A 144,179-nucleotide genomic window follows, 5' to 3' on the forward strand; every position below is an offset into this window, starting at 1 on the left:
AGCACTATCTATATTAAACATATATGCACCAAGTGGGGTAGCATCTAAATTCTTAAAAGAGAAACTAAGAGAGCTGCAAGAAGAAATAGACAGTAAAACTATAATAGTGGGAGATCTTAACCTTGCACTCTCAGAATTAGATAAATCAAACCAGAAAATAAATAAGAAAGAAGTTAAAGAGGTAAACAGAATACTAGAAAAGCTAGATATGATAGATCTCTGGAGAAAATGTAATGGAGACAGAAAGGAATACACTTTCTTTTCAGCAGTTCATGGAACCTATACAAAAATTGACCATATATTAGGACATAAAAACCTCAAACTCAAATGTAGTAAGGCAGAAATAGTAAATGCATCCTTTTCAGACCACGATGCAATGAAAATTACATTCAACAAAAAAGCAGGGGGAAGTAGACCAAAAAATAATTGGAAACTAAATAATCTCATACTAAAGAATGATTGGGTAAAACAGCAAATCATAGACATAATTAATAACTTCACCCAAGAAAACGATAATAATGAGACATCATACCAAAATGTATGGGATGCAGCCAAAGCGGTAATAAGGGGAAATTTCATATCTCTAGAGGCCTATTTGTATAAAATAGAGAAAGAGAAGGTCAATGAATTGGGTTTGCAATTAAAAATGCTAGAAAAGGAACAAATTAAAAACCCCCAGTCAAACACTAAACTTGAAATTCTAAAAGTAAAAGGTGAGATCAATAAAATTGAAAGTAAAAAAACTATTGAATTGATTAATAAAACTAAGAGTTGGTTCTATGAAAAAACCAACAAAATAGACAAACCCTTAGTAAATCTGATTAAAAAAAGGAAAGAGGAAAATCAAATTGTTAGTCTTAAAAATGAAAAGGGAGAACTCACCACTAACGAAGAGGAAATTAGAGCAATAATTAGGAGTTACTTTGCCCAACTTTATGCCAATAAATTCGACAACTTAAATGAAATAGAAAAATACCTCCAAAAATACAGCTTGCCCAAACTAACAGAGGAAGAAGTAAATATCCTAAACAGTCCCATCTCAGAAAAAGAAATAGAACAAACTATCAATCAACTCCCTAAGAAAAAATCCCCAGGACCAGATGGATTTACATGTGAATTCTACCAAACATTTAAAGAACAATTAACTCCAATGTTATATAAACTATTTGAAAAAATAGGGATTGAAGGAGTCCTACCAAACTCCTTTTATGACACAGATATGGTACTGATACCTAAACCAGGTAGGCTGAAAACAGAGAAAGAAAATTATAGACCAATCTCCCTAATGAATATTGATGCTAAAATCTTAAATAAAATATTAGCAAAAAGATTACAGAAAATTGTCACCAGGATAATACACTATGACCAAGTAGGATTTATACCAGGAATGCAGGGCTGGTTCAATATTAGGAAAACTATTAGCATAATTGACTATATCAATAACCAAACAAACAAAAACCACATGATCATCTCAATAGATGCAGAAAAAGCATTTGATAAAATCCAACATCCATTCCTAATAAAAACACTTGAGAGCATAGGAATAAATGGACTTTTCCTTAAAATAGTCAGGAGCATATATTTAAAACCATCAGTAAGCATCATATGCAATGGGGAAAAACTGGAACCTTTCCCAGTAAGATCTGGAGTGAAGCAAGGTTGCCCACTATCACCATTATTATTTAATATCGTATTAGAAACACTAGCCTCGACAATAAGAGTCGAGAAAGATATAAAAGGAATTAGAGTAGGCAATGAGGAAACCAAACTATCACTCTTTGCAGATGATATGATGGTATACCTAGAGAACCCCAGAGATTCTACCAAAAAGCTATTGGAAATAATTCATAATTTTAGCAAAGTAGCTGGCTACAAAATAAATCCCCATAAATCCTCAGCATTTTTATACATCACCAACAAAACCCAACAGCAAGAGATACAAAGAGAAATTCCATTCAGAATAACTGTTGATACCATAAAATATTTGGGAATCTATCTACCAAAGGAAAGTCAGGAATTATATGAGCAAAATTATAAAAAAGTCTCCACACAAATAAAGTCAGACTTAAATAATTGGAAAAATATTAAGTGCTCTTGGATTGGCCGAGCGAACATAATAAAGATGACAATACTCCCTAAACTAATCTATTTATTTAGTGCTATACCAATCAGACTTCCAAGAAAATATTTTATTGATCTAGAAAAAATAACAACAAAATTCATATGGAACAATAAAAAGTCGAGAATCTCAAGGGAACTAATGAAAAAAAAATCAAATGAAGGTGGCCTAGCTGTACCTGATCTAAAATTATATTATAAAGCAGCAGTCACCAAAACCATTTGGTATTGGCTAAGAAATAGATTAGTGGATCAGTGGAAAAGGCTAGGCTCACAAGACAGAATAGTCAATTATAGCAATCTAGTGTTTGACAAACCCAAAGCCCCTAACTTCTGGGAAAAGAATTCAATATTCGATAAAAACTGCTGGGATAATTGGAAATTAGTATGGCAGAAATTAGGCATGGACCCACACTTAACACCATATACCAAGATAAGATCAAAATGGGTCTATGACCTAGGCATAAAGAACGAGACTATAAATAAATTAGAGGAACATAGTATAGTTTATCTCTCAGACTTGTGGAGGAGAAAGAAATTTGTGACCAAAGATGAACTAGAGACCATTACTGATCACAGAATAGAAAATTTCGATTACATCAAATTAAAAAGCCTTTGTACAAATAAAACTAATGCAAACAAGATTAGAAGGGAAGCAACAAACTGGGAAAACATTTTCACAGTTAAAGGTTCTGATAAAGGCCTCATTTCCAAAATATATAGAGAACTGACTCAAATTTATAAGAAATCAAGCCATTCTCCAATTGATAAATGGTCAAAGGATATGAACAGACAATTTTCAGAGGATGAGATTGAAACTATTACCACTCATATGAAAGAGTGTTCCAAATCATTATTGATCAGAGAAATGCAAATTAAGACAACTCTGAGATACCACTACACACCTGTCAGATTGGCTAAGATGACAGGAAAAAATAATGATGAATGTTGGAGGGGATGCGGGAAAACTGGGACACTAATGCATTGTTGGTGGAGTTGTGAACGAATCCAACCATTCTGGAGAGCAATCTGGAATTATGCCCAAAAAATTATCAAAATGTGCATATCCTTTGATCCAGCAGTGTTTCTATTGGGCTTATATCCCAAAGAAATACTAAAGAAGGGAAAGGGACCTGTATGTGCCAAAATGTTTGTAGCAGCCCTGTTTGTAGTGGCTAGAAACTGGAAAATGAATGGATGCCCATCAATTGGAGAATGGCTGGGTAAATTGTGGTATATGAATGTTATGGAATATTATTGTTCTGTAAGAAATGACCAGCAGGATGAATACAGAGAGGCTTGGAGAGACCTTCATGAACTGATGCTAAGTGAAATGAGCAGAACCAGGAGATCATTATACACTTCGACAACGATATTGTATGAGGACATATTTTGATGGAAGTGGATTTCTTTGACAAAGAGACCTGAGTTTCAATTGATAAATGACTGACAAAAGCAGCTACACCCAAAGAAAGAACACTGGGAAACGAATGTGAACTATCTGCATTTTTGTTTTTCTTCCCGGATTATTTATACCTTCTGAATCCAATTCTCCCTACGCAACAAGAGAACTGTTCGGTTCTGCAAACATATATTGTATCTAGGATATACTGCAACATATCCAACATATAAAGGACTGCTTGCCATCTAGGGGAGGGGGTGGAGGGAGGGAGGGGAAAAAAAATCGGAACAGAAATGAGTGTCAATATAATGTAATTATTAAATAAAAAAACTTATAATAAAAAAAAAAGTTATTAGACACACACACACACACACACACATATATATGTATATATATATATATATGAAGTATTCCATACACATTTTTTACCTTTATTTAAAAAATAAAATACTCTCAAAATATTTTTCTTGGCAAGGTAGGGATATGATGGTTTGAACAATAGAACAGTTGTATTGGATTTGGAAGTAGTTGTATTTCTGATGGACTGATGTGAACTTAGAAATTTTTATATAATATGAAATATCTTTTTCCTCACTCTAGTTCTTTTACAAAAATTTTATCAGTGACTTGAATGAGGTCATATCTGAATGATTATTAAATTTGCAGATGATGTGAAGATGAGAATAATAACTAGAATGTTAGATAACACAGTCAGGTTGCAAAAAAAGTTCAATATGTTAAAATTATGGGAAGAACTTAATAAAAAGAATATGAATTGTGACAAATTGAAAGTTCCACATATGGATTAAAATTAGTTTTATAAGTACAGTAGTGGGGAGACATGGCCAGATAGCAAGTCATGTAAAGTGTCGCCTAAGGGCTTTAGTGGCTTACAAGTTCAATATGAGTGATTGATGTAACATGGGGAAAAATGTTGTTAGGTTGATCTTATGTTACATAAGTGGAAACAAAAAAGTCTATAATGAGGATTGGTTTCAGACTAACTGTTTTCTATCCTGTTTAAAGCATATCAAAAGAATAGTTTTCAGTGATTCTGAACATTATATCTTACAGAACCTGTAACTGATAATTTTAATGCCTGGGGCAAGAATGTTGGAAGTAATCTAGAGGTTGTAGATAGGAGACCTTGGGGAGAAGCCTCAGGATACAAGATTCTTGAGTGAGATGAACTAAGAGGTTCCAAATGAAGAACCTATGAAGAAAAAGAGGTACCAAAATAATCCAGGCTATTGCTGGAGAAAGCATCACTGGGGAGAGAGTAATGTGGAACAGTCTGGGAAAGAGAGCACTCATAGTGCTTGGCTATTACATCAAGTAAATACAGACTTTTTTTTTTTTTTTAGGATGCAGTTGTAATCACATAGAGGTAGCTATGTCCCAGAAAGAAAAGTTGGATAATCTGGATCTTTCATTATCTAGAAGACATAAGATAAAGGAAAATACAAAAATTTATTCTGAAAATAATGCTTTAAAAACTGAGGATATTTAATCTATAAAAGAAAAATATATTGGAAGAAATGAATGGCAGCTTTCTTTTAAGTATTAAAATACTTAACATATAGAAGAATAATGCAATTTGAGATTGGTATAGAAAGGGAAAAAATAAAATAAAGCAAAATACTTCCTTGAAATTAATTATAAGAAAAAATAGTATGAACTTTCATGGAGTTAATGATTTGATCATCACTGGATAGATTCAAGTGGCATATTAAGGACTAATTATGAGAGAATTATTGTAGAGGTATCACTGCTTCAATAAGAAATCAGACAATAAAATCTCTGAGTTTTCTCAATTCTGAGACTCTGAATGCCACAAAAATGTCCACATGAATGTGATGGATGTGTGTGTGTATGTGCGTGCATGCATGTATAATATTAAAGTTACCACTTTCTTGATCATAACTGACCATTGTGAAAACTTCAAGAAAGATGTTTTCTGAATTTGTATTCTCCAACTTTATTTTTGCCAAGCAATGCTCAGAAAGGGGTAAAATAGAAATGCTGATGTTCCAAGTACTAGAAATGCAAGGCTAAGTGCTAAGCGCTTTGATTGTACGGTCAGAAATTTCCCATAGATCTGGGGCTGCAGTCTAAGTACACTTAAGCACACTTTTAAAGGCAAGCATGAAAGTAGGAATCGCTACAATTTCACTCAGTGCTCTAAGTCAAGATTTCTGGGGAAGAATTTTTACTGTTAAATTGAATCAGCTCTTCACAGTAATCAAACCAAGGAAATCCCCCAAATATTCCATGAGAGTAAAGCCTCTCATTTTGGTCTGCACAGCGCTCCTATTTTGCAAAGCCATTTTCTTATCAAACTATAAATTTGGGAGCCCACACTTGTATTTTAAGATGATATCTATGAACATTTTAATTCAGTTAAGACCAAAATAATGATAAACATGGATAATAGTAATAATCCCTTTCCCCAAAGAGTCCTAGAAATCCTAATTTACCGACTGGTAGCTACTTTCACTAAGTAGAAATACAGTAATTTAATAATCTTAGCATAGCAGTTTTCACTAAAGAAAATTAACTAATTCATTATTGCTTATAATTTGCTGAGGCATAGCTGCCATATTTGTAAAATCAGCAGGTTCAGGGGGGAAAATGCAAGTTTTTAAATGAATGTTCTTTTCCCCCCAAACATACAAATGATACAATTACTTAGCTCCCTCTAGTGTCAATTTCTAATATAAACTCCGCAATAATGACCATATTCACTGTGTAATCTTGGAGCAAATTAAAAATTCACTTGGCAATAATTAACTGGTAAACCCTCAAAGGGTTTAGCAGATTGAGATGATTGGATTGGAACTGAGTAAGATTCATCTGGTGACACTATAACAAAGGAAGGTCAGACATAGGCTTTTGGCAGTATTAAAGAAATGATATCACTTTTCAAATATTGTTGATCCTTGAAATGCCAGTAAAGAATAACAAGCAATGGGTGGTGATAGGAAGAGTAGTTAGTCTAGTCATGGCATTGACCTTTTATGCCACCAATGCAAATAAAACAGCTTTATTTCATTTGGTGGCTGGAATATTGTTAGCTTTGAACACAGGACACTTAATAAGATTTCAAGAATAAAAGACTTAAATATTCTCTCTAATGTAGTACATTGTACTACAAATTACAGATCAAAACAATAACTGATGTGTATTTTGGTTTTTCAAATAGGTTTGTTTTCAAATAAGCTCTTATTTGAGCGAGATGTTCAACTTAATTAGATTAATATCTAATATATATTTTAATTGCTTTTAAGATCCCCCTTGATTGAAATACATGGTTTTACATAGTAGTTTACCCTCAATCAAAAATAACTTTTATTACTCTACTGGTTAAAGAATATATTGCTGGAAAATGTATATTCAAGGGAATATTTCTTCAGAGACTAATGCAAACAAATGGCATAAATAAAATTTCAGTAAAGATGGGTTCCTGAGATGGATGAACTTTCTGAGGAGAATCTGAATTATTTTCACAACTTTGAACATTGAAATGAGAAATGCTTTTGAAGCCAGAAGAACGAGATTCACATATTTGTAAGTATACTACTTATATGATCTTGGACAAGTCATCTTATGTCAATTGATGTAAGTTTCATCATTTGTCAAATGAAGATGATAGACAATGATTTCTTTCCATTTGTAAATCCTACAATGTGCTTCCAATGAAAGCATATAAATTCACAGAATTTAAAGTAAATACACCAAGAAACCCCACAATTTAGGCAAAATTTTTGTAATTATGAGCATATTCAGACATCTGTGTTGAAACATCAGAAGATTAATAATTTGTCTAAATTTGAGGCAGCTGGTTGGTACAATGGATATAGCACCAGCCCTGAAGTAAGGAGGACTTCAAATCTGTCCTCATACATTTATCACTAGCTGTGTGACCTTGGGCAAGTCACTTAACCCCAATTGCCCCACAAAAATAATGCTAATAATAATAATAATCCAAATTGACTTAAAGAAACATAGTTTGTATGCTCAAAAAGTTATCAAACTATGTATATCCTTTGATCCATCAGTGTTTCTACTGGGCTTATACCTTAAAGAGATACTAAAAAAGGGAAAGGGACCTGTATGTGCCAAAATGTTTGTGGCAGCCCTGTTTGTAGTGGCTAGAAGCTGGAAAATGAATAGATGCCCATCAATTGGAGAATGGTTGAGTAAATTGTGGTATATGAATGTTATGGAATATTATTGTTCTGTAAGGAATGACCAGCAGGATGAATACAGAGAGGACTGGCGAGACTTATGTTAACTGATGCTAAGTGAAATGAGAAGAACCAGGAGATTATTATATACTTCAACAATGATACTGTTTGAGGATGTATTCTGATAGAAGTGGATCTCTTTGTTAAAGAGAGCTAATTCAGTTTCAATTGATCAGAGATGGAAAGAAGCAGCTACACTCAAAGAAAGAACACTGGGAAATGAATATAAACTGCTTGCATTTTTGTTTTTCTTCCCGGGTTATTTATACCTTCTGAATCCAATTCTCCCTGTGCAACAAGAAAACTGTTCGGTTCTGCACACATATATTGTATCTAGGATATACTGTAACCTATTCAACATGTAAAGGACTGTTTGCTATCTGGGGGAGGGGGTGGAGGGAGGGAGGGGAAAAAATTGGAACAGAAGTGAATGCAAGGAATAATGCTGTAAAAAATTACCTTGGCATGGGTTCTATCAATAAAAAATTATTTTTTAAAAAAAAAGAAACATAGTTTGCTAAATCCCAAATAATGTTATTCAGATTTTTCAAGACTTGCCATATACTTTCCTAAAACCAACAGGTTGTGGTACATTTTGAAAATTTGTTCTCATCCTTATTTCACAATAAAGGAAAATGTGCCTTTGAAGAATGAAAGAGGTGAGATTTGAACCTTGGATCTTTTGTTTGGGGAGGCAATATGGTATTGTGGATAAGGTATTAGACTTGTTTATATTCAGTGGAATCTGGGTTCAAATTCTTTCTCAGATGCCTATTAATCATATGACTCTGCAAAAATACTTTAATCTCCTCCTTTGAACGGGATGCCTTATAAATGTATTAGACTAAACATTCATTATTGAAATTAATATTATCACCACCCAACCCTAAGCTCTTACTAACTTTCCAGGGCACTAATTGGGAAAATAAGCTCATAATTTAAGTGTCCTTCATTCTGTTCCTCTCTCTCGCATGCCAATTTGTTTCTAAGATCCACTGATTTTTTTTCTCTCAGCATCTCTCATTCATATCCCTTTTCTCCTTTAACACTGCCACGATCCTGATACAGGTCCTTATCGTCAAATATTTAGACCATTGCTGTCATCTTCTGGTAGGTTTCTCTACCTCAGATCTCTCCCCACTTCAGTCCATCCTTTCCTCAATTACCAAAATATTGTTTATAAAGTAAAAATGTGAAATTTTCATCCATACTTTTTGTAAATTACAAAGGACCCCTACTACTTCTAGGATCTATGGCTTTTGAAGCCTTTCATAATCTGTCCCCTTCTTTCTCTGTCTTTTTATGTCTTATTAATTCCTCTTTAAACTGTGCAGTGATACTGGCCTCTTTACTACTCTTCAAGCAAGATGCTCCCTTTTCTTCTCTTTTCCTCTTTTTAGTTTCTTTGATTTCCTTCACATCTCAAAAAATCCTGTCTTCTGAAAGAAGCCCTTTCTGATCTTCTTTCTAAATGCTAGTGCTTTTCCCTTCTCCAATTTATCTTGTATCTATTTTGTGCATAGTTTTGCATAAATTTGTCATTATAAGATTGCAAGCTTTTTAAAGTCAGGGACAATTTTTACCTTTCTTTCTAGCCCCAAGGAGAAGCTGAAGCAGAAAAAAAAAGAAGAAAGAAAGAATATACAGGAAGGAGTGGTCAGTTTGTAAAAGTTGTGGTAATGTCAAATATGAGAAGTAAGAAAAGTCCATTCATTAAGAGATTTTCCAGCAGTAACTTTGACTGGAGCAATTTCTATCAAAAGATGGTACCAGTGGTCAGATTGCAAAAGGCCAACAGGAGAGAGTTAGCGAAAACATTTTCTCCCTTCTACATATTAGGAAAGGCTATCAAAATTTTCTAGTTATTTAAACATGCCCTTTATTTATTTATTTTTGAAATATGTCCTTTTGACAAAAGAAACTTTGACTGTAGATCATAGATCATAGACATTAATACTGAAAGGATTTTTATTCTTCATTTTCTTTCATTGTCTGGTCCCCTCTGGCTATGTATCCCTTTGGTACATTGCGATGTTTTATTGCCTATATTCATAATTGAAGGAAATGCTAAATTTTCCATAAGAAACTATTGAAATTTTTTTTCGACCAAGTTCATGGACCCCTTTAAAATCATGGATTTCTGAGTCTCTCTCTGCCTTAAAATATACTCATAAAAAAGCCATAAGTATTTAGAAAAAAAATAAACATTTTCATCAATGAATATAAAGTATATTCTCTATTTTGCTCTTGTACTTGGAAGGCACATTTGAAATTTTTAAAAGAAAGAGAATTTGAATGAGAAACACAATCTTATAATATATTCCAAAGGAGTTTTATCATTTTAATATTAAGATATATAATCATCCTTTATTAATTAGGATAACTTATAAGATTGTCAACATGAATTATGTTTTAACATAAAGTTGATTCGAGTCCTCCTTTGTAGGTTTATTCTTCAGAATTATACATCCTGTAACAACTTTGAGTCACGCTAAAATGATACAATTCTTAAATCTGAGTACAAGAAATTCTGCTTTGAAATCATCCCACATTTTAGAGTATCCCATATGGAAAAGTTCAAATTTTAAAATTTTGGTCAAGATCCATAAAGTAAAAGGTTACCAACCTCAAAATCTGTTTATGCTTAGAATATTATCTTTATTTTTTTCTACCTAAAAGCAATGTAAAGCAAGTAAGCTTCCTTCGGTTTATATTATGCCATGCAGTCCTATTATGCCATGTGACCAATATAAAATACATCTTTAATAAAAGGTTTATGTTAAAGCATCTAAAAGCTGATGTGTAATGAAATGATCTTTCTAATAATTGAGTGTGTTCCCAAAGAGCTGAACTGATGAATTGATGGGTATTGAAACTTAGGTGTTTTATAGCTAAATTAGGCCTATAATTCCTAAAATGCATGGTACTTTTTCAATACAGCAGCAACACCTGCTGCTAAGTACAAAAATGATTAGCAACAAACGAACCTACTACAGAATATCAGACTGCATTTGTCCAATGAAGAACTAATGGGAATTATGCAGATTGCTTTTCGTTCCCTGCTGGAGGCAACCAACCTTCACATCAATAGCAAAATGAAAATATGATTCAAATATGAAACAATATGTATTGAAGACACAATTAAATCTATTTGTGATTATTTTAAAGCATGTTTCTTTTTTCATGTAATTATTTGGCAACAAAAACTACAAATAAAGGTTTATGGCATTTCCTCAGTACCTGAATGACTTTAAGTATTAATCAGTTACAGTCAGTACAGTCACCTTATTCCAAATCAAGTAATATGCTGAAATTTAGGCAATGAACAGGTACATATTAATATCATAAATCACTTTCTCAATGCTTTACCATGATTAGATTTCAGGTTTTCTTTTCCTAAAATCTTTTTTTCTATCGGTTACATAAGATGAGGTAATAGATGAACTTGCCTAAGATCATCCAGATACTTATAGAATAAATAATCATTCTTTCATTAGTTTTTATATTAGATTCTAGGTTCATACAAATATTAAAGAAAGCAGTTCCTTAATGGGGGAAGATATGAACTGAGCAATCTTTTAGAATATAATTTCTGTTTCTTTTATATCTACGGTGGAATGCTCTATCATAATTCTCCCTTAAATCTGACAAAACAGTTGCTTTTTATTTATTTATTTTGGTTCACTTATTTGCATCTATTTTTCTAAATGTCCCATTATTTCCTTGATATAGAGAACTCCTGGTTAATTTCCTCATATCTTATTCTAGAAATCCTGTATCAGAGATAGATAGTATTGTGGAAAGATTGAATAATAAAAATAGTGATGATGAATATGATGATGATGATGATGACAATATGTATCACTTTATAATTTGCAAAATATTTTTATATATGTTATCTTATTTAGAACTCATAACAGTCCTATGATCTAGATGATGTTATCATCTTCATTTTACAAAGGAGGAAACTGAAGCTTATAGAGATTAGGTGATTTACCCAGAATCATATAGTAGGAGGTATCTTGAATCTCATTTTTCTTGACTCCAAATTCAAAATTTTATTCACTCTACAATCTATTTGCCTCATGTCTAAATGACTGGCTTGGAGTCACACAGTCAGTGTCAAAAATATGAATTGAAACCAGCTCTTTAAAACTCTGGGGCAGCTTTCTAACCCTATGGTAACATTAGGTAAATCCAAATGAAAGAATCATAGAAAAGATGAAGTGACAAAATACATTAATACAGATATTAGGAAGCCACATCACCATAAAAAGAGACCAACTGAGTGACTAACTAAACAGAAAACAAAAAACTTTTCCAAACTATATTCCTTACACAACTAAATTCTAATATCTCAACATAATATCTCTAAAGTCAAAAATTTTAAAACAAAAAGCTAAATCACTATGCTAAAAAGCAGATCTAGTTTGATATTATTAAAATCAGAAAATATCATGCACAAATTCTAGGAATGTTTTTTATTATGTCTTCCCTCTTAGATATCAGCAACAATAGAGATGAACTATCCCATGTTCAAAATAGATCAGGTTGCTGTGAAATCAGAAGGAGCAAGGTAGTTTTCCAGAACCACTCCAGTTTTAATCTGATCTCACCATGCATATTTACCTTTCATAGAAAAGAAAGACTTTTCCTGATGGTCTTCATTTAGAATTATATGAAATTGCCCAAGCAAATAAGCATAAACTGTTATGGAATTTAGCAAGCAAAAGGCATGATTGTGAGCATCTGTGCTTTGAACTTTCTAGAAGAAATACAATTTAATGTGAAACAAAACAGTAAAGCAAAGTCCAATGAAGAAATGAGGAATGCTTCTTAGACAGAGATGTTGCTAAATTAAGATATTAGTTTGAGATAATTTTTATTGCTAAGCAATATATTCAGTAATATTCTCTCTCAGTTTTTTCAGATCTTCTCCATGTAACTGCATATGATTATTTAAAGAAAACTATAAAGTGAAGGGTTTCGCAATGTAAGCACAATCCAAATTCAGCACACAAATCTTGGGATCTGCAGTTGTTCAGTATACTTGAAAATGTTCTGTGAAGTCCAATTGAATCTAACTAAACACTGAAATAATTCATTTAATTCAGTAGCCATTCACTCCTATAATGGAAAGTTTTACACTCATTGTAGAGGGCAAGTTAGATTATTTAAATATACTCTTAATAATGGAGACTGACTTTTAACTGGTTTCTGTAAAGCAACATATTGAAGAGCAGTCACGACATCAGTTTATTGGACATACATTTTAAACTTGTTAAGTAGCAAGTATTATTCTTCATTCTAAACGAAAGCACTAAGGAGAAATCATGGTCATCCATGGTGCCAGTTCTGCATATGCTAAACTCCTTACCGGAACAACTCAACTGCAAGGCTGAGTAATTGATTTAGTCACATATTCAGAACTTTTGCTTCTTATCCCATTAAAAGTAGCACTAATGAGCAGTGACTGTGACCTTCCAGTGGGAAGCCACATGTGCCACAACCCCTCAATATTTACCACCCAAATTTAATCTTTTTAATGGACACCTTAAAAGGAATCTGATAGAAAATACTAAGAGCTGCTACCAAACTAAAACACTTAGGGAAGATTTTGATTAATGCCTCATGATTAATCAATTGATTAATACAGTTTTCAATGCAGATGTTAGGACACTGTCTACTTTAATCAACCATTCTGAAAATAGTGAAGACAAATGTTGTATTTTTGCATTTACAAAAAAAAAGCCTTTTTAATGGTTATGTTAATTATGACACAAGCCTTATTTGCCACATTCGAATTTTATCTAATGTTAAAATCTGTATACATGCGAGCCATTAATGAGATAAGTGTTACCCTTTTGGCAAGGCCATATTTTAAGCACGGTAAAAAAAATAATGTAGTTAACCAAATATCCATGCACTTTAGTCTTAATAAGGAATTATTTCAGGATTATGCCATAATACACATTTAAAACCTTAAAGTTTTTTTTTATTATTCTTTGCTAAGATGGTTTCTAATTTGTGATGATGCTTTCCACCATACTAAAACTGAAATCTTTATTCCAGTCAAAAATAATCACCCTGTAATTACCGTGACAAACTGCCCAAGCTGTATCATTGTGGCCATTTCGACTAATGATATTGTATTAGAATGCCAAGCAATAGACTTCAAATGGAAAATATAATTATGTGCATTAGTTTGTCTAAGCATTTATAAGATCACATATCCATCAGTTTTCAGGTCTCATAAAATAAACCATACATCACTGTCATTGCTAGTTTTGTTATTGGAAATGGGGGCCTTTACAAACTGAGCTCAAGACTTGTATCTTAAATTTTACTTATTTGTGAACCACTAAATCCCCTATAACTTGAACTGGAATAATTAAGAAAGGATTCTCATTCATGTTGGGGGAAGTTTGCTGCATAAATTATTTAACACTTTCACCACATAAGAGATGAATGAATTTGAGGATATATGATTCAGTTCTTCCATACAATCAGAATCCATGAGTAAAACTATAACTAGTATGAAGCAAAGAGGGCTTTGCCCTAGAGTGCAGATGTTCAGGGTTTTGCACTGCTTCCCTGGGAGGGCAAGTCCTACTTCTTTTCTATAACAGTCTTAGTTACTATGCCCACACAAAAGCCTGGTGCTGTCCCTTTCCTATTTGCCATGGTGAGAACTGGATTAACTGGGTTAATCTTTGAGTTATTGAACCCAGCATCAGATTATATTCCATATCACTAGTAGTTACCCTTGCATCAAGCTTCATGAACTCAACATTGTGCTATAGGTGACAAAATAAATATTGTTACGCTTCTGTCTTTGAGAGTTTGAATTGGCATAAAAGAAGCCCATGGAGAAGTTGCTGGGAGAAAAATAATCATTTTAAGATGGCACATTTTTGGTTTATAACTGGAAAGCCTTTGTGAAAATTATGGAACAGGATTCCTTTGGCGCTTTTGCAAATAAAACTTGGTTTTTTAGTAAAGCATGGCTTATTCAAATAAACTTTTAAAATAAAAAGAATCTTGATATCCTTCTTTGGAGTTTTCAAGTGGGAATGGGACACAAAACATTTCATTAATCCTTGGATTTAATGGCTACCAAGGTCATCCTAAATCACAAGTAATTTATAATTCTATGATTTTTTTCTTTTAAGTGTTAGTAATTTGGGATTAAGGTTTAGTGGAGTTGATAAGAGTACCGATCTTGGATTCAGAAATACTCACCTTTGTGAGTTCAAATCCAGCCTCAGATACTTATTAGTTGTGTGATCCTGGGCAAGTCACTTAACCCTGTTTGCCTTAGTTTCCTCATCTATAAAATGAAATGGAGAAATAGCAAACCACTCCAGTATCTTTGTCAAGAAATCCTCAATTAAGATCACCAAGAGTTGGACATTACTGAAAAATGCCTAAAGAATAACAAAATTTGGTTTTAACAGATGAATCAATCATTAGCTGTATGACTTTAGCAAATATATTTAATATCTCTGGGCTTCTTTTTTCTTAGGAAATTTGTAAAATGAAGGTTTTGCTTGCTATAAAACAGTACTATTCATAATATATTTGGGAAACACAGAATCCAGTAGTTCAAATGAAAAAGAATAATATTACAACAAAAACAATTAGATTCCTCCAGAGCCAACACATACCTGTGACTTTAATTTTCTTAATTCTTTAAGCAGTCAAGCAACTCACTTTTAAAATAGACCTCACATGGCACTTTATAAGCAGGTATACACAATGTCTTTTCCTTCAGGAATAATTTTGTTAGAAAATGTTGCATTCCACCCTCTTAAATTAGAGCAGCTGAACTTATCATGCTGTGAATTATCCTTATGTAGGAAGTGATAGAAACTCATACGTGATTTCTTCTCAAAATCAGACACCTATGCAAGATGCTAAACACATTTTCTAATATATTTTTGAGTATATTCAAATTACTCTTCTATTAGAACATAAAAGGGCATTTCATCTCAAAATGACATATACCAATATTATATATAATAATAACAATCAACTTAATCAGCAAGCATGTATTCATTGCTCATTATGTGCCAGGCATAAGGATGGAAACAAACAAACAAAAAAAATTGGTCCCTTACAAGTCCACTAGGGATCACATTTTAATAGGGATGAGGACAATAAAACAACATCTATGTGTAAGTTATATATAATATATTTGGAAGTTAACCTTAGAGTTTCAGAAATCCAGGGGGAGGATTGTGGCAAGGGAATAGAAAAGTCCTCTCACTGAAAATGGCCTTTTGAACTTGAGTGCACTCATGAAGGAAGCCAGAAGTAGGGGGGAGGGGGGAGGAGGAAATGGTATGAGAAACGGCCAGTGAAAAGGAATGAATTGGGAGTGTCATGGTTTAGAAATGGGAAGTGGGCCAGATACCTAGATCATAGAAGGAAGTAAAGCGATAAAAGCCTAGAAAGGGAGAACAAGGATAAGTCATAAATGATACTAAAAATCAAGCAAAGGGTTTTGTATTTGATCTTGAAGGCAGTAGTGATCCATTGGAGTTGTTCAGTATGTTTTGGGGAGAAATAATGACAGTCAAAACTTTTATTTATTTTTTCCAACTTTTTTTTTTTTAATTAAAGCTTTTCACTTTCAAAACATGTGCATGGATTTAAAAAATATTTTATTATTATAGTTTTTTATTTACAAGATTTATGCAGGGGTAATGTTTCAGCATTGACCCTTGCAAAACCTTCTGTTCCAACTTTCCCCCTCCTTCCCCCTACCCCTTCCCCTAGATGGCAGGTAGACCAATACATGTTAAATATGTTAAAGTATATGTTAAACACAATATATGTATACATATGCATGGATAATTTTTCAACAGTAACCCTTGCAAAACTTTGTGTTCCAAATATTCTCACCACTCCCTCCCCTAGATGGAAAATAATCCAATATATATTAAACATGTGAAAAATATATGTCAACAGCAAGAGATTTCAGAAAGGCCTGGAGAGAATTATATGAACTGATGCTGAGTGAAATGAGCATGACCAGAAAATCACTATATACTTCAACAACAATTCTATACGATGATCAATTCTGAGAGACTTGGACATCACCAGCAATGAGATGAACCAAATCAGCTCCAATAGCACAGTAATGAATTGAACCAGCTACACCTAGCAAAAAATCTCTGGGAGAAGACTATGAACCATTACATAGAATTCCCAATCCCTATATTTTTGTCTGCCTGTATTTTTGATTTCCTTCACAGGCTAATTGTACAATATTTCAAAGTCCGATTCTTTTTGTACAGCAAAATAACTTAGGGCATGTATGCTTATATTGTATTTAATTTATACTTTAACATATTTAACATGTATTGGTCAATCTGCCATGGGGGGGGGGGGATGGGGGAAAGGAGGGGAAAAATTGGAACAGAAGGTTTTGCAATTGTCAATGCTGTAAAATTACCCATGCATATAACTTGTAAATAAAAAGCTATCTTAAAAAAATGAAAAAATACTATAAAAAATATGTCAAATCTTTTTTAAAAGATCTCTTTGGAAATTGAATAGAGGATGGATTAAGCAAGGATAAGAATTTGAAGCAGAGAGATCAACCAGAAGCTCTTAGTAGAAAAATATAGGCAGAAAATGTGTTTGGCTAAGAATGGCTGCCAATGATGTACACTTGTATCAAGTGAGGATCTAGATAGTTAAGACATTCAACAAAATTTTATCATATAAAAATTACAAGAACATAGGATAGTTTACCTCTCAGATCTGTGGAAAAAGAAGAAATTTGTGAACTGGAGATCATTACTGATCACAAAATAGATATTATATTTTATTATATTTATTTAGACTGTAGGAACTGAGTGTGGCTCAGAACATAGCATTCTCCTTCTTTTTGGATTGTTGTTTTCTTGCATTTTATTTTCTTAATCATTTTCTTTTAATTATATTAAGTTAAAAAAGTTTTTGTACAAACAAAACTAATGCAGACAAGATCAGAAAAAAAGCAATAATCTGGGAAAACATTTTTACATTCAAGGGTTCTGATAAAGACCTCATTTCTAAAATATATAGAGAATTGACTTAAACTTATAATAATTCAAGCCATTCTCCAATTGAAAAATAGTCAAAGGACATGAACAGACAATTTTCAGATAAAGAAATTGAAACCACCTCCAATCACATGAAAAGGTGCTCCAAATCACTATTTATCATAGAAATGTAAATTTAGACAACTCTGAGATACCACTACATACCTGTCAGATTGGCTAAGATGACAGGAAAAGATAATGATGAATGTTGGAGGGAATGTGGGAAAACTGGGGCACTGATACATTGTTGGTGGAATTGTGAATGCATCCAGCCATTCTGGAGAACAATTTGGAACTATGCCCCCAAAATTATCAAACTGTGCATACCCTTTGATCCAGCAATGTTACTACTGGGCTTATATCCCAAAGAGATTTTAAAGAAGGGAAAGGGACCTATATGTGCAAAAATGTTTGTGGCAGCCCTGTTTGTAGGGGCCAGAAATTAGAAATTGAATAGATACCCATCAATTGGAGAATGGCTAAATAAAGTATGGTATATGAATGTTATGGAATAGTATTGTTCTGTAAGCAACGACCAACGGAATGATTTCAGAGAGGCCTTAAGAGACTTATATGAACTGATACTGAGTGAAGTGAGCAGAACCAGGCGATTGTACAAGGCAACAGCAAGATTATACAATAATCAATTCTGATGGATGTTGCTCTCTTCAAGAAGATGATTCAGACAATTTTCAATGGTTTCGTGGTCAAAAGAGCCATCTATACACAGAGAGAGGACTGTAGGAACTGAGTGTGGCTCAGAACATAGCATTCTCCTTCTTTTTGGATTGTTGTTTTCTTGCATTTTATTTTCTTAATCATTTTATTTTCTGGTTTGAGGTGATTTTTCTTGTACAGCAAGGCAATTATATTAATATGTATGCATACATTGGATTTAACATATATTTCTATCATGTTTAACATATATTTTACTTCTTGCCATCTAGGTTTGGGGAGGGAGAAAAGGGAAGAAACTGGAACACAAGGTTCTGCAAGGGCTAATGGTGCAGAATTATCTCTGCATATGTTGTAAAAAATAAAAATCTAATAAAAAAAAGAAAGAAAGAAAAGGTACTTAAAAAATCAGGAAGCTTTGCATAATTTCTAATGTACTAAATCTTTAATGAAGATATTCTGAATCAAAAAAAAATTACTTTTATCACATTTATTACAATTTTTATCCTGTTGATATCTTTTAGGATCCTATTTCTACCATCCAAAAGGTTAGCTTTGCCTCCTAACTTTATGTCATCTTTGTATTTGATAAGTATTCCATTTAAGCTTTCATTCAAGTCACTGATAAAAGATATTCCATAGCACAGAAACAAAGAGATATCTCTCTCTAGTACTCCACTACAGATGCTCTTTAAAGCTACAGAAATACTTGAATTTTAATCTAGACCATATAATGCACTTCTTCAAAAGACAATAGGGTCAATCAGTAGTCCATCTAATACTATTTTGTAGGAATACTCTGATGCTAATTTAGAAGAAAAATTTTAACACTGAAATAATTGGTACCCAGAACCAATGTTTCAAGGTTTAATTTGATCTCTTCCTGAAATGTAGCAGAGTGGAGAGGTTACTGTATTTAGTGTCCCAGCTCTATTTTCTACCTGTTTAAAACTGAGCAAGTTTGTCATCTTTCTTTGCCAATTTCCTCATCTCTTTAATGAGTTGATTGAAATACAGAATCTCTGTGGTTTCTTTCAACTTTTGGCCTACAATATGTTATTGCCTGGACGTCCTCCTTGACCTTATGGGACCTAACAGGATATCTATTCATATGGTTGCAACTATAAAATTCCTCACCCCCTTATCAAAGATACCTATCAATGTTAAACATTCCTCTCTCAGAGTTAAATGTCAGCATTCCTGTGACATTTTCATGCTATATTACAAATAAGCAACACTGAGCAAAATGCAGTCTCTATTGTGTTATTTCATATTTTGGCACTGTATACTTTGTCTATGCTTTCATCTCAAAAGTTGAGCAATACTGCTTGCTATATTTGGGTGCCAGTGTAGATTTAAGCCATCCAAACAAGATTGTGTATTTGAACTGACAGAGAGTAAATGATTTGCATCTGGCATAACTGATGGTAGTGTCAAAACCTTGGCATACAATTCATTGGTAAACATATTCCACTGAATGCCTATCCACACATGCCCAATTTCCTATCAGAGTATGAGGCCAGAATATTGCCAGAACAATGCAAAATATTTTATACAGATGATTTGAAAGACTATTTTTCACTGATGAAAGGCTGAGAGAAGTGTTAGTGCTTCCTGTTGATGATAAGACAGAAGATAATTTCTCAACTTTCATTGCTGAATTTAAATTTCATGCAAAAAAAGAATATTACTGACAACTTGAGATTTGATGAACTAGTAAAAAAAAATCTCAATGAGACCAAGCACCAGTCCTCCAAACAATCAAAATTATTTTACTCCAGAGATACAAAGTGTCATGATCTTTATAGTCCTACAGCACAGAAGTTTGAATCCTTTGTCATACAAGATATATTTAATAATTTAGAATTAATATTTAAAATATGTAGATCTCTTAGTTGGAATAGCTCCCAGCAAAGGGTTTGTTTGTTTATTATTTTGGTAGCAAGGTTCAAATTCTAATCAAATTTCTTGGAGTGTAAATATATAATAGTATACATAGAGAAATATAGATATAAATATATACACACACATATAGCTATACATAGTGTGTATTATAATTATATCTATATCTATGTATGTGTTTGTATGTATATGTGTGTTTGTGAATATCATGTATGTATATACTTATACATGTATATGTCTGTATGTATACATACAGCAAATTCAGATTACTAAGTATTACATAAATCTTCCCTAAATACTATTTCCTTTTTTTTTTTTCAGGTAGAAATCAATACCCCTCATGTGATCCTCCCAAAACCTCATTCACAAATCTAAAATATAGAGGTTATTTTTTTTATTTGTTTTTGATTTGGAATATATTTTGGAGGGTTTCTTCTTTGATTTAAAAAATGGTGAGCCAATTGATTATTTTAATTTAAATAATGTAGAAATGTTTAACTTCTGTCTTCTTCATAAATAAAATTAATTTAGAAATGGCATTATCAAAGCCAGGCATTCTTTTCAGACTAAAAATTCCAGATGTTTTTAGTCGCTGTCTATGACATTTCCACAATCAGAATAAATTGTGTTTCCAGACTAATGTAATAGATAGAAGTGCTGAATAAATCTCATACAGTTGAGATGACAAAATTAACATGCTGATGACATTTTAATGTTTCAATATAATCAAGGGGGCATGGCTCATGCCTCCACCAGTTCTAATATAATTCTATTCTTTAATCTTTTCCCAAGATAAAATAAAATATAGATAGATTTCAGAAAATATAGAAGGAGAATGTGCTGTAGTTTCAAGCCAAGCTGTTTGGGATATATTTTAATGCATTTAAGTTCTACTTTGCCTGTAGGTGTTGTATCAAAGCAATTAATTAATATATTGAAGGATCTGGGGTCACTACTAATTCTTTTGTATCATTATTGCTATGCTGCTGGTACTGCTTTATAGGAGAGTAGGTAATTCATGGATTTGGATAGAGAAGTGAAGAGATTTCTTCCAGTGGGCAGCACCCATCTAAATGATTTTATATCAAATGCTTTTTTTGCCACAATCCAGAAAGAGAATAAAGAAATGAAAATATGAAAATTGGAAAGATCAATTTCTCTCACAATATAATACATATTGGATATTCATCTCCAGAAATGAGATTGACAGAATTTAAGAGAAGAAAGTGACTTTAAATGCTTGGGCAAAAGTCACAGGGTGATAAGAAAAATTCCAGATGTCTAGCTGTTGATTTGGGAGGTTTTATGTGGGTGTGGAAATGTGCAAATTGCCTGTCTCCTTGCCCTCAATCATTGACACCAAAGGAGATGTCATAGTAGTGATGTTGATAGTCAGATTATGGGATAAATGTCAGACATTGAAGTGGCAAAAGGAATTTGGCATAGTCTAGCATAACAGCACCGAAGAAAAGAACTAGAAGGGACCCTATAGATCATCTGAAGCACCATCGTTACAGATAAGTAAACTAATATCCAAGACATAAAGTGACTTACTTATGATAGTACAGATTTTAGGCACAGATAAGGATGGGATTCAAGCTTCTTGATTCCCAGTTTAGTGTTCATTCTATAATCCTTACCTTGGAAAAGAGGGAAATGGCAAGTGTGGATTGTGTCATGATAAAGGAAACCACACATTGATTTTATTCAAATTAGGTTTAATTTTTATCTCCTAAAACTTGCTAAGCACTCTACCTTCACCTCTGTTATGCAATTATTATACATTATTTTATTTTATTTTATTGAAGCTTTTATTTTTAAAACTTATGCAAAGATAATTTTTCAACATTGCAAAATCTTGGGTTAGAATTTTTCCTCCTTCCTTCCATCCCTTCCCCTAAATGGCAAGTAATCCAATATATGTTCAACTTGGTAAAATGTATATAAATCCGATACAGGTATATATTAATATAATTATCTTGCTGCACAAGAAAAATTAGTTCAAAAAGAAAGAAAAATGAGAAAGAAAATAAAATCCAAGCAATCAACAAGAAAAGAAATGAAAATTCTATGTTTTAATCCACACTCAGTTCCCACAGTCCTTTCTCTGCATTTAAATGGCTCTCTTCATTACAAGATAATTAGAACTGGCCTGAATTATCTCATTGTTGAAAAAAGTCACGTCCACCAGAATTGATAATTGTATGTATAATCTTGTTATTGCCATGTATAATGATTTTCTGGTTTTGCTCACTTCACTCAGCATCAGTTCATGTAAGTCTCTTTAGGCCTCTCTGAATCATCCTGTTAGTCACTTCTTACAAAACAATAATATTCCATAATATTCATATACCATTATTTATTCAGCCATTCTCCAATTGATGAGCATCCACTTAAGTTTCCAGTTTCTAGCCACTGCAAAAAGGGCTGCCATAAACATTTTTACACATGTGGGTCCCTTTCCCTCTTTTAAGTTTTTTGGGGGATATAGGCCCAGTAGAAACACTGTTGGGTCAAAAGGTATACACAGTTTGATAACTTTTTGAGCATAGTTCCAAATTGCTCTCCAGAATGGTTGGATCAGTTCACAATTCCACCAACAATGTATCAGTGTCCCAGTTTTCCTACATCCCCTCCAATATTCGACTTTATCTTTTTCTGTCATCTTAGCCCATCCAAGAGGTGTGTAGTAGTACCTCAACTTGTCTTAATTTGTGTTTCTCTGTTCTATAATGATTTTAGAGCACTTTTCATATGACTAAGCCTGGTTTCAATTTCTTCATCTGAAAACGTTCTGCTCATATCATTTGGCCATTTATCATTTGGAGAATGGCTTGAATTCTTATAAGTTTGAGTCAATTATCTATATATTTTAGAAATAAGGCTTTTATCAGAACCCTTGAATGTAAAAAAAAAAAAAAAGTTTCCCCAGTTTATTATTCCCCTTCTAATTGTCTTTTTAACTTAGTATAAGCAAAATTATCTATTTTTGTGTTCAATAATGAGCTCCAGTTCTTCTTTGATAATAAAACCCTTACTTTTCCACAGATCTGAAAAGCGAACTATCCTATGTTCTTCTAATTTGCATTATTTTATATTACATTTTTTACATATATCCTCCTATTAGACTAAAAAGTCCAAGAAGGTAAGGGTTACATTTTATTACAAATTATTAGGATGCTTGAACTATAAGGGACCCTGGAGATTCAAATATTGAATATGAGTTCATAAGACATGAAATGACTTTGCTAGATCATAGAGCTAGTAAGTAGAAGATGTGGGATTTAAACCCAAGTTGTTAAATTCAATTTCAGGAATTATTCTACTACATATCACATGATCTTCTAGCATAATACTATAGACATGATACCTTTAAGTATAGTACTTTTCACATGGTCTGTGCTTTCCAAACCCTTTATTAAATATAATTTGTATTACATTATGGTTGAAAGGGTTGTATTTAATATTTCAGCTTTTTTCCATTGTTTCTCAGGTTTTTATGCCATAATACTTGGTCAGTTTTTTGATGAAAATATTATATGAATCTAAGAAAAGAGTATACTTCTTTCTATTCCTATTCAATTTTATTCAGCAGTCCACTATATTTACTATTCTAAAATTCTATTCCTCTCCTTAACTCTTCCTTGTTGATTTTATGGTAAGATTTATCTAGCTCTGAGAGGAGAAATTTGAGTTTTCTTACTATTATAATTTTAGTATTTTTACCCATAATTTATTTGACCTTTTCTTTAATAATTCGCATTTTCTGCTGTTTGTTTCTTATGTACTCACTTAGCAGAATATAAAATAAATGTTAAGCTCTCTCTACAAGAATCTTTCCAAATTACATAAGCCTACAGAAAGGACAGACAATGGTCAGACAAAGTAGCTATGCTATCAGACTTTAGTTCAGTATACATGTACTATTTCTATCACAACTAGTAATTTTTTTAGGGGAGTCCTTTTACTGTTATTCAAAAGATGATATGTTAGTGTCACACTTAGGGGAATGAAGTATTCAATAAACAATGGTGATTATTCATTTTATATTCCAATACAGGGATTACTATGTAATACAGGATTACTATGTAATCCACTGTGCTAGATATTGGGGAAACAAATAAATAAAATTACATAGTGCATGCTTTTTATGAGTGGGCATTCTACTGGGGGGGGGAGATTTAATTGTATACACAATTAAATGTCATAATGAAATAAGTGCATTAGAGTGATGAAGAAGAGAGGAATGAGAATGGAAGGGGGAAAAGTCTAGAATGTCAAAGGAGGGAAAACATTTTGCTCACTCTCTTATTCTTTATAGTATTTTTCTTTCTCTCTCTCTGTCTCTTCCTCTCCTACTCCCTCTATCCTTCTCTCTTTCCCTTCTTCTCTTTTCTTTCTCTCTTCTCCTGAATATCTGGAAGGACTGCGAACATATTTTGATATTTGCAGATAGATTGAGAAATTTCCAGAATTCAAAGTACTTTTACAAAAAAAATCGAGGGATAGTGGCCTGTGTATTGCTGACCCCATAAAAGCACTCTGACCTGTCAGCATTTTCTTAGTAGACTGATCACTACAAACATCCTCAATATAGAGGATAATGCTGAAGACCCACAGTCTACAATGCAAGTTGGCTTGAAGGATGGCACCTTTCTAATCCTGCTTATTGCATTTGAAAAACCTCATAGCTTTTGCTGTCAGAGAAGCTGCTAAAAACAAAATTGTTATAAGAATGAGTTAAAGGATAAAGCCTGAAAAAGTTGAAATCAAATTAAAGATATATCTAAACTATCTTTTTCAGGTCAACATAAAGACAGTTACTAAATATACTTTTACTCCAGAGTTGAAAAAAGATCTTTTGGGTAAGAATTGAACTTCAGAGTAGTCACAACAACAATATAACACACTCATAGTCTTACAATTTTTTTGTTTTGTTTTTTGTTGAGAAAATGAAAAAAAAAGTCAAGATAATTCAAGCTTGTGCACCTTGTATGAAACTTTTAATTGTTCATACTCATTTTACTAAATAAAACAATTTAAGAGGCAATTTCAAAGAGAGTAACAAAAGAAAATGCTTTGGCGAGATGGGGAGAAAAACAAATTCTATCTTGGTTGCTTCCTGGATTCTCCCTTATGATTTCAATCCATCCCTGGTATCAGATCCTCTTTGCTACTTCAAGTTGTTTATTGCAATATCCTATATTCTCTGAATACTTTGCTACCTTCATCTTCCCATTAGAATTTACTCTGTATCTTACTTCCTCAGAAATAAGTGAGTTAATAGATATCAATAGTGTTTTAAAGGATTTTTTTTAAATCCTTGCTTACAAAATTAACTAAGCAGTAGATTGTTATAGTGAGATAACATGATACTTTTTAAAAATTCTTCCTCATGAAGAACTTGATCTTTCATTGATAGAGAAACTTGCAGGGCAGAATTCCCTTCACCCTACACACATTTAAAATTCACCTGTAACATTCATTCTTAATTAGGTGCCTGGGACATTCCAAGTTTTAGGTACCAGTTCATGGTAGCACAACCAGTAAGAGTAGAGATAGGTGTTGATCTGAGTCTTCTTGACTCAAATGTATTCAGTCCCATATTCCTTCTCCTTCGACTTCTCTTATTCCTTTCCCTTTATTTTCTTCTCTTCTCCCTTGTGTCTCCATTTAAATAAAATTAATACAATTTAAATATTCTAGAAAAGGAGATTCTTAGTTTTTTTTTGTTTTTTTGGTTTGGACATCAATTTCTTTGTGGAGAAGTCTATGGACCCCTAAAATAGTGTTTTTAAATGAAAAGAAAAATAATATAATTATAAAGAAAAATAAACTTTAATTCATTTAAATACAATTATAAAGAGAGAGACAGAGACAGAGACACACAGAGAGAGATAGAAAGACAGAGAGAGACAGAAAGACAGAAACAAAGAGAGACAGAGAGAGACAGAGACAGACACAGAGAGAGAAAGACAAAGAGAGAGAGAAAGTACCAAAAGAAAATTATATAAATACAATTATATTTAAAAATCAAGCATGTTCATTCATTTGTACTATATCTAAATAATATGCAGCTGATAGACAGAATGCTGGATGAGGAGCTAAAGGACCAGGGGATAAAGATTCCCTATATACCTATTATCTGTATGATGCTGGACAACCCACTATATTGTTATGTCTGAGATTTCTGGGGCATGGTTTTCCCAGGAACCCCAAGTTAAAACATTTCCTCTAAAAGATTGTTGATTTGTTTTTAGTTTAATTTAGAGGCAATTGCCTATTTTCTTCATTTTTAAAACCAGGATTTGGGGACATCATCTCAGATATTATGTACATCTTTGAAATAATAATTTAGAGTTAAGTTGGCAGAATAAAGTCAGGGAGCTGCTTAAGTTCTTCCAGTTCCCCTCAAAAAATCACATGAAATGGAGCCTCTGAACAAAATCTGACAAAATGAAACCTCTCTCCAAGTCAAGACAGATGGGAACATCTTCAAGAAACTTGAGGCTCCCTGGGGTAAAAAGGGTGTTCAGTTCAGCTCAGATGGAATGTAGGAAAGCCAGTGAGAGGATCTTAATCACAGCATATCAGCAACTAAGACCCTCAGTCCATTCTCCCTAAAGGAGCAAATCAGTGGGAAAACCCCCAGTCCCTGCTCAGAAGGCAAACTCTGGGAAACCAGGCTGTGTCCTGAAAAATGCAGGCAAAGTTGCAAATACAAGGGGGCGCTGTGCTCAGATCCAAGGCTCAGAACCACGCAGGAAACCTGGGACAGTGCCCCCCTTACCTTGGGGAGCAGAGGGCCACCTTAAAAGTAAAGAGAGACACAGAGAGAGACAGAGACAGACAGACAGAGAGAGAGGCAGAGAGACAGAGACAGAGAGAGAGACAGAGAGAGAGAGAGAGACAGACAGAGAGAAAGGCAGAGAGACAGAGACAGAGATAAAGAGAGAGAGACAGAGACACAGAGAGAGAGACAGTGAGAGAGACAGAGAGACAGAGACAGAGACACAGAGAGAGAGAGACAGAGAGAGAGACAGTGAGAGAGAGACAGAGAGACAGAGAGAGACAGAAAGAGAGAGAGAAAGAGAGAGACAGAGACAGAGACAAAGAGAGACAGAGACAGAGACAGAGATAGAGAGAGAGACAGAGACTGAGAAAGAGACAGAAACAGAGACAAAGAGAGAGAGAGAGACAGTGAGAGCGACAGAGAGACAGAGACAGAGACACAGAGAGAGACAGACAGAAACAAAGAGATAGAGAGAGACAGAGACAGAGAGAGAAAGACAGAGAGACAGAGAGAGAGAGACAGAGAGAGAGAGAGAGAGAGAAGAGAGAGAGAGAGAGAGAGAGAGAGAGAATAACTACCAAAAGAAAAGGAAAGAAAATGAACAGGAAGCAGAAAACAACTTTGACCCTAGAAAGCTATTATGATGAGAAGGCAGAGCAAAACACAAACTCAGATGAGGAGAAAATGTCCACAGAAGAACTCTCCAAGGGTGACATAAATTGATCTCAAGACCAGAGAGGCTTCTTGGAAGTGCTTGTAAAAGGCTTTAAAAGGCAAATAACAGAGAAGTAGAAGAAAAAATGAGAATGGATATGAGAGGTATGCATGAGAGACAAAAGGAAGGAAAAATTGTCTGAAGAAAACCATTCCTTAAACAGTAGTATAAACTGAATGCAAAAACAGATACAAAAGCTAAATGAAAACATCATAGCTTAAAAACTAAAACAGGGCAAATGGAGGCTACTGACTTAGTGAGACAACAAGAATCAGTCAAACAAACAAAAAAGAATAAAAAAAAAAAAAAAGGAAGAAAATGTGAAATGCCTCATTGGTAAAACAGCCAATCTGGAAAATAGACCCAGAAGAGATAACTTTAAAAAAAAATAATAATTAATTAATTTTTATTAAAAATTTTTATTTAAAAAGCAAATGCATGGGCAATTTTTTCAACATTGACCCTTGCAAAACCTTTTGTTCCCAATTTTCCCCTTCTTACTCCCACCTCCTCCCCAGCTGGCAGGTATCCTATACATGTAAATATATTGAAATACATATTAAATCCCAAACGTTGTATAGATATTTATATAGTTATCTTGCTGCCCAGGAAAAATCAGATCAAGAAGGAAGAAAAAGAAAAACTGAGAAATGCAAGCAAATAACAACAGAGAAAGTGAGAATGTTATGTTGTGCTCCACACTCTGTTCCCATGGTTCTCTTTCAGGGTTTAGATGACTCTCTTTATCACTGAACAAGTGGAACTGGTTTAAATCATTTCAATGTTGAAGATGGACATGGCTTTTGTCCATCAGAATTGATCGTTGTATAGTCTTATTATTGTCACGTATAATGATCTCCTGGTTCTGCTCATTTCACTTAGTATCAGTTCATGTAGGTCTCTCCAAGACTCTCTGAAATCATCCTGTTGGTTGTTTCTTACAGAACAATAGTATCCCATAGCATTCATATATCATAATTTATTCAGCCATTCTCCTTTTGATGGGCATTCACTCAATTTCCAGTTTCTTGCCATTACAAAAAGGGCTGCCACAAACATTTTTGCACATGTGGTCCTTTTCCCTTTTTTAGTATCTCTTCGGGATATAATCCTAATAGAAATACTTCTGGATCAAAGGTATACAGTTTGATAACTTTTTGAGCATAGTTCCAAATTGCTCTCCAGAATGGTTAGATGCATTCACAATTCCACCAACAATGTGTCAATGTCCCAGTTTTCCCACTCCAACATTCCCTTTATGTTCCTATCATCATTATCTTTTCCTGTCATCTTAGTCAATCTGACATGTCTATAGTGATATCTTACAGTTGTTTTAATTTGCATCAGAAGAGACAATTTAAAAAATTATTTCCTACCTGAAGGCCATGATCAAAAAAAGAGCCTGTATAGTATTCTACAAGAGATAAATAAGAAAATCCTGACCCAATATTCTAGAAACAGAGGAGGAAATACTCCTTGCAAGAATCTATTAATTATCTTTGTAAAGAGATCCCACAAGGAAAACCCTAAGGAACATTGTTGTGAAATTCCAAAATCAAAATCTCAAGGGAAAAATACTGCAAGCTGCCAGACAAAAAAACAATTCAAATATCAAGGAGTAACAGGATTTGGAATCTTCTTCAAAAATGTCAAAGGGCCTAGAATACCATATTCTAGAAGCAAAATAACCTAGAGTTACAAACAAGAATTAACTACCCAGCCAGATTTAGCATCATCTTTCAGGGGATGTAATGGAACTTTAATGAAGTAAGAGACTATCTATCATTTCTGCTGAAAAAACAAAAACAAAAATAAACCAAAAATTTAATCTACAAACACAGGATTCAAGAGAAACATAGAAAGGTACATAGGGGAAATATATATTATTGAAGGTTAAACTATTTATATCCCTACATGGGAAAACTATACCTGTAACTCTTGAGAACTGTGTCTGTTACTGGGACAAGTCCATCCCATGGACTGAGGGTGTAGTAGAGAATGAATTCTGATGTGATGACATCAAAGAAAAATACATTAAGGGGTGGTAAAAGGTCTGTAGTAGAAAAAAGAGGAAAGGGGAAAATTAGTTCACATTAAAAGGTGGCACCTACACAAAAATTGACCAAGTATTAGGGAATAATAAACATTACAATCAAATGCAGAAAAGCAAAAATAGTAATTGCTTCCTTTTCAGATCACAATGCAATAAAAATTTTATTCAATAAAGGGCCAAAGAAAGATAGAATAAAAAGTAATTGGGAATTAAGTAATCAAATTCTTAAGAATTAATGAGTCCAACAACAAATCAGAGAAACAATATATACATCAAAGAGAATGGCAATTATGAGACAACATTGCAGAACATCTGGGATGCAGCCAAATCAATTCCTAGGAGGAATTTATATCTCTAAATAGTTACATGAATAAAATAAAGAGGAGATCAAAGAGGAGGCATGAAATTCAAAAATCTAGAAAAAGAATAAATTAAAAATTTCTAGTTAAATACCAACTTAGAAATTCTGAAACTCAAAGGAGAGAATAATAAAATAGAATATAAGAAAACTATTGAATTAATAAATAAAATGAAAAATTGATTTTATTTAAAAACCCCACAAAATAAATAAACTTTTGGTTAATTTGATCAGAAAAACGAAAGAACAAAAAACATATCACTAGCATCAAAAATGAAAAGGGTAAACTTATCATCAATAAAGCATAAATTGAAAAATTCCTAATTGAATAATTAGGAACTATTTTGCCCAACTCTATGACAGCAAGTCTAACAATCTAAACAATATGGATGAATATTTATAAAAATATAAATCGCCCATGTTAACAGAAGAGGAAATCAATTACTTAAATAATTCCATTTTAGAAAAAGAAATTGAACAAGTTGTTAATGAACTAGCTAAGAAAACATTTCCATGGCCAAATGGATTCATGAGTGAATTCTATCAAACATTTAAAGAACAATTAATTCCAATACTGTGCAAACTACTTGGAAAAATAAGTAAAGAAGGAGACCTGCCAAATTCCTTCTGTGATATAAATATGGTATAATACCTAAACCAGGAAGAGCCAAAACAACAACAACAAAAAAAATTGCAGGCCAATATCCCTAATACAAATTGATGAAAAAAATTTAAATAACACATTAGCAAAGAGATTGCAGCAATTTATCATCAGGAAAAAACACAATGATCAAATAGGATTTATACCAGGAATTCAAGGTTACTTCAATATCAGTTACCACAATCAATCATGTCAATAACAAAACCAAGAAAAATCATGTGATAATCCCAATAGATGCAGAAAAAACTTTTGACAATTATAGCACCCATTCCTATTTAAAATGCTAGTGAGCATAGGGATAAAGGGAGAGTTCCTTAAAACAACAAGCGATATTTATCTAATGGAGATAATGCTGGGCGCTTTCCTAATAAGATCAGTAGTGAATCAAGGATGTCCATTATCACCACTATTATTTAACATTGTACTAGAAATGTTGGCTTTAGCAATAAGAAAAGAAAAAGGAATTAGAATAGACAATGAGGAAATAAAAACTACCACTCTTTGTAAATGATATAATAATATACTTAGAGAATCCTAGAAAATCATCCAAAAACCTACTGGAAACAATTCACAGCTTTAGCAAAGTTGAAGGATATAAAATCTACTCACCCAAATCATCAGCATTTCTATATATTACTGACAAAGATCATCAGCAGGACATAAAGAGAAATATCATTTAAAATAACTATAAAAAATACTTGGGAGTCTACCTGCTAAGACAAACCAAGAGCTATATGACCAAAATTATAAAACGCTTCTCACACAAATAGAATCAGATCTAAACAATTGGAAAAATACCAATTGCTCATGGTAAGGCTGTGCTAATATAATAAAAATGACAATTTCGCCTAAATTGATCTACTTATTGAATATTATATCACTCAAACTGTCATACGAATCCAAACTGCCAAAAATAATAACAAAATTCATCTGCAAAAACAAAAAGTCAAGAATATCAAGGGAACTGATGAAAAATATTGCAAAGGATAATAGCTTTGCAATACCAAACCTGAAACTATATTATAATGCAGCAGTCATCAAAATCATTTGGTACTAGATAAGAAATATAGTGGATAGGTTAGATACACATGGCACATTAAACCAAGCCTATAGCAATCTAGTTTTTGATATCCCCTCAAAAACTCAAATATAAAAATATGGATGGAATAAGAAGTCACTATTTGTCAAAATTGCTGGGACAACTGGAAAATAATATGTTAGAAACTCAGCATAGACCTATATCTCAAACCTCATACTTTTACCTCCGTGAATCCTCTTTTCTCATCTGCAAAATAAGACAATTGGATTATATAAACTTTTATGGGCCCTTTGAAGCAGATATATGATGCTGGATATGAACTCTTTTTAGTTTTTGAGGGCTCATAGCCATTTTATGTTTTTGAAAAGTTAATTTGATGTAGATTTTTAATTAATATTTGACTATATTTTGTGCAATTCGAAGACTCTGAAAGATTTTTATTAAGTGAAGAAAACATATAATTTTAGCCCTAGAAGGAACTATTGGGAATCACCTAATCTCTATTACTCATTTTACAGATAAGGAGGCTGAGGCGCAGGGAAGAAAAGATAGTTCTTCATACAAGTTACAGTGACAGAGTCAGAGTTGAACCCAAGACATCAGAATTCACATCTCCCCCAAAAAATTCTGCCTTTCTTCTATTATTCTGTACTACTATTTGTCAGAATATTTTTTAAATGAATTTTTCTTCTATCTTCTTAAAACATTGGAACAGCTTACAAAGTCAAACAATATAAAATTGGGCAATTAAAAATAAAAACCCAATGATAAGGAAGCCAACAGGAACTGAGACAAACATTTCTGTGATATTTTCAAACATCTAGAGGAAAGCTTTGTTATAATACTAGAATAAATACCTATTTACTCACTAACTTTTGAGTAAGTCTCTTTATTTCTTTGGGGCTCCAAGTCTTAATTTGTAAAATCAAGAGGATAGGCCTGGGACAGAATATAAATATTGTTTAGGTGACATTGAATTCTCAATTTTTATATTTTCTACATTAAAACTCATGATTGATATAAGCATATTGTTTCAGTACCAATATATCTCTGGTAACTCCATCAAGTTTTGAGCTATGGAATAATACAATTTCTGAAGATTTTTAAATGAAGATCAACAAAGTGGGTAGTAATAATAATAATACTGATGATGATAGCTAATATCTATATTGTGTTTATATGTTCCACATATTGATCTTTTATAAATATCTAATTTGCAATATGAAACTCATTATACATGTGAAGTCATGGAAAACATCTTTATAGTTTAGAATGTTGACTCACTTGGAATTTCAGAGTGTTATACCATATCACACAAAAAAAAGTAGCTTTGGCCTGAAATAGTTTAAGGGTGAATATTACTAATAATAAAGGCAACTAGGTGGCATAATGGATAGAGCACGTTTGCTTCATTTCTTCATCTGTAAAATAGAATGGAGAAGAAAATTGCAAATCATTCTAGTGTCTTTGCCAACAAATGGTGTCACAGTCAGAAGTGATTGAAACAAGATAACAACAACAAGGACTCATCCCTAAATACACTTCAGCATTACTCCCAAAATGAAATGAAAGAGAAGAAAGCAAACTTTTTTTATGAGTATCATATACTGTATTTACTATAAGTATTTATGTTTTATATGATAAATATGTTTATACTATGTGCCAGATGCTGCTAAGTTCTTTAAAATATCTTCTTTAATAATGAGATATAGGAGAGTAATTTTGAATCTATAATTTAATCAATAAATTGTCTATCATTTATTAAATGTCTACTATGTGTCAAGAACTATGCTGGATTCTGAGGTTATAAAAAAATATAAATAAAATCATCTGTATTCTCCAGAAGCTTATACTTGTTGAGAATAGTAATGTGATAGAAGGCAGGAAAGAACATGCATAAAATAAAAATGAACTATAGGAAAGACTAAACTGTATTAATAGTAAAATTGTCCTTAAAAGAACTGAGCAAACTGACCCATACCATGAGCACTTTTATTATAGTCTATTTAAATATTCATGTCAACTGAATGCAATCATTTTTATTTTGTTTTGCTTTGATGCCAAGTTGTTCTCTCTGGCAATAATTAACCAACAAATTTTAAAAAAAGAAACCTTCATAAATCAGATCCTAATTTTAAATAATAGTTTTTGAGCCATTTCACTCACTTCCAACTCTTTTTTTGTCCCCAATTAAGGTATTCTTGGCAAAGATATTTTTGTTCTCCACTTCATTCTACAATTGAGAAAGCAGAGGCAAACTGAGTTAAGTGACTTGCCCAGGGTCACACAGCTAGTAAGTGTCTGAGGCTGAACTCAAACTCATATAGATGAGTCTTCCTGATTATAGGTCTGGTATTCTAACTTTTGTACCATCTAAGTTTTGTACCATAACTTAAGTTTTCAGTCTTGAGGAAGGTTCCTGTATTTTTTATGTGATATCTAGATAATATGCCTCTGATGTGATAGAATTCTAGCTGTTGCATCAGTGGCCCTGGGAATAAAACTTGACTACTTATCTTTCTGTTGTTGGATAACTCAGTAAATAGTCATAGCTCAAATATGCTTATTCCTTATAAGAGCTATGAATTAAAGACATCATGGGGCACTGGAAAAAGTAGCAGTCCTACAATATAAAGATGTGTGTTCAAATTTTGTTCTGCCTGTGTCCCTTTGGTTAAAGCCCTATATCTTCTTTGGACTACAGTTTTTTTTTTTTTTTCAACTCTAAAAAGAAGGCATTAAATCACTCCCCCAGTCTCACATCTGTGATTTGATCTAATTTTGTGATTTATTAAAATTAAATTTGAATTGGAGTTTTTAGGAAATATTCAACATACTAATAAGTCTGTTAGGAGGAATGTTGTTTTCTAATGCTTGTTGTTGTTAATTTTGGATGATGATTGAGTATACTACATCTTGTGTCTTTTCTGAGAGAAATGTGCCTACAGAATTGACTGATAATGTGTTTTATTATTTAGACCAGAATTGGAGCAAGTTCTGTTTTTTGTATTTATTTTGCTTGTTTTTGTTTATGTTTGTTTTTTATTTGTTTTTGATGTTTACAGATTTTTAGGGTAAATGTTACTATTGGATCCCAAGTTGTAAGGGGACATAGAATCTACAAAATATAAAGAGAAAGATCTGTATCACTGAAAAAAAATATAATCATCAATACAAATTACTCTCTGTCCTTTTTCAGAAGTTACTTTCTGGGACATAATATCCCAAATTCATTTATTATCATTCTTAGGCATTTAAGGTTAACAATTGACATCATAATTTATTTTTTTTGAGAAGAAAATTTTCTGGTAGAGAGATTTGAACTTTGTAGTTGTTTGGGTGGCTTCATTTGAGTTTTATTTTGAGGGTAGGATTTTCTTGGCAATCCTTATCCTGCCAAGGGATAGAATGGCCAATTTTTGATTGCATGAGTTTAGTAAAAGCAAGCTAATTTCAATGATGATCTATTGAAGGCAAAATAAAATAAGTCTTTCCAATGTGGAGATGTTATTCACAAATACATATTGGCAATTGTGTGAAATTTTTTATTCCTAGAAAATTGCCTTGTGCACTGAGAGGTTGAGTGAGTTATCGATGATCACTCAGCCAATATATATGACAGGCAGAACTTGAACCCAGGTTTTCCTGATTCCAAGTTTTTCCCTCTTCCCACTATACCATGCTGCCAGCTTGCTCTACCATTCTGAATAAGATTCTGAATATAACAGTGACTACATCTGTTGTTCTTTCTGCCCACACAAACTAGCTGAAGGGTAATGGTTGAATTTAGTCCATCTGATTTTAAAAGAATCAGTCTAATGTAATTTAGCCTGGAGATAATGTAGATAAAGCACTTTAGAAACATTAAGGTACAATATAAATGCCAGCTATTATTATGATTATGGGACCTGTCTTTGTATGTTGCACGTGTAGAGAAGCCATACTGCCTCTTATATGGAAATCCTCTCTGAAACCTTGTCTTTGAAACAATTTCTCCAGTCCCTCTTTTCCCCTTTATGTCAAATCAGCATGTTGTGATGATACTCTAAGTTCCAGCAGCCTGTGATTCAGTCATATGTCCTCATCTATAAAATAAGGGGACTAAAGCAGATGATCTCAAAAGGCCCTTTCCAACTCTAAAATCCAATGAGCCTATGATTTTTTAATAGGCTAAATTTCACTGTTCCTTTGTGGGGTATGAATAAATATTAACTGCATGGACTTAAAGTAGATGTTGCCAACCTCATGCAACCCACAGAGCATCCCAAAATTGTGCAGGAGGAAATTAAAAGCAAAAAATAAATAAAACAAAATAAACCCGACCACTCACAAATTTGTATGAACTTTTTTTTTTTTTTTTTGCTATTTTCTCCTTTGGAGAAGTCATTACAGGAATATAGAGAAGTCAGAGAACCTTGGAGTCTCAGCGCTACCTAGTGGCCAATTGATGGCAATCATGGTTTCCACCTTCCCCATGAATAAGATGTCAACAGAGGCTTCAGATCTGAAACCTCCGCCATTCTCCATCTGCTGACACCTTTGTAAGAGGCAACAGCACCAGATTTGGTTGAGGGTGGTTTCTAAAAATATGCCCCCACCATGCCAATTTAGAAACACCACATGAGTTATTTATTAAAACGCTGAAATGGCACGCCTCCAAAGAGCTCAAGGTGCTGTACATAAAACTCTCAAGTTACAGAGTTTAATTATACATTTGAAAATGGGAGGTGTGGAGGAGAGAACAGGAAAAAGAAAGAAGCAGGGATATGAAGGTCAGAGGCATTGTAAAGAAAAAAAATCAGTATATATCTTTAAATTGTGTTGGTTGTAACACATTTTTAAGTGGCTATACACAATACAAAATTTCTGAAAAAATACTTAAAAAGCTGCATATGTGAAATATCTCAAATATCATTTCCTATGTCTAGATAATTGTTACATTCAAAGTTCTAAGAACATTAAAGTTTAGCTAAACATCCTCTTGACTTCATCTACAAATATGAGTTTAGTGAATATTTCAGGTAAGGAGAAAGTCTGACCTTATTAGCGTTTGACCTAAGCTTTGAAATGCTCCCTCCCACCATCATATTCATATTTCAGTTTCCATTTCTTGGGTCAGATTATTTTTCAGTACAGAAGTTGCTAGCAAGGTCTTGTTATACTCTGTGGCTATACTTTTAATACCATTTTTGACTTGCCCTCATCTTATGATCAATAGATTTTTTTGTTTGTTTGTTTTATTTGTTTTGTTTGGCGACAGATAGTCTTGACGTCATTTTTATAAATATAGGGAACTCACAGAAGAGAAAAAGTCCCTCTACCAATATTGACCATCAATTATCTTGCTAAGAGGTTAAGTGATTTGTGTAGGGTTACATATCCAGTAGTCAAAAATGGGATTTGAACCCATCATCCTGACTCTGATATTGGATATCTTATATGATATTGCCTTGATAGGTAGGATTGACCACTTTAGTGTTAAAAAGTAATATAATTTGTGATTCTATCCTATTTTTTTAAATATCATGACATAAATTCATGTTATAATGAAATTGAATAAAAATGGATTTTATCTTGAATAAAAAAAAAATCTCACAGAACTGTTTTTAAAAACAGGGATATGGTAAACCCAGGTTTGGAAATCATTGTGTTAGACTCTTTGGATTACTTCTTTAAAGATGTTATCTCAGATAATTCTTCCTACCATCACTGAATCTCTACCCTCCTACTGTCCCTTAAAATTCTATTTTATGTATATGACATCCATCCAGTTAATTTCAACAAAAATTATTAAGCACTTGCTGTGATTCCTGTGGAATTTACAATTACTTTCTGACTGTCCTGTGGCAAGATACTGCAAGAGAGGATTCTCAGGAAATCCCTATTATCACTACCCAGAAGTTGAGTCAAATTATTCCCCTTTCCTCAATTTTTCACAAATACACGTCTATAAGTCAGAGTTCGCCCCCAAAAAATATTGCCATGTGCTCTCTTTACGTGCTCTTTCCCACAGCAGATATCACTATAGTTACTTGGAAGCCAATCCCGTCTCTCCTTAGCATCTGAGGCACAGGAGCAGAAAAACAGGAGTTAACTACATCAGCAAGGATTAAAGAACATCTTGGTTTGGATTTTGGATCAATCATTGACTTCTGTTCTAAGGCTCAGTTGTAGAGGATCGAAACTCTGCCTATACTTAAAAATGAAAGAACATTTATAAAGTGCTTAATTTGTGCAAAGCCCTGTGATAATTGCCAGTTGATACAGATAAGCAAGTGGGGAATGTCCATGGTTAGAACAAGTTAATCCTGGCTCTCAAGGAGCTCACATTAAATAGTAAATAATAAATAATAAAAATTATATATAAATATGGTAAATAATAAATAAAATAAAACAATTAATAAAATAATTAAAAAATGACCTCTTCATTGTTTCCTCATTTGACATTCTATTCATTATGTTTATAGACATTGACTCCTGATCTAGAATTTGCTGCGGTGGTGGTAGAGTTAGGGTGTGTAACTGATACCTTTGCTTCCAAATCCAGAACTCTTTTACTCAAAAGCTTGGTCCCATCACTAAAGGATCAGAGGATCATAAAATAGAAATTTAGAGAGAGGACTTTAAGATTATTGAGTCTAATTTCTTCATTTTATGGTTGAAAAAACTGAGGTCTATGGTCACCCCATTCCTAAATGTCTGAGACAGAATCTGAAATAGAGTAATTCTGCATCCCAGTCTACTTCTCTACCAACCCACTGCTGCCACATGTTGTCTCAAGCATACTAAAAGAAATGAAGAAACATAGTTCTTGATTAGTGAGAATAATGAAGTCCCCAGAAATGGTTGTATTATTTGATTTTGCAGTGTATATTTCTACTGAGTTTTAGACAATTACCATATTTCATATAATTATAACTTCAAATAGTGCAAATTAAAATATTACTTCAGGGGATTCAAATTATTTTATTACAAGTATTACCTACTAATAATCATACCTAAGAAACATTTTTTTAAGATCATGTAATTTATCAAAGCTATTAGACTCTGATCATTAATGAGTGTGAATCCTTAAGTAAATGTTATAGATTTTAAATTATTCTAAGCTTACCTTCTTTTTTAGTGTTGTTATCATCCAATGAAGCTATATTACCTTCAGATTTATACATTGTCGAATGTCTGTGACCATCATATGATGGAAGACGATTTCAAAGATACACATTTTTTTCCTCACATAAACATTTTCCTTTTATTTGACTTTACATATACTTCAAAGCAAAAAAAAAGTTGAAAAGCCTATGATGAAAACATTTTCACCCTATCTAACATAGTTTCCACAAACTTAGCGCCCAGACTCATCTTAGAAACATGTGGAGTTTAAATGTATTCATGAATTGTTTAAGATATTTTTATTAAAATCTAAAATGGGATGAAAGTTGCCATATTTTATAAATGCTATTCATCTCAAACATCCCATAAACTTCCATCAATCCTAATCAATTTCCAGATGCATATTCTTCTGCCAACACTGTTCCAGGGCTTCTATTATATGTTCCCTATAATTAGCTATCTATTGTACACAAGTTAGACACTATTTGACACAAGCATTTATTCATGGAATAGTTCATGGAAGTTCTTACACTTTTAGTGTCAGGCAGCTAGGACTACACAGTACTACTAATTATTTTGAATATAAAGGTTTTAATTCTGGATTCTAATCCATGGTTAGAATGTACGTGCTTTGGGGTAAAGTTTCAGAAAGATTATATTGGCACTTATCTGATATATATAAGTGATACAGAGGTATAGTGGTTCATAAATATAATGTGCAGCATGACATAGTAGAAATAAATAGAGCCTCATAGGCAGAGAAGACCTGAGTTCAAATCTTACCGTGGATACATACTAGCTGTTTGAACTCGGGTTATCATTTTATGCCTTAACCTATTATCTTCTAGGCAATTCTTTTAGACTAGAATTTGCAGAGAAGAAGTCAAATGTAATTGGTGAGTGGAGTATCCTCACTCAGTAAATCCCTTCTTTGAAATCACAGGTTAAGTCCTTAAGTCTATGTGTGTGCAACCAATAACTGAAAAGACAAACATAATGGTACTTTATGAAGCTGTTTCTAATGAACTACAAAAGGCTACTGTGTCACTTTTATTACTGGATAACACACTGGATAGAGTGCTGAAACTTGAGATAAGAGTGCTTAAATTGAATTCCAGCCTCAGATACTTTCTTGGTGTGTTTTTGAGCAAGTCAGTTAATTCTTACTCAGTTTCCTCATCTGTAAAATGGGGATAATTATAACTCCTTATTCCTAAGGTTATTGGAATTATCAAATAAGATAATATTTATAAAATTCATTGTAGACATTAAAGTGCTATTTAAATGGTAGCTATTGTTTTTAGTATTATTATATAAGGTAAGTGATTTAGGTGGTCATGATGAATATAAGTATTCCATTAATTGTATATGTATGGTAGTATTTGGTATGCTGGGGTTATAATAGATGTAATGTGGAACCATGAGTTACAATAAAAGGAGAAGTTCTGAATACTGTGAATAAATTCTCTTCCCTTGGCAGTATACTTTCCAGGGATGAACATATTGATAATGAGATTGCCACACACATTGCCAGAGCTAGCTCAGTGTTGGGGAGGCTCCAAAGGAAAGTGGTAGAGGAGAGAGAGGTGTTAGATTCTACAAAACTGAAGGTCCACAGAGCCGTTGTTGTGTGCCTGTGAAATCTGGGCAGTACACCAGTGCCATGTCAAAAAACGGAGTCACTTCCATTTGAATTGTCTTAGGAAGAATCTGAAGATCACCTGGGAGAATAAGATACAAGATGCTGAGGTCCTTTCTTGGATTAAACTGCCAAGTATTCCAACTGTACGGCAGAGAGCACAACTCCAGCGGACTGGCCACATTGTTTGAATGCCAAATATATGGTGTGCCCTCATCAGAAAAGGTGCTATGCTCTATAAGCAAAAAAGGATTGGATTAGCCCAGAAGAAACATGATTTAGATGATTAGATTAGAGAAGCTGCCCCAAATGTTCGTAGGAACTATTTGTGTCTGACCCATGGCAGAGCATTCCGAGTTTTATTGGTCTGATCAGCCACAGTTTACATGCTGTAATTTGACTCTTCCAGTACAAAGGACAACAACCAACTAACCAATATTTATTCATTCATTATTACTTCAAGAGTTAATTATTGAGCACATATTATGTTCATCAGCATATTAGGCATTATAAATTAAATAAAAGAAGTTGTAAACATTGCTTTCATCTTCAAGGACTTTACAATCAAGTTGGAAAAATAAGACAAACATACTATTTTAGCTATAACAGCTCATTCATTTATATATATACCCACACCCACACCCACACCCACACACACACACACACACACACACACACACATATATATATATATATATATACACATGCCTTTCTTATCATGTAGGAATCAATTTTAAAATGCCACCAGCAAGAGCTAAAAGGAACTTCAGGGAACATGAAATCTTGCAAATAGTTGTAAAATAATTCTTTCTACACAATCCTGAATTGTGAGTCAGCTTTGGACCAGCTTTGGTCCACAAGATCTTCACTGATCAGCACCTGCTATCTCCAAGAACAGCCCTTTCTGTTATCTAACCTTGTCTCCCCCCCATTTTGTAACTGAAAAATGATTTGTTGAATTGAAATGGAGAGCTTTAAATTCATCCCTTTAAAATTTCATCTGGTTACATTCCACCCAATATACTAATGTATTTTGGGATCCTAATAGTGTGATAAAACATTTGAGCTATTTCTGTTTGGGAATGGGTTGAGAAAGAGTAAGAGAAGGGATGTAAATGGGATAAGCATTTGTATAACATCTACTCTGTGCAAAGTATTTTGCTAAACTTTATTTACAAATATCATCATGTCCGTGTTATCTGTAATACAATAAGTGAGCTATTTCTGCATCTATCCAAATCATTGATACAAATGATCAATAACACAGGACTAAACAAAAACGTCTGTGGCACTAGTAACTTCTGAGCTGTCTTTAAATAAACCCCCTTTCCTAAAATCCAGGGAAAGTTAATAAAGGCAACAAGTATTTATTAAATAACTACTATATGTCTGAAACACTGCTAAGTATTGAAGATACTAATACAGAGTCCTTGACTCCCCCTGAAAAAAAATAGTCCCTTAATAGTCTTAAGGAGTTCGCATTATAGAAAAGATGGGGAACAACAGGTAAAGAACTATATACAAGCAGGACACACACACACACACACACACACACACACACACACACGTATGTATACACACATATATATGTGTGTGTACAGACATGTATGTGTGCATGCGTATACACACATTTTCACATACCTACACATACAACACATATATGTGCATATGACATAATTGTATATATATATATACACACATAAATCTATATATATCTCAATACATATACATTGCACACACATAAAATGCATATATGTATGTATATATATATGTATATATATTATTACTTCAAAGTTAATTATTGAGCACATACATATATATGTATATATGTGTGTGTGTATATATATATTATATATATGTGTATATATATATATATATATATATATACACACACACACACATACATATAAACATATGGAAGCTAGGTAATGCCAGGGAAAGGACATCAAGGCTGGAGTCAGCAAAATGTGAGGTTACTGTGCAAGTCACATAATCTTGTTTGCCTCAGTTTCCTTATCTATAAAATCAGCTGGAGAAGGACATGGCAAACCATTTCAGCATCTTTAGCAAGAAAACCCAAAATGAAGTCACAAAGAGTTGGACATGACTGATTTAAACAACCCAACAACTCCCTCCCTCCTTCCCTCCCTTCCTCTTTTTATCTCTTCTTCTCTCTCTCTGCTTCTTTTTCTCTGTCTCTCTGCCTCTATGTGAAAACCTCTCCAGTAGATCTTTATATCTTTGCCTATATATATATATAGGCAAAGATATATTGGAGTGATTTACCCTGTCTCCTTCTCCAGCTGATATTATAGATGAGTAACTGAGGCAGTTAAGATTAAGTGACTTGCATAGAGCCACACAACTAGTGTATAGTTAAATGTGTGTGTTTGTTTATGTCTACGTGTGTATAAATTTATATACAAGCTACCTCAGAGAGAAGTCTAGTAGGGGGGAGTGTGGAATCCAGAAGGACTTACAGTACAAGGTAAATTTAACTTGCAAATTGAAGGAAGATAGGGAAGAGAGATAAAATTCTAGATATGATGAATATCTAGTGAAACAACAGAGGTCATTGTTAGGAAATAAGGGAATATGTAGCCTACATTCTCCCCTCCCCCCCTTTTTTTTACCAGTTTAGTAATTTTCTCATATTATGTATCAAGCCAATGAGTGACTAGCATTTATTATATACTTACTGTGCCATACCTACATATTTAATACTTCTATGCATATGTACAAACTAGATAGAAACTGAATAAAAGATCTCTTGAAAATGAAGGCATCAGCAGTTGGGAGATCAGGAAAAAACTCCCTGTATAATGTGAAGTTCAGATTAATTTTTGAATAAGGGATCCTGAGAGGCCAAGGTGAGGAGTGCATTCAAGGCAAGAGAGACATCCAAAATAGATGCTCAGAACTGAAATTGTAGTTCATGGTCATGGAATAACAGGAAGGGTTACAACATGAATAACACTACTCTGGGCCCTAGAAGATACAAAAGAAGGAATAAAGTTGATCCTTGTCATCAAGGAGCTAGAATAAGAAAATAATAATATATGAAAAATCTGGAGAAGTTGAGGGTTATAATTTATAAACAAGTAAATAGTGATATAGTGATAGACATGACACACAAATATTGTAAGGAAATATTTTTTATTCAATTTAAATTTAAGAGACACAAACCAAAGAGAAAAAAATTAATTCAATATAGAAAAATACTCCTTTTCACTTGAAGGGAAAAATAAAACATCAGTAAATTCACCTCAGATGAGGCAAAAATGTTTCTTTTTTTTTTTTTTTTTTTTTTTTTTTTTTTTTTTTTTTTTAAACTGGGAGAAAACCTCCAATAACTAAGTTCAAAAGTTGCTACTTGCCTCCTGGTCTGTTTCCAGAGCTTGAAATGAATATATTAATAAAGCAGACTCTATGCATCTCTAGCTGATTAACTGAAGCTCTTCTTCTTTACCTTATTTGGCCTTCTGTTTAAAAAAATGGCAAAGTTGGTCACAGGTCAAGGACTGGCACACTAATCATCAACGTGAGACTGCTATATAAATGAATAAATCACAAAAAGCTCCCAACAGTAGCACTCTCAGCTTAGTGTCTTAAGTAAGCATTTAATTTTGATTTACTAAGGTAGCTACTGCATGTTAATTGAACAGTGTTATTAGGTATATGCAAGATATAAGTTAATTATATGTCACTTAAAATGATTATAGTTGAGAACACACATTAATAGCTCCACTATTGGCTGATATCAGGGCATCATTAATGCATTTTAAGGCCAAGGCAGTTTGCAGTGACAACTGTTTGTGAAAGGCTCCATTGGAGAAAATGAGTTGTAATGCATGGATCCAATTGCAAAATCTTAAAATTCTGTTGCAAATAAGTATAATTCTATTCTTTCTTTTTATAATCACCTGGGGTTTATTTTAAGAATTGAATTAAATAAAAAAGCACAAGATTCATAAAATTTCTTTGATTTTATGTATCTCCCAAAGAAAGCAAAACATTCTTTTTGTTTGCTTGTTTTTTTGCTTTGTAATTGTTATCCTTTATTTCTTTCTTCAGAAATATTTTATCTTTTTTTATTTCATCACTTTAAAATTTTTGTTTTATCTCATTTCTTTACTTAATTTAAATTCAAATACAAAATAGGAAAAAAAATTGTCATGTATACAGCAAAACATGAGAGGATTCAAATATAAAGCAATAAATTTCCATTTCAAGAAATTCAATTTAATAAATATTATACAATGTGTTCAGAGCTGTCTATCTTCATTTTCTTGTAGATTTCTTTTGTTTTCTGCTGTGCATTCTTTACTATATACTTATTTTTCCCCTTTCTCCTCCTTTTTCTCTATGAAGGATACAATTAAGTATGGAGACAGATATAATAGAGAAATTGATATAGATATACACACATGTGAATATAAATATATGTATATATAATGCATATATACATACACATTTACATAGTTATCTATAATCATGCACAAATATATTCATCTGCATCTCTGAAAGATCATACTATGCTCATTGTTCTTTCTTTTTCTCTGAAGGTGTATAACATCTTCCTTCATAAGTTCAAGTAATTATATATTTCTCTATTTCTACCAACTCTACCAATATTTTAACGCTATATTGTCTAGTTATTTGAAATAGTCTAAAATTATATGGATTGATCAATATACCTGACATATAGCTTATTTCCCAATTTTCTCTTTTGATTAAATCTATTTTAGCTTTTAACTTTGAGATCATGATAATTATCCCTGCTTTTTTTTTACATAATAAATTCTTCTTCTGATCTTTATTTTATATGGTTTTTTCATATTCCTCCTGACTCCTTTGCTTTACTTCTACTTGCTACTTAGTCTTTCTATTACTTTTCTTATCCCTCTTCCATGGATCCCTCTTCTCATCCTACCCTTTCTCCTTGATCTCTTGTTTCTATTACAAGATGTTTATAGCCTTCCAAGTATATATGTTGCTCCTTCTTTATTCCATTTCTGTTAATTATTCCCTTATCCTATTCCCATTACATTATACACTCTTCTATATGCCTCCCTTATTGTATTCTCTTACCATTCTCTTATTTCTTTATAAGGTAAGAAAGCATACAGTGCATGAGGACTTCTTAAACCTTTTCTGCTTACATTCCCATTTATCTGAGAAATTGTTTTATTACCTGTAGTATGTAGGTATTATAAAAGAGGTATACAAATCAAATATTTACTGATAAGAAATGATAATTTCACAACCTCCATATGTGACTCCATATGAGGTAGAAATGCAGAATTTTTAACAGGTTTGGCAGAAATGATGAGTTTTGAATGCTAGAAAGGAATTTTATAGTCTTTAGGGATGAAAAGGATTGGTCTCACCTCTAATTTGTTTTTAAGCAAAGGTGTAAACTAAGGCCTATGGCAATTAAATGTACTAGAAGAGAGACAGATTTTTAAGAATGCTTTCTATGCCACTAAATTCCTACTGCAGCATTTTGCTTTTTTTTTTTTTAAGGTTATTGAATTATTATTAATTCAATTTATCTTAGGGGATATATTGTTATTAAGGAGTGATAATTATCAGCAATAAGTATATACACCACTTTATAAAATCACATCATTTTCATCCAATAGCCTGCTGTACTATAAATTAATTATATGATCATCCTGAAATGAAAATTATGACCAATCTATATAATTCATAGGATTATTTCAATCAACATTATTTCTAGTCTCGACACAAAAATGGAACCAACCAAAAAAAGCTACACTTTACCTCAATTAGCATTAATTAGTCATAGAGTTATTTCTAAATCATACCAGTGACCAGTAAGCATGTACATAGTAACCTAAAATTAAAATCTACTCTGTTGTACTGCTCTCATTAAATGGTTTACATCTAATCTGTTGCACTTGAGTTAGTGAAGGATATTGTTTTGGAAGGGTAATTAGTGATATTGTTCCTTACAATATATTATCTGCTATGGGAAAGGTTTTAAAAGGAACCAGTAAGTATTCTAATTGGACTATCCATTTGACATCCACACTGCAAATGATACTGTTAATTATCCCCTGCTTTAACTGGTCAATTAAAACTGTGGTAAGGATGACCAGCAGAGAAGTTGGATATTTTTCATTGTTGCCTGCCCATTACTTAGCTCCAGTAGAACTTATCCAAAAAAATATCTCTTTTGCTGCGCAAATCAAATCCTTTAAAATGCACACATCTTCCCTAAATTTTAAGAAACAAGTAATAGTCTATGTCATATGGTGACAAGTACAGTTCAAAGTGCCATTATCACTGTTCTCGTGGTGATAATTAATCCCTTCATCATTATCCTAATGAGAAACCATATTCAGAAAATGCTGATTGAAAAACTTAGATATCAAACACAAGTCACTCATGGCTCTATCAGCTAAATTGATTCATACACTTACTGTAGATTAGTGCAGAGCCTTCCTAATAATTTATCTTCCCTACTCCAAACTTTTTCTAAGCTTCTTAGGTTTCACTTCATGATTTTTTTTAAATTGTCATTTCTAAGTTGAAGTACCATATTATATTTCTATTCCTTAATTTGTGAGGATTCTTTTGTCTTAATCAGAATCTTTTTTCTGATTTTGTTTTTTTAATGTAGTTCATACTTCATCTCTTAACAGAAATAATTGAAGTTTGTAACTATCCACAGATGAAGAGATTTGTGAACTTTCAAAATTCCACATTACAATTTCATCAAGCCTCAAAGAATAGATAATTTTCACATTGCCTGGTGAGCCAAATATGCTAAGCTAGACTTTCTAAAGATCATAACTGTGAATTTATTTAAGGGGAGAATAGATGCAGAATTAGATTTTACTAATTTTAATTGGCAGAATGCCAAGGACTAACAAGATAAAGGATAGACCCAGATTGAAATTACTTTACCTTTTCTCTTATCTCCAATTTCATATCTCCAATTATTTGTTGAACATTTTCACTTGAGCATTCATTACACATTACTCAGTTTATCTATCTTTTTTGTGTTTATGAAAGGTAAAATGTGTCTGAGAATTAGCAGAGATAATGTATAAAAATTATCTAGATATCTATTTTCTCAACACTTCTTAATGTGAGCAAATGTAAGTCTGAAAATTTAAAAATGTGAGAACCTGCCTTGCTGAACCCATAAAAAAAGACAAGTATTAAGCAAGAATTAAAAAAAAAAAAAAACTTTTTTGAGTATGCTCACAATTCTCAATTGAATTATTTACAGAGGCAACAAGATGTAAGTAGCAAGTTCAGCTTAGAGGATTTCTTTAACTATCCTTGTGTATCAGCAATAATGTCTTATATGTACATGGCTGCAGGAAACATGTTTTTGCATGTAGTATGAGAGGGGAATCCAAGAACATGTTTTCCTGAAATTCACTCTTTTCTTAATGCATATCACCTAGTTGCTTCTGCAGTTATTATTTTGATAACTTTTGAATATTTTCTTTTTGTTTCCTGAGGCAATTGGAGTTAAATCTGGGTGATTTGCCCAAAGTCACACAGCTAAGGAAATGTTAAGTGTCTGAGACCAGATTTGAACTCAGGTCCTCTGGACAGAACTGGTGCTCTATCCACTGTACCAAATAGCTGCCACTTTTTGAATACTTTTCAAAATAATCCATAGATCCTAGATTAAAATGTTATAACTATTATAAAGTTAATGGCATTAGTGATAGTTTATAAACTCTAATTTTAAGATTGCATATCCAGAGTACTTTGAACTTCCTTTGGTGGAACTATACTGTATTTGGGGAATAAGGCAGACAAGGATACTACACAGTTAATTTAGAGCCCAGCTGAAGAAAGCAATTTTGTACCTAGAAAATGATCTGATCAGTCTCTGCGATAGTGGAACTAGGTGGTTTCCTGCTGGTTATAGAAAAAGGATTGTGGGTCACTCTATAAGAGTGTGGATTTCAGCTGGGCCAGAATCTGGCCCCAGCTTAGCAGAGACTCCATACCTAGTGGAGAACAGGTTAAGGAAGCTTAGAAGACCTTCATCCCTCCAGGGATGACTAGCCCAACAAGTAGTAGCTATTTCAGAAGAGTAACTTGCCCCTTTGTGTGTAGTGCCCTGGTAGATCTTCAACATGAATTCAGTGTCTATTCATCATCACCACTGAAGGTTTGTATATTGACTAGAGAATTCCCTTGGCTTATCAGAGAATGATTCAATAGAAATTCTCTAATTATGCTATGGGCGAATGCCGTTGCTCTAAGCTCTGAGCTCTTGTCCTTTTCTATGTTGTGGACTCTTTTGAAAGTCTTAGAAACCTATAAGCTCCTTCTCAAAGTAATGATTTAAATAAATAAAATAAAATATATAGAATTACAAAGGAAAATACTTATATTGAAGAAGTCACATTAATAGCTCAGCCATACATATAACTCCTTACAAATAGTATTTTATTGTAGCTTCACAACAAGCCTAAGAAATATAGGAACTATTATTGTTCCCATTTTACAGATGAGGACAACAAAGAAGATAGAGGTTAAGTGGCTTATCTGAATCATGCAGTTAATAATTGTCTTAATATTACTTGCTTCTTTGTGTCTCAAAACTCAGCATTCTATCTACTGCATCACCTAGCTCCATCAGTTATAGAAATATTTTTCAAATTTTTTACAGATTCCAGGTTCAGAAGCAAATTGTATCTTCTGGCTATATATTATAAATAAAACAAATTGATGAGGGATGGAGAACTCTAGTTTTAGGATTATAGAAAAATAGGATAGCTGTCATCTTTTGATGGAATTAGCCTGTGATTATAAGTTGAGACTCTGTCAGGTAGAGCAATTAGGTTTTATATAGTATTTCAGAGGCTAGCTGAAATGCTGGTTTCATCACAAGTTCCTTATGGATTATATCAACACTCTTTCTTTTTTCAAATCCTATTATATGCATTAGCTTTATTACTAATAATTCAAAAGTTCAGTCACTCTCTTGTTTTGTTATTCATGTGTCTATATCTTATCTTACCATTTAGATAGAAACATTTCTTTATGAAAGGAAATCTATCTTACCTTTTTATTTTTTTTTTACCTTAGCAGTTATTTTCATTGCCTTGCTCAGAGTAGTCAGGCATTCAATAAATATTGATTGACTGATGGATTTCCATCATTTGTCTTGAGCACTCACAAAGACCAAGACACCCATTTAGGGTCCTGTGCACAGTTGCTGTCTCATTTAAGTAATTACTAGGCAGCATGATATATAGTGGGAAAATGACTACTCCTAGAGTCTGAAGATGAGTTTGAGTCTCAACTCTGACACTTATTACCTACGTAATCACCGACAAGTCCCTGAGACTCAATTTCCTCTCTGAAGAAAATTTTTTTGTCTTCTGTAAAATAGACATAATACATTATTATTATATCCCAAGGCTGTTGTGAGAAAAACATTTTGTAATATATAAATATTATATAAGTGTGGGCTGTTAGCTAATATTTTCCACTCTTCCTGGCTTAAATTAGATTTCTATGACTCTGGAAATCATTTGCTGTCCCAAAGTACAACTGAACTCATTCCATCAAATTCAGAAAACCTAACACACCTGTCTTTTTGTACATTTCATGAAGGCAAAGATTTTTTTAAAAATCATTCCAATTCTTCCATCCTGAGAATAAAAATGGATATACAAAAATTTGACCTGTAACAACTTTAATTATATAGGATTTCCCAAAATTTTATGAAGTATGAGTATATAAAACAACAATTAAAAAAACCTTTAATAGATCTGCCCACTTCTTTCTTCCCTCCACAAAAAAGGGAAAGAAGGAAAGCAGCAAGGAATGAAGGAAGAAAGAAGAGAAGGAGAGTAAGAAGGAAGGAGAGAAGTAAGGAGTGAGAGAAGGAGGAAAAGAAGAAAGAAAAAAGGAAGGAAGGAAGGAGGAAAAAAGGAAAAGGGGAAGGAAGAAAGGAAGAAGGGACAAAAGGAGAGAGAGAAGGAGGGAAGGAAGAAGGAGAAAAGGAGGAAGGACAGAGAGAAGGAAGGAGGGAAGAAATAAAAAAGGAAATAAGGCAGGAGGGAAAGAAAGAAGGAAGGAAGGAGGGAGCAAAGGAATGAGGGGGGAAGAAAAAAGGAAGAATGGAAGGAAGGAGGGAGGGAAAAAAGGAAAGAGGAAGGAAGAAGGGGAGGAGAGAAGGAGAAATGGACTGAAAATTGCTTCTATGATAAATGCATCTATAATTAGTACTACCACTTCCTGGAGTGTTCAGGTCATCTGGGCTTATTCCCCTCCTATGGACTGCCTTCATCCTGAAGAATGCCAGAAACCTGGCTCCTGTGTAGATGCCTTTCACCTACTCCATCATCTTGTGATTGCCTTCTAATTTATTTTCATGTTTTGTCTTTCCCAATTAAAATGTGAGCTCCTTGAGGGTAGAGATTATCTTTTTTGTACTTTAATTCTTAGTATTAGCAGAAAGTCCGTCACATAGCACTTACCAAATAACTTATTTGTCTAAAAACTTCATGCTTCTATTCTATGAATAATTTTTCCATATATCTGGAAGACATTGAATAGTATGACAAACCACAAACAATTAAGATAATGGATTATTATATTAATCATAGAAATGCAAATTAAGACAATTCTGAGATACCACTACACACCTGTCAAACTGGCTAGAATGACAGGGAAAGATAATGCGGAATGTTGGAGGGGATGTGGGAAAACTGGGACACTGATTCATTGTTGGTGGAATTGTGAATACAGCCAGCCATTCTGGAGAGCGATTTGGAACTGTGCTCAAAAAGTTATCAAACTGTGCACACCCTTTGATCCAGCAGTGTTACCACTGTGCTTATATCCCAAAAAGATCTTAAAGAAGGGAAAGGGACCTTTATGTGCATGAATGTTTGTGGCAGCCCTGTTTATAGTGGCCAGTAACTGGAAACTGAGTAGATGCCCATCAATTAGAGAATGGCTGAATAAATTGTGGTATATGAATATTATGGAATATTATTGCTTGGTAAGAAATGACCAGCAGGAGGATTTCAGAAAGGCCTGGAGAGACTTACATGAACTGATGCTGGGTAAAATGAGCAGGGCCAGGAAATCATTATATATTTCAACAACAATACTATATGATGATCAATTCTGATGGATGTGGCCCTCTTCAACAATGAGATGAACCAAATCAGTTCCAATAGAGCAGTAATGAACTGAACCAGCTACACCCAGCGAAAGAACTCTGGGAGATGACTATGAATCATTACATAGAATTCCCAATCCCTTTATTTTTGTCCACCTGCATTTTTGATTATCTTCACAGGCTAATAATACATTATTTCATACTCTGATTCTTTTTGTACAGCAAAACAACTGGTAGGACATTATGCTTATATTGTATTTAATTTATACTTTAACATACTTAACATGTATTGATCAACCTGCCATTGGGGGGAGGGAATAGAAGAAAGGAGGGGAAAAATTGGAACAAAAGGTTTGGCAATTGTCAGTGCTGTAAAATTACCCATGCATATAACTTGTAAATAAAAAGCTATAATAAAAAAATAAAATAAATTTTAAAAATTAAGGTCAATTATTTATATGGATAGATTGTCCATTGGCTAGAATAAAGACAAAATACCAATTTCAAATCAAAAAAAAAATGACTCAGTATGTGTGTGTAATAAAATTAATTCTCAACTAATGTTAAAATTAAACCATATACTTCAAAATTGAGAAATTATTAAAACAAATTGATTCCATAATCATTTATTAGAGAAGTTAATCTAATGCCAAGCCTAGTTACTTTTGCAAGATGTCTCCTCTCCCATTCAAATAACTGCCAACCTAGTTTATACCCTCACTTCTCAACTGAACTATTCTAGTCTGATATTTATTCTCCTTGTTTGAACTCATTCACCTTTTCACTCTAGAGTTCACAAAGTTATGAAGCTGAGCATCCTAAGGCACTCATCTTACCAGGTACATTTCTTGCTCAAGAAATACAAAGGTTCCTTATTAGCACTAGGATTAAATACAAACTTTCTTTTTTTTTTAATTTAATTTTTATTTAATAATTACTTTATATTGACACTCGTTTCTGTTCCGGTTTTTTTTTTCCCTCCCTCCCCTCCGCCCCCTCCCCTAGATGGCAAGCAGTCCTTTATATGTTGGATATGTTGCAGTATATCCTAGATACAATATATGTTTGCAGAACTGAACAGTTCTCTTGTTGCATAGGGAGAATTGGATTCAGAAGGTATAAATAACCCGGGAAGAAAAACAAAAATGCAGATAGTTCACATTCGTTTCCCAGTGTTCTTTCTTTGGGTGTAGCTGCTTTTGTCCGTCATTTATCAATTGAAACTCAGGTCTCTTTGTCAAAGAAATCCACTTCCATCAAAATATGTCGTCATACAATATCGTTGTCAAAGTGTATAATGATCTCCTGGTTCTGCTCATTTCACTTAGCATCAGTTCATGTAAGTCTCGCCAGTCCTCTCTGTATTCATCCTGCTGGTCATTTCTTACAGAACAATAATATTCCATAACATTCATATACCACAATTTACCCAGCCATTCTCCAATTGATGGGCATCCATTCATTTTCCAGTTTCTAGCCACTACAAACAGGGCTGCCACAAACATTTTGGCACATACAGTTCCCTTTCCCTTCTTTAGTATTTCTTTGAGATATAAGCCCAATAGAAATACTGCTGGATCAAAGGGTATGCACAGTTTGATAATTTTTTGGGCATAATTCCAGATTGCTCTCCAGAATGGTTGGATTCGTTCACAACTCCACCAACAATGCATTAGTGTCCCAGTTTTCCTGCATCCCCTCCAACATTCATCATTACTTTTTCCTGTCATCTTAGACAATCTGACAGGTGTGTAGTGGTATCTCAGAGTTGTCTTAATTTGCATTTCTCTGATCAATAATGATTTGGAACACTCTTTCATATGAGTGGTAATAGTTTCAATTTCATCCTCTGAAAATTGTCTGTTCATATCCTTTGACCATTTATCAATTGGAGAATGGCTTGATTTCTTATAAATTTGAGTCAGTTCTCTATATATTTTGGAAATGAGGCCTTTATCAGAACCTTTAACTAAATACAAACTTTCTATTTGTCATGTAAAGCTCTTTGTCATGAGACTGCAATGTATTTTTCTGGATTATTATGTGTATTCTTTCTTATATGCTCTAAATTCCAGGTAAACATTTTTTTGGCAGTTCTTCACGATGACAATCTACCTTCCACCATGATACCTAAAACACACTCCATTTTCACCTCTCCCTCTCTCAGAATTCTTAATTTTCTTGAAAGTTCAGCCAACCTCAGCTTGAGTTCAACCTCAGCCTTCCTCATACCTCCCTTTCCATTTCTTCAATTGTTAAAATCTCTCTTCTCTTGAATTATCCTATGTTAACTTTGCATGAATATATTTTGTATATATTCATATATGTACATGTTGTTTTCACTCAAAAATGTAAATTCCTTGAGTCTAGGAGCTGTTCAAGTTACAATTTTAAAAAGGCATCCACTCTTACAATGATAAAGTTCTTCAGAGCTTCCTCTTTACGTACGCCAAAATGGTACAGAGACTCTTTAATTCTCTTCCAATCAAAAATGATTGGATCTCATATTCATACAAATACAATGATTATTAAACAGATTTCCATACAAAGTATATCCTGAAGTTGTTTGGTGGGACACCAAAATACCATGTATTTATTTTGTGTAGGTGCTGGTGTTTGACAATGAGCAGAATGCATGATTGAATAAATGATCATGAAAGATCATATTTGGGAACTATAGATTTCCTGTTCTTTTATGTTAACCTCTGCTACAAAAAGCTATCCTTCTTTAAACACTAATAATCTCCAAGGAGGTAGTCTTAGTTAATAGATAGTTGACTTGTGAGCAAAAATAACTTGGATTCAAATCCTTTCTCCAAATACGCTGCTTCTGTGACGCTGAGCAGGGGTTACTTAACCACACTTAACCTCTGACGTAGTGAACAGCAGAGTACTTGATGTTCTGGATTGTTAAAGGGAATTTCCTCACAGGGAATACTGTATTCTAATAAAATCACAGGTTTGGTCTTTGAAAAAGGAAAAAAAAATGCATATACACACACACACACACACACACATACACATTCACGCACACACACGTTTGCAAATCATGAGTCATAAAACACCAGCATTGCAGGAAAACCCAGTATAAAATAGCCATACAATCAATAGAGTTTCATGCTGAGTCCAAATATTATAGTATTATACAGATGCTGAATATACACTAGACATTGGAATTAAGGATGTCATCACTGACATATAGGAGTGGAAAGATGTGAAATGGTTATATGGTTAAAGCCATAGATATCCTTACCACTATATTTGTTTTTATAAAAACAAAATATTGTTTTTATAAAAAAAATGAAAAAATAAAAGAAAATCTAAAGTGAATGTGGGATAATCCATGTCAAATTTGGGGAAATATATGGACAAAAATTCTACAGGGAGAATCAGTATGAATGAGTTGTAATTGGAATTGATGAAGGGAGAACTTACACTAATGAGAGCGTGGATTTTTAAGTTATTGATATATTATAGATTTTTCATATCTAGATGCACATTACCCAAGTAGGTAGGATAGTGGATGGTTTATTAAGCCTGGAGTCAGGAAGACTTGAGTTCAAATCTGATCAGCCATTTTAGCTGTGTGATTCTAGTTAAGTCTTTTAATCCTTTTTGCCTCAGTTTCTTCATCTGTAAAATAGGAATAATAATAATTACATTAGGCCTGGAGTTAAGGAGACTCATCTTCCTGAAATCACACACTTACTAGCTGTGTGGATCTATGCAAGTCACATACTCCAGTTTGCCTCAGTTTCCTCATCTATAAAATGAGTTGGAGAAGGAAATGGCAAACCACTTCAGTAGTATTTTTCCCAAGAAAATTCAAACTGGAGTCACAAAGAATCAAACATACTGGAAATACAACTAAACAGGTATTCATTTTTTTTTGTTGTTAAAAATAAATCTAGTCCAGCTGTTTCATTTTCCATATATTTCAAATAGGAAAATGAATCCATGGAAGTTTAAAAAATTATCCAGGATCAAAAATTACTAAAGGTAGGGATTTGCAATTCACAATCAAATATTGCTTCCAATAGGCCACAAGGCTATTCACTTATAGGACAGTAAATACTAATCCCTTCCCCACCCCCTTAAATAGGGCACTAGATATATGACATTCAACAAGGGTTCTCTGATATCATTCCAGCTAACAGAAAACAGTGCACATTCGTCATTTTCATTGAAATTTGGTATATCCAAAACTTGAAGTAACATCAGAAAGCCTCTTGTCATATGATCATAGATTTAGATCTTAAAGGGACCTCAGAAGCCCTCCAGTCCAACATCTTCATTTTATAGACGAGAAGTCTATTCAAGACCATGTAGCTTTTCATTGTCAGAAGTGGTATAAGAACCAAAGTTTACATATTCCAGAGTCTAAGTTCTTTTTGTTATATCACAAGTAGAGAAAGAGCACAGGTTCTGTTACTTACATGAACTGATGCTGAGTGAAATGTGCAGAACCAGGAGATCATTATATACTTCAACAATACTATATGAGTTTCAATTATTATGGACATGGCTGTCTTCGACAATGAGAGAATCCAAATCAGTTCCCATTGATCAGTAATGAACACAACCAGCTGCACCCAGAGAAAAGAACACTGGGAAATGAGTATGGACCACAACATAGCATTTCCACTCCTTCTATTATAGTTTGCTTGCATTTTTGTTTTGCTTCCCAGATTATTTTTACCTTCTTTCTAAATCTGATTTTTCTTATGTAACAAGATAACTGTGTATACATATATTATATTTAACATATTTTAACATATTTAACATGTATTGGACTACCTGCCATCTGGAAAAAGGGGTGGGGGGAAGGAGGGGAAAAGTTGGAATGGAAGTTTTTGCAAGGGTCAGTGTTAAAAAATTACCCATGCATATGTTTTATCAACAAAATCTATAATAATTAAAAAAAGAACAGGCTCTGTTGTAAGTAGTTTACCTTGCTTTGTGGAGGTGAATTGATTTTGTTTTAGAAATGAAGCCATTTGAGAGTTGTAATTACCCATTACTGATCACTTACTTGGCCTCAACAAAATAATTAGAAACAAGGAAAGTGGAGAGTTGGATGTTGTTTGGTTTAGTTTTATTAAAAAAAAAAAAAAAAAAAAAAAAAAAAAGGGGGGGAATTAAAAGATTTATTTCACTAGTCACAAATTCTCAAAAGTAGGACATATATAGTAAGTTGATTAAGAATCCATGACAACAAACATATGAATAAATATATTTTTTTAATTCCCTAATCTGACCTGTTCTTTCCTGTTCTTTTCACTCCTGTCCTTTTTCTGGTGATTATCTTAAGGTCAAGCATTAAGTCTAGTTCATTGTTATCTCTCTTGGAATTTCTATCATATCCAATTTCTCTCCTTGATTATACTTGGAAGCCTTCATTATTCTGTACTTCTGAAATGATAGGTGTTCAACATATAGTTAGATTGTCACCTGACTTAAAATTGCAACTTACTATCCTTACTAAATACATATATAAAGCTTAACCTGGTCATATGAAATCAGGAAAAAAAGACACATTTTACAATCTCCAATAGTTTAAAAAAACAGAACTATATTTTATCTATTATATTTCATTAGAATCAAAATTGTAGTATCACTTGTATCTTCAGTAAAATAGTTAATGGTGAAGGCACTCATAGATATGTAATCAATCAGTTTCCCCTAATAGCTCTTAATGTTCCCTAGAAGTGATTGCCATTGTCCAAAAACTGATAATCAGTGCAACTCAGTGGGTGGGCTAAGAGTGGATGGGGCGGGTAGGAGGAGTTAAAAAGGACACATTTTATCATTCCGCATAAAAACTGATAATATATAAATTTAAAGATATTCTTTCTCATATGTGAATTTTAATCAGCTCTCTTAGAGCTGATAAAGGAAAAGGCTGCCTTAAAGAAAAACTTAATTATTTGAGAGAACATAAAATTTTCTTTTTTAGTTTTTCTTTAACTTAGCTATGAATCCCATTCATCTATAATGCATTATGACATCATAGAATAGTTATGTTATATATATGTACATACATATATATGTATATATATACACACATTAATATGAGTAATTACATATACATTGTGTGATTATGGTGTTTGTATACATTTGTATAAAATATAACTATTCTACTTTTTCACAACACATCTGAGATGAACTCAACTCATAATGATATACATACACATACATTTTGTTTGTGTTTGTGTGTGCATATGTGTGTGTATGTAAAGTTATTCTATCATATTAAAACAGAGCTCAGATGAATGGGACTCATAATTAAGTGATTCCCAATTTCTACATTTTCTCTCCAAAAATAATTCTGACTTTTTGGATTAATTCCTGAAAAAATAATTCTCTGAATTCAAGTTTAACTTCATAAAGAATTCCACAAGTTCTTCTTTTGCAATGAAAATGAAAGTTTCTTTTATCTTAATATAATAGAGCACATAACTGGAGATCATAGACCTGAGTTTTAGCAAAAAGTTCTTTTGCTGCTAAGCCATGGGAAAGTCATTCATTCATTCATTCATTCTTTCATGCCTTCAACATTTATTAAATGTTTACAGTATACACACTGCTGAAGAAAGCACAAATGGAGAAGCTTATGACAAGGCATGGTCTATATTCTGATGGAGTTCATAGTCTATTAGTGGATTAAGACAAAATATCGATACTATAACTATAATGCATTCTAAATTACTTAACCAATTAAGAAAGCTTGGGTTTAATTTCTGTGTTATATAGATACATGAAAATACAATCTCAGAAATACAATTAGTACCTATATTAATAAAGGATTGTTTTTGTCCTAAATTTAATGTTTAAAAAGTGAAAAAAAAATCTCTTTGCCTATGGGGATTATCTTTGCCCTTAAAATGCTGATATAGTAATAAATAACTATATTTTGGATTTCATAGGTATAGAACTCACACAGTTGATGAAGTTCACTCATAAGTACTACTAGATATTATACCTGTCCTATTTAATAACTACTAAGATTAAGAACAGGACATATTATTCTTATTTTATCTTATTTTTGGCTTATCACATACAAAACTAGTTGCCTTCTCTCCAAATATAAGAAACATCCGGATACAAATACAAGAGATGCAGGATTAGAATAATGGATAGAGTATTACACTTGGAATGAGAAAGACCAGAGTTCAATTCTTTTTAAAAGGTATTGGATATGTGAGGTTGCTCAAATCATTTAGTATATCAATAATTCAGGCAACTCTCTAAGACTAAATGTAGCACAAAAATTACTCAATGCAAGATAGTTGACTCTGAATGGATTGCAGGTCTCTTAAATTGTTGTTGAACAGATTGATGAGTAGATCAACTGTTTGAAGGGTACCTTCCATGAAGGAAAGCATCCCGATATGTTGTGAAAGGGACAAAAAGCAAACAAACAAACAAACAAAAAACCTCCTCTGCTTGGTTTCTAGTGATTGGTGCTACATCTAAGAGAAATAGTGACTAAGAATTAGGAGAAAAAACTCTTCTCTGAAGAATTTTCCTCTCTCATCAGCCTATGATAGTAAATTGGACACTTTTTGTGCTTTTTCCCTCTTCTCTTCTCTCTCATCTTCCTTTTCTAACCTCCCCTTTCTCTTTCTCTCTGTTCTTTCACCTTTCTTCTTTTCCTTTCCTTCTCATTCTCCCTTATTTCTGAGAGAAACCAGAGGATTGCCAACAGAGGATCATCCTGTAATCTAAAGATTAAATCTACACCACTGGGTAGATAGAGGCCTTGAGGCATATGGGCCATACCAACCTTGTTTGGTGCAGATTTTCCATTTGAAACAGAGTGCTTATTTAACATCTGCTGGATGGTAATTGTCTTTTAAGAGGAATTTAATGATCCGTTTGGGTACTTTTGTTTAAGTTTTTGCTAATAGCTTGCCACCAGTTCTTTGCACTTTGTCCATTTTCTGTAATTTTAGAATAAAAACTTGTCCCACAGTCAATAACTGTATTATATTTTGATTGACTGTGCAGGAATTGGGAAGTCTGTTTTCTGTATTTGGAGAAATATAGACATGACCTATTTTGGAAATACATTCTTCCCCACCCGTTCTCCCAGTAAAATTCAGAGTTGAAAACAACAAACTTCACATAAAAAAACTTTACTTTCATAATTGCAATTTGGGAAAAAAAAGATTTTAAATCAAGTTTTGAGTGACCCCCAAATCTCAGTTCAGAATTATTTTCACATCATCTTTTCTCATTTCCATCAACTAGTTCATCTTAAGAAAATGTGTAGCATTAAATTATAATAATATTAATCAAAGTCATGGGGAGCAAGAGGATTTTCAATTGCAGCCCATGAACTGCTCTCAATATCACCACAGAAGAAGATTTTGAAAAGCACAACAATTCACAGAACTTGCTCCCAGAGCCGATTGTCCTTTCAATGCCTAATGACACTGAAGTGCCTCCATGATTAAAATTTAAAGGCTTCTCAGTAACCAAGTAATTTGCCCCAAACTCCTTATCTAGCACTCACCAAGAAAGCTCTGATTTTAATATACCATTAATCAAGCTCCAGCCAAGTTTACAACTGATACTTTCAATTACAGAGAAACTAACTTTAGCTCTCTAAGTATGGAAGGTAGGAGAGAGAAGGATAGGATCATTCAACGTCTGCACCCAGCAATGAAATAAATGAACTTGGTTTAGCTACATGATGATAAAGGGACACATATTGTATATTATAGGATAATACATTTAAAAATTTGGAAGTTCTAAGAGATATGATTATATGAATTTGGAATTATGTCATGAATTTTTTCAGTCCTCAAAACTTAAGATAAATATTTTGCACCATTTATTAAGCAATATGAAGAAACATATTTTGTACCTTTTTTTAAAAAACTAACTTTTTATTGACAACATATTTTGTTCCTTAAAATTACTTAACATATTTTCCCTTTTCTTCAAATGAATAGAAAGACATCTAGCTCCAAGCAAAGTAAAAGTATGTGTTGACTCATAAACTATGAAATCCATATGGAGTTCATCAGTTAGAATGTAAGTTACTCAAGGGCAGGAAATTTTTGTTTTCATTATTTTTTTAATCCTTAGAGCTAAAAACAATGCCTTGATCATATTAGTTCTTAATAAATGTTGAAATAAGTTGCTGAGTTGAATTGAATTTTGGATTATCATATTACCACTTTAAATAATACAAGAACAGATTTTCCTCTCTCCCCTCTGGATCCATCGAATAGCAATATAAATAATCATGCAATCTTTTATTTCATATTTGTATCAATATGTAGTATGTATAGATTGTAATTATTTCAATTGTATTTTCCTGAATTGATTCATCAATTCAGTCAAATTAGTTACTTCAATCAATTTCAATCAACATAATTATTTTTTTCAGAATTATTGAAATGACATAATGTAGATACAATAATATGAAGTACTTTATTACCCATCTGAGGGAAAATATTTCATTTTAGGAAAAGATCAGTGAATTCTTGGCTAGTGGCAGAAAGACAGTGTAACCCTGATATGAGAGAATTCCTAAAAAGTTTGGCTTACTATTATGAAAATTTAAAAATGTGTTTGATAGATTCTCATCAGTATAGCCAAAACCAGTCTCTTATTCCTGCTAATATCTGACAGAATAAGAAGTTTTTTTTAAGAAATTCTTTCCCCAAAGTTTGACCAAGTCCTAAACCTATTGCCACAGGGATATTTCTCTAAAAACATGTTAAATATGGAATCTATTTATTTCTACCTGAAGGTAAAATATACTTGAAATTGTTAATATTACAGTAATTTTTCTTAGAAGTTTGTCATTGTCTGTCCTTCCTTTTCAAAGAGGACCAATAACATCACTCTGTGATGTCTTCACTTGTACCTGAATTGGATTTAAGTGAGGCTGAGTTGCACAGAATCATCAGCCTCATTCTTTTTTTCCAGAATCATGGAATTCCCGTAGAAAAAGAGAAGTCACAGCTTGATGGCTCAGGATGCAGTAGATGACCTTGGCGACTTCAATTCTGATAAAGCCCTGAGTGTTTCATAAACCTTATTTCAGCCACCTTCATGGCTGTTGGAGCAAATTGTTCTCACCTCCTCATTCTACCAGGGATAGTCATCACATCATTGAGTTAAATATCCCCCTAACTTGCTGATGAATTTGAAGTGTGTTGGTTACCTCAATCTGATTTAATCCATTTGCTGAGATTTTTTTAAAGTTGGTGTATGGTTGCTGCTCATGCTTCTTGGAGACATAGATGGGAGTTAGCTGCAAGGTGAACACTGAAGTAATTCACTGAAATGAATGAGTAGTCCTGAAAAGGAATTGGCAAGCCCCCACACTAAAAGTCTCCCTAAATACCTCACAGATCCTTTAGAGTTTAATGCAATAGGAAATCCTCTCCCCCAAAAGCAGATGGGTGATTTTCTTAATTCTTTGCTTGCTAACTCATGAACATTAAGATTTTCTTAAAATTAAGAAAAAATATTAATCCAAAGAGGCCTAGTTCTTACTTAGAAACATATACAATATTTGGAACTAAAAAAGCCATCATCCTCCTATTCTTGTATCAATCCAAATGAATGTGACAATATTTGGAACTTTGAGTATTTTAAAATTTCTATATAATAGAGAATGTAAAACCAGATTATAAGAACATCAATCTAAAGGAATTTTAGAAGCAATTTAAACTAATCCTCACATTTTACAGATAAGGAAATTGAGATCAGAGAGTTTAGAGGACTTGTCCAAAGCCATACAGGTGATAAATAGGATGCACATCCAGGTTTACTGAATATAGAGGCAGAGTTCTTTCCACCAAATCACACTGCCTCCTTAGAAAGCTGTATCAGAAACCAGGAAATGTTTTGTCCCAATATCTGTAAACATATTCAAATTTTATTTCCAGCTTTATCTGATGCTTTTAAAGCTGAAAGTACTTTCATCTCTCAATTTTTGTAGAATTATTCTTAGACATGTACTTTGTTGTATTTATCATATTAGCAATTAATAAATATTTATTATTTACTACGTGTTATATATTGGGTTAAACTTAGAATACAAATACAAATAGAGCAGAGAATAGAGTCTCTGCTCTACAGGAGTTTATATTCCATAGGGGACAACAATGCTAAAAAGGAAGCTGAAAATTGAGTTGGGTGAAAAGGAGAAAGGGACATAGAAGACGAAATTCAAGTTCATACAACCTAGTGAGAAATGAGAGCTGGATATAAGTATAATTTGTTTAGCCATTTTAGACTCTCCATGACATTGGTTGAGGTTTTCTTGGCAAAAATATTGGAATAATTTGTCATGTCTTTCTCCAGTTCATTTTAAAGATGAGGCAAATGAGGCAAACAATGTTAGACAACCTTCCCAAGGTCACATAGTCAAAAACATCTAAAATCAAATATTTAATTTGAACTCAGAACAACAGATTTGAACTCAGAGAGATGAGGAATGAGGAAATTGTTCCAAGTCACTCTATTTACTGCATCTTCTAGCTGTCTTGCTATAAATATAGCTCCTACCTTGAGCCATACTTATTTATATAAATGTTTTATTTTGCTCCCTCCTTCTGCTTCTTTTGATTGTAAGTTCCTGAAAAAAAACAAGAATTGAGTAATTTCTCCTTTTTTCATATTTCCCATGTAATAAAGTGCCTTACAAATTTTAGGAAGTGAGCAAACACTTTAAAAATTGCACTGTAATGGGAAGAAGTTATCATATTTGAGAGATATTGTAAAGGTAGAAATGAAAAGATTTCATAACTCATTGGATATGTGGGATGAGACTAAGGATTTGTGGATAATGCTGAGATTACAAACTTGAAGAACAATGAATGGTGATATTTTCAAAATAAAAAGGAAGTTTGGAAGAAAGGTGGGTTACGGAGGAAAATAATATATTCTAAGTCAGAAATGTTGAATGAGAGATGTTTCCAGAATATCTAGTATAAAATGCTCAACAGTCAATTACTAATATGGAGATTGGGCTGCTGAGTGGCATACTATATGGAGTACTGAGCCTGGAGTCAGGAAGACTTATCTCCCTGAGTTCAAATACGGTTACAGATATATGCTAACTATATGGCACTGAACAAGTAACTTAATCATGTAAGTTCTAGTTTCCTTATCTGTAAGAGCAGCTGGAGAAGGAAATGGCAAGCCATTCCAGTTTCTTTACCAAGAAAACCCCAAATGTAGTCATGAAAAACAGGACATGGCTGAAAACAATTGAATAACCACAATCTGAGAGCTGAGCTCAGAGGAAAGTCTGGAGCTGTATATATAGACATGTGGAGCATCTGCAGAGATATATTGAAAGCATTAGGAAGGATAGGAAGAAGGGACAACAGAAGAAAGCTTTGGAGGGTGAAAAGTTAAGCATCATATATCTATATAGCTAGCCAACAAAATCATTAGAAAAAAGAATAAGCAGAGAAGAGGAGAACCAGGAAAAGACTGGCATTCAAAGAAGAGCAAGGAATGAATGAATGGTCAACAGTGACAAATGAAATGCAAAAGTTAATAAGCATGAAGACTGGGACAAGATCATCAGAGACCAGTCCATTACTATTTTACAGATAAGTAAAATTAAGCTTAGAAAAGTGATATGATTTTCCCAGACAATATAATTAACCAGCAGTGGACCTAAGATTTGAATATAGGTTTCCTGATTTCTAGTCCATCCCCTCATTTATCTACTTCAGATTTCAATGATCCCACCTAAAGTTGATATGAGGAGATAGCTATCTCTTGAAAAATCATGTATAATATATTCTAAAAGCACTAATTGAAAAACAGTGAATTTCATGTCTCCAAATCACTAATAATTTTCATGAATTAACAACTCTATAGCAATTGTGTAATAAGATGAATGAAAAACATTTTGGCTCTTAAACAGCAGATTTGGTGATTTTATAGGGAAGGTATTTTAGTTCCATTTGAAATAACAAGGATAGGAAATATAATTGGATATTATCGTCCCTCTCCTTTTATTTTCCTGTGAAATTCATGAATACATATATATTTTTATTTTATTGAAACATTTATTGAAATTCATGCTTCCCTTTGCATTAATCATACAAGCTACAATCATTAGGAATTCTTTGTAATAGGTAAGTACTTCTTACCTATGTAATAGGTAAAATTACTTCTCAGTAGCAGATGAAACTCATACAGATATAAAAACATAAAGCTATAAATACATTGATAAAAACATATCAATACATATCAATATATCACATCAACATATACACAAGCATTTAAATGCATATTTGCATTATACCTTAGCATACAAGGGTAGTTGATTTAATACATATTATGCTGTTAATATTGGGTTCAAGAACCAATATTATAAGTAATAGTAAAAGAACTTGACTATTAGTGAGAATAATTTAAAATACTTCAATGAACTTATGAGTTCATTAATTTCAATATCAAATTATGCTCCATCCACATCTGCTTTTCCTGTTAATTCTCACCAATGAAATACAATAAGTTCATCATTAGTAGTCAATTCAATGTTCTAGCAGTCTTTCTTGTATTAATTTTACATTCCTAGATATTTATGGAACACATAGGTTGTGTCTTAGTCTATCTTCCTTTTTTCCCCAGTCAAACCTCTCTTTTTTTGTCCCTTATTTGTCCTTCATAATCTCTTGCTTTTAAAGGATTACAGCCTACTCATGCTCACAATGAGCCTTTGAATTACCCTTTAAATGATCCTCAACTTCAAATTTTTAGATTCCAAAACTGTAATTCTCAGTTATATAACATCACCAGAAGATTGCTGCTGTTACAGAGATCAACTCACAATTTAAAGACTCAAACATTTTATGTTAAAATAGCAACAGAGCAATTGCTTTCTTACTATTTTGGATAATAAGAGGGTTTACTCATTCTAAACTCAATGATTCTTAATTCCAGAAAAGCTCAGAACTAGATAAACTGAGACTTATAGAACTCAAACTGCTTTGCAGCTAACTTAAATTAATGTTATATTCACCATCTAATATTATTAATGAAATAGCAATTTTCCAATCCTAAAATGAACTACAAAACTATTTACAAAAGATCATGATTTAGTTTCAGGCTGTTCTATTTTATACCCTATTAAAGTTTCTTCAGTTACCTTAATAATACAATAACTTTATCATAAAAACTATAATTTGGCTCCCCATGAACATTGTGAATTGAACTAAAATGAACCTCAAGGATCATATTAATATTTTTGAAAAGTTACTTTAAAAAACTAAATTAAAAAGTACCCAAGTATAAATTTAGTTGATAAATATATTGTATTGATAGCACCAACTATGCATGAGACTCTCTGCCTGGTACATCATGAGAAAATTAAATAAGACAAAGTCCCAATCTATATGAAGCTTGTAATCTTTTGTATACATTATAAACTAATATACAAACACTATAAACTGCATGCCCTCTCATGTTGGAGAATAAAATGAAGAATAAAAGGAAATTTTTGGCTTCTGGAGCCAGAGAAAACCAAGTACTCTTTTAAACAGATAATTCTCTAAAATAATATCTAGTGCCATGTTGCAGATGTACTTAACTCAGCTCATATCCAGATCAGATAACCCACTCAACATTTGAGAGCTGCTATGAACTTAACCTTTCCATTGTAGATTTGCTTTTCATCATGAGAATTTCTCAAGTTTTGTTTCAAAGTGGTAAATAAAACATACAATAGAATTTTAAACATATGTTCTATGGTATGAAATCATGTCGACTTGCACTCCATGCTACCTTCCTACAAAATGCACAGTGTTAACCAATTCTTTTCTGTCAACTAGCAATTTTTGGCAGATCCCTTTTGCATGATTCATGAAGGACCAGTAAAAGGCTAATTGTTCAAATTAATTTGCGTAAATGACTAAGCAAGAGATAACAAAATTACATCTGCACTTGTTTGGCAAAGATTCAATAGCAGCGGCGGCCCTGTACTGCCAGCTGCTTCCAGACAACACTCTTGCAGAAATTAAAAGCTACAAATATTAATTAATACACTTTTTTGGTACGTTAATTTGCACTGAAAGGTTCCGGAGTGCAAAACTGCTGAGAAGATGAACCATGATAATTAGAATTAATGGGATGGATGCATGTTTTTTGCAGCTGAAGTTTTAAAAACCTATGAATGGAACTGGGAACTTGAAACTGACATTCTCATAAATCTCTATGATAATGCAGCTATTAGTATTAGAAGGATTAAGTACTGTGGCTCCAGTGTTATCCATCACATGACACGTTATATCCCATCTGTCATTGCAGCAGCTAAGACATGATAGCTGTCCTTGAGGAAGCCATATGAAAAGCTTTGGGAATTCAAGGAATTGTGGTGATGACTGTTGAACTACAAAATGAATAGCTCAAATCTCTGACTTCCAAACAGAAATAATAGCCACCACTCTGTCCTTGTCAGCTTAGTGCTTTGCAAATACCCTAACTTTAGTATCTATATTTAAGTTTAGTTAGGCAATCTGAATTATAGATAGATCAGACAAAAGAAGAAAAAAACAGTAGTCAGATGTCACCAATTTTATCTTTAATTCATGTATAACTTTGTGAGTTTGATTCCTCTGTAGACTAGTTTTTACTGATCACATTATTAATTATACATAGAAACATCTTAGGCATTTCTTACTGCTGAAATACCAGTAAATATATAAGAATAATGCTTGACATAATGTGACAAATAACTGGAAATTCATAGCTTATTCAAACATTCTGCCTTTAGATCCAGCCATTGTTAAAAATGTTTTAAAACCAAACAGCAAGCATTAAGGACAGAGTGTCAGCTTTAACATGAAGTCCCCTGATGTTGCCAATTTGTGTTCCATCCATTACACATATGTGAAGAGAGATTAATTCCTTTTACTTTTAAAAATTTTGAAAGTGTAAGTTACATGATTTGTTATAAAACAGGAGAGACAATATTTAGTTGGAGATATGGTATGGTATTCAAAGGGAATGTGATGAACCAGAATTGAGAAGAAATCTTTGTATTATACCCAACTTAGTACCAGATAGATGCTTTTAAGATTACTGTAGTGGTGTTCACCCTTTCAGAAGGAAAGTTGAGGGAATCAAAAGGATCCCATGAAAAAGATTTAAGGTTATCAAAAGGGTAACTATTTTTTAAATGGATACCACCATGTGATTCTTCTTACATTCTTAACATTCTTGGCTGTAGTCATTCTTTGGTCGTCATCATCTCTTGTCTCTTGTTCTGGTCTTTCTTTGCTTTGCAAAAAAGAGCTTTATATACCGAGCTTTTTTGCTATACTGCTCCAGCATAGTATTCCAGCTAATGCTAAAGTAGAAAAAATACTGTTAAATGTTAAGGTTTTTTTTTGTTGTTGTTGTTTGTTTGTTTTAAAGCTACTATACCACATTTAGTTAGTACTGTTCTAACTTTGGGTTTTTGTTAATTTGCAAAATTGCTACCTTTACAAATTGTTATATATATATATATATATATATATATATATATATATATATATATATTTATAATGCTTTTTAATCATTGATTTAGACATAAAGTTTCTTCTCATTCCTATTTTAGGACAACATTTAAGAAACTGTAGCTGATTTCAACCCATTAATTAAACTCTTGTCCTACAAAATACTTAATTGCAAACTTCATATTTTTAGAGAAGTTGTAAAGTCAAGATGTTAATTTTTATAATGTTAATTTTTCACTCTATTATATAATAATAATAATATTGCTATTATTATTATTTTTTTTTTTTTTTGCTGAAGCAATTGGGATTAAGTGACTTGCCCCAGGTCACCCAGCTAGGAGATATTAAGTGTCTGAAGTCAGATTTGAATTCAGGTCCTCTTAATTTCAGGCTGGTACTCTAACCACTAAGCCACCTAAGCTGCCCCTATATAATATTTTTAAATGAATATAAATAGCATTTTCCTTTGGTAGAATATTTATAGAAGAATTTTTAAAAATCGGATTCTTATAAAATATGACACTTTACATGTATTTTTTTCTAATCCATAACCTTAACATAAAAATAATATGGCATTTATAAGAGTTAATATATTAATAAATTACACAATATTTTAAGTACTTTCTGTTTTTCAGGAGTTGAGCTATTTATATTGAAAATAGAAATACACAGACACACCGAGACAATTGACACTCAAGCCCATGCCCACAAGGAGCTTATAACAGGAAATGCAATGTATTATAAATTCAAATTAAAACAACATTCTGAGAGGCAGATAGTTCAAATTTGAAGATAATTCTATTATCCAGTAGATTACACAAAAATTTAAGAAGAACTTGGCACTACTTTATAAGCCAAGTATCCCATTTAGTCTATACAAAAACTGAAATTGAGAGGTAAAGTCAATTTTTCTGCCCCTTCATACTTATTCTAAATAAATGCATTTAGAATACTTATGTAAGTGAATGTGATAAAATTCGCTGAATAACTGCCTTCATCTCTAGTTTGTATTGCTTGTACATACATAATCAATATAGAGATAAAGCCAGTCCTTATAACATATTGAAGTTATTTCCTGAGTCTATTGTTTTCATATAATAATTGTCACAAGTCAAATAAAAATTATAAGTACATATGTGTGTACATATTTATATGTACAGGAAGAGAGAGATATATGTATATATATTTATTTATATACAGATAACAATTAAAAGAATGTACTAAATTCAGTCTTTCTATTTAATATATTTATTCATGAAAATCAAAATACTTCCACATTTTATTACTACATCCACATACATGACTATCTACAGTAAGTAAAATCTGAATATTTCTTTTCCTCATATTCTTTTATCTACTTAGAATTCCTTTCTCTTTTTGTTCACATCCCATGTACATGTATTTACTCCTTCAGAAAAGTCTAACTTTTTCAATGCCACCTGAAGCTATTGCTATTTCCTAGAATCATCTATATAATTACCTGGGCAAATAATTGGGTGTCTCCTTTATAAAAATAATTTATTATTTTCATAAATTGTTATTTATGTATTTATTACTTTTTTCTGGAATTCTGTGCCTCAACTTCCCCAAAGATTAAAAATGAATATAATATTACCACATATTTTATCTGATTACTTTGAAAATATGAATTACTAGCTTTTCAGTGAGAGAATTTGGGTGCAAATCCCATTTTCTACTCTCCATCTCTGAACAAACTTCTTAAACTTTCTTGTTCTCAGTTATCTCATTAATAAATAGAAAAAGTTGGACTAGATAAGCTCTAAGGTCACAAAGTTTTAAAGCTATTATATTATTCTTTCTGATATTTTTTTACCCAAATAAACTGCAGACTGGGAAGGCAGGAATATATTTTAAACTATCACATAGTCTTCACAGGGCTCCTCACTATGCCTTACGTGTAGTATTTGCTCAATCAACATTTTTTTTGACTTCATAAATACTTACAAAAGATAATTTGAAGTTTGATACAAAAGTACATATATTTTTGCTTCTCCAATACAAAATGGTGCCTTCAAAATAAGAACAAAAATCCTTTGAACCAAAAGTAAAACATTTATAAATGAATGAATCCCAATTTTTGTGAAGGAAGGGAATCCTTCCAAACACTCTATAAGTTATATGAAAAATGAAACAAAAACTCCTCCAAAATAAAGACCTTTAGGTATGCAAAGAATATACCACTGAGTTTGAGAGAAGGATGAGAACTATTTGAGTATCTCTAAATAAGAACTGAAGCTTGCCTTATTATATAACTTTAATCAAATTGTTTAAAGTATTTCAAAATGTTTTCTGACATCCATTCACATATTAGTTTCATTCATTTCCACTCTTGTCTCATAAAAAAAAAAATCTGTGATTTTTTTTCATTTTAGGATCAAAACACAGAATCATTATATCTAAACCAAAACAAAAATATAATTTTAATCTGCATTTTCCTTTCTTTTTGTCCATTAAATCATAAAGTATGCTTACTTGCCATTTTATAAAGTCAACTTCCCCATATCCTATTATTCAACACACCTCACCAAATGATGTCTTGAAAAATAAAGACTCTCCATTATTCCATTAGTGAGAAAAAAAAAAACCTAAAATGGACTGAGTTACTCCCACCAGGGAACTGAATGATACTTTGGGGATCACAAGGGCATAGGTACTATGATGAAGAGCTTCATAAATAAGGATAAGTGGATATATGCCATGAAATAAGTAATTTCTTTCCAAGAGAAGCACATAGGTGGGAAATTTCCTTATTCATTAGAAAACAGAGAAAGCATCAGTAGGGCATTTTGTCATTTTGAGCTATTACCAGATTTTACCAGAAATATTGCTTCCTAGAGCAACTTCTTCGGTTCCCTGCACAGAACTGAAATAAATAAGCAAACAATCACTGGGGAGGGGGGTTTACAACAATGAATTGGGACTGAGGTTTATGAAACTAGATTATGTAATGTTCAATGATATAAATGTGTTATCCATAGCCTCAATAATAGAAGAATAAATAGAAAACTATACTTCAACTGGAACCATACAGCAGTGTGGTTGAATAATAGTCTTTTATTTTCAAATAATAACTTTTTATTTTCCAAAGTACATGTAAAAATGGTTTTTAACATTCACCATTGAAAAACCTTGTGTTCTATATTTTTTTTTCCTCCGTCTCTATATACTCTTCCCCTGGACAGAAAGTAATCCAGTTTTGGTTAAATGTGAAATTCTTCTAAACATGTTTCTACATTTAAAAGAATAAAAAATCTTAAATCCTCTAAACACTTAACACTATATTATAACACGAAATTTTAACTTTTTACAAAACTAAGTTCAGGATACTTAATGTTCCATAAGAATGTAGGCATGAATTTAAGAAGATTAGAATTTTAACAGTTAAAGTGGTGATGTATACTTATGTTACAGTATGCATAAAATGTACCATGTTATTCTATTTTTAAGCTCCTCGATGAATGAACAGCCAAAAGGAAAACTTTTTTTTTCAATTTATTGCCCAGTGAGGATAATTCACCTTGATTATGCCAAGGAAAGATTTACTGGAGTCTGAAGATATTCTCCCATCACAGTACTTACTAACTGTGTGACCTTGAGCATGTCACCATCTTTAGGTCTTAATTTTGTTTTCTAATATTTGAGTAGCCTAGACCAGCAAGACTCCTTCTACTTTTGTTTTTAAGAATTCCCTTACACTTTAGGATCTTTATGAATTTTTGTCTTCCAGTGTCTCATGTCTTCCAGTATCTAAAATCCTGGGTAGTTCAGGTAAAGGTTTCTCTTAATGTTTAGAAAAATGTATACACATGAAGATTAAAATTATTTTTTCATTCATGGGCTTTAAATAATTCCAAATATAGGGCAGCTTGATGATGCAGTAGATAGAGTACTGGCTCTTGACTCAGGAAGACCTGAGTTCAAATTTGACCTCGGATACCTGACACTTCCTAGTTGTGTGGACTTGGGCAAGTCACTTAAACCTCAACTGCCTCAGAAAAGAATAATAATAATAAATTCAAATAATAGCACCACTGACAATCTTTTCATACTCACCTTTTCCCTGGCTAATAACTATCCCTTATTGGCAGAACATCTTTGAAATAAGTCTACTGAGGTCAAGTGTTATCATGGAAAAATTTGCTACATGAAGACAAAGACTTCCTGTAACTCAGTATGATTATTTCTTTTCCACTGAATTTAATTCATCAAACTAGCATATGGGGGAAATGTGTGGCATTTTTTTTTGTTATTTGTTTGAATTTGATGTTTGTGGGGTTTTGCAGCTTCAGCAAGATCTATGGAATTTTGTTTTAATGATGCCCTAAGCTTCTAAACGACTTCCTGAGAATCACTATCCTATTTCCATTAGAACAGATACAACATTTTAGAGGGGTTTAGCATGTAGTGATCATTTAATGGGTCCAGGGTTAAAGAAACAAAATCTAGACTTTAAAATGTCTATGTTTTTATTTCGTTTAACAAGTATTGAAAATGTCAAGCTCTGACTCTCGCCTTTGATGGGAAAAAAAATTAAAACAGTTTACACTGCATAAATAAGGAAATTTTAGGCAACCTGTTTTTACGAACATATAATTGCTCTATCGAAAAGCTGCCAAAAGAGACTTGGAATCCAAAACCACCAGTAAATATAAGAGAATAGTACAAGATTATAAATAATGCCAGAACAATAAAAATGGGGGTAGAGGTAAAGAGAACAAGGAAACGAAAAAGAAGGAAATGATGATGATGAGGTGGTGGTGGAGAAGAGACTGATAATAGCTGTATGTTTTGTAAAAAAAAAAAAAAAAATAGAAAAAGAAAAAGAAAAAAAGAAAACAAAGCCAGTCTGTTCTAACATTTATGCCATTTTCCAAATTCTGTGAACACAAGTTGTCAGATGGCTTCAATAATAAATTATTTTTCTTCACACAGTATAGAAGAAAAAGAAAAAAGCTAGACAGAATATTTGATTCTGTGCTCATTTACTTATGTCTTTTTGTGAATATCTTTCTCCTTCCCTTCAAAAAATACAGCCAGTGCCTGACCCAAAGAGGATTTAGCTTTCTCAATAGTCTCATGCCCTGGAGGATGGCTTCATGCTTGTCACATTTAGTCTAATTCCATGCCTGATATAGAGATGGCAAACTGATATCCCTGTACTTCGCTCCTGGTTCAAATAGCTCACTCCTTTCAACACCTTTCTGTAAGCAGAACTAAATAGGAACAATAACCACTAGGATTAGGAAATATAGCCAGTGGTCCAACATTTCTCTATCTGAAACCAGTGGCAAGATGAGGTGGTTTTTTTTTTTGTTTTGTTTTGTTTTGTTTTTTTTTAATTAGTGTTGTCATTCTGAGCGTTGCTTTATTGTTTTGGATTTTACCAAGGAAGGCAATCAACTAAACCTTTGGAATGAATGAACTATAAACAGCAAATACACCCTATACATCAATTTATGATATAGAGGACAGGCAAGTTTCAGGATGAGAAGGAAAAAGGGATTCATGGAAAGAAGAAATTCTTTGTCAGACATATCTGCTGTAACTTCTTTCTGGGTCTCCTGGCTTCTAGCTTTTTGTTGCTTTTTCTTCCCACAAAAAGGGACCAGGATTTATATTCATAGTAATTCATACTAATAATTATATTCATAACAAATGACAAATTAATCTCCCATATGAAAAAGGTAAGTAATATTTTTAAATGAAAATCTTCAACATCTCTGAGATACTCTAATAGTTTTAGCATGTTGCTCTACAGCTTCAAACACAAGGCAATTCATTATCTCTTTACAGAAGAAATCATAGTTTTACATAATTTTTAGGTTTAATTTCTGTAGTTTATTTTGCAGTAATACAGCCAGGTGTGAAATAGATTTTTGATCAAAGAAAGGGGCCTGGGTGAATGAGACAAGGGTGAAGAATTAGTCTATGTTAAAAGCTATTCTTGTCTGAAGAGTAGACTCTGCCTATGACTTAGCTACTAGCTGCTCACTGGCCCATATACATGGATAGAACTAAATGTCTGCAAGTATCATCTTTCAAAGATGAAATATAATAACTAAACAAGATAAGTACAAGCATATTTATAGCAGAATTTTAAAAATCTGTGCTGACTATTAATTCTTTATGTTTTAGAGTATAAAAGGTGCCTTATTTTTGAATTTCCATTATTTTAAAGAACTAATATTAGCATATAAAATTTAAATATAATATAACAAAATTAAAATCAATTATTTTTTACTAAAAATAAAATTTTAAAAATCAAGGAAACCAAAAAAATCTTCTCTTTTGTCTCTTAGTTCCCCATGCCAGAAATAATAATAAGAATGTTTTTATTTACTTATTTATTTATCCACATATTTGTTCATTTATATAATATTTATTAATAAAGAGTAGCAATAATTATTACTTCACCATCTAGTCTAAGATTTCTCACATTTGCTTTTATATTTCAGGACATTGCAGATAGATTTGTGAACTTTTTGATTAAGTGCTAAATATATGTTTGGGATTGTGCTAAACACTCACCTCATTTAATTCTCACCACAACTCTGAGAGATAGATGTTATTTTTGTCCCTGACTTATAGTTGAGAAAATTGAGTGCTATAGAGGTTAAGTGACAGGATTAAGTCACATACTTAGTATCTAAGCCTGGATTTGAACTCATGTCTTCCTTACCTAGCTTTTTATCTACCAACTGCTTCATGGAAGGGATTTAAGACATCTAGTCCAATCTTTTTATTTTACAGTTGAAGAAACTGAGACCTAGCTCACATATATCTGAAACAAGATTTCATTCCAGTTCTTTCTCCAATCTGTTAGCACAATATAACTTAATCTATATTTATTTATACAGAGAAAAAACATTGATTATATCTTGTCAATGACTAAATTATTAAGTAATCCTAGAATTCTGGCTTTTCTGATAGCTAAAGACTGAATTGCATTTTACTACATATCTGGTAATATAAGAAAAAAGGAAGAGTTGATTTTTGTCCTCTAAAACTTATTTTAGGATTTTGGCATCAAGGGAATTCTGCAACCTCATTTTGTGGAGATTAGCTGTGACTGCATATGTCTAGATCTTTTTCTACCATTATTCCTACTACTACAACTACTCTACTACCTCTACTCCTGCAGCAGCTGCTACTATTATTTCTCCTAATAGTGTTAATAACTAATGTGTATTTAGCACTTAAAGATTTATAAAGTGATTTAAAATATTTTCTCCCTATCCCCAGATGCAATGGACTGAGCAAAGCAAATCCCACTGCCTAAATCAGTACATATCTATAAGTATAATCACCATGAAGGAGGTTTAGATAAATTTCTATATCCCACTGAATGATGAAGTTATTCCCCTTTAGAACCAAAACTCAAGAGATCAAACATCAGACAGTGCTCAAGCCCCTCCTTTATTTCCCTCAATTGTAATAGATCTTTTGTGCCCCTTTATATGGCCTAATTTGTACCATTACATCTTCTCTTTCCTCTTATTCCAATACAGACTTTTTTCCACCCCTTAATATTTTTTTCTTTGATAGCATCACATCAGAGTCTATTCACAAGCACTCCTTCATCCATATGATGTCCCCTTCTATCTGCCCCAGTGACAGATACAGTTTTCTTTTAAAATTTTTTTTTATTAAAGCTTTTTATTTCCAAAACATACATTGGGATAATTTTTCAACATTGACCCTTGCATAGTCTTGTGTTTCAGATTTTCTCCTCCTTCCCCCCACTCCACCCTCTAGATGGCAAGCAACTCAATAAAGTTATCCATATTTAAATGTATATTAAGTGAAATATGTGTAAACATTTATACAATTCTCTTATTGCACAAGAAAAATAAGATGAAAAAGGAAAGTGAGTAAGAAAACAAAATGCAGATGAACAACAACTACTATGTTGAGATCCACACTCAGTTCCCACAGACCTCTCTCTGGGTGTAGATGTCTCTCTTCATCAAAAGATCACGGGAACTGGTCTAAATCATCTCATTGTCAGAAATCACATTGATCAGAATCGATCTATAGTATGTCTGTTGACGTGTACAATGGTCTACTGGTTCTGTTCATTTCACTCAGCATTCAGTTCATGTAAGTTTCTCCAGGCCTTTCTAAAATCATCCTGATGGTTGTTTCTTATAGAATAATAATATTCCATAGCATTTATGTGCCATAACTTATCCAGCCATACTCCAATTCATGGGCATCCATTCAGTTTCCAGTTTCTGGCTGCTACAAAAAGGGCTGTCACAAACATTTTTGTACCTTTTCCTCCTTGAAGATCTCTTTGGGATATAAGCCCAGTAGAAACACTGCTGGATCAAAGGGTATGCACAGTTTGATAACTTTTTGAGCATAGTTCCAAATTGCTCTCCAGAATGGTTGCATTGGTTCACAACTCTGTCAATAATGCATCAGTGTCCCAGTTTTCCCACATCCTCTCCAACATTCATCATTATCTATTCCTGTCATCTTAGCAAATCTGAGAAGTGTAGTGATATCTCAGAGTTGTCTTAATTTGCATTTTTCTGATCAATTTTGATTTAGAACATCTTTTCATATGATCAGAAATGATTTTAATTTATTCATATGAAAATTGTCTGTTCATGCCCTTTGACAATTTATCAATTGGAGAATGGCTTGAATTTTTATAAATTTAAGTCAATTCTCTATATATTTTAGAAATAAGGCCTTCAGGATCCACATGTGCAAAAATGTTTGGGGCAGCCTTTTTTGTAGTGGCAAGAAACTGGAACCTAAATGGATGCCCATAAACTAGAGAATGGCTGAATAAATTATAGTCTATGAATATTATGGAATATTATTGTTCTATAAGAAACAATCAACAGGATGATTTCAGAGACATCTGGAGACACTTACATGAACTGACACTAAGTGAAATGAGCAGAAACAGTAGATCATTATACATGGCAACAACAAGATTATAAGATGATCTATTTTGATGGACATGGCATTTTCACTCTTTTTGTTGTTATTTGCTTGCATTTTATTTTGCTTCTCTTTTTTCTTGTGCGACATGATAATTGTATAAATATGTATGTATATATTGGATTTAACATATTTTTACAATGTTTAACATATATTGAACTACTTGCCATCTAGGGAAGAGTATGGGGGAAAGGGACAAATTGGAACACAGGGTTTTACAAGGGCTAATGTTGTCCACACATATATTTTGAAAAATAAAAAGCTTTAATAAAAAAAAAAAAAAGAAATGAGGTCTTTATCAGAGCCCTTAAATATAAAAATGTTTTCCCAATTAATTGCATCCCTTCTAATCTTATCTACATTAGCTTTGTTTATACAATTTTTTAACTTAATATAATCAAAATTATCTATTTGCTATTCAATTATGAGTTCCAGTTCTTCTTTGGACACAGATACCTTCCTTCTCCACAGATCTGAGAGATAAACTATCCTATGTTCTTGTAATTCGCTTATAATATCACTCTTTATGTTTAAATCATGAAACCATTTTGACCTTATCTTGGTATATGGTGTTAAGTGTGGGACAAAGCCTAGTTTCTTCCATAATAGTTTTTAATTTTCCCAGTTTTTGTCAAATAGTGAATTCTTATCCCAAAAGCTGAGATCTTTGGATTTGTCAAATGCTAGATTGCTATAGTTATCGACTATTTTGTCCTGTGATCCTAACCAATTCCACCTATCAACAACTCTATTTTTTAGCCAGTACCAAATGGTTTTGAAGACTGCTGCTTTATAATATAGTTTTAGGTCTGGCACAGGGAGGCCACCTTCATTAGCATTTTTTCATTAATTTTCTTTAAATTCTTGATCTTTTGTTCTTTCAGATAAACTTTGCTATTATTTTTTCTAGATCTGTAAAATAATTTCTTAAGAGTTTGGTGGCACTAAATAAGTAGATTAATTTAGGTAGTATTGTCATTTTTATTATATTCGCTCTGCCTATTCATAAGCAATTGATATTTTTCCAGCTGATTAGATCTGACTTTATGTGGAAAGTGTTTTGTAGTTGTGTTTGTATAGTTCTTGACTTTCCTTTGGCAAATAGATTCCCAATATTTAATACTATTGAAAGTTATTTTGAATGGAATTTCTTTTTGTATCTCTTGCTACTGGACTTTATTATTTATATAAAAAATGCTGCTGATTTATACGGATTTATTTTGTATCCTGCAACTTTGCTAAAGTTGTGAATTGTTTCTAGTAGTTTTGAGGTGATTCTCCAGGGTTCTCTAAGTATACCATCATATCATCTGCAGAGAATGGTAATTTGGTTTCCTCATTATCTACTCTTATTCCTTTAATCTCTTTTTCATCTCTTATTACCAAATTTAGCATTTCTAAGACAATATTGAATAGTAACGGTAATAGTGGACAACCTTGTTTCACTCCTGATCTTACTGGGAAGGGTTCTAGTTTGTTCCCATTATATATGATGCTTGGTGATGTTTTTAAATGAAAGCTACTATTTTAAGGAAAAGTACATTTATTCTTATACTAGCTAGTGTTTTAATAGGAATGAGTGTTGGATTTTATCAAATGCTTTTTCTGCATCTATTGAGATGATCATTTGTTTTTTGTTAATTTGGTTATTGATATAGTCAATTATGTTAATAGTTTTCTTAATATTGACCCAGCCCTGCAATCCTGGTATAAACCCTACATGGTCATGGTGTATTATCCTGGGGACGATTTTCTGTAATCTCTTTGCTAATATTTTATATAAGATTTTTTCATCAATATTCATTAGGGATATTGATCTATAGTTTGTTTTTTTCGCTTGTTTTTGTCCTACTTGGTTTAGGTATCAGTACTATGTCTGTGTCATAAAAGGAATTTGGTAGGACACCTTCAATCCCTATTTTTTCAAATAGTTTATATAGTATTGGAATTAATTGTTCTTTAAATGTTTGTTAGAATTCACATGTAAATCCATTTGGACCTGGGGATTTTTTTCTTAGTGAATTGATTAATAGTTTGTTCTATTTCTTTTTCTAAAATGGGACTATTTAAATAATTTATTTCATTTTCTGTTACCTGGGAAATCTATATTTTTCTAAATATTCCCCCATTTCACTTTGATTATCAAATTTATTAGCATATAGTTGGGCAAAATAACACCTAATTATTGCTCTGATATCCCCTTCATTGGTGGAAAGTTCTCCCTTTGAGAGATACAGTTCTCAAGAGTTACAGATAACATTTTCCCAGCTAGGATGTATAAAGAGTATTACCTTTAAAGAATATATATTTTCCCTCGGTTTACCTTCCTATGGTTCTCTTGAATTTCCTGTTTGTAGATTAAATTTTCTGTTTAGTTATGTTTTTTTTTTTCAATAGAAATGACTGAAAGTCTCTTACTTCATTGATAATTCATCTCCTACTCTAAAAGATTATACTAAGTATGACTGGGTTGTTAATTTATTCTTAGTTTTAACCCCAAGTCCTTTGCCTTCTGGAATATGATATTCCAAGCTTTCAGACCTTTTTCTGAAGAAAGTACCAAATCCTGGGTAATTCTGATTGTTGCTCCTTGATATCTGAATTGTCTATGTCTGGCACTATGCAATATTTTTTCTTTGAGATTGTAGTTTTGAAGTTTTGCAACAATGTTCTTTTTTGGGGGTGGAGTGGGGTGGGATCACTTCCTGAAGGTGATAGATTTTTTTTTTTTTTTGAGGCAATTGAGGTTAAGTGACTTGCCCATGATTGCATAGCCAGGAAGTATTAAGTATTTTAAGTGTCTGAGACCAGTTTTCAACTTAGGTCCTGACTTCAGGACTGGTGCTCTATCCACTACACCACTTAGCTACCCCAGTGGATTCTTTCAAATGAATATTCTCCCCCTCTCTTTCTGCAATACTGGGGCAGTTTTCCTTGATGATCTCTTGAAGAGTGCTATTCAGGCTGTTTTATTCTTGTTGGCCATGACCTTCAGGTAGGTCAGTGATTTGTAATGTCTCTTCTGGATCTATTTTCCAGGTTGGCTGTTTTTTTAATGAATTATTTCACATGTTCTTCCATTTTTTTTTTCATTCTTTTTAGTTTGTTTGATTAATTCTTCATATCTTAAAGAGTCATTTATTCTGTTATAGTTTTTAATGTGTGATTTTCTTCAGTTAGCTTTTGCTTCTCTTTTTTCATTTGGTTGATTCTAGTTTCAAAGGTGTTGTTTTCTTCAGCGGAATTATTTTTTTGCATTTGGTCAATTGCATTTTTTAAAGAATTCCCTTCCTTTTCCAAGCTGCTGATTCTCTTGCATACTTCTCATTTCTTTTCAATTTTTTTTTTCTACTTTTCTTATTTGTCTTGTAAAGTCTTTTAGGAGCACTTCTAAGAAGTCTCTTTGGATTTAAGACTAATTAGTATCACTCTTTAAGATTTTCTCTGAGGACATTTTGTCCTTGTTTGAATTGCTGTTTTGGTCTTCCCTGTTACCATAGTAGCTTTTCTATGGTCAAGGTGCTTTTCTGTTTCACGCTCATTCCCTTTCCTTTTCTTTTGATATTTCCTTTTTTTTTTAACTTTTAAGGCTGATCTCTGCCCCTGGGGTAAAGGCCGCTGTCCCAAGCTTCCTGTGCAGCTCTGACTGCACAGCGCCCCCTTGTGTTTGCAGGGGTAGCTTTGCCTGCTCTGTTCAGGACACAGCCCGGTTTCCTAGAGTTTCCTTCTGAGCTGGGACAGGAGGCTGCCCCCTGCTGTGCTCCTCCGCTGAGCCAGCACTGAGGGTCTCAGATTCTGATGTGCTGTGATTTAGACCCTCTCACAGCTTCCCCAGAGCTATCTGACCTGGGCTGACCTTTTCACCCCAGGGACACTGACCTTTCTTGAAGTTTTCAGTCCCTCTTGAGCTGGAGAGGGGTTTCATTCCCTCAGATCTGTTCAGAGCCGTGGTTTCCTGTGGCTTGTGAGGGAAACTGGGAGAGCGCGAGCAGCGTCCTGGATTCCCTCCACCATCTTGGCTCCACCCTTGGAAGTCCTAGTCTCCGAGACAATGAGTCATTTTTGCCTCTTTGTCCCTGAGCTTTCTCCTTATTTAAAAGAGAGGATTGGATATTTTAACCTCTAAGATCTCTTCTATGATCTGATGATCTAAATATTCCTACATCATTTTTCGACATGGAATATGATTTTGAAATCCCCGAAAGGTACAAATGATGTTCCATTCACTTTGGGAGCTCCTCTGCTCACTGGCTTAGTGTGTTGTAAATATCTAAGAAATGATGGTTGGTTGGTTACTCTTCCTCCAAAAAATGCCTTTATTTTGACTATTCTGCATTTCTTTTGTATGCAGTAAAGTAGAATATTTCTTTATCTCATTCTCTCATCTGTCATTATGGCTCCGTCTTTGTCCAGTCTGTCTCTCTCTTTCTGTCTTCTGTCATCTAGACTAATTCCCTTAAGAAAATATAAGATATATAGATACTACACATAGATATAAATATATAAAAATGCAAGATAACGGACTGTTCCGTTTTTTGCCTCTGTATCTCAGGCACTTTGCAGAGTTCTTTGCACAAGATATTAATAATTGTCTGTGCACTGATTAGTTAATTAAATATCATTTGATATTTTCCCCACAACCTATGCTTTCTTTTGAATTTTTTTTTAAAGAAAGGCCTCAAGGAACTGGAAACTGAGTGGATGCCCATCAATTGGGGAATGCCTGAATGAGCAATGATATGTGAATGTAATGGAATATGAGTGTCCATAAGAAATGATCAGCAGGTTAATTTTATAAAGTCCTAGAAAGACTTACATGAACTGTTGTTAAGTAAAGTAACTAGAACCAAGAGAACACTCTGCACAGCAACAACAAGATTATGTTATGATCAACTGGGATGGACTTGGCTCTTTTCAAGAATAAGGTTATTCAGGGAAATTCCAATAGTATTGTGAAAAAGAGATAGTCATTCAGAGAGAGGACTATGGGGACTGAAGGTGAATCACAACAGAGTATCTTTGCATTTTGTTGTTGGTTTTTCCCTTGTTTTTTCTTTCTTTCTCATTTTTTTTTACCATTTTGATCTGACTTTTCTTGTGCAACTTGATGAATGTGGAAATATGTTTGGAAGAATTGCACATGTTTAACCTATATTAGATTACTTTCTGTCTAGGAGAGGGGAGGGGAGGAGGGAGGGAAAAAATTTGGAAGACAAGGTTTTGCAAGGGTGAATGTTGAAAACTATCTTTGCATGTATTCTAAAAAATAAAAAGCTGTTATTTTAAAAGAGTAAAAGAAAGGCCTCTAATTCTAACTTTAGTCTTCTAGAATTCCAAAAAATTAGCTCTGATTAATTTATTCTTTTTTTTTATTTCAAAAGAGTTCTAAATGGCAATTCCAAAGTTTCTGATGAAAGGAATTTTTGATGGTAGTTTAAAACCCCTGAAAATCAGGGTGTATAATATAAAGCCCGATAAACTCTTTATAGTGACAATATCACTATGAGCTCCTACAATATCTGATGAAAAACTGACAGATTACATCTGATGGGCATGAAGAACCCTTTTTGTTTTTAAACTGACCCTGAAGATGTGTCATAACATTTGTAATATCTGCAATAAAGTGTCACTGACTGGTCTGGAAGATTGCTGTAGCTTGGAGTAAAACATTCTGTTTAGTGTTTCTATTGTTTTCATCTCATGAGGTGATGCTAGGGGGAGGATGGCTGGTGAAGGAGAGAAGACGGAGATTCTCAGTTAGCTTTTAGTCATTCCCAACTTTAAGTACTATAATTTTTCACAATAAGCACATAATGTAACTGTAGAAAATGAGGTATTTGTAGTAGAGAATGTAACAAGCAAATGTCAAAGGTCTCTTTGTAGACGAAGAGAGGATTCTGTAAAGAGTTAATTATTTTCAAATGTCAGCTAAAAATTTCATGTGAGATGCTTTAAGAACAGGTCATGTGAGCTAAAAATGTCAATAACATTGTCATTCCCTGTAGTAGGATACAATATTTTGCAGTTTGATAATTCAATCAGGGAAATGGACTATACTGATTTAGTCTTTCCTTACTCCTTATCTTCTATGCTTTACATAGGTTTGTTGGTATTATGCCAACTTTATTATGCCTGGAAGGGGCTAAATTTCTTCCCTTTTCTGTGATGTACCTGCTCTTTTTGTTCTCAATGACTTTTATTAACTATGTGCAATTTGAAGTGCTATTATATTTTATGTATCTCAATTAATTTAAATAGAAATAGCAACACAATGAATTTGGTTGTTTATATTGATGTTTTCCATAGTTATTAATAAAACATTTAATTTTCTTTAATGCTTGTTGTTTAAAATGACAGATTTCTTATTAAATATTCTACAAAAACTCTAAGGGATGCTAGCCTGATACAAAATTTCTTAAAGGAGTTATACTAGAAATTAAGGCAAACAATTAAATATGAAAAAACAAGTATGGCAGAGGCATGATGCATGTTTGGGAGATGCATTAAGTATGTATGAATATTTTTTCAAACATTTAAATTATATTCAACACATATTTATAAGTTTGTTTTTCTTCTGTGCTATCTACTGCTTATTCAAAGGTGAAAAATGAGACTCTGCATTCCCTCTGTCTGCTTGTAGTCTAATAGGGCAATAATTGACTCAATTAAAATAGATTTCCATGGGATCATTCAAAAACAAACAAATAAACTTTTATTCTCCAGCGAAGAAAGCTCTTTTTTTACTGGCTTAAGTTTCTTGAGATATATATTCATATGGGTTTCAAGAGTTTGGTAGTTGCCTTCTTGTAATATTTCAGCTTTTAAGCTGTTTTCCTGCCTCACTGAGCTCACATAAGATACATCTGAAAGCTTTAGTACAAATTTACTTCGAATAAAGTCTTCAATTCATTTTCATGGCACCAAAAAGACAGCTTTAATAACTGCAATGACAAATAAACTGGAAATCATTCCAGGCCTTTTCACTTAACTGACAAGTAGAACACTCTCATAATGAGCCGCAGGTTTTACGTTTTCTCTTTGACCATAATAGCTTCATTTAAGAGCGTCAGACCCTGACACTTCATCATTTATCTACATTATTTCTCATCTTCTTTCAAATAAATTATGGAATACTAGACTGAGCACATAAAAACAAAGTGACTTGTTATCAGTAAACAGCAAGATAAATTGTCCAGAAGTTCCTCATTTACTTCCTTTTAAATTTAAGGGCAAGTTATTGGTTGTACCTTTTTTTAAGTTCCAATTTTTTGCATTTTTTTACAGCCATCTTATTTCTCTTGCCACTGGCCTCTGTTCAGTCATCCAGAGCCTGATGATGGTGCAGAAAGCATAAAGTAATCCTATTATCCCAAGGTTGGCCAGTATAGTATAAAGGAACAAATGGGGAAAAAATCACATAAACAACTTGGAAAGAGATTTCTCTCCCATCTGTAAAACTCTCCATCCATAATACATCTTGTCATACTAACAAATGTGACACATCCAAAATAATGAACAGTAGATCTGTAACTGTTTTCGCCTTTGGTAAAACAATACAGATTTTAACTGGGGCACTAAATGTCTCTCCTTTTCTGATACTTTGTTTTGTTTGTTTTTTTTTTTTCTCTTGTTTTTACCTTCTCTTCTCTCCACATTTTAAAGAGGGTAAGGAATCCAACTAAAACTGACTCTTGATTAAGTCTAAAAGCATTATATTCTTTCAATCTTCAGAATTTCTGGATTTGGGGAGTTTATCAGTTCATCTCACTTAAAAAGCATATGCTTTTATTTTTTATTGGAAATCATGTTCATTTCTACATATGTCTGTTTTTTAGATTAATCCTTCTTTAGGGACAGTCATAATTAATATTTGCTATACTTGATAGATATATAGGACAGCTAAGTGGCACAGTGGATAGAGAACCAGATCTGGGGTCACAAAGACTCATCTTCCTGAATTCAAATCCAGTCTCAGATATCTGTTAGCTATGTGATCCTGGTCAAGTCACTTAACCTTGTTTTTTCTCAATGTCCTCATCTATAAAATGATCTGGAGAGGGAAATGGTAAGTTACTCCAGTATCTTTGCAAAAGAAAAAATAAATGAAACCTTCAAATGGAGTCACAAAGACTTGGACAGGACTGAAATAAATGAATACATCATATTTATAGCCTAATTTCCAACTGATTATATGGATTCATCAATGAGACCCTAATCACCAAGAAAGTTATTTAAGAGAGCTATAATCCTAGGAATACAAAGGACTTTCTGAACTCAAAATAGTATTAACTAGATTATATTAAATAATTGTCCATCAACATAATTATTCAGTTATTAGCATATATCTAATTATAATATTTAAAGCAAACAAGGTGGGAATGAAATAACAGCAGCAACAACAAACACTTTGGCACTGTGTTGTAAGAGCAGAGGCAAAACTTACTTTTGGTACAAGCAAATAATTCTGAACATTTTTTTAAAATGTCAGAGTTTTATTTTTCTCATCTAAAAGAGAAAGGATGTATTTTTTTTTTTACCTCTATGGTTAAGAATTTAAAGGACTCTTTATTCACAAAGCAGTTATTATGAATAAGATACTAAGTTAATCCTTAATATGAACAGAGAAGATGAGAAGAAATATTTAGCTACTTTCTCACTCTAGAAATTTTCTGCATGAATTATAAAAAATGGAAATCCATAATCAGAATTTAATGTTTTGTTGGGATTATCACTATCTGATATGGGTTTTAAACTAGATTTTCTTAATAGCAAATCCAGTGGCATGTGTGTGTGTGTTTGTGTGTGTGTGTATTTCACATTGAATTGTCATGACAAAAAAGAAAAAAAAATGACAACTTGTTGATAATTTTATATTACAGAATAGCTGCTTCTAGATATTTGAAACCCATGTCAATCAGATTTAAATTGTTGAATACTCTCTTATAATACAGTTTATTTATATGTGGATATAGTTTTAAATATACTTAAAGTCACATTTCCTAAAATAACAATAGTCATGAAAAAGAATAAGATGATATGTTTAGTCTAAAAGGAAGAAATTAGTCAGAATCCCTAAACTCAGCATGATAAAGGTATTTCACTGTATTATAATGGAATTTATGGAAGTTAAACTGACTTCCCTTTTCTTTGCTGTGACAAAAACTGAGCTCATGCTTAATTTGGACATTGTTTAAAAATAATACATAAATTCATGAATAAAATGACAGAAATTATCAGGAGATATGGTTATTTTTGCATAGAGGGGTTTGTCTTCTAGAGAAAGAACAGTGAGCTATGTGGCAGAATTTTAAAGAAAGATAATGAGATATTGGTTTAGATTTCAGAGGGGGAAAAGAGGTAATAGCATAGCATTAAGCAAATAATACATGCTTAATAGATGATTATTGACTTGGTATTCCCACTGTTTTCTGCTTTTCTTCAGACCTCACCTGCAGTAATATTTATTCTATTTTGGGTACCACAGTTTTAAAGGAATACTGAAACATTGCTAAAGATTCACATGAAATCAACCAGCATCTATTTCATATGAATACAAGTCCTCACTGAAAAAAACCCAAAACTTTAGTTATTCATGAGATCATATGGCTACTGAAAGCCTTTCTAAGCCTGAGATTCTCTGATTCTGTAACTCTACCAGAGTAAGATAAACATATGATTAAGATACAATTAAATAGTTCAGTACTTCCCAGAAAAGACCTAAGAAATATCACCTAATGTTTGAAAATTCTAAATTCAAAAAACAGGTCTCTTTCTCATAGAAGTAATTATACTGAATACATGAAGATATGTGTATATGCAGGTATTCATTATGGAGGAGGACAAAATCCCTATACCAACAGTTTGGAACTCAAGTTCACTGAATTACTGGAATAAGATATAAATACTAGAGCTAATAACATCTATCTGTACATAGATTAAAATAAACAAATGGTTTGTAATTATCCAAAGGAATAAGAAGATAATATTTTCTTTCAATATGAAATTTTAAAATATTTATACACTAAATATGATAGAAGTAATCATATGAACAAAAATGAAAGAGGATTTCAGTTCTCACACTATAAACTATATATTTCTGTAATATATAAAAATATATTATGTAAATAAATTCATGAATGAAAACAGGTACCAAGTGTTTTCTTTGTACAATGTTCTGTGTTAAACCCTAGAATTATAAAACACAAGAAGGTAGACTTCAGACAGGTAGATTAGACATGGAAGGAGAAGATGCAAAGATCAAAATTTTGTGGAGATAGGATGGTCAAATGACAATGGTGGTTTAAGGGTAAATGAGATCTCGAAATGTTTGTTAGAAAGAGCAAGGGAATAAATTGAAGGGGAGACAGACAGACAGACAGAGACAGAGAGAAAGAGAAGAAAAACAGAAACACAGAGAGAAAACTGAAAGACAGAGAGAAATAGAGACAAAAAAAACAGAGAGAGAAAGACAGACAGAGAAAGAAATAGTGAGACAGAGAGAGCAATCCAATAGGGGAAATGAGAGGGATATGACCAAAGGCTCAATTAATGAGAATTTAATAAGAAGTGTCACTCTTTATCAAAAAACTGGAGTAAAGGAGGAGAAAATGGGAGATAAGATCAAGAGATCCAGAGATACAGATTCAGAAAGAGGAGAATTCTCACTGAGAATAATCTCTCATTCCAGCAATTGTAAATCATCTTCCTCTGCTGAGAAGGTTGAAGTACAAAATGACAGGGAAACCTTAAGGAGGGGAGATTTTGAAAGGCTGCTCTGGAGGGCACAATAGACAATCAATTAGGGGAAAGTAAAAGAATTCCCCAGCTATCATGTAGACTAGCTGAGATTATATAATTCTTGTTTTATTCAGCAGAATATAACTGTAGCATAAGGAGGCAGATGCTGGGAATAATTGAGGATTGTATTTTGTCAAAGAAAGAGAGCAAGGAACTGTAGTGTAAAGGATAGTGTAATGTTAAGCCAGTTAACTGGGGGCAAGATTAGGAAGAAATTAAAATTAGAACAGTACTTGGGAAAGCACTGAAAAATGGAGGACTAGAGTTTAAAATGAGGGCAAAGAATAGAGAGAGAAAAATGAAGTGACAAGTGGTTGGGAAATTTCAGAATTCTGAATCATAAAAGTAGCATAGTTGTGAGTGAAGGTGAAGGTAATTGAATGTATTACTGAGAAGTCTGAAGAAGTCATGGGAGTTAAGAAGATTGAGAAGTCAAAGGAGCAGGGTGTTCAAAGGAATATCTGCACATATATTAAAATGCCATCTTAATAAATGTATCATTTAAGATAGAGAGCAAGACTGTAAGCTGGGAATAAACTCCTTTGAGAAAGTGGGAAGAATGACTTGAAGACTAGTAGATATTTTCTGAGATCTCAATTAATAACATCTTGAGATAGTGTGAACCTTGAAGAAGGATGTATTAGTGAGTGCTGGTATCAAGGGAAAGCTGAAGAAGTTATAATAAGAAGAATTCAGACAACCATGTTGACTTGATTCACGATAAATGGATATTTTCTTATCTCTACTAGTCTATACTGCAGCAGGACTTTTTTAAAAAATGAAGTGGCATCAGATTTAAATAGAAATGGGGCCTCTAATCCATACATAAAAATTCATGCAAGCAGCATATTGACTTAGTTTTAAAATGTAATAATGTCTATGTTTTCTCATTATGTATTTTGTTAAATATTTAGGTAGGACTCCAGAATTAGGTGTCTGACTGCAACCTCCCAATGGCCCTGTGTTTGACATTCTGCTCTACTATACCCTTCCCCCTTAAAGCAGTTTACGCGAAGCTTATGTTTGTCTTCACAAAGAATACCATTTAACCCAGGACCAATGTGTTTTGAGATAGTAGAAAGGGGTAGACATGAGTGTTAGTTATGTCATCAATAGAAATGTTAGCTAAAAATCATTGGCTTCTTAGGGCAACAGAATCTCTAAGAAGGCAATAAGACAGAAGAATCACAAGACAAGTCCTAAAATAAATGAAGTGACGCAGGGACATAGCAAGTAAAATATATATTGGGAAGGGGCAGCTATGTGGCGCAGTGGATAAGCCCAACAATTCACACTTCCTGGCTGTGTGACCCTGGGCAAGTCAGTTAACCTCAATTGTCTCAGTAAATATATATATATATAGAGAGAGAGAGAGAGAGAAAGAGAGAGAGATATGGATATGGGAAAGTGGGAAAGACAGAGCTGATGGCTGATATGTATAGGGCTGTACAGATAATTAGTGGTGTAAGGGACAGAGGTGATTTTTACTTGATTAAGTGGGGATTCAGTATCATTGAGACTGGAATAGTAAGAGGTAGTCATTTACTACTCATGTAATGACCGTATACTGACCCCATTTGACCAGACCTTCAAGAATCCTAGTTGGCATTTATTATACAATATTTTTTAGACAAAAATGAAGATTTTAGATGTTAAGGAAGAGAGCCTAAGTTAAAATCCTAGTTCTGCATTTTGATACCTATGTGATCTTGTGCAAATCATTACATAAAAATCAAATGCCTGAAAGTAGAAATAAGTAAACAGACAATTAAACCTCCCTGAAGGCATCATCTGATGGAATATTCCCAGTCCATACTCTCAGTTGGAGGATGACTTCAAAATGCCCATTACTTCCCTGGATAAATTAATACATATCTGTATATAGAACCAAGGAAACATAGGATAAAATGAAGAAATCATACTCAGAGTTCTTTGGAATGAAGATGAGAAGATATATTATACTGAAGGAGAATACTCTGAGGATTCCTGCAGAAAAAAGAAACTTCCAGGAGCTGCAGACATTAAATAAACTCTGCAACTATTGATCTTCACTAATCCTGGTGTCCCTCCCTCTTAGAGCCATAGGTCATTTAGTCATTTTAGTAGCCCCTGAAATTTCCTCTGTTCATTTATTTGTATTCTCCCAAAGTCCCCACCACCAATAGTAGTTTTTTTTTTTATAATTGCATGTAAAAATAGTTTTTGACATTCATTTTTATGAGTGTAAGTTGTAAATTTTTTCTCTCCCTCACTCCCCCCAAGACAAGAAGCATAATATAGGTTATACATAAGACAATAATGTTAAATTAATTTAAACATTAGTCAAGTTATGAAAAAATAATCAGAACAAATGGAAAGCCATGATAAAGAAAAATAACAGGGGCAGAGCCAAGATGGCAAAGTGAAGCCAGGAAGCTTCTCCAGCTCTTCTAGTTTTCCTCAATTACCACATTAAATCAAGCCTCTAAACAAAGTCTGACATAAAAGAGACCATTGTCTATTTCAAAATAAATTGGAAAACTTCAATAAAGATCAGTCTCATTGGGATGAAAGGGTTGTTCAACCCAGCTCAGGTGGAGTCTGTGAAAGGCAGTGAAAGATCACATCAACAACTGAGACCCTTAGTCCTTGCTCATAGTGGAGCAGCCTTTTGTCTCGGCTCAGAAGGCAAAATCAAGGACACCAGACTATTTCCTGAAAAGAGCATGTAAAGTCGCACCCTGTTGTGAGTAAAATATCAAACACAAGAGGCCTCAGTTTTCAAAGTCAAGGCTCAGAGCAGCACAGAAAGTTTGGGATAGATTACAGCAATTTATCAGCAGGACAATACATTATGACAAAATAGGATTTATACCAGGAATCTAGGGCTGCTTAGATATCAGAAAAGCTATTACTATAATCAATTGTATCAATAAAAAAAAACAACAGAAATTGTATGATAATTCCAATAGATGCAGAAAAAGCATTTGACAAAATAGAGAAGACATTCCTGTTAAAAACACTAGAGAGCACAGGGATAAAGAGAATTTTCCTAAAAATAGTAAGCAGCATCCATCCAAAACAATAAGAGAGCAGTTTTTGTAATGGAAAGAGGTTTAACACATTCCCAATAGAATCAGGGGTAAAAGAAGTATGGCCATTATCACCAGTATTATTTATTTTGTACTAGAATTGTTTGCTTTAGCAATAAGAAAATAGAAAAAAAATAAAGGAATTGGAATAAGCAATGAGGAGAGAAAGCTATCAACCTTTATAGATGATATGATGATATACTTAAAGAATCCTAGAAAATAATCCAAAAACCTACTCCAAAAAATTCACAGCTAGTTAGCAAAGTTGCAAGATATAAAATATACCCATTCAAATCATCAGCATTTTTATATAGTACTAACCAAGTCCATCATCAAGAGAGAAAAAGAGAAATTCTATTCAAAATAACTATAGATTGTAGACACAAAATAAAATAATTGACTGCCAAGACAAATCCAGGTACTATATGAAGATAGTGACAAAACACTTCTACACAAATGTGATCAGATCTAAACAATTGGAAAAATATCAATTGCTCATGAGTAGATCAAGCTAATATAATAGAAAATGACAATTCTACCTAAATTGGTCTACTACTTCAGTGACAAAAAATACCAAAATTATTTTATATTAGCAAGGAAAAATAATAGCAAAATTCATCTGGAAGAACAAAAGATAATATCAAGGGAATTAATAAAAAAAAATATAAAGGACAGCAGCCTAGCGGTACCAGACCTAAAATATATTATAAAACAACAGTAATGTGGTATTGTCTAAGAATTAAGAGTGGTGAATCAATGGAATAGGTTAGATACACACGACAAAATAATCAATGACTTTATTAATCTCGTATTTGATAAATCCCCAAACCCAAGCTTCTGGGAAAATAACTGAGTATTTCACAAAAATTGCTGGGAAGACTGGAAAATAATATGTCAGAAACATGGCATAGATGTATATCTCACACCCCATACAAAAATGAGTTAAAAATAGGTATATGGTTTGTGCTTAAAGGGTAATAGCATAAGCAAATTAGGAGAGCAAAGGATAGTTTACCTATTAGATTTTTGGAGAAGGGAAAATTTTCATCAAAAAATAATTAGAGAACATTATGAAATGCAAAATAGAAAACTTTGATAACATTAAATTAAAAAGGCTTTGCACAAATAAACCAAAATGAACAAGATTAAAAGGCAAGTAATGGGGGAAAGAATTTTTACAGCCAGTGTTTCTGCTAAAAGCCTCATTTATAAAATATACAAAGAATTGTATCAAAGTTATAAGACTACAAGTCATTTCCCAATTGATAAATGGTCAAAGAATATGAGCAAACAATTCTCAGATGATGAAATGAAAGCCTTCTATAGTCATATAAAAAAAGACTCTAAATCACTATTGATTAGAGAAATACAAATTAAAACAACGTTGAGGTACAACCTCAGCTTGATTAAAGTGACAGGAAAAGATAATTTTAAATGCTGGAAGGGATATAGGAAAACTGGGCTAGTAATGTGTTGTTGGTGGAGTTGTGAAATGACCCAACCATTCTGGCAAACAGTTTGGAACTATGCTCCAAAGGATATAAAACTGTGCATATCATTTGACCCAGCAGGGCTACTACTGGTCTGTGCCCCAAGGAAATCATAAAGTAAGGAAAAGAACCCATGTGCAAAACTGTTTGTCGCAGCTCTTTTTGGAATTGGAAAATTCCAAAAGAATTTCAAAGAATTGGAAAATGAGTAGATGCTCATCAATGCAGCAATTGCTGAATAAGTTATAGTATATTAAAGTTATATAATATTATTGTTCTATAAAAATGATGAATACGCTTATTTTAGAAAGATCTGGACATATTTGCATGAACTGATGCAGAATGAAATAAGCAAAACCAGGAACACATAGTAACAGTAATGCAAGACTGTGAAATGATCAACTATGCAAGACCTGGTTCTTTTCTGTAGTTCAGTGATAGAAGGCAATCCCAATAAACTTTGAATAGAAAATGTCATCTTCATCCAGAAAAAGAACTATGGAGACTGATGTAAATCAACACACAGTATGTTCACTTTTTAATGTTTTTTTTTTCCTCTCCTGAGTTTTTCCAACATGATTTTTCTCTCCCAACATGATTCGTAAAGAAATATGCATTTCAAAAATTAATATACATGTATAACCAAAAAAGATAAAACTAAAAAGACAAAAACAACATGTTTTGATATGCATTCATACTGCACAGTTCTTTGTTTGGATGTGGAAAGCATTATTTTTTATCATCAATCCTTTAGAATTATTTTGGATTATGTTATTGCTAAGAAAATCTAAGTCTATCAAAGTTGATCATTACACATTGCTGCTGTTATTATATAAGTTCTCCTTAGTTCATTCATAATTAGTTCAATTCTGTTTAGATTTTTTTTTTAAATCTACTCATTTTCTATAGTGCAATTGTATACCATTACTACAACTTGTTCAATCATTACCCAAATTATGGGCAATTCCCTCAGTTTTCAGTTCTTTGCTACCACAAAAATAGCTGCTATAAATATTTTTATGCATATAGGTTCTTTTCCTTTTTCTAATCTCTTTGGAATACAGATTTACCAGTAGAATTGCTGGATGAAAATGCTTGTACCGTTTTATAGTCATTTGGGCATAGTTTTAAATTATTCTCCAGAATGATTGGATCAGTTCCCCAACAACTGGTGTTTCAATTTTGCAACATCTTCACCAGTACTTATCAGGTTTCTTTTCTGTTGTATTAGCCTATCTGATAGATGTGAAGTGGTACCTGAGTTGTTTTAATTTGCATTTTTCTAATCAAAAATGATTAGAGCATTTATTTTTATATGATTATTAGTAACTTTAACTTCTTCATCTGAAAACTACTTGTTCATATCTTTTAATCATTTATCAGTTAGTAAATGACTTGTACTCTTACAAATTTGACTCACTTCTTTGTCCTTTATCAGACACTTGCTGCAAAAATCTCCCCCCACACACTTTTCTGCTTTCCTTCTAATTTTACTTATATTCTTTTTGCTTGTGCACAACTTTTTTATTTCTGCATAAACAAAATTATCTTTTCCCCTTTTTATAATGCTCTTTGTTTTTTATTTGTTTGTAAATATTTCCCTTTGTCATTCATCTGATAGGAAAACTTTTCCATGTTTTCTAAATTTGATTATGGTATTATCTTTTGTGTATAAATCATGTAACCATTTTTACCTTATCTGTGTAAGTAATATGAGATACTCATTTATGTGTAGTTTCTGCCATACTATTTTCTAGTATTCCAGTAGCTTCTTATCTAAGAAGCTGGAGTCTTTGAATTTATCAAATAGTAGATTGAAATAATCATTTTTACTATGTTTTCTGTATATAATCTGTTCCACTGATCAATTACTCTTATTTTTAACTAATACCAAAAATGTTTGAGAACTGCAGCTTTATAATACAGTTTTAGATCTGGTACAGATAGTTCACTTTCATCCATCTTTTTTTTTCAATTATTCCCTTGATATTCTTAACCTTTCATTCTTCAAGATGAATTTTCTTATTATTTTTCTAGCCCTAATTTTTTTTTATTTAATATGGCACAAATGAAAAGTAAATTAACAGGTAAATTGTAATTTTATTATATTAGGCCCAGTCTACCCATGAGCAACTGTTGTTCCCCCCCAAAAAAAATTTAGATCTGACTTTTTGTGAAAAAAGTTTTTAATTTGTATTCATAAAGTACATGAGTTTCTCTTGGAATATAGGATCCCCAATATTTTTCATTATCTACATTTATTATAAATGGAATTTCTCTTTCAATCTCTTGTTTCTGGGTTTTGCTGGTAATATATAGATATGTTCATGATTTGTGGGTATTTATTTTATGGCTAACAACTTTGCTGAAGTATTTTTTTTCAGTTGATTCTCTAGGTTTCTTTAAGCCTACTGTAAGATCAGCTGCAAAGAGTAATAGTTTTATTACTAGTCTAATTCTTTCAATTTCTTTTTTTTATTCTTTTTTTATGGAAGGTAACATTAACAATACAATACTGAAAAACAGTGGTGATAATAGTCACTGTTTCACCACTGATCTTGCTGGGAAAGTTTTTAGCTTATCCACCATTACATAAAAAGTTTGATGATAGTTTTAGATACATACTACTTATTATTTTTAGAAAAACTCATTGTATTCTTATTTTCTTTGGTGTTTTTAATAGGAATCAAGCCTGTGCTTTGTTAAAAGCTTTTTTTCTGACAAATTGAGGTAATAATATTTCTGTTAGTTTTATTTTGATGCAGTCTATTATGCTAAAGTTTTCCCAATATTTTGAACCAATCTGACATTGCTAGTGTAAATCCAACCTATTCATAGTGTATTAATTTCTTTTTAAATTGCAAAATGTTTTACATCAATACTCATTATGGGAATTGAGATATAATTTTCTTTTTCTGCTTTGACTCTTTCTGGTTTAGGTATCAGCTGCACACATCAAAGAAATTGGTATGACTCCTTCACCTTTATAAAGTGTAAAGTATTGGAATTAATTGTTCTTTTAATGTCTGGCAAAATTTAATTGTAAATTAATCTATTATAGGAGTTTTTTTTTCTGTTCTATGATAAAATTTTGTTCAGCACTAACATTATATTCTTTGCAATATACTATTGCAAAAAGCACAAAGCACATTTTCAATTTTTTTATGGAATAGGCATTAATGAGTAATAATAGTGTTTTATTATGTTTTTTATGTTCTGATTATTCATATACATTAATTTTTTAAATACACATTTCTTTATGAATCATGTTGGAATAAGAAAAATAAGAACAAAAAGGAAAAGCACAAGAGAAAAACATACAGAAAAAAGTGAACATACCTTGTGTTGATTTACATTTATTTTACATAATTCTCTTTCTGGATGCAAATGACATTGCCTTGCAAAGTCTATTGGGATTGCTTTGGATCACTGAAAAGAACAAAGCCTTTTATAGTTGATCATCATACATTCTTGCTGTTATTGTGTACAATATATCCCTGGTCCTGCTTATTTTACTCAGTATCAGTTCTATGTAAGTCTTTTCAGGCCTTTCTATAATCAGTTTGTTCATCATTTTTGTGGAAGAATAATATTGTATTACCTTCAGTATTACAGTTTCTTCAGTCATTCCCCAATTGATGGGCATCCACTCCTTTTCCAATTTTTTACTACCACAAAAAGAGCTGCTATACTTTTTGCATATGCGGGTCCTTTTCCTTCTTTTATGATTTCCTTGGAATACAGAGAGAGGAGCAGCACTCCTGGGTCAAAGGGTATGCATAGTTTTATAGCTCTTCGGTCATAATTCCAAAGTGCTGGGCAGAATAGTTGGAACATTTCATATCTCCACCAACAATGTATTAGTGTCCCAGTTTTCCCACATCACCTACAACATTTATCATTATTTTTCCTGTCATTTTAATGCATCTGAGAGTTGTAAGGTGTTATTAAGGTACCACTCATCAATAGTGATTTAGAACAATCGCATGAAAATTGTTCATATTGCTTCACCATTAATCAATTGGGCACTGACTTGTATTCTTATAAATTTGACACAGTTCTTTATATATTTTAGAAGTGAGACCTTTATCAGAAACATTGGCTGTAAAATTTCCCCTCCCTCCAGATTTGTACTTTTCTTTTAATCTTGTTTGTTTTGGTATTGTTTGTGCAAAACCTTTTTAATTTAATGTAATCAAAGCTATTTATTTTGTATTTCATAATGTTCTCTAGATCATCTTTGATCATAAATTCCTCTCTTCTTCAAAGATAAATTTTTTTCTTAGGCAGTTCATTGATTGATCATTCAATTTATTTTTCTAAAATGTTATTTAATCTTTTTATTTCTTTTTCTGGTAATTTGGGCAATTTTGTCAAATTTATCAGTATACAGTTGGGAAAAATAGCTCCTAATTATTGCCTTAATTTTCTCTTCATTGATGGTAACTTCACTCTTTTCTTCTGTAATAATGGTAATATGATTTTTTTTTAATGAAATGAATCAGAGTTTTACTATTGTATAGTTGCTCCCCATAAGGCCAGCTCTTGTTTTATTTGGTACTTCAATAGTTTTCTTACTTTCAATAATATTAATAATTCCTTTGATTTTCAGAATTTTTAATTTGGCATTTCATTGGGGACTTTTCAATTATTATTTTTCTAGCTTTTTTAGTTGCATGACCAATTTTTTATCTACTCTTTCTCTATTTTATTTACGTAGCATTTAATGACATAACATTTTCTCTAAGAACTACTTGTGCTAAATGCTATAAGTTTTTGTACATTTTCTCATTATTATCAAATTATTGATTCTAAAAGGTGTTATTTGATTCACTCATTCTTTAGGAATATGTTACTTAGTTTTAAATTAATTTAAATCAGTCTCTCCATAACTCTTTATTATACATTTTTTTAAAATTATACCATGATCTGAAAAGGATGCATTTAATATTTCTGCCTTTCTATATTTGATTGTGAAATTTTTTATGTGTGTCCTGATGCGTGGTCATGTTTTTTAAGTGCCATGTACTATCAAGAAAAAAAGGGGTGTTCCTTTCTATTTTCATTCATTTTTCTACAGATTTCTATTATATCTAACAGACTTAATTTTTTCTTGTTTATGAGATAGGCAGGCTGACGTCTCCCATCAGTATAAGTTTCCTGTCTATTTCTTCCTACAACTTACTTGATTTCTTCTCTAAATAGATGCTATGTCATTTGTTGCACATGTATTTAGTATTACTTAATATTAATAGTGAATGTAACTTTTAATAAGATGTTTTCTTCCTCATGTCTTTTAATTTTATATATATATATACATATATATATATATATATATACACATATATATACATTTAAATATATTTATAAAATTTTTCTCTGTTTGAGATTAGGATTACTACCCTTGAATTTGTTTTACTTCAACTGAAGCATGATATTATCTGCTCTAGTGTTTTACCTTATCTCTGTGTGCATATCTTCATTTCAGATCTGTTTCTTGTAAACAACCATATTACAGGGTTCTGTTTTTTTTTTTTTTTTTAAATCCACTCTGCTATACTCTTTCCTTTCATGAAAGAGTTCGTACCATTTGCATTCACAATTATGACTAATCTGTATTTCTTTAAATCTCATTTTCTCTCTCTTTATTCTTTTCTCTCTCCTTTCACACTGCCCCTCCTTGTGAAGACCGAGTTAGCACCCTGGATGCATTAGAATCAGCTGGAGTCAGGATAAGCTAAAGTCCTTGGTCTTTATTCTTGGTCTTTAGAGGTAGAAGTGAATAGGATGCACACAGCATCTCCACAACCTTCCTTCTCTTCCTCTACCGCCAAAGTGACTCGGGCTTGTCTTACTCTACCCCCTAATCCTTCACACAATTCTCTGTATACACCAAAAGATTGAACCAGCACAAAATAGTGAAAAGGGCCATTTTCCAAGCATATGCCAATAGAGCATTAGCCTTAAGTGCTCAGTTGTCCAACCTCAGTGCATCAACTCAGAGTTTCAGCCCTTTACACCTCCTCACCAACGTTTTCTTTCTGATCATCACCTCCCTCGATCTGAACTCCCTTTTATCAGTTCCCTTTACTTCTCTTTTCTCTTTCTTCTCTTACTTCTACTTTCCCTTCTGTCATCCCTTCTCTCAGTCCCTCACTTCTTTTTTTTTTTTTTCTTTCTTCTCTTATTCTTTTATAGGGAGACAAATGTCTTCACAATTGAGTGTGTATGAGCCAAATCCAATGAGAATAAAATTGAAACACTGCTCATTTCCTCCCTTTTATTCAACCTTTATTTTTTATATATTCATATCACAGTCAACTCATACCCTGTCTTAAACTACTTCTAACAGCCCTAATATAGATAATCTTCAAGAGTTAAAAGTATCACCTTCCTATGTAGTGATGTACACACTTTTATCTTATTGAATAATGTGGATTTCTGATTATATGTCTCTGGGTATGCCTCTCTATGTGTGTGTTTTTTCCTTTTTATTATATAATAAATAATACACATTGTGTTCATAGCTATGAATCTTTTCTTCATTTCCTTGTGGGTTTTCTTTTGTTCTCTATTGTGTTCTCTTGGTATCTCTCTCCCAATCTTTCTCTCTTTCTCTATACACACACATAGACACACACACACACACATATATATAAACACACACATATTATAGATATGCACATAATTTATATTTGGAAGGCTATAAAACTTCTAAATTCAGATAGAATTGAAATTAAGATGATAGAGATACTCACACATGCAAACACACCCACACATATAAGTGATTCCCTCTTTATCCCTTTCCTTTTAATCTACATACCTTTCCCATCCTATTCCCTAACTGTCACTTTTTAAATTTAGAAAACTTTTATTCCATCCAAAAATGTGTAAGTTATTTACTCTTTAGATTTTGTAATGGCCGGACTAGTTCTCTGGAGGGCCTCACGATCAGTCAGAGTCAGGATCAATCAAAGTCCTTGGTTTTTAGGGGGAGAAGTGAAGGAGGCAGGCAAGCTGCCACTCGGCTTGCCAAAGATGAATCCTGGATTCTGGAGTTTGGAGTCTCCAACCTCTCTCCTCCTCTTCCTGCCACCAAGTGACCCTGACCTCTTCCCTCAGCTCTCCAATCCTTGCCTACGATTACTTCACCACCAAACATTCAGCAACTGCCAATCATGAGGAGAGCCATCACATCACCATATCATCTAAGTTTATGCTTATAGAGCTATTATCTCACATCCAAAACATAATTCTCCTTAAGTGCTCTGCTGTCTGATTCAAGCATACCTTTTCAGAGTTTTAGCCCTCTACAAGCTTTGATCTGATGTGAACAGCATCCTGCTAAAAATCCCTCTCCTATCCTCTCCCCCTTTACTATGCCTTTATCATTTTGTCATTACCCATCCTATTGCTTCTGCAGTCATTTGGTTCCTTCATGTTTTCGTCAGTTAATTTCTATCCTTTCTTTTCCAATCTGTTGACTAATTTTTTCATAATTCCACTATGTAACTTTTCCCATTTTTCTTCTACCTTTCTTATTTTATTTTAAAAATATTTTTGACTTTTTCCAAGAGGACTTTTTGAGATCCATTTCAGACCAATTCATATTCCCAAGTGAAACTTCACCATAGGCATTTGGACATTATTTATCTCTTCTGAATTTGTTTTTTTGATCTTCTCTCTCACCATAATAGCCATCCATGGTCAGTCTTCTTTTAGGATTTTTTGTTCATTTTTTTAAAAGTTTTACTCTGCTCCTGGGGCCTCCCAGAGGGGCACACACACAAGGGGCACAATCTTAAGTGCCCCTATGCTGGGAGTCAGGCGCAGAGCTCCTGGTTTTCTATGTAGGGGCTTCCACTAAACTAGGTGGCCAGGAATAGTCATGCCTGTTTTGTCAGGCTTCTGGAGCTGGCAGTTGGCCTTCAGAACTGGGACTGGAGGTCTCGTAGCTGACCTGCTATGTCAGACCCATGGCACTTCAGTTGCTGTGGCTAAAAACTTCCAGCTGGCTTGCCTGAACACTGTCTGCATTGGACTATGTTCTCCTTTCTCCCAAGTGAACAGATCTTTCACGAAGTGTTAAGTTATTTGAAGCTGGCAAATTGTTTTACTTCATCTTTTTATAGGGTTTATTACTCCAAAATCTGTGTAGGGGCTTGATTTAATGTTTGTTTGTTTGTTTTTTTCAGAAGGAACTAGAGAGAGCTCAAGCAACTTCCTGATTTTTTTCCACCATCTTGGCTTTCCCCATCTCCTCAATTCAGAAGATGCTTTCAGCCCTAGAAATGGGATTCCTCTCTCTGACTGAAGGACTCTTCCCAGAAGCTCCACTTAAGGAAGGCACTCTTTTAATTTCCCAATGTACCTCACTCCTACAGAGTCCTTTTTCTTGCTCCCCCCATCTTTGTCTCATAAGACCATTTTTCAGTTTCCTTATTTTTATTCTATTGAATTGTAAACTTTTTGTGGTCAGGGGCAATTTTTTTTTTTTTGCCTTCATTTTTATTCCCCAAAACCTACTAGATTGTCTAGCATATATTAAGTTATTAATAAATGCTTATAAACTAAAATTTGACTTCATTTCTCTAGATGCAAGTCTCCTTTTTATATAAAATAAAGGTATCAGCCCAAATGACTTCAAAGGTGCCTGTAAGTTTTGAATATGAGTTTATGAGCTGAGTCCATAAATAGTTGCTGATTTATCATGCTACCCTTTCTCTCCTCAGTCACAACGTATAGGTATTTTCTCCAATAATACAGATTGCAACCCATTCCTAGATTGTGACGCTGGGCAAGTCTTTCAACCTTGTTTGCCTCAGTTTCCTCACCTGCATAATTAGCTGGAGAAGGAAATGGAAACCCACTCCAGTATCTTTGCCAAGAAAACTTCAAAAAGGGGTCTACTAGAAATGAGTAAACAGCAACTAATTCCTGCCTGCCCATTCCATACATTCCTTATTAATAATACCTTTCTATAAATATTTCAAAGGGTAGTCAAAAGTCCTGGAAGGTCCCCTTGAATTCTCTTCATCATTAATGTAAAACAAGCAGAACATCAGAGGTCATCTGGTACAATCTATAATAAGAAGTTAAAAACGAAAAGACTGAATGCTTTGACCAAAGCCTTATAAGTTGCAACTAAGAGAAGCAATATTCTAACCTGGTGCCAACTTTAGCATTTTTTTTTCCATTTCAAATAACACCATGTCATGGGTAACAAGAGATTTTCATCACTTGTTCTTCATTCTTGCTAAATGACCAACCTACGTTTTCTTGTCTTATTCTTTCCTGATAACATCTTTTATATCACCTCTCTTGCATGTCTTTATTTTTAGTAAGACTTAGCCTTCTCTTGCTGACTAAAGATCTCGCTATTTTTCTTGTATCTCATGAAACAGCAAGCACACAGCATACTATTTAATTAATTTGATCAGTAGTGACATACTCTAAAATCCATCCTATGATCTAATGATCTAAATTGGTTATATTGATCAAATTGACTGGATCATTGCCTATTCCCACTTTATTTTCTATTATATGGATTCACTTTGGGATTTTTAATTTCTAAGTAGTGCAGTGAATATCAGTTTATCTGGTCTTACACATTATTGAAAGCAGGTACTTAGCATATGAATGCTTATGGTGATAATTGCCAAACTTTCATTTATTTAATTTTCAACTACCATATTTTCATGTATGTAGAAACCATCAGAAGGTATAAAGATAATGTATGCATTTAAACTATGCCAATTTTGAAATGTTCTACCATTCCCTTTGGAATTTATAAGGCTTTACTTTGGATCATCAAAGCAATTATAAATGGAAAAAGTTCCAATTATGTGGATACTTTAATTAAAAAAAAAAACAAAGAAGAAAGAGAAGATGAAGCAAGTAGAAATGTGACAGCATAATTTTGTACTCTTTCTTACTGAAACATTGAGATAGAGTCTATATATCACATTTAAACACTACTATGCGATTTGCAAATAACACAACTGATTAGTGCAGATTAGTTTTGAACCTTCATTGTGGATATGCAATAGAGTAATCTTTCTAAAAAGATTGGCTTGCTGTCTCCAGAAGGAAGAAAAATGCTGTTGTGCTTAATTTTAATGCTCAGATGTCTCCATAAAAAAGATGCTAACCTGTTTATTTTGGTTACTTCTGATTACCTAAAAGATCGAATATACACAAACTCTAAATAGAATGTATTTATTTTAGGAAAATTCATCTAAGCTTGCTAGGTTTTTTTTTTAATAAAAATTTAATAAGAATACTTTTTAAGAAACAAATTGCCAGTTACATTAAAGGAGAATACTTAGTTATGAATATGTTAAATCAATTCACAATTGTACTCGTTATGACTGAAATTATGTAATGCTCAGCCCTGTGTGTGTTTTACTTGATTGATACCCGAATGAATATAGCATTGATTATATAATATTCTTCCTAATCCCCTCCAATCTGCACAGAAAGCACATACATACATATTCAGGCACACACATACACACACACACACAAACACACACAGCTTCTGTAGCACTGGAATGAGCTTGGGGAGCATGCTATTTTAAATTAAATTAGATAAACAGTCCAACCCTCAAACAGAACAACAACAAAATATGGTCTTTATTTCCTGACTTACTGTTAGTTGCCTAAGAGATTAAAATGAGGCTTTAAGAGGTAAAGCAATCAGGCAATGATGAGATGAAAAGCTGTGAATGTATTACTTTCTAGTGCTGAAGGCTTTCTTTCTCCTGCCCCTTCTCTTTTTAAAACTGTCTTGAGAGGCCGTGTTTCCCCAGACAATGGATGGACCATAAAAGATTGTCTTCTCAAGTGATGAGTTAGAGAATGTTGCAAGAGTACTTGCCAAATCATACTGCCACTATTAATTCAAGCATGATGAAATTGTTCATTTTAACTATAATCATGTAATTCATCAAAATACTACTAGAGCATAACATTCTCAACTATTATTCTGATATAGGCACCTATTCTACCTCCAACAAATGCAAGAAAGTATTTTTTAATGTTTAACTACCAAAAAATTCATTAAAAATAGGGGCCTCATAATTTAAATGTGTAGGAAATTTCAACTTGTTTTCATGGGCTATAGTTGTCATCCACATAAATATTTCCTTTAATTAAGTAGATCTCCTTTTTCAAGCTTCTGCATACTACTACAAAGAACTATGATGTAACGTATACCCACAATGAAGGCTCAAAATTAATGTCCACTAATCATTTGTGTACTTGCATATTACATAGTAGAGTTTAAATGTAGTATGTAATCTTTATCTCGATGTTTTGTTAGAAGTAGCACAAAATTTTTCTATGAATATTCTTTATCTTTTGCTCTGTTTTTTCCTTCTTTGGGGAAAAAAAAAAAAAAGAACTGGAGCGATGCTTTTTCTCTCTAAAGCAATGAATAACAGAGGCCTGAAAAACTCCCATTTTTCATCACCCATTATCTCTTTTTAATATTCATCTTAACCTTTCATACTAAGAATGAACTTTTTCCTTATTATTAATTTGCAAATCAATTTCTATTCCCAACTTGTTTTGGAAAGTGGACTAATAACCTCATTTATTATAGTTCATTGCATTTTGTCAAAGATCAACTAAAGCTCTCCTGTTTATTGTACAACCATGGGCTAATAGCTTTTGTCCTATCTGGATCTCAGTTGTTCATCTATAAAATGAGGGAATTGAATTGTGATCTTATGCTCCAGAGATATTACTGCATGATCTGCTGGACAATGAACCGCTGTTCCAGCTGCTGGCCTATGATGAGAGCCAATAGAATAGGAAGAATTGATTTAAAAATCTGTAGAAACATTAATTGAGCACTTACTCTACAATGACCTAGTAGAGAAAAAATGATCCAAAGTTGTTTATGTAAACAAATCTGTTTGAAAAAAGTAATCAGTTGAATTCAAAGTTATTTGAAAAAAATTTTGAAAAATTTAAAGCACTATATGAATGTTAGACATTATTAATCATCCTAGAATTTTCATACCGTTGAGAATTCACTGATGTGAATTGGTCTATACGTGCCTAAAACTCTCCCTTCATAATTTTTGCCTATATTACTAAGTATTCTGTGCCTAGAATCTAGATTTCCTATAATTCATCTTTCCTCCCTTCCTCCTTCTTCCGTCCTTGCTCTCTTCCTTTCTTCCTTGTTTCCTTTTATCTAGCTTTTCTCCCTTCTCTTTCCTTCCTTCCTTCTTTCCACTTTTCCATTCCTTTCTTCCATTTTTCCTTTCTTCCTTTTTTGGCACTTTCTTCCTAAACTTTTCAGTTTTATTCACTATTGAAAAATACTATACTTTCCAGGATTAAATATTAACATATTTTATGTTACAAGATTTTTAAATTATGGTATTCCAAGTATTTACAATAATTTCCCTAATATTACTCAGAGCTTCTAAGACAAGATTATATCCTGCTATATGTTATATAAATATTTGAAATTCTGTTAATTTATAGAAATTTTTTGGAGGCAGGACTTAATATGAATATTGACAGAAACAATAACCCCAACATATAAATCTGAATCCATATAAAATCAGAAGAAAAGTTATTAAAACCTATTTTTAAAGGACATGGATAGTGTAAATGAGCATTCTCAATTTTTTGTTTGTTTGTTTCAGATCCCTTTACATGCTTAAAAAATGCTGAGAACTGCAAAGAGCTTTTGTTTGTGTGGATTATATCTATCTATTTACTGTATTAGATATTAAAACTGATAAATTTTTAAAACATTTACTTATTGACTCATTTAAAAATAACAACAGTAAAGTCATTATATGTTAATATAAATATTTTTTATGAAAAATGACTATATTTTCAAAAAACATTTAGTGAAGAGTGGCAATATTTTACAAAATTTTTGAAATCTCTTTAATGTCTGGCTTAATAAGAGACAGTTGGAGTCTCATAATCACTTCTGCATTCAATCAATTGTGATATGTTGTATTGACTAAAGCATATGATGATGATACAGTCTTACACAGATATTTAGCTCTCCCTTGAATGCTTTTTATAATCTAAGGTTTAGGCCTGACATTTAATTCCATCTATTGCTTAGGGGCAACCTCTCATTTGGTAGAGAGAATAATAATTTGAACTAAGGGGCAAATTTGGAGGGAAACCTTTAGAGAAGAGAGACATTCTTCTTTTCTACATTGATTCCAAACTTTCATCAGGAATAGATCCATTTGTTCCTTGACCTAAATGTAATAATGTTGTGTATTAATAAATTGAACTGGTTTAAGGAAAGACCATATGATCTTGTGAGCCTCAGCCAAGAATGTCCCCTCTGAGATTAAAAACTTTCTTATGAGGGATAAAGGGAATTTTCTTAAAAAAAAAAATCCCTCCATATATACAATTATAATATCTTGAAAATCCATGATACCTTTGAATATTATAGTATAAAATTCTTGATTAGTCCCATAATTTTCCCTGCATTATCATAAAAAAATTATCATTAAAGACATTGGGAAAACGTTCCCTTTTTTACTCCAAATTTAATATTGTCTTACTTTTTGGGATACAACTCTGACTTTTTGAAAATTGACTTTCTTGGGTATAGTTAACGATGACTAATTCTACAAGTAACTGATTAGGAAACTCTTATTTAGTTTACTTTAAAATGGGTATAGAATTTGCAGGGCCTTCCCTTATATTTAAACCTAAATTGATTCTGTAATTTTAATTCAAAGAATAGACATGATAAACATTTATTACATCCCAAATCTGAAGGTCATTCTTTATGGTCTGACAAACCTTGGCAGTATTCCACTGGAAGAGTGTTTGAAAATCCTGTATGATCTCTGTCCTAGGATAAGACAATGAGACTAGGGGGAAAAAATGTTGATCTTGGAGTCAGAGAACTAGACTTCATTCCTGAAGGGGTCTGTCACTTAATACCTGTGTGAACTTGGCTAACTCACTTAATCTCTCTTTATGTTAGTTTCTTCATGAGAAAAATGTAAGAAATGAACTAATTGATCTCTTAAAAGCTCCTCCAGCTCTCTTAACTGAAGAATTTGTTTATGCATTTTCCCTTTCCTTACTACTCATAGAACTTGTGAATACTGAACTTCAGGCCCAGTTTCACTTCATATTTGTTAAAATAATAATAATCACATTTCAGATAAAACCTTTATATTTGTAAAGTACTTTTCATAGCAAGTGACAGGTCATGTTATTATTACTATTAATCTTTATTATCTCTATTTTATAAGTTAGGGAACTAAGACCCAGAAAGATTAAATCATTTGTCCATGGAACACACTGGTGGCAAATGTCAGAGAAAGATTTAAATTCCATTCTCTTTATTTGAATTATTTTAGCACATTCTATGTTGCCTTTCCTAGTATCATTCCTCTACATAGCAATTTATATCTTAGCAATGTTTACATATATAATCTCATATGAATTTGAACATATGAATTATATACATATGTCTAGAAAAGGCAGTGAATCATTCCTATAATGAGAATGAAGGAGATCATAAGTGGACAAAGATAATATTGTACAGAATACTTTAAGATTCCAGGGAAAATCTTCAGAGGATTGAGGGGATTCTCTCTGGAGGACTTAGGAAAAGCCCCAGATACAAAGCATAAAATATAAAAAGATTCATATATGCAATAATCTAATATGCAATAATCTAACTGATAAAGAGAATGCCCACATTGATTATAATTTGCAAAGGTATAAAGAATGGAGGAAATGCACTATTCTCCAACAAGAAACCTGAGTCTCGGAAAAATTATGATTTGTTGAGGATCAGGTAGAAATAATGAAGCAATGACTACAAAATTGATCCCCTGAGTAAATTTTAATTATTGAAATTTTTATTACATCAAACTACAAAATTATCTGATTTAATTTTTAAAAACTATATAATTTTATGTATTTTTATTATAATATATTCATGTATATATTCATAAACACATATTCACATACACAACACAATGCACAAAACTACGTGTTTGGAGCATACCTTGCTCCAAGTATATATTGACTCTATTAAGTTAGATACACTTTAAAATTTTTTTTACTAGTTCCACACAGAATTTGGCTTGTAGTAAAGAGCTGAAAAATATGTCTTGAAAAAAAATTTAACAACTTTCTATATCCTTTTTCATCAATCCAATCATATAATTTATCTCTGTTTCAGTGAAAGTATCTCTTTTTAATGATTCCTTTCTCTATTTGTTCCAATCCACACTGATTTCTCTCTTCTCTGAAGTCTCATTGACTCTGTCATTTATCCTAATGCTTTACACATAGTAAAGGTCTTTTAAATTATTGTCAAATAGCATGGAATCATATATTCTTCTCATTTTGGCACTTAGTTAAATCTTCTCTTGAATTCATAGGTTACTATTTCACATTTTTACTTTGATTCAGGAATAAGATTGTAAATTTCATGAAAGAAAAATAACCTTGTCTTATATTTCTTTTACAACCACAGTGAAGATAACCAACCCTAGTTGAAATTCTTGTAGAATATGTGTGGATTTTAGAAAAAGCTTTGATTATGTGACCATGGACAAGTAATTTAAAAATTCTGAATCTCAAGTTTACTCATCTGGCAAATGCTCATCATAACATCTGCAATGAAAAAAAAAAAAAACTTGCAATTTTGTTACCAAAAAATTGAAAATAGATATATAAGTTTTATATGAGTGGTACCTACAATTGTCATTTTTAATGAGGAAATATGTCTATATAAAAATCAAAGATAATTTAAGTTTCAAAGTATCACTTGAATTCAAACATTTTTTCTCTTTGGGTTTTTTTAAAGCATATATGAGGTTAAATGTTGTATTTGAAGTATCTTCCCATTTTATACTTTTAATTAATCTTGAAGAGTGATATTGGCAGGTACAAAAGAATCCAAGGAGGTCCTGAATGAAAGAAATATATTATTTGGCTGTTCTTAGTCCAATTTTTAACACGAATATCATTTTAATTGGGACCATATGGTACAGTGGAGAATATGCCAAATTCATTGTCAAAGAATCTGAATTCAAATCTCACTTCTCCCACATGTTGTCTTTGTGACCTCATTTTTTAAATGATGATAGTGAACTAAAGTCCACTGTACTTCCTCTGCATTCTGATATGTGATCCTAAATAAGTCCATTTGGTACAATGGGTAGAATGATAGAACGAGAATCAAGAAGTCTGTGGGCAATTCACTTAGCTTCAATCATTTTTCTCATCTGTAAAATGGGTATGATAATACTATCTTTTCCCTAATCTTTTTGTGTGGATAAAATGAGATAATATTTGTAAAGCATTTTTGAAATGTTGAAAGTTTTATATAAAGCAGGCTGTTATTGTTGTTATCTAATACTATAAGTTGCCAAGTTGATCTGCAAAGGTGTTCTACTGGGACTTCCAGTGCAGTATAGTAATGAAATCACAGGTCCACATCTTTCCACAAACCATCTTAAATGCACCAGTACCATATTTTCAACATTTAGAGATACAAAGTTGGAGGACAGTCACATAAGCTTTGCAGTTAAGTCCAGTGATACATCCTTTGTGGTCAGACTTCCTACTTTGTAACAATTCATTCATGCATTTATTAATTTAATAAATTTTAATTGAGCAATGGTTGTATGCATATCCCTATTCTAGACATTGGGGAAGAGAAATGAATACAAATAAATAAGATATATGATCTCTGACTTTGAGGAGCTTGGAGACATGTATGAAATATCTTGAAATGTGGGGACAAATTCTCAATGATCATGTGAATAAAGTGAGAAGACATTTCTTTATTTTATACATATATGAGATAAGCAGGATGACATTAAAATATATATTATTCTCTATAAAAATGAGCTATTAAGAGACATAGCTTATCATAATAAAAAGGAAGCCAGACTTCCAGAAGATCTGAATTTGAATCCTGACTATGCCTCAGTGGCAATATGATGATAAGCATGTTATTTAAACTTTGTGAATCTCCAATAAAATTGTTGGAATAATGTCAATATTAGGGTTCCAGATGCCCAAATCTAGGTTTCGAAGAGAATTATTTCCTACATGACACAAATAAGTTCATTAAAAGTAAAGCCACGGAGGATCAAGGGGCAGAGCCAAGATGGCAGAGCAGGCACACACTACTCTCTAAGCTCCTCTCATTACCCTCATAACCAACTATTTAATCCAGCCTCAAAAACAACTCTTCACTGCTTAAATTCATGAAGATAAGAAGCACTACAATTTACCAGCCGATCCGGAAGCTCGCCAGGAAAGGTTTGTCCTGAGGGGCCAGGAACAGACTAGCACAGGCAGCGAGAGACTAGCTTCCTGAGCAGACCAGGGGCGGGGGTGATCTCTGTGGCTAGAGAAGTTATAGAGACGACTCTGCTATAGGCTAACTGCTCTGCCTTGATTACAAAGCAGTAAACTGGCAGAGAAGTTAAAGCCTAAAACAGAGGCTCCTCTAAAAAACGCCAAAACCTAACGAGATCTGGCTGTAACCCCTCAAACCCGGAAGTGACTCAGGCAGACTTTACCGCAGCCCTGTGGCCACATCCGGCAGTTTGGGGCTTTTGCGGGGGTAGTTACTAATCTGCAGGACAGTGGGGCGCAGCCTGGACAGCCTCTAATCGGCAGAGTGAGGGGCTCGGCCTGGGGCAATAGAAGCTCCCCATCTGACTATGCTTCCTGGGCAGACACTCCCAGTCCCTGCAAATCCATTCACTGCTCAGCTGCTAATACCCACAGCCCCAGGGCAGGGTTTGGCTTGGGGCAGTGAAACTCTCACTGCTAAGTGTCTAGCCCCAGGGCAGTCTTTATCTCACACAGCTGAGGTTCTTTGAAAGGCACTTTCCCAGCCCGGCCCTGCAGGCCTGAGTTACTTTCAGGTGGGGAACTCTTTCCCAGAGCACTCCAGTACCTCGCTGCTTTTTGTAGCCGGTCGGCAGGACAGCTACCCATCCATGTACCTTTCACTGCTCTGCAGAGGAAGCTGGTAACCTCCTGGCTCTGAAGGCAGACTTACAGGCTTTAACAAAATGAGTAAAAAAATCAAAAGAACGATTGATAGTTTCTACACAGAAAGAGAACAGCTTTTCAACCCTGAAGAGACTAATAGCAGACAGTCTCCAGACGATTGTTGGTCTCCAATACAAAAGGCTCTCCTAGAAGAGACTATTAAAAACCTTAAAAGAGAGCTAGAAGAGAAATGGGGAAAGACACATAACTCACTAAAAGAAAAATTTGAAAAAGTGGAAAAAGAAAACAACTTCCTGAAATGTGAATTGGAAAAGGTAAAAAACTCCCAAGAAGTGCAGGGAAACAGAGTTTGCGAATTGGAAAAAGAAAATGACTCACTAAAAAAAAAAAAAAAAAATTAGTGAAATGGAAAAAAATTCCATAGAGCAAAACAACTCAATTGGATATATACAAAAAGAAGTAAAAAAAAATCTAACGAAGAAATTAACTCACTAAAAATTAGAACTGAACAAATAGAAATGACTGATTCATTGAGATATCAAGAATCAGTCAAGCAAAACCAAAAAAATGAAAGATTGGAAAAAAAATGTCAAATATTTACTTGGAAAAACAACAGACCTGGAAAATAGATCTAGGAGAGATAACCTGAGGATCATCGGACTACAAGAAAATTATGATGAAAAAAAGAGCCTAGATACTATTTTACAGGAAATCATCAAAGAGAACTGCCCAGAAGTAATAGAACCGGAAGGGAAAATAGGCGTTGAAAGAATTCATTGAACACCTTCTGAAAAAGACCCTAAAATAAAGACTCCAAGGAATATTGTGGCCAAACTTCAGAATTTCCAGACTAAAGAAAAAATTTTACAAGCAGCCAGAAAAAAACAGTTCAAATACCAAGATGCAACAATAAGGGTCACGCAAGATCTGGCTGCCTCAACATTAAAGGATTGAAGGGCCTGGAATCAGATATTCCGAAAGGCAAAAGAACTTGGAATGCAGACAAGAATAAACTATCCAGCTAAGCTGAGTATTTTTTTTTCCATGGAAGAAGATGGACATTTAATGAAATAGAGGAATCCCATCTGTTTCTAAGGAAAAAACCAGACTTAAACAAAAAAATTGATCTTCAAAAACAGGAATCAAGAGAAGTAGAAAAAGGTAAAAGGAACTCTTGAGAACTGTATTTCTGTTGTGAATATACATAAAAACCATATGTATAATTTGATTTTACTGATGTAACATAAAAAAGGGAAGTAAAAATGGAAAGGGGATAGCGTCAGAAAAAGGGAAGAAGGGAGATAAAAAGAGGGAAACTACATGCGACAATGAGGCAAAGGAAACCTATCATATATGAAGGAACTTAGAGAGGGGGAGGAACATGGTGTGAATCCTACTCTCATCAGAGTTGGCTCAAAGAGGAAACAATTGACATATTTGTTTTACACAGATTCTTCTCTCACTTCATTAAAAAGTGGGGGAGGAAAGGGGAGAAGGAAAAAGAGTAATAAGGGAAGGGTACAAGAAAGGGGAAGGGATTCAAAGGGAAGAGGGAGGGGTACTAAAGAGGGAGAGCTGCGCGACATTAGTGGGACTAATAGGGAAGGAGGGCAAGAAAAAGAAAAGTATAATCTGGGGATATTAGCATGGCAGAAAATGCAGAATTGGTTATTTTAACCACAAATGTGAATGGGATGAACTCTCCCATAAAGAGCAGGCAGATAGCAGATTGGATCAAAAGTCAGGACCCTACAATCTGTTGTTTATAGGAAACACATTTAAAACAGGGAGATTCATACAGACTAAAGGTAAAAGGCTGGAGCAGAATCTATTATGCTTCAGGTGAAGTCAAAAAAGCAGGGGTAGCCATCCTTATCTCAGATCAAGCAAAAGGAAAGATTGATCTAATTAAAAGAGATAAGGAAGGAAACTATATCTTGCTTAAGGGTACTATAGACAATGAAGCAATATCAGTATCAAACATATATGCACCAAGTGGTATAGCATCTAACTTCCTTAAAGAGAAGCTAAGAGAGTTGCGAGAAGAAATAGACAGCAAAACTATAATAGTGGGAGATCTCAATCTTGTACTCTCAGATTTAGATAAATCAAATCACAAAACAAATAAGAAAGAAATTAAAGAGGTAAATAGTATATTAGAAAAATTAGGTATGATAGATCTCTGGAGAAAACTGAATGGTGACAGAAAGGAGTATACTTTCTTCTCAGCAGTTCATGGAACCTACACAAAAATTGACCATATAGTAGGACATAAAGACCTCAAAATTAAATGCAGGAAGGCGGAAATAGTAAATGCTTTCTTTTCAGATCACAATGCAATAAAAACTACATTCAACAAAAAGTTAGGTGTAAATAGACCAAAAAGTAATTGGAAACTAAATAATCTCATCTTAAAGAATGATTGGGTGAAACAGCAGATTATAGACACAATTAATAATTTCACTCAAGATAATGGCAACAATGAGACATCATATCAAAATTTATGGGATGCAGCCAAAGCAGTAATAGGGGGAAATTTTATATCCTTAGAGGCTTACTTGAATAAAATAGAAAAAGAGAATATCAATGAATTGGGCCTGGAACTTAAAAAGTTAGAAAAAGACCAAATTAAAAACCCCCAATCAATTACTAAACTTGAAATTCTAAAATTAAAAGGAGAAATTAATACTATAGAAAGTAAAAAAAAAAAAAACAACTATTGAACTAATAAATAAAACTAAGAGTTGGTTTTATGAAAAAACCAATAAAATTGATAAACCTTTGGTAAATCTGATTAGAAAAAGGAGAGAGGGAAATCAAATTGGCAGTCTTAAAAATGAAAAAGGAGAACTTACCACTGATGAAGAGGAAATTAAAAAAATAATAAGGGGTTACTTTGCCCAACTTTATGCCAATAAATTTGATAACCTAAGCAAAATGGATGACTACCTCCAAAAATATAGGCTTCCCAGATTATCAGAGGAGGAAGTAAATTGCTTAAATAGTCCCATTTCAGAAAAAGAAATAGAACAAGCTATCAATCAACTCCCTAAAAAAAAAATCCCCCGGACCAGATGGATTTACATGTGAATTCTACCAAACATTCAAAGAACAATTAGCCCCAATACTTTATAAAGTATTTGAAAAAATAGGGAATGAAGGAGTCCTACCAAACTCCTTTTATGACACAGACATGGTACTTATATCTAAACCAGGTAGGTTGAAAACAGAGAAAGAAAATTATAGACCAATCTCCCTAATGAATATTGATGCTAAAATCTTAAATAAGATATTAGCAAAAAAGACTACAGAAAATCATCCCCAGGATAATACATCATGATCAAGTAGGATTTATACCAGGAATGCAAGGCTGGTTCAATATTAGGAAAACTATCAATATAATTGCCCATATTAATAATCAAATTAACAAAAACCATATGATAATCTCAATAGATGCAGAAAAAGCATTTGATAAAATCTAACATCCATTCCTATTAAAAACTCTTGAGAGTATAGGAATAAATGGACTTTTCCTTAAAATAATCAGTAGCATCTGTTTAAAACCAGCAGTAAGCATTATATGTAACGGGGACAAACTGCAACCATTCCCAATAAAATCAGGAGTAAAACAAGATTGCCCACTATCACCATTACTATTTAATATTGTATTAGAAATGCTAGCTTTGGCAATAAGAGTTGAGAAAGAGATTAAAGGAATAAGAATAGGCAATGAGGAAACCAAATTATCACTCTTTGCTGATGATATGATGGTATACTTAGAGAACCCCAGAGATTCTACCAAAAAGTTATTAGAAACAATCTACACCTTCAGCAAAGTTGCAGGATATAAAATAAACCCACATAAGTCATCAGCATTCTTATATATCACTAACAAAACCCAACAGTTAGAGTTACAAAAAGAAATTCCATTTAAAGTAACTACTGATTATATAAAATATTTAGGAATCTATCTGCCAAAGGAAAATCAGAAACTTTATGAGCAAAACTACAAAACACTTTCCACACAAATTAAGTCTGATCTAACCAACTGGAAAAATATTAAATGCTCTTGGATTGGGCGAGCAAATATAATAAAGATGACAATACTACCTAAACTAATCTACTTATTTAGTGCTATACCAATCAGACTCCCAAAAAACTACTTTGATGAATTGGAAAAAATAACAACAAAGTTCATATGGAAAAACAAAACGTCAAGAATTTCAAGGGAATTAATGAAAAAAAAATCAAATGAAGGTGGCCTAGCTGTACCAGATCTAAAATTATATTATAAAGCAGCAGTTACTAAAACTATCTGGTATTGGCTAAGAAATAGACTAGTTGATCAATGGAATAGGTTAGCTTCAAAGGACAAAACAGCCAATAACTTTAATAATATAGTGTTTGACAAACCCAAAGACACCAGTTTCTGGGATAAGAATGCATTATTTGACAAAAATTGCTGGGAAAATTGGAAATCAGTATGGCAGAAACTAGGCATTGACCCACACTTAACACCGTACACCAAGATAAGGTCAAAATGGGTTCATGACCTAGGCATAAAGAATAAGATTATAAATAAATTGGAAGAGCATAGGATAGTTTACCTCGCAGACCTGTGGAAGAGGGAGGAATTTATGACCAAAGAAGAACTAGAGATCACTATTGACCACAACATAGAAAATTTTGATTATATCAAATTGAACAGTTTTTGTACAAACAAAACAAATGCAAACAAGATTAGAAGGGAAACAATAAACTGGGAAAACATTTTTACAATCAAAGGTTCTGATAAAGGCCTCATTGCCAAAATATATAGAGAATTGACTCTAATCTATAAGAAATCAAACCATTCTCCAATTGATAAATGGTCAAAGGATATGAACAGACAATTCTCAGATGAAGAAATTGAAACTATTTATAGACATATGAAAATATGCTCCAAATCATTATTAATCAGAGAAATGAAAATTAAGACAACTCTGAGATACCATACACACCTGTCAGATTGGCTAGAAGGACAGGGAAAGATAATGATGAATGTTGGAGGGGATGTGGGAAAACAAGGATACTGATACATTGTTGGTGGAATTGTGAACACATCCAGCCATTCTGGAGAGCAATTTGGAACTATGCTCAAAAAGTTATCAAACTGTGCATACCCTTTGATCCAGCAGTGTTTCTACTGGGCTTATACCCCAAAGAGATACTAAAGAAAGGAAAGGGACCTGTATGTGCCAAAATGTTTGTGGCAGCCCTGTTTGTAGTGGCTAGAAGCTGGAAAATGAAAGGATGTCCATCGATTGGAGAATGGTTGAGTAAATTGTGGTATATGAATATTATGGAATATTATTGTTCTGTAAGGAATGACCAGCAGGATGAATACAGAGAGGACTGGTGAGACTTACATGAACTGATGCTGAGTGAAATGAGCAGAACCAGGAGATCATTGTATATCTCAACAATGATACTGTTTGAGGATGTATTCTGATGGAAGTGGATCTCTTTGATAAAGAGAGCCTTAATTGATCAAAGATGGACAGAAGCAGCTACACCCAGAGAAAAACACTGGGAAATGAATATAAACTGCTTGCATTTTTGTTTTTCTTCCCGGGTTATTTATACCTTCTGAATTCAATTCTCCCTGTGCAACAAGAAAACTGTTTGGTTCTGCACACATATATTGTATCTAGGATATACTGCAACCCATTCAACATGTAAAGGACTGCTTGCCATCTGGGGGAAGGGGTGGAGGGAGGGAGGGGAAAAATCGGAACAGAAGTGAATGCAAGGGATAATGCTGTAAAAAATTACCCTGGCATGCGTTCTATCAATAAGAAGTTATTAAAAAAAAAAAAGTAAAGCCACCAAATATTCAGAAGATTTTTGTTTTCAAGATATCTAAAATGTTGTGAACAGGATATTAGAAATATTGTGAGAAAATTATCCAGGCACATTCCACATGAAAACAAAAAAAGACTCTAAGGGACCACATTTTCAGTGTATCTATACCATATACATCACCAAAATAAAATAAAGAACAATAAACACATCAAAGTGAATTTCAAAATCCCTCTTTTAAAATAGGAAACATCTGTCACAAGCAAAATTATAGCCAAAACCACTAGTCCCAGCATGTTTCATTGGTCATTTTAGAGCATGAAAACAATATAGAAAAATTATATTCTTCCCTGAGGGATTGTTCATTCATTTTATATCCTGTTGTCAGATTAATCCTCTGAAAACACTGTTTTGAACAAATAACCCCCTCTAATTTCTCACTACCTACAAAGATATTCTCATTGTATTAAAAGCTCTATACAGACTGATTTCAATTTATCATCTTTTTCAATCTTATCTTCTAATACTGTTCTAAATTTTAATCCAGTCAAATTGATCTCTTTACTGCTCTCCCCAGTACTCCCCATCTTACTCTTTTCTACCACTATTTTCATACTTACATTGCTGTCTGTCCCTGTAGTGACCTTCCCCCTTCAATCCCCAAGCAATTAAGCTTCTTCCTCTTTCAAAATATAATTCATACACTACTTTCCTCTATAAACTTTAAGATGAGATAGAGTAGCTGTCTCTCTTTACTCTAAACTCATAACAACCTTGTTGTCTGTGACACTCATCTGGCAACTTTTAACTGAATGTATAAGTCTTCACATTCTTAAATGGAGTATGTATAGTGAAAGCAAAGTTATGGCGTGCATTTCTTTCTATTTCTCTTATCATCTAGCTCAGTCTCTTCCCTGAACATTAAAATGTTCAAAAATATTTGTTAATTGATTATAGATCATGCTTTTTATTTCTCATTGAAATTTGGTAATTTTGTAACATAGGGCAGCCAAGAAAGCACTGAGGAAAAGCAAGAACACATATACTCTGCCAGGAGTAAATGATTCTATTAAGTGATTTTTAATGGGGAACATTAAAATATTCTTATAATATTTATTATTCTACTGCATAATTATCTGAGAATAATTAGAAGAGAATTGCCATTTAGAAATCTCTGTAGCTGAACAAGTTAGGCCTGCTAAAGTATTTTTTTTTCTCTAGTTATCTCTTCAATATTCTCTTCAATTACCAAATTTCTCATCTCCCTCCCACTCAAATTCAAAAGCAAAACCAAACTCACAAAAACAAGGAGGCAGTATAGCATAATGAAAGAAAACAAGTTTTTACATCAAAGAGAACCTAAGTTCAAACATACTCCTGATGTTCTTTGCTTATGAAAACTTGATCAAGTCTCACAGTCTCCCTGAGTCCTAGGTTTTCCTAGAATAAGGTGATTAAACTGGATGTCTTCTGAGGACTCAGATTTAGATATATGTTGGCATTGCAGAGAAAGTTGTGTTGCTGGGAAATTAAGATAGTTTGAACTCAGCTATTACTTTATGTAAGAGGTTATTAATTAATTTTTTAAAGCAACAAATCTTTGACATTCTGGTGAGGACTAAGGACTCTGTTTCAGAATAATGTTTTTAAATGCATATTCATGTACATACAGGTTGATATATACATACAATACAGATCTATCAATATACATGTATATACACATGTATACACACATATATTCCATACATGAATATCCTCATTTATATCTAGACATATATAGGTTCCATAAATGTGTTTATGCATATACACATATATACACACAGTGTACTATGTAAATATGTGTACATAGGTACATGTATGTCTAATTATACAGGAAACTAATCATATTGAAATGCAGTTATCTTTATATCTAAATATCAACACATATGTACACAAATTATATATATTTTTCTGTTTTATTTTCCATTTATCTAATTATAATTCATGATCTTTAAAAAGTCCATGATTAAACAAACTTGCTTTAGAAGAAGAAAAATAATTCATATTCCTAAGTATGAATACATACTTTTAAAATAATGTATTATCATGAAAACTTCAGATGAACTATTTATTAATAAATCTCTGCAACAGCAAACAGGTAACATTAAAAATGGTCCCTAATCTTAGTTACAGCTTCTAATCACCCTACAGAGGACAGGGCATAATTACAACTTGTCATAGGATAGCAGAGGGAAACAACAGCAAGAAGTGTCCATAAAAGTAAATTTTGCTGCTCTGAAATGTGCTGGTCTCAAAATCTATGTAGAATTAATAAAGATCAAGTGAGCATAGCAATTATTTAGTTTTTGATAACATGCATTATATGCAAAGCATCTTCTATTTGTTGTATTCTAATGTGTGATTGACCTGGCAGGACAGATAATAAAGTTCCTTAAACACATTTTATAACCTGCTGCTCCTCCCTACAATAGTGCTAAATTCAGGGCTTTTTATAAGAATGTTTATAGATTACACATGAAAAAAGAGAAAGAGTAATCCTAAATTCTTTAAGGCAGATCAATATAAAGCCCTTAAAAATACAATTCAGAAGAAAAGCCTATCATTCAGAAAAAAAACAAGCAACTAACCACTGAAACCCAGTGAAAGCCACAAAAAGCTTGGAACCATGCTGGACCAGAACCAAATATCATAAGAAAACACCGAGTGACAAAAATGGCAAGAAAAGGTATATGAAATTTTTAAAATTATAGATGGATTTAATTTCATCATCTGAAAATTATCTATTCATATCTTTTGATCATTTATCAATTGGGTAATGCCCTATACTCTTATAAATTTGACACAGATCTTCATATATTTTAGAAATGAGTCATTTATTATAAACATTGACTGTAAAAAGTTTTCCCCAGTTTTGCACTTTTGTTATAAACTTATTTGTGTTGATTTTGTTTGTACAGGCATTTAGATGGTGTGGTGCATAGAGCACTGGCCCTGGAGTCAGGAGTGCCTGACACTTAATACTTACTGGTTGTGTGACCCTGGGCAAGTCACTTAACTCCAATTGGCTACACAAACAAAAAATTATAAAAAGGAGCTCCACTATAGAAAGTTACTATGGTGATTGGAAGGATCAAAACATAAAATTAGAAGAGGATATGAATGCCAAAATCGCTACATATGAAGCCTCAAAGACAAATAAAATTTAGTCTCAGTCCCAAAAAGAATTACTGGAAAAACTTTAAAGGGATTTCCAAAAAAAAAAATTAGAGAAGTAAGAGAAAAATTGACAAAAGAAGTGAGATGAATGGGAAAGAATCATGACAAAGAAATTAATGACATAAGAAAGAGCATACAAGAATTCACTGAGTTAAATAACTCCATAAAAATAGAATTGATCTAATAGGAAGAAATGCTAATTTTACTGAAAAATAGAATTGAACGAGTAGAAATTAATAACCATGATACATTGAGATATGATAAAATAAAAATTTAAAAGTGAAGTATTAAGAATAAGAAGAAATTTCTTTTTTTTAATTCCTCAATTTTTTCTTTTGAGTTTTAGTTTTTATTTCCAAAATATATACATAGGTTTTAACATTCACCCTTGTAAAAACCTTGTGTCCCAATTTTTTCTCCCTCCCTTCCCTTAAAACATCCCGTTAAACAACAAGTAATCAAATGAAGGTGGCCTAGCTGTGCCTGATCTAAAACTATATTATAAAGCAGCAGTCACCAAAACCATTTGGTATTGGCTAAGAAATAGATTAGTTGATCAGTGGAATAGATTAGGTTCATAAGACAGAATAGTCAACTATAGCAATCTAGTGTTTGACAAACCCAAAGATCCTAACTTTGGGGATAAGAATTCATTATTTGACAAAAACTGCTGGGATAACTGGAAATTAGTATGGCAGAAATTAGGCATGGACCCACACTTAACACTATACACCAAGATAAGATCAAAATGGGTCCATAATTTAGGCATAAAGAACGAGATTATAAATAAATTAGAGGAACATAGGATAGTTTATCTCTCAGGCTTGTAGAAGAGGAAGAAATTTGTGACCAAAGATGAACTAGAGACCATTACTGATCACAAAATAGAAAATTCTGATTACATAAAATTAAAAAAGTCTTTGTACAAACAAAATTAATGCAAACAAGATTAGAAGGGAAGCAACAAACTGGGAAAACATCTTCACAGTTAACGGTTCTGATAAAGGCCTCATTTCCAAAATATATAGAGAATTGACTCTAATTTATAAGAAATCAAGCCATTCTCCTATTGATAAATGGTCAAAGGATATGAACAAACAATTTTCAGATGATGAAATTGAAACTGTTACCACTCATATGAAAGAGTGTTCCAAATCACTATTGATCAGAGAAATGCAAATTAAGACAACTCTGAGAAAACACTACACACCTGTCAGATTGATTAAGATGACAGGAAAAAAAATAATAATGGATGTTGGAGGGGATGTGGGAAAACACTGATGCATTGTTGGTGGAGTTGTGAATAAATCCAACCATTCTGGAGTGCCCTCTGGAATTATGCCCCAAAAGTTATCAAACTGTGCATACCCTTTGATCCAGCAGTGCTACTACTGGGTTTATACTCCAAAGAGATACTAAAGAAGGGAAAGGGACTTGTATGTGCCAAAATGTTTGTGGCAGCCCTGTTTGTAATGGCTAGAAACTGGAAAATAAATGGATGCTCATCAGTTGGAGAATGGCTGGGTAAATTGTGGTATATGAATATTATGGAATATTATTGTTCTGTAAGAAATGACCAGCAGGATGAATACAGAGAGGCTTAGAGAGACTTACATGAACTGATGCTAAGTGAAATGAGCAGAACCAGGAGATCATTATATAGCACAACAACAATACTGTATGAGGATGTATTCTGATGGAAGTGGATTTCTTCAACAAAGAGAAGATCTAATTCAATTTCAATTGATCAATGATGGACAGAAGCAGCTACACCCAAAGAAAGAACACTGGGAAATGAATCTCAACCATTTGCATTTTTGTTTTTCTTCCAGGGTTATTTCTACCTTCTTTATCTAGGATTTGCTGTGGCATATTTAACATGTATAGGACTGCTTGCCATCTGGGGGAGGGGGATGGAGGGAGGAAGGGGAAAAATCAGAACAGATGTGAGTGCAAGGGATAATGTTGTAAAACATTATCCTGGCATGGGTTCTGTCAATAAACAGTTATTAAAAGTAAAAAAAGAAAAAAAAGGAAATTTATATCATTCCAAATATGTGAGGGTTCTGTCATTCCAAAATCAATGCAGAGACTTCACCTGGTGTTGATCTGAGAGAAGCTAGAAAGAACTCAGGAAAAGACCTGTCTATTCTCTGCCCTCTTGGCTCCACCTCCCAAAATTTCTCATTTGAGAAACAAATGACTTAAAAAAGAAATCCAGAAGAGAATATAAGAAATTTTTTTTACTTAGAACTTTTTTATTTTCAAAATAAATAAATGGATAATTTTCAACATTCATACAAATTCTTATGTTCTAAATTGTTTCCTTCCCTTCTCCCTGTCCCCTCTTCTATATGGCAAATAATGCAATATATTTTTAACCATGTGCAATTCTTTTATACATATTTCTACAAATAATCATGCTACATAAGGAAAACCAGATTAAAAAGGAAAAAAATGAGAAAGAAAACAAAATTAAAGCAAACAACAACAAAAAGGTAAAAATACTATATTGTGATCTACACTCAGTTCCCATGGTCCTTCCTCTCAGTAAAGATGGCTTTCTTCATGAAAAGACCATTGGAACTGGACTGATTCATCTTATTGTTAAAGAGAGCCACATCCATCAGAATTGATCATCATGTAATCTTTTTGATGCCTTCTATAATGATCTCCTTGTTCTGGTCATTTCACTTAGCATTAGTTTGTGTAAGTTTCTCCGACACCTCTGAAATCATCCTGCTCATCATATCTTATAGAACAACAACAAAAAAATCCCATAACATTCATATACCATAACTTATTCAGTCATTCTCTAAATGATTGCTATCCACTCAGTTTCCAGTTTTTTATCCTGCAAAAAGAACTGCCACAAACATTTTTGCACATGTGGGTTGCTTTCCTATGATGACTGCGTTAGCATCCTAGATATCTTAGAATCAATTGGAATCAGGATAAGCAAAAGTCCTTAGTCTTTATTCTTGGTCTTTAGAGGCAGGATTGAATTGGATGGAAGCAGAATCTCTGGGACCTTCCTACTTCATCTCCCACCCAGAGTGACCCTGGCTAGTCTTACTCCACCCCCTAGTCTCTCCTACAATTCTCTGTATACACCAATTATCGAGCCAGCACAGGATAGTGGGAAGGGTCATTTCCAAATATAGTCTTATAGAATATTGTCCAATTGGTAATTAGCCTAAAGTGCTTGGTTGTCCAGACCTCAGTGCATGAACTCAAGAGTTTCAGCTCTCTATACTTTCCCTCCTTTAAAATCTCTTTGTGATACAAGAACAATAGAAAGAATGCTGGATCACAGAATATAGACATTTTGATAGCCCTTTGGCCATAGTCCCAAATTGTTCTCCAGAATGGTTGAATCGGTTCACAACTCCACCAACAATGAATTAGAGTCCCAGTTCGCCCACATCCCCTCCAACATTCATCATTATCTTTTCCTCTTATTTTAGCCAATCTGAGAGGTGTGTGGTAGTATCTCAGAGTTATCTTAATTTGCATTTTTCTGATCAATAGTGATTTAAAGCACCTTTTCATATGACTAGAAATGGTCATAATTTCTTCATCTGAAAACTGTTTGTTCATATCCTTTAAAATGTAATTTACATCATTTTACCACCATTTTCCTCTTTTTTCCAGTACAATCCCCTTTCCTATTCTAGCTTCTTTTTTTTAAACACATGTTAACATATATTGCACATGTTTAACATGTATTGTAACACTTGCCATCTAGGGAAGAGGGAGGGATAAGGGAAGGGAAAAAAATTAGAATACAACTTTTGTAAAGGTGAATGTTGAGAATTATCCATGTATATTTTGAAAATAAAAAGCTTAAATTTTAAAAAGTTAGCACTTTTTAATGTCAATATATTTTCTTTATTTATTTTTGCCCCTAGGAAAAAAGCTCAAACCTGTATTTTCAGAGCTAGTGGTGGAGAGGGGAAAAAAAAGACTAGCATTTGAGCTTTGTCTTGGATATTCTATTTCAAAATATAATCCATTGTATCCATTGCATAGTCTTTTCTGGTTAGCCAAGAGAAAGGGCTATAGTGACAGAAAATAAGGCCAAGTAAAGGAAGATGAAAAGGAAGAAAGGGCATTGACATTTTTTTCCATAAACTCTATTTAGTTTCAATACCCACTTCCGTTGTTTCAAGAATCAGCACTTTGTCATTAATATTTAAATTTCAATCTCTACCCTCCATCTCTCCAATTTCCAAGTAGGCAGGCAAAACTTTCTATTAGAAGAGTGTTGCCACATCCTCAAACTCCACATGTGTAAATTAGGATTTAATTTCCCCCAATATACCAGTTCCCACTGTCAGTTTCTTTGCTTTTGTTAAAGACATCACCATTTTCCTCATCTCCCAATTATTTTGAATCCACCTCTAATAATTAATCAATGCAACCTATCTTCATTCCTCTGAAATATCATTTCCATCTATCCTTTCCACTCTTTTCCCATTGTCACTATCTTATTAAGAGCCCTGTCACTTGATATCTAAATTGTTGAAACAGCTTCATGATTATTTTCCATACCTCTAGACTCTTCTTTCTACACCTATTATACTATATCACAGCACAATGGTAGTATTTCCTTCATGGCATTTGCATCCAAAGGCCACATGTTGACCACAGAAACAATGTTGAAACAATTTATTTTGGTATTCCCAATTTAGCCTCAGTTTACCTTTTTAATCTTATCTCCCACTACATTCTTTTCAAGTAAACTGTTTCTATTCACTGTATTCTTGCTCCCCAATACATCATATTCTTTCTTGCATTCTGTACCTTTATTCAAGTAGTTTCATCAGTTTATAATTACCCTCTCCCATCTCTTTTTCTACTTAGCTATTTTAAAAGATGTGTCAGATCCTATCACTATCATAAAAATATTCCCAATATTGTAACCTGAAGGTTACTCTACAGAAGTCTTATAGTATTTAATGTGATCATGATTCATTTGACTGCCACCATTCATGCCTTTTAAGATTAATTATCTTTTCAAAATATAGCTCTGAATCCTCAACTACTTGAAAGATGGATCTGATTTTATGATTCTGTGTATTGTGTCATTATTACCCCCTAAAGAAACAACCATTAACATGTACAGTGAAAGAGCATTGAGTGATCAATTTTAGCTCTGGAGAACTGCCAATGAAATACATACCTCCTTGTTGAAAAGAAGAGAACTGATAGAGAAAATGTTGCAAAGTAAGTCATAAATAAACATTTATCAGTACCTATGATGTCCCAGATACTGTGCTAAGAGATGAGGATAGAAAGAAAGGTAAAATACTTTCCTCACTGTAAAGTCTAATGATGTAGAAAACAGGCAAACTGTCTATAGCAATTTTATAAAAGATAATTTGGAAATCATTAATAGAATAGAGGAAAGGTATGAGAATTAAAATAATCAAGTGAAAAGTGTACTGTTTAATCAGAATACTTGTGTTTGAATAATCTTCATAATAACCATACAACATGACTTTGAAATATCACTCAACCATGAACCATCTTTCTGGATGTCAGTTTTAAAATTCAGAGACTTGGGCAAATGGCCCAAAAAGCCCCTTCTGGCTCTAAATCTATAATTCTTGTTTTTATAAAATTCTTCTTTATTTTAAGACAAGCAGTATAAGAAAAATTATGGAATGAAAGCCATAACATTTAATTTCTCACCTCTTTGAGTTTTTCCAGACTTTGTTATGCCTGAGATTTCATTCTTACTTATATTTCTTTGAATTCTCACTTTCATTCTTACTGAGTTCAAATGTCAATTCTGTAATGACCACGTATTTAAAGTCAGCCGAAGTCAGGAATTCAGGTTAAGGGAAAAATCTTCAATATTTATTGAAGTGAAGAGGTGAATAAAGATTGCTATAGCAAATATAGGCAAGAAAGATTGCGATAGCAAATATAGGCAGTTGCGACAGGAAGCCAGCTAAGAGAGAGCGACCTGAGCCGAGCCAACCGTGGAGCCAACCGTGGAGGCAACCGTGGAGGCAACCGTGGAGGCAACCGTGGAGGCAACCGTGGAGGCAACCGTGGAGGCAACCGTGGAGGCAACCGTGGAGGCAACCGTGGCAATGGCCGTCCCAAAAGTCTCTCCTCCCCTTCCTTTTCCACTCCCCTGCCTCCACCCACCAAAATCGTCATTTCCTATACAACACATCAGGACTTGCACAAAGAGTGGGTGGGGGCCATTCTTTCTCCAAGCTTACATATTAATAGAGTATGGTCCAATTACTATTTAGCCTCATGTGCTTGGGACCTCAGTGCATCAACTCAAGCCTCAGCCCATTACACAATTCCAAGACTTTTTCTGATTCCTTTAGGTTCTAGTGCATCCATTATGGTACCTCCAAATTACCTTGCATTCACTATATACACGCGGACACACCCACAGGCATATGCCTATATAGAGAGATATAGATATGTATTATGTATGTGCATATATATATATATACACACACACACACACACACACACATATGAAGTATGTATGTATAGATAGATCTCTCTCTATATATATGTATACACACACACACATATATATATCATATATGCGCTGGTGTGTGTGTGTGTGTGTGCTATGTGTCCTTATCTGTGTGCATGTCTTTCCCCTGATGTCATGGAAACTCTATGAAGTCAGGGACACGTTTGTTTTCTTTCTTTTTATCTGCAGCACTTAATAGCACGTAGCATAATATCTGGCATACAGATGGTGTTTAATCAATGCTTATTGAAATGTATATTACAAGTGGAATAATGTCTTATATATAGGATGCCCTCAATAGACTGAACTTATTAATTGAATGGATTGGGAATTGAATTCAATTAAATAAACATTTATTGTCCTATTATGTACCTGGCCCTCTGCTAAGTGTGGAGGATACAAAAAAAGACAAAATACAATCCCTTAACTTAAGGAACTCATGATCTAATAGAGGAGACAATATGCAAACACCATAATATAAAATAATCTTTATACAGATTAAATAGGAAATAATGTAGAGAGGAAAAGCACCAGAACTAAGAGAATATAAATGTCAGCCTACTCTTACATCCCTTTTTGTACTCTATTCAATTTATTTACACATTTATTAAAGTTTACTATGCATAAATCTACTCAGTTAGGTGCTATTTACAAAAAGACAGAAAGAAAAGAAAAAGACAGTTTTTGTTCCTGAGGGGAAATGGGGAAGTTTTAATTATGATGAAAGTAGAAAGACAAAGGATATAGTCAGACAAATATCCATTAATACTTGAAGGGAAAACATACTTGACTTTAAGGGAAGACTTCATGGAGAAGGTAGCATGTGAACCAAGCCCTGAAGGAGAAAAATAATTTGAAAGGTGTGGATAAGGACAGATGAGAGAGAATCTTAGTAAATGGAATTTTAAGATTCCCCTGCATAGTCATTCTCTAACCCCTAATTGCTTTTGACTTTATAATCCTATTCACCAGAGTAATGTTGATATGTCTCTTAACTCCTGACAAAATTGTTAGCTTTCTCCAAAGCTGTTACCTATTTCTATTTCTTACTATATAATATCATGCCAAACACTGACTATATGTCATGCCCTTAATTTTAAAACATCACTGTAATTTTCTTCTCTCTGGATATTTATTATTATTATTATTAAATAGAAGTCCAATTTTGGTTTTCAGTCAGAGTAAAACTTTTCAGTAAAAGTCCACAGTAAAAAAAAAAAAAACACATTTATATCTAACAAAATAATGATGTAAATACCATTTATTTAATAAAAATTCACTAGATATGAAATCAAAATGTATCATCATCCATTTGAACTATAACTACCTAATTTTGGCTTACCCTGTAGATAACACATCATAAATGCAATTTGTCATCTTAAATGTATTATTATTTAATCACATCAAAGTTTTGGTTTATCTTAGACAAACATTTATAGTAGTTTTAATACACAGGAGCTATCCCTGACAGATATGATGAAACAGATTTATCACTCTTGACAAATTATATTGCAAAATGTCCTCCCATGGCTGCCCACAATGGAAACCACATCACCATATTCAACAGGAATGTCACCTGTGATTCTGATTTTATAACCTTTTACTTTGGCAATTGAAAATCGCTTTCCATAAACTATACAGTACTTAGTATGTGAGTTGGTTATAAGAATAATTGTATGAATGAAAGAAACCTGTAGCCCTTTAAATCAAACTAAGTACTGTTTTATTAAAGTGCCCAGCAAATCAATCTAAATCCAAGGATAATAAAGCCCTAATCAGGTGGTAGAAAAAATAATAGGTTGTCATGCATGAGGAAAAATAGGCAATCATGGAATGTTTTCTTTAATTAGGTCGTGTAAAGTGGAGGGACTGAGTAGGAACTGGCAAGACATTCATCATGAGCAAGGTGGGAAATTATTTAGATTACTAAGGAAGGAAAATTGAGCGTGATACACTAAGATTTGACTGGACAGAAAATTAAAGCTTTTTTTGCCTGGTGTCCTATTTGGCCAGGGAAAAGTATTGACAGGTAGGGGATTCTGAAGTGGAGCTTAGTCAACTAGTAATATACTTTATAAAGTACTCATCATTTAATTGTTTTTGTTTTTAATTTCAGCAGAGCTCTGGCCAACCCTGCCATGTTTGCCTCAATATTACCTCTCACCTATAATAGAATTTAGCAACTAATAAACCTCAAATTTATTAGTATGTCCTCATTGTCTAGTCGAACTAAAAGGATCAATTAATACTATCTGGGATTGTTAGTATATTTCTCTTTACAGTGATAAAATTACAAAATGCAAATATGGGTAGGCAACTTACTTATTAGACATTGTCATTTTCTGAGCAAAGAACATAAAATACTTTTCCCCCTCAAGCTTTCATTTAGGATATGTAATGATATGGTTTCAAATACTTGCAGTATTGTGACAGCTATATGACTGAATTTTTTTGGCAGGGGCTAGATAGCAAAGACAGCTCTCCCTCTTGGAGATGATAGCACACTGAAACAAGGATTTAACAGGCCACTGTGCAAGCTGCTTTTAATATGTATTATGGCCCTTATAAGATTGTCCAGTGGAGAGCATTATGGGTGAGTATGGGATTTTACCCCTTAACTCTTTCCCTGGTAATTGACCACATGCTCAGAAATCACATGGAAGAACAAAAAAAGTGGTCCCAGTTTATTTGTCATTAAAAATTATCTTAGGTTTTATTTCAAAACTTAGGTTTCTAGTTGAACAAAAATGATTGAATATTTGTATGTTTTTCTGTAACTCAATCACAATTGATTCTACATAATTAACCTAGCAAATATGATAATCCACATTATACACACACACACACACACACACATATATATATATATATATAGTTTTGCAAAAGTCTTTATATATTAATGCATTAGTGTATATCTCTATTTTGATCCTTATAATAATCTTATTAGTGTCCCCATTTTATATATTAAGAAACTGCATTCAGAAGCAATTTATCCAATGTTATATAATTAGTGAGTTCATGACAGGGTTAGGATTCAAAATTAGATCTTTCTTACTTCACATCCTGTGCTCTATTTACTATACCACATTGTCTCTCTATACAAGACACTGGATGTAGGATATTGTATTGGCAAAGTTCTGGATAGTTCTATTAAGCATATCTTTTAAAGATGTAAATAATTTTTAAAAATACACTGACATGATATTATGTTCCTCTTGAATTCTACAGAGTGTCTGCTATTGTACAAAATATAGGATGAATAGTTTATTAATAATTGTTGATGAAATTAATTATCTCTTTAAATATCCTTCCATGTTGATGAAAAATAACTCTTTTCTTAACCAATAAGGAAAGACTCACAAGCTATACCAATTCTTTTGATTCTTATAGAGCATCAGCATAGAACTCTGGGCAGTTCTAACAGGTTTTTTATTTTTTATCATTTTTCTTTGGTGGGGGAGGGTAAACATTTTAATTGTTTGAATTTTGCAGGGGATTTCAGCCAAATATTTGCTTTACATGCATGGTTTTAGCACAGGAATGCACAACACGCTTCATTATGTTCTGCTCATATTAAACTGATTTCATACTTGCATGTCCTCATGCTTTTGTTCACTCTCTGGCTGAGTAGAAGGTCACATAGTTCCAAGGTCTGCTTGATTCAGCGGTTCACCAAACCCGCCCAAAGAGGTCTCTCTGCCTCTCCTCCGTCATTCATGAAGAACCAACCTACAAATCACTTGTCAACAACTTTGATCTACCTTGTTTCAGGTGGTTTCCTCTCTGTCTATTATTTCTGCTAAGGGACCCGTGAAAATTAAATACAGACCCCGCCAATGCTTGACTGACCCGGTGCTCCATCATAACAGCAGTGTAATAGCAATAAATCATTTCAACTTTAATCTATTGTTATTGATGAATGTACAATTATTTGTCATCTAATATGCTGAAAATGATGACCAAAGAAATAGATCAACTTTTTTTTCTTCTTCCAAGTACGGCATTGATGGATTGTATCCCTAAGCTGTTATTACACTTATAATGTACTCTTCGGCACTGACAGTGCAGCTAGTTTTTTAATCATTCCATAGTAATCAACTTAAGACAACATAGCAAGACTCATAACTCATGTTCTTTTCATTTTTGGCAGTGATGGGAAATGAAAATGTTTTTATTCTTTTGAAATAATTCTTACCTGACTAGGCTGAAGATTGCTTTAAAATTGTAAATAAATGGTTGTTTATTGAGCTGGAACTGAAGAGTGACATATTAAAATGTCTCTTTCCAAAGGAAAAAAAATAATAATTTAGGCCTGAGTAGAGGGAGACAGTGAAAAAATAGTTTGTTTTCCTTTTAACTGGTTCACTGCTAACTTGATACTTAAGGGAATGTTTCAGTAAATCCAATGTCATGAGAAAGGTGAGAATGCTAAAAAGAAGAAGAATTCCTCAGAGCACTTGAAGCTCCAGAGCTCTATCAGCTTCTAGGATGTTATATCATGCTTAATTGTTAACTTTACTTATTAGTTCAGGTGATGAAGAAAAAACTAGTTGATTATCCACAGAGATCAAAAGGGATTCACAGTGATAATTAAATCTACAGTTGATCCCAGGTGGAATTTCCCCTAATTCAACAAAGTATGAGTATATGCATACAATATTTAACATCTTCAGGGACAATGTCCCATTTCCTTTCCTGAGTTACTGATTCCAGTGTTCAACAATGATTGTTCTTAGGAATTATTCCTAATTGCTAAGCCCATATTTCTTCAATTACAAATTCTTAGGATCATAAACTCATAACTATTAAAACCAGTTGTACTTTAAATAATATAACCCATCTTGTTTTAGAAATGACTGATGGGTCAGAGAAGTTCAGTGACTTGTTAAATGTCACACAGCTAGTAAGTATCTGAGGCAGACTCCATGTCTAGTACTAAGTCCACTACACCAAACATATCAAACTTGAAACCTGCTAAACTCTTCAGTTCAAGTGATTCAAATGTCATTGGAAAATGATTAATGAAATAAAAAAAATTACTACATAATTAATGTTAATTTGTGGTTTTCTAAGTCAAAATGGATCCCACAGAGATCATTTCTATTTGATTTTGGAATCATTGCATGCTGCTATACACCTTCTTTGAGGAATGATGGAAAGCCAAACCTTTGTGTTGTCCCTGAACTTTTCCTTCTAGAGAGAGCAAAAAACAAAAACAAACAAACAAACAAAACACATGGAATCCAAAGCTCTCTGTTATCAAGAGGAAGATCCTTTAGGATTCACTGCTGTGTGAATATGTGTATATTATGTGATCCCTCATATAGGATTTTAGTGTTGATTTCATACTTTAAAAGTGGATAACTGTCTAGAGAGGGAGTTCTTGCATTTATGTATTATTGTCAATAAAGGTGTTATAATAGATGTAGCACAAAAAGCTACTAATGAAGTAGCCTTGGAATCAAAATAATCGATCACTTTTGTTCAAACCTGCATTTAATTATCTGGTCTTCTTATTCCTCTAGTATTTTTGTGTCTATCTATCCTCTCTCTCTTCCTTTCCCTTCCCTACATCAGTATCTATTTCCTGGGGGCACAGAGAGGCTAAATGAATGGTCTATAATTGCACAGCATGTGTCAGAGGTCTGGTAATATATTGATTGACTACTCACTATGTTATATTGACTCTCAATTTATTATATTAAAGAACTTAAAATAAGATATAGTACTTTTCCAGATTAGATCTTTGTGTATAAAGTGCATTCCACCATGATTCTCATATATTCCAATTGTTCACACATATCCTTATCGTCTAATACTTTATAGAGGAAGTTAAATTAAGAGGAATGAAATGTTTGCAAGAATGAAATTTTGATGGCATAAACACAAAAAATTTTATTGAATAAGAAAAGGGGAACTTTTTCTGAAGAGACTAGTGTACATAAAATAACTATTCAAATTAAAATTTTAAAAGAAAATACAGTGTTTAGGATTCTGGGAAGATGGCTGAGTGGATTGGTAAATTTCAAGCTTTCCAGATGTCCCCTATAAATAGAACAAATTTTGCCTGGAGGAGAACATTAGGTGGTGAAAAATCAAGAAAATTTGGGGTAGAACAGGGCTCCTACAAATACAACCAAGAAGATCTGAAGAATAAACCCCTGCCAGGGATTAAGCCATATGATTATATGATGCAAATGTGCCCAGGCTAGCTCCACAGAAACAGCAAGTAGGGAGCCCATGGACTAGCTGTAGTTGTCTGGATCCTGAAAACAAACCACAGAAACTATTGCCTTTAAGCAGTTCTTATTTGCAGTTCCAGGGTGAAGAGAAATGTTCACAGTAAATCACAAGGGAGCAAGGGCCCTATTGCTGGTTCCAAGGATAACAGAAACACAAGAGTTTGTTGCTATAGAAAAGCAAGGGATCTCATTATAGTTCTAGGGCTAACCTGATTGCTAGCTCTTACAAGTGCATGCACCAGGGGCTTCTCCTGGGTAGAAATCAAAACACAGACTAAGAAAGCAGTGCCAGCATCTCTTTTGAATCACACCATCTTGGAAACACTTTGTGTTTGCAGACACTACCTCTACCCCCAAACTAACTCTGAAAACAGCAGTGTAGAAAACCCTAAATCCTGGCACAATAACTCTTCCTTCAGATGAGCAGAGCATAGCTTAACATAAAGTTCAACATAAATAAATAGGATGAAATATTGAACAAACTACAACTACAACAAAAAGATTTTGACCATAAAAAGTTGATATAGTGTCAAGGAATTCTAAAATATAAACTCAAAAGAAGACAATGTGAAAACAGACACAAGCAGTCTCAAAGAAAAAATGCTAAATGGATCAAAGATGAACAGGAATTTCTGGAAGAATAAAGAGATAAAAATGATAAGGAAAATTTGAGGGGGAAAAGAGAGTGATGCAAGAAAATGGTGAAAGGAGAATTAACACTTTGGTAAAAAGAGACAAAATAAATATTGACAAAAAATCTTAAAAACAGAATTGGCAAAATCATGAAAAGTCACAAAAAATCACTGAAGAAAAGAACTCCCTTAAAAAGCAGACTAGCTAAAATGAGAAAGGAGGAACAAAATTTTGCTGAAAAAAATTTCTTAAAAATCAGAATTAGGACAACTCTAAGATAGTACCACACACCTGTCAGATTGGCTAGAATGACAGGGAAAGATAATGCAGAATGTTGGAGAGGATGTGGAAAAATTGGGACACTGATACATTGTTGGTGGAATTGTGAATACATCCAGTCATTCTGGAGAGCAATTTGGAACTATACTCAAAAAGTTATCAAACTGTGCATACTCTTTGATCCAGCAGTGTTACTACTGGGCTTATATCCCAAAGAGATTTTTAAAAAGGAAAGAGACCTGTATGTGCAAGAATGTTTGTAGCAGCTCTCTTTGTAGTGGCCAGAAACTGGAAAGTGAGTGGATGCCCATCAATTGGAGAATGGCTAAATAAATTGTGGTGTATGAATGTTATAAAATATTACTATTCTGTAAGAAATGACCATCAGGATGATTTCAGAAAAGCTTGGTGAGACTTACATGAACTAATGCTGATTGAAATGAGCAGGACCAGGAGATCATTATATACTTTAACAGCAATACTATATGATGATCAATTCTGACAAAAGTGGCAGTCTTCAACAATGAGATAAACTAAATCAATTCCAATAGAGCAGTAATGAATTGAACCAGCTACACCCAGTGAAAAAACTCTGGAAAATGAGTGTGAACCACTACGTAGAATTCCCAATCCCTCTATTTTTGTCCACCTGCATTTTTCATTTCCTTCACAGGTTAATTGTACACTATTTCAAAGTCCAGTTCTTTTTGTGCAGCAAAATAACTGTATGAACATGTATACATATATTGTATTTAACATATACTTTAACATATTTAACAAATATTAGTCTACCTGACATCTGGGGGAGAGGATAGGGGGAAGGAGGGGAAAATTGGAACAAAAGGTTTTGCAATTGTCAAAGCTGAAAATTTTCCCATTCATATATCTTGTAAATAAAAAGCAATAATAAAAAATAACAGAAAAAAGAAAGATAGAAAAGAAAAAGAAAACAAAACAATAAAAAAATTAGAATTGGGAAAGTAAAAACTAGTGATTCCAAGAAACATCAAGAAAAAAAAAAGTCAAAAGAATGAAAAAATGGATCTTATTAAAAAAATGACCTGAAAAATAGAACAAGCAGAAATATTTTTACATTTATTTGACTATCTGAAAGTCATAACAAAAAATGAACTTAGACATCATGTTTCAAGAAATTATCAAGAACAACTGACCCAATGTCTTAGATTCAAAAGGCAGAAAAATCTTGTCATAATCTCCTGAAAGATATCCCAAAATAAAAATTCCCAGAAATATAGCCAAATTACAATTAATTAATTATAACAATAAATTACAATTCAAGGAAAAAGTATTGCAAACAGCCAGAAAGAAACAATTAAAAAATTGTGGAGCACTTCAAGCATTCTTCAAGAAAATATCAAAGCCGGTGAGAAAATTTAACATTTAAACATGTATCAAGAGAATCACACACAAAAAAAAAATAATAAAGAAAGAAAAGAATAATCATAAAAGATTCCATAAAATTAAAGTATTTCCAGTAGAAGGCCCAAATGCTAGAGAAGTATACTTGAAACAAGGATACTTGCAAGAAAGTTTTAACTCAGTGGAATTGATGAGATGATAGTTTTCTAATTCACATATATACTTAGTACTTAGTATGGTAATGTAATATATACATATACATAGTGTGTTGTAATGATGTAATCATACCAAGGTATTTAAGGGCTGAGAGGGCTGAGAGGACTGGAAATGGGACATTCCATTTTTGACCATCCTCCTGGTGGCTGCCCAGCTTCTTGCACTAAGATCAAGGTTGGACCGAAGGAACTCCAGAAAGCTCGCCGAAATATTACATTTTGGTACCAAACATGGGGCATAAGTACCTACACTCAGCAGTTCAATTGATGGAATTTTAAGTTCAGTGGAAAAGGCCCTGTGACCCAGAAATAATAATAATTGACTACAAGGAATTACGTAAGTTCTAAAATAAGGGAAAAGGAGAAAGAACAGGAGGGGGATGCTACTGACAAAGCACCTGAAAGGCATGAAGAATTGGAAAACAAAGGAGTTAAGTACAGTGCTAATGAAATTAAGGAGTACAGTGCTTCTCAGTCAACACCACTCATGCAGCAGCTTTGTCCATCCTCTATGACATGATTACAAAAGACATTAATTAAATCTAAAATGAAGGAAAGGATATATCTGATTTGAAAATGGAAGCATAACCTGTGATTGAAGAGTTTGACTCTTCTGGTCAAGAAAAAAGAAAATGCACTCATTTAATCTAGAAATTATCAAAGAACTGAAAAAAGGCTTGCATTTTTTATGGTTCTACATCATCTTATGTTAAGGTGTAATTAGAGAATTTGGATTTTGAAGTTTTAACCCCTAATCATTGGAAATCTATAGCAAGGACATTTTAAAAACCTGGACAGCATTTGTTGTGGTTTTCTGAGTATAGTGAAGTCTAGAATATAAGCCAAATGAAATAGGCAACCTGGAGATAATATACCAGTCACCTTTGACCAAATAGCAGGTTTAGATCTTTATGCAGACAGATTAATTATTCTGTATCAGCATATGAACAAATTGCTGCTGCTGCTGTCAAAGCATGGGGCACCTTCCCAGGAAGACAAGATAGAGGGGAAGCCTTCACAAAAATAGCACAAGGTCCAAATGAACCCTTTGCTGATTTTGTGGGATGTCTGCAGACAGCTGTCATACAAACTATTGGTGAAAATGAAGCAACAGAAATTATGATAAGACAACTTGCTAAAGAAAATGCTAATGAGATTTGTAGAAAAATTATCCTAGGACTACACAAGGATGCTCATTTAGATGAGCCCCAATGGGCACAAATACCTTTTATATCCAGGCTATGATGCAGACTTCCCAAGATCCGAAAATGGGAAGACGGGTCTCTTTTGGCAAGCAACTTCCAGAGAAACTCATCATTGCTTCCAATGTGCTAAAGTAGGGCATCTCAAAGCTCATTTTTGGCAGAGAAAACAGGGGAGTGGGAGAACAAGATCCAAAACCTTATGTCCAAAATGCAATAGAGGCTTCCACTGGGCATCAGAATGTAGATTATCTCCGGGAAATGAAAGGTGGAGCTTGGCTCCAGGGGCCCCAGGCCAAAAAAATACTGGAACATGATGGCAACTGAGGTTACACCCAGAGAGTTTTTAGAAGTTCAGTATTCAGACATGATCAATCAGCCAAGAAGCAACCTGATGGGAGAAAAGGATTATAATTGGGGAGAATAGAGTTGCATGCACCTGGGATTTCTGAGATATCCCTTGGAGAGGTGAAATCTGTCCCTGTCCAACTTATGGATCCTTTGATTCCAGACATAATAGGCTTGACCATTTCACCTCCTGAGAGTGCTTACAAAACAGTATCCATCCATACACTAATGTGGGAAACTGGGGAATGTGTAGCTAATATCTCAGTCGTTAATACAAGTAGACAATGTGTGACTTATCAACCAGGAGAAATAGTAGCATCAGGTTTACTGTTACAGACTCCTAATAGGCAATCTGGTGATAGTAGCCCAGATTTTGACTCTGAGCAACAGAATCCAGGGATATTCTGGACAGAATGTGTTACAGCTGACTGTTCTATACTCACTATCTATGTAAATGACATACCATTGAAAGGATTGGTAGACATGGGTGCAAATTGTATAGTTATTAGAGATGCCAATTGGCCCAGTTATGGGACAAAGATTAAGGCAGACATCTATATGTCTGACACAGGAGGATCAATAGCAGCTGAAGTTAGTGCTACCCCTTCGAAATAGATATTTGAAGATGAAACAGGAGTTTTTACTCTTTTTATATTTGAAAACATCCCCAGCAATCTGTGGGGAAGAGATATCTTTCAACAATTAGGATTACAAATGAGTATTTTGGCTTTTTAGGTAGGGCTGCTTTTGAAGGCCTTCCTGCAATCTCACTTGTTCCCATTCAATGGAAAACTGATACACCAGTGTGGGTAGAACAATGGCCCTTAGCTAGTGATAAAATTCAGGCCTTATTAGATATAGTACAGGAGCAACTTGACCAAGGACACTTAATAACCTTCTCTAAGTCCTTGGAATTCCTCTGTATTTATTGTAAAAAAGAAATCTGGAAAATGAACGTGGAGTGATTTAAGAAAATTAAATGAACAGATGGAAACTATGGGAACTCGTTTGCCTGGACTTCCATCTCCTCCTTAGTAGCCTAGAGAATGGCCTCTTTGGATTATAGACATTAAGGATTATTTCTATTCTATCCCTCTAGATAAGAAGGATATGAAAATATTTGCCTTTTCAGTGCCGAGTGTTAATTTAGCTGAGCTTTATAAAAGATATGAATGGACAGTTTAGCCACAGTGAATGAAAAACAGCCCCACTATATGTCAAATGTATATGGCTGCTGCTCTTACTGCAGTAAAAAAAGCATTTCCAAAAGTTATGTTTTTCATTACATGGATGATATCTTGGGATGTGCACTGAGGAATAAATATTAGAAGCATGTCTACAAAAGAATATAGAAACATTAATGAACTACAAATTAAATATAGCTCCAGAAAAAATTCAAAGGCATGCTCCTTTTCAATACTTAGAATATGAAGTATATCCTAAGGTGCTTACAGTACAAAAAGTTTCTTTAAGAACAAAGAAGTTTAACACCTCAAATGACTTTCAGAAATTGATAGGAGATATCCAATGGATGCAGCCAGTGTTAGGCTTAACTATCTATCAATTGCAACCATTATAATGACATTTTAAGGGGAGACACTGCTTTATACTCACCATGCTAGCTTATAAAAGAAGCTTAAGAGGCTTTGAGAGAGGCTGAACTGGTTTTATCCAATGTGGTTGAGTTAGTCAAAAACCTTTGGAAATATTTTTTTGCTCCAAAAGAGGCACACACAGCAGTCCTTCATCAAGGAGATAGTGTGATAGAATGGATGAACCTCCCAACACAACCAGTACAAAACCTTACTCCTTATCCAGTTCTTGTGGCTAGAATTTTATTAAAGGCCATTAAGTGAGCTTAATGTGTGGCTAGAATGTTATTAAAGGCCATATTTGGCAATGGATTTTTGAAGAAAAAGTTTCTAAGGCTCCTCTTAAAGGAGAACTATCTTTACAGATTCATCCAAACATAACATTTGTGCTATATACTCTCATGACTTAACTATAAAGAAAGTAGTAAGAACGCCTTTTCAGTGCACTCAGGTGAATGAATTTTATGCAATCATGCTAGCTCTTATTATCCACAAGATGTAAATATAATATCTGATTCTGCTTATTCAGTCGATGTGGTACAAAAAATTGCTACAGCCCAAATAAAATTTGTAGCTTCTAATATATATCAACTCTTTAAGGAACTTCAAGAACAAGTGATAAAGCATCCAGGTAAATTTAATATCTTTCATGTCCAGTCTCACAGTGGGCTTCCAGGTCCTATTTTTTATGGAAATTTGAAGGCAGATAGCCTTCTAACCATGTTAGCCAATACTTTTTTATTTCAGGCAGCTTAAGAATCTTATTCTAAATATCATCAAGCTGTCGAGCTTTATGTTTGCAAGAAGAAGCTAGGAGCATAGTAAAAGATATAGGAGAAACAGACATCAAGATATTCCTCCAAAAACAAAAAAAAAGGAGGAGCCACAGGTAACCCCAGAGAACTTTTTAAATTTAGTTCTTTACACTATTAATTTTTTGGTTTTTGATAAAGATGCACTGGCTCTGGTGGACAGGTTTTGCAACCTACTAGAAGGGCAGTGTCCAGTGTGAGCAGCTTCACTTTCTTTAGATAATTGCCAGTTGATATGGAGAGATCAAGAAAGTGATTAATGGAAGGGACCAGATAGGCTAACTGCTTGGGGGAGAGGGTTTGCTTGTATCTCTACAGATGGAGAAGGAATCAGATGGGTGACGAGTCATATTTGCCTTGTCTATTGGAGAGAAAAGGAGAAGACCCAAGAAACATCAGATGACAATTGACTCATGAACATAAAAAAAACTGTGAATGAGACTGTTTTTTTTTATTAATTTTAAATTTTATTTTATTTAATAATAACTTTGTATTGACAGAATCCATGCCAGGATAATTTTTTTACAACATTATCCCTTGCACTCGCTTATGTTTCGTTTTTTTCCCCTCCCTCCCTCCAGCTCCCCCCCCCCCAAGATGGCAAGTCCTATATATGTTAAATATGTTGCAGTATATCCTAGATACAATACATATTTGCAGAACCGAACAGTTCTCCCGCTGCACAGAGAGAATTGGAGTGAATGAGACTGTTTTAGGATTTCAGAATCTTCAGGAATCATTGGATTCCCTGACACATGAAACAATGGACAATAAATTGGTTTTGGACTATCTTTAGGACTTATGAACATGTATAATTCCTCATGTTGATTCATGTTGTTTGTTACATCACTACTACCCTGTGTTTTATTACTACATATTCATGTAATACCTTCCCTGGTGGTGGATTTCTGTATATCTGTTTCAAGTACAACCCTTCAATCCAGAGGAAACCTGCTGACAATATCTAGTTTGGTGTTCTCACCTTCCTGAGAAGTCAGGGAGGGCATGATCACCACTTTTTTGGTGTTTCACCTGTGTCCCTGAGAAGTCAGGGGGAGTGTGACCACCTGTGTTATAAAACAAAAGAAAGATAAATCTTTAGCTATATCTTAAATATATATGTATATATTTGGTTTAGTCCAACTATTTTCCTCTTAGTTTGCTTTTGTGTTATTTGTACTCCCTCATGCCATACAAAAAGAATTGTGATGATATAATTCAAATAAATGATTCCATTTCCATTGATAGAAAAAATAGTTTATGATAAGAATTTTGACAAGTGTTTTCAATATTTCATATCCTCATTTTTATCTTCCCACTTTCCCCCATTACTAAATGAAGAATAATTGGCCTGAATTGAATCTCTCACCATTCTTTCTATAAACTCTTTTTCTCTTCATTGCTAATTATGTTTTATGAGGATGGATTGATTTTAACTGGCAATCTTTTCCACTGGAATTTTCAAACAAATTTAAATTCTAAATCAATGTGCTCTTGCTTATCCAAAACATGAAGTTATGCTGGCTAGAGTTAATCCCAGACTCTACTATTCTCTTTGGGGTAACTGATTTATTTGATATTAATATTTTAGGAGGTGTTAACAATCTATGGTAGTATATGTTCTTTCATCTAATTTTTTTAAGCATCTCTAGGTTATTTGAATATCAGTTTGGAGTTTTCTCAATAGAACAATATTCCATAGATTTTTTTTTTTAATTCATTATTCTGCTCAGGCCTATAAATTGTCTTTCCTCTAGTCAGTCATCTGACTATCCAGTGAACTAAATTGAAAGTGATTTTATACTGCTAAATTGTCATTTATAAGCTATTAGAATATTATCAATTTCTGTTTTGAAGAAGATTTTCAGTTTTTACTATTTTAAATGAAAATTGTATCCATAATGCATTATGGTATTTTTCATAGTCTAAAAAAATTTAGACTTTGTAATTTAGAACTACTAAAGTATCTTCTTCAATGTGTTCTTTGCTTTACCTTAGTCTCTCCATTATGTTGAAATTACAATGTGCTAAAGTATACATTGATTTAATTTGGAAAGTCATCAAATTCCTCATAGAATTTGTGTAGCGCCAAACTTCCTTCAACATGTATTCAGAAATAATAAAAAAAGTATCATTATGGATATGGTTTTCAGCACCAAGCATGTTTTCTGGGGCATTCATGATGGAATTCTTGAGGAAAAATCACCACTCTATCTTAGAGAATTCAGAATAGAGGAAGGAATACTAAACATATTTGACAAATATATTTGGATAACAAGTTCTTCCAAAGAGTTCAGAGAGAAGTTAGATGAGGCTCTGGTTAGCAAAGTTCTTAAAAGTAATAGTAAACTCTAATGTTTGAAATTCTGTTAAGGAAAAATAGACAATTTCAGTAAAGAAGAAAAAGAGGAAGACACTGAAAGGCACCAGTGTTTCAATATACAACTCAAAAATCAACTTTGATCTTAAATACTCACTATGAAATGATAGGAAGAAGGAAAAGTAGAACAGAATGAATGCAAAAGAATTGTCTTCTAAGAAAGGTACCAGATTTCAACTTAAAAGCTAGAAAAAGACCAAATTAAAACCCCCCAATGAAATACTAAACTTGAAATTCTAAAATTAAAAGGAGAAATTAATAATATTTCCCTAGAAGGGAAGCAATAAATTGTGAAAACATTTTTATAGTCAAAGGTTCTGATAAAGGCCCCATTTCCAAATTATATAGAGAACTCTAATGTATAAGAAACCAAGCCATTCTCCAATTGATAAATGGTCAAAGGATATGAATAGACAATTCTCAGCTGAAGAAATTGAAACTATTTCTAGCTATATGAAAAGATGCTCCAACTCATTATTAATCAGAGAAATGCAAATCAAGACAACTCTGAGATATCATTACACAACTCTCAGATTGGCTAGGATTGCAGCAAAAGATAATGAGGAATGTTGGAAGGGATGTGGGAAAACTGGCGCACTGATACATTGTTGGTGGAATTGTGAATGCATCCAGCCATTCTGGAGAGCAATTTGGAACTATGCTCAAAAAGTTATCAAACTGCGCATACCCTTTGACCCAGCAGTGTTACTACTGGTTTTATTAAAGAGTAAAGAGATCTTAAAGAAGGGAAAAGGATTTGTATGTACAAGAATGTCTGTGGCAGCCCTCTTTGTAGTAGCCAGAAACTGGAAAGTGAGTGGATACCCATTAATTGGAGAATGGCTGAATAAATTATGGTATATGAATGTTATGGAATATTATTGTCTGTAAGAAATGACCAGCAGGATGATTTCAGAAAGGCCTGAAGAGACATACAGGAACTGATGCTGATTGAAATGAGCAGGATCAGATCATTATATACTTCAACAACAATAGTATATGATGATCAATTCTGATGGATGCAGCCATCTCCAGCAATGAGATGAACCAAATCATTTCCAATAGAGCAGTAATGAATTGAACCGGCTACACCCAGTGAAAGAACTCTGGGAGATGAGTGTGAACCATTACATAGATTTCCCAATCCCTATATTTTTGTTCGCCTGCATTTTTTATTTCCTTCACAGGCTAATAGTACACTATTTCAAAGTCTGATTCTTTTTGTTCAGCAAAATAACTGTTTGGACATGTATACTTATATTGTATTTAATTTATACTTTAACATATTTAACATGTATTGGTCAACCTGCCATCTTGGGGAGGGAGTGGAGGGAAGGAGAGGAAAAATTGGAACAAAAGGTTTGGCAATTGTCAATGCTATAACATTACCCATGCATATAACTTTTAAATGAAAAGCTATTAAAAAAAAAAAAAAGAATGGTGTCAGATAGGTTAATGTGAAGAATAAACTATGCCTGGCAAAACAAAATAACAACAACAATGAAACAAAACTGCTACTTAGGGTAAATAATAATGGATATAATGATGCCTGATAACCAAGGCAGGGGAAATTGTTCAAATCATGTTTTGCTTTGGCTTTCTCAATTAAAAAAAATTATACTTAGTCTGAAAATAACAGAACAAAATGAAGAAGGAAGTAAGCATGGAATCATAAGCTCAGAATCATAATGGATTGTAGAAACTATATAATTTTATTTGATGAATGAAAAATTGAGACTGAGAGGTTGAGACTTTTCAGAAACACTTAGTTAGTCAGTTTTTTGAGATTAATTTTAACCAACATCTTTTTGTGGCAATATATGCACCATACTATACTGCTCTTTTTTATCTACTATTCAACATGAATAGAAAGATAAAATGAAATAATATATGTGTATGTATACAAATACACGTTTGTATCTATATACACACATATATGTATGGTTTTACAGAAAATATTCTGCATTTTTCAGCTTTACTGAAGTTTTTGTTTCACTTAATATTAGTCATTTTGGAGGTTCTTGAGAGAGGTCATCATATCACTTAAAAAAGAGAAAGTTTTTTTGATTTGGTAATATTAATTTTTTTTTCTTCTCTTATTGTTATTACTATTATTTCTAGGATTATGTTAAATGGTAATCTTGAGAATGGATATTCTTTACCCCTGATCATATTACAAGAGCTCTAGCCTTTCAACATTACATAAAGCTTTCATAATCTCATACCGAGTTAAGATAAAGTCACTTTTGACTTATATTTACCAGTGTTTTAAAGAGAAATAAGTGTTGAAAATTTTATAAGATTTTTCAGCATTTAGTCATATATTCTTGGCTATGAGGACATTCACAGTAGGGATAAATCAGATGGGGATTTGTGTAAATACTGTCTGAATTGAATTTTAAATGAAGGAATGAAGGAAGAATGAAAGGAAAGGAAGAAGAAATGAAGGAAGGAAGGAAAGAAAGAAGGGAGGAAGGAAGGGAGAGAATGAGGGAGGAAAGAAGGAAGGAAAGGAAGGAAGAAAGGAGGAGAGGAAGGAAGGAAGGGAGAGAGGAAGGGAGGAGAAAGGAAGAGAAGGAGGGAGGGAAGGAAGAAGGAAGGAGGGAGGGAGGGAAGAAGGAAGGAAGAAAGGAAAGAAGGGAGAGAGGGAGAGAGGGAGGGAAGGAAAGAGGAAGAAAGGGAAGGAGGAAGGAAAGAAGGAAAGAAGGAAAGAAGGGAGGGAAGAAAGGAGGAAGGAAAGGAGGGA

Source organism: Antechinus flavipes, chromosome 3 (genome assembly GCF_016432865.1).
Source record: "Antechinus flavipes isolate AdamAnt ecotype Samford, QLD, Australia chromosome 3, AdamAnt_v2, whole genome shotgun sequence".
NCBI classification, from domain to species: domain Eukaryota; kingdom Metazoa; phylum Chordata; class Mammalia; order Dasyuromorphia; family Dasyuridae; genus Antechinus; species Antechinus flavipes.